Raw genomic sequence first — 144,179 nt, forward strand, 5'->3', positions numbered from 1 at the left:
CTCATATTCATATGCTGTTGTGGATCAAGGATGCCCCAAAGTTTGGAACAGATACTGATGAAGCAGTGTTATCTTACATTGAAAAATATGCAACATGTGCTATACCAAAAAGCACAGAAGAGAAAAAGTTAAAGGAGCAAGTTTTACGTTTCCAAAGTCATCGGTGTGGAAAATACTGTCGACGGAAATACAAGAGCAAAGATAAATACTACACTAAATGTCGATTTGGATTTCCTAGACCTGTTCTTTCAAATGGAAGAGTTAACAGTTTTATGTCATCTGTGAGACATACTATCACAAGAAAATCACCTAAGAATACCTACAACCTTAAAAGAAAAGAAGAATCAAAAAATATAAATGACTACAACCCAGTGATTTTATCCATGTGGAACGCTAACATGGATATACAGTATGTAGCTGACAATTCCATTGCTGTTGCTCGATATGTAACGTCTTACATTACGAAATCAGAAAAAACAGAATTGAAGGAAATGTGGGAAGAGATTTCTCACGAGAAAACTGTCAGTAAGAAGCTGTACAGTTTCAGTTTGAAGATGTTATCGCATCGAGAAATTGGATCCTACGAATGTTCAGATAGGTTATCTTCTGCAAGTCTCTACTCGAAATCAAGAAGAATAATTTGGGCAAGTTTAGGCCTTGCAGCAATGAGAAATCGGGTACTGAAATCTGTTGGAGAAATTGAATATTTGGCCGAGAATGACCCAGAAAGTACAGATATTTTGAAATCAAACATGTTGGACACATATTATCCCAAGAGAAGTCATCATCTGGAGAACATGTGTCTCTATGAAGTGCTGCAGAACTACATTTATTCACGGAAAGCCGCAGAAGACATCAACAATGGAAAATATAAAGTCATTGGTGAGGAAGGATGTTTGGTGAAGCAAACAAAAGGAAGTTTGATAAATCACCGGAAGCTGAGTTGCGACACTACTGACAAAAAGGAATTTTACTACTTGGCTCTTTTACAGCTGTTTAAACCATGGTGTACAGAGGATGAACTACTGGGAGAATTTCAAAGCTATGAAGATTCTTTTAATGCTTGCAAAGACAGCATACAATGCAATACATTCACAACTTATCTGCAAATGTTAAATGAAGAAATTGAACAGGAAACTACAATTGCAGCAGAAATAGCTAGAGACAGTTCTCAGGACAGCCAAAGTTCAGGAACACTCAGTCAAGATCCCCTAGGACAACCAATCGTTGAAAATGAAGCATCAATAGCCATGAATGAAGTGGAAACGGCTATGAATCAAGCTCAAGGAGAATTTATAGACTTACAAAATTTGGAAAGACAACTGAACGAAGAGCAGCAACAAATTTATGAAGAGATCAGAAACAAAATTGATCACGGATTTCTACATGAAAAAAAAGAGTGCTCATGCACATCATTTCATCCAATCAGGATGTATGTAAGCGGACAAGCTGGAACTGGAAAAAGTTTCCTAATAGAAGTCATCAGAAGCTACCTACAGCAAAAAACAGATTCTACTTTGTCTTGTGTGGTTACTGCTCCAACTGGGTTAGCAGCATATAACATAAAAGGAATCACTTTACATCGTTTGCTAATGTTACCAGTGGAGCATGAGAACAAAATACAATACAACAAGCTAACTGGAGAAGCATGCTTGGAAGTTTCAAGAGTATTGAAGAAGATGCAAGTTCTCATTATTGATGAGGTGAGCATGGTATCAAACGTAATGCTTGCCTTTGTGCATTTAAGAATGCAGCAAATTCTGAAGACAGACTATGACGTAGTATTTGGAGGAAAACACGTCATAGTTTTTGGAGATCTTTTGCAACTTACTCCAGTTAAAGGACAACCAGTGTTTAATACTGTGACACATGAAGACACGAAGAAGTCATTGGGAAGCATCGGTAATACAAATATTTGGTCCTTCTTTGAGTACAAGGAACTTACTACTAATATGAGGCAAGCAAACGATGAAGAATATGGAAGTATTCTGAAAGATATCAGAATTGGACTACTCACTGAAGCTGGCAAAAAAGCATTACAGAGTCGGCTGCTACATAATTTATTTCCAAAGGAAGAAATAGTTGCAGAGAAGATATACAAGAACATTGCAGAAAACAAAAGGGTCATCTGCTTAATGCCAACTCTACGTGAATGCTCAATATTCAATGAGGAGCTTTTGAAATTGGAAAAGGAAGATATCAGGAAATTGGAAGCAGTGGACAAAATTGAGGATGGAAGAATTACTGTCACATTAACAGGCACACTGAAAAATAAATTGGATTCAGTAGAGAAGAACATTTCCAAAACAGCTGGATTAGAAAAAAATCTATATGTTTGCATGAACTGTAGAGTATTTTTAAGGAGAAATTTGGATGTTGAAAAAGGTTTAGTTAATGGAGCTATGGGAAGAGTTGTGGGTTTTATTAATTATCAGAAAAAAGATGGAATTGAATGTTTAAAAATAAAATTTGATCAGATAGAAGAAGTTAAAGACATTTGTCGTTGTTCAGTTCGTTTCATTCTTGTGAAAGATTTATATGTACGTAGGAAGCAGTTTCCGTTTTCTCTAGCATATGCTGTAACTATTCACAAGTCTCAAGGATTGACTGTAGATTGTGCATTTGTGAACATTGGTTCAACTGTGTTCAAAGAAGGAATGGCATATGTTGCTTTGTCACGAGTGAAAACATTATCAGGTTTATTCATGATAGACTTTGATGACTAAAAAGTTAGTGCTGATGCAAATTGTGTAAAGGAGTATAATAGATTAAGAAGAAGCTATGCTCCTCATTTAGGTCAGTATCCTGTGTTGGAGAAACGTGTAGTTTCTCGTAAAAGGAGAAATGAGAATATCTGTAATGAAGATGTAGAGAGGAGGAAAAAAAAGAGGAGTGATGTAATTGCAAGCAAAAAGAATAAGGAAAATGAAGAACAGTTTGTAGGATGTCATTTTGAAAATAGCTCTGGTGTCAACTGCTACGCTAATGTAGTGCTGAATGTTGCATTTTATCTGGAAAGTTTGCAAGAGCAGATAATAGTAAATCAGGGAAAAAGATTCTGTTCTGTGCTGAGTCTCCTTTTTGAAAAGCTGAGTAATGATAAAACTCAAATAGAAAGTGCTACTGAAATTAGAAAAGTTTTAGATGTATGTTCAGGACGAACACAGTTTTCTCAAAATGTACAGCAAGACGCACAGGAATTCTTGATGTATTTTCTTCAGGTACTGGAAGAAGAAGGGGTTCCCATTGAAAATGTATTTGGTCTCTATTATAAATGGGAACATAGTTGTGAAAACTGTTATAATATATGTGGCTCTAATGTTGATTCTGAAAGGTTTATTTATTTAACATTGCCAGAGAGTAAAACAGTCACTTTTGCTAAATTAGTTAAAGATGCTAATCATAGCATGCAATGCGGTGAGTGTAAATCTGACATGTTTTCAACATTAATTTTAAAGGAATACGGACAGTATGTAATTTTAATGATGCAACGATGTAGAGCTGATGGTTCAAAATTAGATACTTTAATAAAGAAGTTTACAGGACAGCAATTATCAATTTCAGGAAAAACTTTTGTAACAGTTGCAATAATTTTCCATGATGGACCTACTGTAACTTCTGGACATTACACAGTTTATCTTAAATGTGAAAAAGGCTGGACACTGTGTAATGATTCCCAATTGATTTTTAAGCAACCTTTGCCTTTTGATTTAGCAAATTCCTATCTAATCTTCCTGAAACCTAAATTTTAGAGAGATTTGGCAACATCTGGACAAAACAATTTTACCATTTTTTTGGATTACCATTTGGAATTTACAAATAAAAAGATTTAACAAATTATCATTTGGCCTAATGGAAAGGTAACCAATTGTAATGTGGAATTTTTCCATTTTTTAAGGAAACTTTGGAAAACCAAAAATATAGAAAAAATCGGTAACATCTGCACAATTTAAATTTTGGAATGTTATTGGATTGCCATTGGAAATTTTTTCCAAAAAGATTTTTAAAATTACTATTTGGCCATGCGGAAAGGTAAACAATTCTATTCTGGACTTATTTAATTATTAATAAATCTTTTGGTAACCAAAATGTTACAGAGAATCGGTGAGATCTGTACAATTTAAACTTTAGATTTTTATTGGATTACCATTGGAAATTTAACCAAAAAAGAATTTTAAAATTACTATTTGGCCTAAAGGAAATGGAACCAGATGTATTGTGGAGTTATTTGAGATATATTATTGTGATTATACTTCTGAAACAAAAATATCAGACGGTATTTTAAAGAAATAAGTATTGATATTAGATGATATTTTTAAAGAATATTATGCATTTCTATAAAGTTATGTTTATGCAAAAAGAGATTGTGGGCTTTTTTAAAACAATCTTTGAGATTGTTAATTTTTTTTTTGCCTGCTGTTAAATGATGAATGCAATTGCTTTCACAATTTATAGTGAAATGCAATATATTCTGAAAACAGCAAAAAAAAGGCAAAAATATTTTTTGAAAAATATGTAAATATGTGTACTGTATTATAAAATGTTTTGTTAAATATTAATACTTTTTTCTTTTTTTTCAGATTGAGATAGAAAATTTTCGAAAACTAGAACCATTTTTAAAGCAATTAAAAAAAAATTTAAATGAATAAATCTTTTTTTGAGTGGGTATGGTAAGTCAATAATATCATGGTCCCTTTTTTCCACTTCTCTACAATCACATTTTCAGTTTTTAATTGTAGTCTCTCAAGGACCTTGTAATGTGATAATTGATTTTTAGTGTTTTTAAAAAAAAAAAAAAATTACGCGTATGGTAAAAAAAAAAAAAAAAAAGTTTTTAGAAACATATATAAAAAATAGATGAAAGGTAAGGTTGGCTCTTAAAAGAGCCGTTGTGTTCATGCAGGGACAGAGGAAAGAAAGATTGGGAATATTAGATGGTACGACAAGTGTGCTGATCTATTTTACAGTTCACTAGGGAAATACTGGTCTCCCTATAACTAATTAGATCATGACAAGTGGCGCACCGTACTTCAACCCTCGCAAACCGAGGGTTAATTTCCAGAGGACCAGAAAAAGGAGATGCTCCCCCCACAGATGAAGGGCTCACCTGACCTGCAGAAGAAGGACTCGGCCCTGCAGATGATGGTCCAGGCTGAGATGCTGTGGATGTGCTTGGTTGATTTACTGAAGGGTTACCTTCAGTAAGTCGAGCATGTGTCCTTCTGTGTACATCCTTAAGGTGTCTCATCATGGTGTGATTCCCAAAGGAATACTTCCTGTCAGGATTCCCTCTTGAAAGTACACGCTTACACAGCTTACAAGTCACTAAGGGTGCATTTACCTTTTGCTGGCCTTCTGGAAAAGAAAAATACTCCCATACGTAAGAGGTCTTTTGTTTCCTCGCTCTGCCTCAAGGTAGTGCTGCTAGCCTCACTCTCAGAAGAGCTCTGCTGTTCTGCCATCGTATCACAAAGACAACCCAGCTCCTTCTCCTAAGGGATCACAAGCAGAAATGAGGGGAAGGGGTGTGGTGTAGGAGAGTTCTAGAACTGAAAGTAGTTTCAACCAATCAAAAGTTGTGTTTCATGATCACATGACCCACCGTACGCTTACGGTGCTCTTACGGCAAAAGTACGCATGCGTGTAAAAAAGACACGCGCTCGCGCGCATGCACATAACAGTCACTCCCCAACACTTCCGCGTAACGTGCGCGTGTAGCGTACACGCGTACGCGCCCCACGCGGAGTACGCGCGGCTACGCAAATTGCGTAACTATATGCAAACAGCGTAGATAAATTACGGACATTGCGTAAACCGTACGCTTACCGTAAGCTTACCGTACGCGCACTAAAAAAAATTTTAAAAAAAGGAAAAAATGTATTGCTAATAAATTTTACCTGTTTATTTGATAAAAAATGTAAAATAAAAACATATTGTAGAATTTTAAAAATTTAACCATAGTCTTTAAAAAAGGATAGAAAATTAAAATAAAAATATGTAAAAAAAAAAAAGAAGAAAAAAAAAAAAATTAGCATTTAAAAAACCTTGCAAATTCACTGAAAAAACCATGGGTTTCACACATGTTATAGTTAGGAATTAGCATTTAAAAAACCTTTGAAATTCACTGAAAAAACCATGGGTTTCACACACGTTATAGATAGGAATTAGCATTTAAAAAACCTTAGAAATTCAATGAAAAAACCAAAGGTTTCACACATGTTATAGTTAGCTGGACATTTCACTCGTAAAAAACCATTGAAATTCCCCCATTATAGTTAGTTCAGCTAACTATAACTCGCGCGCCCGCAATGCACTACTGATGACGTCACATATTACATCACTCATGACATGGTCAGTGACATCACTCATGACATCACTGATGACATCTCAAATGACATCACTGATGACATCATCCTTGTGATAGAGTGGTAGACCTCCTCTCACCCTAATATAACCTTTGATACACACATTTAAAAATAGAGACTGAAATTTTCAAAAAAAAGGACATACAAATAACAGTTACAACAACCTATTCAGTAATTCTAAGATCCACATACACATCCACTCATCCACCAACAATCCTATACAGTCACTCATACATGTACTCACACATCATATGTACTCATACATCTAAACATCCTGTAACACAATGCCACTCATTCATAGAGTTACTCACACATAGTCACTCATGCTAATAAAGAATCAAACATCCATTTACCTGCATATACAGTTATACACACACCACCACACTTACTTTTACAGAAACTTACACATACTTAGTCTTATAAATAATCACTTATAGAAACACATACTTATTCATACAGGCACTCTTCCAATCTCTCACTCGCACATATACTTACTTATATACACCAATAGTCATATATACTAGTTTAAAACATATGTAGTTACTCATAAAGACACTATTGAGACAGTCATTCACTCACTAACACACCCATACACACACTCATCCACCCATACGGTCCTACACACATGCTGTCTTCAACACATACAAACAGTGAGTCACTCTTTCATGCACCTATGCACTACATAATAACCCCCACCGAACCATGAAGACACTCAGACACTCATACTGATACTCAAAAAACCAACTAATAACCTATATAGACACTCATGTAGCTACTCACCAACCCATGCAGCCACTTATATACAAAGTGAGAGACTGATACAGGTATTTACACATTTAAAAATTACTCACTTAGCCATGTATTCATAAAGATACACTTAATCAGTCATTATATATGCTGGATTCAAAGAATGGAAGTCTACATTGGTAGGTGTTTAGCTATGCTTTTAACATGATACCTTTTTACACAACGGTCCTACTAATCTAAATGTTTTACTCATATACATTTATTGTCACATATATGGCCTACAACCAAAGTAACAATTCGACCTTCATCAACTATTACATTTTGAAAAATATGTTTGGAATTGCATATATTGTAAGTGTTAGAAATGGGATCTCTGGTTGGCGAAGGCTTGCGCCAAAGACAGGCAGAGACCGCTAGAAACTTGTGAAGCACCCTGCACTTTACCCTGAGCCCTGGCCCTGCAGACGCACGCAGCACTTTGTTCCCGGTCCCTGGAGGGACGTGAAAAGCACGGACGCGGTCCCGCATCGGCGGGAGACCGCTAGAAACTTGTGAAGCACCCTGCACTTTACCCTGAGCCCTGGCCCTGCAGACGCACGCAGCACTTTGTTCCCGGTCCCTGGAGGGACGTGAAAAGCACGGACGAGGTCCCGCACCGCGGGACGCGCGCGGCCGCGCCCGGGCCAAGACGGGCCCGTCTTAGCCCGTCATAGACTGAATTAGACTGGTCTGGGCCACGTCCCTTGAGCTTGTAAGGTACTGTGTGAGCTGGTCCTGTGACTGTTACTCTTGTGTTTGCATATTAAAATCATACACAATCAATTTTTAAAAAACAAATCATCAATTTAGACACTTATATGCTCATTTATTCTTCCATCGACCTTGAGATATACATATATTAAACATATTTAATTTTCAGAAAAACACACATTCACTGGATGATGTCATCAGTGATGTCATTTGAGATGTCATCAGTGATGTCATGAGTGATGTCACTGACCATGTCATGAGTGATGTAATATGTGACGTCATCAGTAGTGCATTGCGGGTGCGTGAGTTATAGTTAGCTGAACTAACTATAACGGGGGAATTTCAATGGTTTTTTACGAGTGAAATGTCCAGCTAACTATAACATGTGTGAAACCTTTGGTTTTTTCATTGAATTTCTAAGGTTTTTTAAATGCTAATTCCTAACTATAACGTGTGTGAAACCCATGGTTTTTTCAGTAAATATATATATATATTACCTACTGGCGGTCGCCAGTAGGTAGTTATAGTTAGGACCACGTTTCCATAGGAAATCCGCAACATTCTATTTGGAATAACTTTGGCGCCGGTCGACAAATCCTCGCAAATTTTTCAAAATAGGTGGGGCGCTACGCTCCGCTCCTTCCCTGAAAGTCTCGGGGGGATTCGTCAAGCGGGGGCTGAGATAAAAGGGGGGTCCCAAAACGCGTTTTTCCCATGTATTTTTCCATAGGACCTTTAGACAGGGCTACAGCCTGAACGGCTGAACAGAATTACTAGAAATTTGGCAGAGAGGTAGTCCTCAGGTCAAGGAAGTGCCTTTTGTAGGTTTGGTGTAAATCTGTTCAGTAGATTCTGAAAAAAAATAGCCTTTAAATCAATATATATATCTGAGCCAGCTTACGGTGCGCTTACGGTACGCTTACCGTACGCGTACGGTGGCGTGCGCGAGCGCGATTCTGATTGGCTCTTAGATCTTAGTAAACATTCAAATCGGTCGAAACCAGGAAGCGGCGGCCGCCATTTCGTGTGTTTCACTCAGAAAAAAAAGAGTGATAACAAGAAAAGGGGGCAAGGAGGAGAGTTACAGACCCCCTAACATTTGTAAGGGGGTCAAAGAAGGACAAAAAAGTACAAAGAAAACATTTATTGATTTTAAAAAAAATCGTGGGGTACGCGTACGGTAAGCGTACGGTAAAAAAAAAAAAAAAAAGATATGAAATGCAGATTTAAGTGTTTAGATATTAGGGGGCTCTAAAAAGAGCCGTTGTGTTTATGAAGTGATTTTTTAGTGGTACCTACAAGTAAGTACCGATGCAGAGTCTAAGGTTCAAGAGGAAGACTCTGTTCCCTTCATCATTGAAGTGTACACCATCTCCTCTATAAATGTCTTGCATGTCGTAACGCAAGTTGTTGTGGTAAATGGAACCCATACCATAGTCACGGAGGAAAGCAGAAACAGATTTGTTGACGTGCTTTCTTGCTTTGTCAATCTGCGGACAGAAATGATTGGACCAGTTCTATTTTTGCCTTTGGCATATGTTAGAAAACACAAAGGCAGTTTTAGGGAAAAGTGAAAACAGTTGTGCAAAGGTGTCCTTCATAAGCATTTCCAGACCTACCCCAGTCAAAGTGCCTAGGTCATTGCCACCACAGAGCACTATTATGAGGTCAGGGTGTTGGTTTTGCATGAAGGATTTCACCAATGGCATCAATTGGTGCCACTTTAACCCTCTCTGACCAATCCATTTAATGTCTACATTTGGCAAAGCAAGGTCTCTCACCATACCTGTTTTCTCTGCAAACTTTTCACTCCAGAAGACATAGCTGTGTCCTACAATCCACACTGTGAACATCTTCAAAGGAGATCTGGATGCACTCAGGAGGTGTATTTCAGTAGAATGGTAAAAAGAAATGAAAGACAGTTTGGAAATGGAGGCATACATATTTTTTTATAAAAAAAAGAACTGATTGGCTGTTTCATACCATTCTACACTAAAAACTAGGCTGTATGTGTAAATTTATAGAAGCATGTTTTGTATTGGTACAGAAAAATGTGTTACCAAAGAACAGTACTATGGATTTGCTGTTAGGTTAGAAATGCCAAGCACTCTTGCTCTGTGGAATTGAAACATTGTTTGGCGAACTTCTGACCTAACTCCACACAGCAGTGTTCCATGAGCTGTTGCTATGGTAGCAGGCAGAAGTCAAGTTGGGGGAAGGGTACTAGGCAGAAGTCAAGTTGGGGGAAGGGTACTTTTGGAAAAGGGTTGGTTTTCAACCAATAGAAATGTGTGATTACATTTGAAAAAAAGGGGGAAGCACTGAGATTTGAAATTAACATGTATATATGTGGAAAAACAGAGGGAAAGTTTGCCATTATCTGGTTCTGCTGAGAGGAGAGAGGTGTAAAGAACAGAGATCCTGGCTCTGATAATCTGCTGTTTGAGTGCCACATTTCTTTCACAACTAACTAATTTTAAAGGTGAGTTTAGAGTTTGAGAGGGGATGTATATGGTAAATTAAGAAATGAATAATAGAAATGCAATTCTTTTTGTTGAAGTTGTGTTTATTATTTTCTGTTTTGGGAGAAATTTAAATGTGAGGAACAAGTAAAATAATATGGACTATGTTTTCACAATAAATTAAGGTGTACTGGTATAAAAAAAGAATAGTTTAAGGGTTTGAGGTTGGACTCAGTAATGCAAACACATTCAGCATCACTAAGGCTGGTTGCCCTTGCTGGAGTGTAGGCAGTCACCCAGGTTACAAATGGTGCTGGTCTGAAAAAGCAGTTTGGACATGTGCTTTTTAAAAATTCTGAAAAGTGGATTCATAATGTGTCAGTCTGTAAAAGTGTTTATCACTTGCCAAAAAAAAGAGCAGTGAGGGTGCTTTCAAATTGGCAAAGAAATTTCGTTTTGTGACTAATGTGAAAACAATACTCTGTGTGCAAATAGGAATTACAGGCAGAGATTTATTGCGTATTGCTCTGGTGATTTCACAGTTGCATTAGTTGGAAAGGGGGAGCCCTTTTTTGGTGCAGAAGCAGACTCTTAGCACACACCCAGCTGCTTACCATGTGGAATCATGCACAGTATTCACAAGCGAGTGGGGTTTGAGGTTTCAGTCAGTAATGCAAATACATTCAGCATCACTAAGGCTGGTTGCCCTTGCTGGAGTGTAGGCAGTCACCCAGGTTACAAATGGTGCTGGTCTGAAAAAGCAGTTTGGACATGTGCTTTTTAAAAAATCTGAAAAGTGGATTCATAATGTGTCAGTCTGTAAAAGTGTTTATCACTTGCCAAAAAAAAGAGCAGTAAGTGTGCTTTCAAATTGGCAAAGAAATTTCGTTTTGTGACTAATGTGAAAACATGACTCTGTGTGCAAATAGGAATTACAGGCAGAGATTTATTGCGTATTGCTCTGGTGATTTCACAGTTGCATTAGATGGAAAGGGGGAGCCATTTTTTGGTGCAGAAGCAGACTCTTAGCACACACCCAGCTGCTTACCATGTGGAATCATGCACAGTATTCACAAGCGAGTGGGGTTTGAGGTTTCAGTCAGTAATGCAAATACATTCAGCATCACTAAGGCTGGTTGCCCTTGCTGGAGTGTAGGCAGTCACCCAGGTTACAAATGGTGCTGGTCTGAAAAAGCAGTTTGGACATGTGCTTTTTAAAAAATCTGAAAAGTGGATTCATAATGTGTGAGTCTGTAAAAGTGTTTATCACTTGCCAAAAAAAAGAGCAGTAAGTGTGCTTTCAAATTGGCAAAGAAATTTCGTTTTGTGACTAATGTGAAAACATGACTCTGTGTGCAAATAGGAATTAAAGGCAGAGATTTATTGCGTATTGCTCTGGTGATTTCACAGTTGCATTAGATGGAAAGGGGGAGCCATTTTTTGGTGCAGAAGCAGACTCTTAGCACACACCCAGCTGCTTACCATGTGGAATCATGCACAGTATTCACAAGCGAGTGGGGTTTGAGGTTTCAGTCAGTAATGCAAACACATTCAGCATCACTAAGGCTGGTTGCCCTTGCTGGAGTGTAGGCAGTCACCCAGGTTACAAATGGTGCTGACTGAAAAAGCAGTTTGGACATGTGCTTTTTCAAAAATCTGAAAAGTGGATTCATAATGTGTCAGTCTGTAAAAGTGTTTATCACTTGCCAAAAAAAAGAGCAGTAAGTGTGCTTTCAAATTTGCAAAGAAATTTCGTTTAAGGGCCTAATGTTAAAACATGACTCTGTGTGCAAATAGGAATTACAGGCAGAGATTTATTGCGTATTGCTCTGGTGATTTCACAGTTGCATTAGATGGAAAGGGGGAGCCATTTTTTGGTGCAGAAGCAGACTCTTAGCACACACCCAGCTGCTTACCATGTGGAATCATGCACAGTATTCACAAGCGAGTGGGGTTTGAGGTTTCAGTCAGTAATGCAAATACATTCAGCATCACTAAGGCTGGTTGCCCTTGCTGGAGTGTAGGCAGTCACCCAGGTTACAAATGGTGCTGGTCTGAAAAAGCAGTTTGGACATGTGCTTTTTAAAAAATCTGAAAAGTGGATTCATAATGTGTCAGTCTGTAAAAGTGTTTATCACTTGCCAAAAAAAAGAGCAGTAAGTGTGCTTTCAAATTGGCAAAGAAATTTCGTTTTGTGACTAATGTGAAAACATGACTCTGTGTGCAAATAGGAATTACAGGCAGAGATGTATTGCGTATTGCTCTGGTGATTTCACAGTTGCATTAGAAGGAAAGGGGGAGCCATTTTTTGGTGCAGAAGCAGACTCTTAGCACACACCCAGCTGCTTACCATGTGGAATCATGCACAGTATTCACAAGCGAGTGGGGTTTGAGGTTTCAGTCAGTAATGCAAATACATTCAGCATCACTAAGGCTGGTTGCCCTTGCTGGAGTGTAGGCAGTCACCCAGGTTACAAATGGTGCTGGTCTGAAAAAGCAGTTTGGACATGTGCTTTTTAAAAAATCTGAAAAGTGGATTCATAATGTGTCAGTCTGTAAAAGTGTTTATCACTTGCCAAAAAAAAGAGCAGTAAGTGTGCTTTCAAATTGGCAAAGAAATTTCGTTTAAGGGCCTAATGTGAAAACATGACTCTGTGTGCAAATAGGAATTACAGGCAGAGATTTATTGTGTATTGCTCTGGTGATTTCACAGTTGCATTAGATGGAAAGGGGGAGCCATTTTTTGGTGCAGAAGCAGACTCTTAGCACACACCCAGCTGCTTACCATGTGGAATCATGCACAGTATTCACAAGCGAGTGGGGTTTGAGGTTTCAGTCAGTAATGCAAATACATTCAGCATCACTAAGGCTGGTTGCCCTTGCTGGAGTGTAGGCAGTCACCCAGGTTACAAATGGTGCTGGTCTGAAAAAGCAGTTTGGACATGTGCTTTTTAAAAAATCTGAAAAGTGGATTCATAATGTGTCAGTCTGTAAAAGTGATTATCACTTGCCAAAAAAAAGAGTAGTAAGTGTGCTTTCAAATTGGCAAAGAAATTTCGTTTTGTGACTAATGTGAAAACAAATGTAGTAATATATTTAAATAAAATAAAGGAATTTTTTTTTAGTTTTTTTCAGGTATTGCTGGAGAGCAGTGAACAAAATTTAAGATGCCTACAAAATCCAGAGTAAAAAAAGACCACAAAAAAAACCTATATTTGAAGACAACTGGAGGACCTAAGTTAGTTGAAGATGCTCATGTTGGGAAAAAGAAAAAATCTTCTGGTAAGCAGACAAAAAATTTTCTAAAGAACATATTCAAAAAAAGGAAAAATGTACAAAATGTCTGTACTGGAAAGAATGATTTCAATCGAAAAGGACAGGAAAAAATTGAGAATTTAGTTAATGCAAATATACCTTCTGCAACTAAAAAGATTAACTTAAACAGAAAAACAGCGTTTAAAGAGATACGTAGAAAAATGTTTCAGAGAAGAGTTATGTCCAATTTGATAAAGGATGTAAAGAAATATAAGCAAAAGGCTAAGTTTTATAAGAGAAAAAAATAAATTGAAGCCATTGCAGCAAAGGCATTAGAATTAAAAAGGAAACTATTCATTTTAATTTTGAATAGGATGCGTACATTAGACAAAATGGTTAATGTACTGAAATCACATAGCAAAAGGAAAAGAGTAGTGAACAGAACAAACTTTTCTAAAGTGTTTTTAGGAAAATGGATGCATAGTTCAAGTAGTGAACCTTTTTTTAATGAAGAGAGTTATTTTCAAAGTAATAGTTTGCTGCATGCAGTTGACACCAGAGTTCGTGCTTATGAAGTGAAAAATGGTTGCATAATGGAGAAGGAGATAATGGTTCCAAGAGATGAGGTACAAGTGATGGCGGATGAGGCTATGAGAAGACGTCCTAAAGCCCCAGTGTACACTTGGAATTGTAGTAGTATTTGCACTGTGCGTCAGGAATCTATTGATAAATTTCGTGAGTTTCTAAGAGAATATAGTAAAAAAAGTGTAAAACAGAAGATTAAGGTGCTTCAAAGTTTGGATCCATGCAGAGTGAGAGAGAATACTGGTTTGCAGGGTCATTCTCTGGCTTGTCTATCTAGAAAAGTGTGTAATAGTGTTTTCCATCATTTTAGGATGCTGGCTGTTCATCATACTGAAATGAGAAAGTTTGTGAGACGGTTATATTTTGCTAAAAGTCCAGCAATAAAGTTAGATGAATTGAATAGGGCTCTGTTCCGTGGAACGGTATCAGATGTAGAGAAGGTTGTTGATGAAATTCAGTTTTGTTACTTTGGTCCTGAACAAAACCGTGCAGAGAAGGACACAGTAAATGAGGAAGAAGTGGAAGAGAATGTAGAACCCTCTGTAAGTAAGACATTTAATGATCACATAACAAAATTTGCAATAATCTCTAATGAAAGACCGAATATTACTTGAATTTGTTTCCGCAGAACTCATTATAGAAAACAAACCAGGTATGTTGATCTCTACAGAAAGAGTGAAAATGAAGATAATTATAAGTGGAAGGATTTTGCCACATATATATTTCTTGAAAATTGTTTTGAATTGGGTGAAGTTCAGCGTATTTGTAAATACTGTTACAACAAGTTAGAGGAAAATAGAATGCCGACCAGAGCTGTACATAATAATTTAGAATTGGATGCTATTCCTGCTGAACTTTCTGAATTAAACACATATGAGTCTATACTCATTCAATGTGTTCATCCGTTCCAGACCATAGTACGTATGGAGCCCAAAACTGGTAAATTACCTCCTTCAGATTTACTGAGAGGTTTAAAAGGTAGAGTGGTGTATTTGCCCTTGGATTTGAAAAAAAATATGGAAACTATTGATGCGGATACTTTGGAAACTGAACCATTAATTATTCTGGTTAATGGTGTACCTACAAAGAATAAGAAGATTTGGCAGGAGCTGGTAGATGTACGGAAAGTACAAAGAGCAAATTTGTATTTGAAAAGGAATAACAAATGGTATGAATCAATTTATATAGAAGAAGAAGAAGAAGAAGATTTACAAGAAGACACAGAAACACCAACTGGACAAATTGAAAAAGTGGACAAGTCAAAGGAAGAAGAAATTTATGAACATTTTAGCATACATCCTCTTCATTCAAAAGAAGTTATGGGAGACAATATTGATCTATTTCAGATGAAGAAAGCAAAAGGAACTCCCGTGAGTGTATGGGAGGAGAGCTTGGAAGCTCGATGTTTTCCTCAGCTGTTTCCTAAAGGAAAAGGAGGACGATACGATGAGCGTCCGGAACAGATTCCAGCTTCTGAGTATCGGACTACAAGACTATATGCTGAAGATCCCAGATTTCAACAAAGTATTCCTTATTTGTTCCATCTTTTATTTGAAAGCGACTTGTCTGCATTGTCTTATGCAGTAAATCACATTTTAAAAAGTGGAGTACATTTGCAAAATGTGTCTGCTAAGGATTTTATGGAGAAAGTGCAGCACCGAGATGATCATTTGGAAACACAACTGATCAATCTGATGGCTTGTCAGCGTGGGACAAATGAATATTGGTACCGACGCCATGGTGAATTAAAATGCATGTTACGGAATTTAGGAACACCAACATGGTTCGTTACCCTAAGCTGTGCGGAGTACGCTTGGGATGATTTACTGGATTTTCTACGAGAGGCAAATTCAAACATTAAAAACATTGACTACAAGACAGCAGGAGAACTGTGCTCATTGGATCCAGTTAATGTTTGCAGATATTTTAATCATAGATTTGAGGCTATGATGTCCTTCATCTGCAATAAAAAAAATCCACCTCTAGGAGAAGTAGTGGATTTCTTTTGGAGAAAAGAGTACCAGGCAAGAGGTGCTCCTCATATTCATATGCTGTTGTGGATCAAGGATGCCCCAAAGTTTGGAACAGATACTGATGAAGCAGTGTTATCTTACATTGAAGAATATGCAACATGTGCTATACCAAAAAGCACAGAAGAGAAAAAGTTAAAGGAGCAAGTTTTACGTTTCCAAAGTCATCGGTGTGGAAAATACTGTCGACGGAAATACAAGAGCAAAGATAAATACTACACTAAATGTCGATTTGGATTTCCTAGACCTGTTCTTTCAAATGGAAGAGTTAACAGTTTTATGTCATCTGTGAGACATACTATCACAAGAAAATCACCTAAGAATACCTACAACCTTAAAAGAAAAGAAGAATCAAAAAATATAAATGACTACAACCCAGTGATTTTATCCATGTGGAACGCTAACATGGATATACAGTATGTATCTGACAATTCCATTGCTGTTGCTCGATATGTAACGTCTTACATTACGAAATCAGAAAAAACAGAATTGAAGGAAATGTGGGAAGAGATTTCTCATGAGAAAACTGTCAGTAAGAAGCTGTACAGTTTCAGTTTGAAGATGTTATCGCATCGAGAAATTGGATCCTACGAATGTTCAGATAGGTTATCTTCTGCAAGTCTCTACTCGAAATCAAGAAGAATAATTTGGGCAAGTTTAGGCCTTGCAGCAATGAGAAATCGGGTACTGAAATCTGTTGGAGAAATTGAATATTTGGCCGAGAATGACCCAGAAAGTATAGATATTTTGAAATCAAACATGTTGGACACATATTATCCCAAGAGAAGTCATCATCTGGAGAACATGTGTCTCTATGAAGTGCTGCAGAACTACATTTATTCACGGAAAGCCGCAGAAGACATCAACAATGGAAAATATAAAGTCATTGGTGAGGAAGGATGTTTGGTGAAGCAAACAAAAGGAAGTTTGATAAATCACCGGAAGCTGAGTTGCGACACTACTGACAAAAAGGAATTTTACTACTTGGCTCTTTTACAGCTGTTTAAACCATGGCGTACAGAGGATGAACTACTGGGAGAATTTCAAAGCTATGAAGATTCTTTTAATGCTTGCAAAGACAGCATACAATGCAATACATTCACAACTTATCTGCAAATGTTAAATGAAGAAATTGAACAGGAAACTACAATTGCAGCAGAAATAGCTAGAGACAGTTCTCAGGACAGCCAAAGTTCAGGAACACTCAGTCAAGATCCCCTAGGACAACCAATCGTTGAAAATGAAGCATCAATAGCCATGAATGAAGTGGAAACGGCTATGAATCAAGCTCAAGGAGAATTTATAGACTTACAAAATTTGGAAAGACAACTGAACGAAGAGCAGCAACAAATTTATGAAGAGATCAGAAACAAAATTGATCACGGATTTCTACATGAAAAAAAAGAGTGCTCATGCACATCATTTCATCCAATCAGGATGTATGTAAGCGGACAAGCTGGAACTGGAAAAAGTTTCCTAATAAAAGTCATCAGAAGCTACCTACAGCAAAAAACGGATTCTACTTTGTCTTGTGTGGTTACTGCTCCAACTTGGTTAGCAGCATATAACATAAAAGGAATCACTTTACATCGTTTGCTAATGTTACCAGTGGAGCATGAGAACAAAATACAATACAACAAGCTAACTGGAGAAGCATGCTTGGAAGTTTCAAGAGTATTGAAGAAGATGCAAGTTCTCATTATTGATGAGGTGAGCATGGTATCAAACATAATGCTTGCCTTTGTGCATTTAAGAATGCAGCAAATTCTGAAGACAGACTATGACGTGTTATTTGGAGGAAAACACGTCATAGTTTTTGGAGATCTTTTGCAACTTACTCCAGTTAAAGGACAACCAGTGTTTAATACTGTACACAAGTTGGTCGCACACTGCTCGTCACACCAGCAAGTTGCCCCAAAGGACTGTGGTAAAAGTAGTGGCGACGGCGGGTACGCCTATGCCACGATGTGTAAGGAGAACAGTATGTGTTGCATTTAGCCATCCCTGGACACGTGTTTCGAGGTAGTTGCCTCTCGTCAGCAGGGAGCAGGACAGTGTAAAGGGGTGCCGTGTGGACTGCCAAAATTTAATTAAAAACAGGTCAAGTACCTCTCATGGCGCGCAGGTGCAGATCCAAGGCTCGTCAGCCCGTTAGCTCAAGGGAGCCGTAATAATTTGTACACAAGTTGGTCGCACACTGCTCGTCACACCAGCAAGTTGCCCCAAAGGACTGTGGTAAAAGTAGTGGCGACGGCGGGTACGCCTATGCCACGATGTGTAAGGAGAACAGTATGTGTTGCATTTAGCCATCCCTGGACACGTGTTTCGAGGTAGTTGCCTCTCGTCAGCAGGGAGCAGGACAGTGTAAAGGGGTGCCGAATGGACTGCCAAAATGTAATTAAAAACAGGTCAAGTACCTCTCATGGCGCGCAGGTGCAGATCCAAGGCTCGTCAGCCCGTTAGCTCAAGGGAGCCGTAATAATTTGTACACAAGTTGGTCGCACACTGCTCGTCACACCAGCAAGTTGCCCCAAAGGACTGTGGTAAAAGTAGTGGCGACGGCGGGTACGCCTATGCCACGATGTGTAAGGAGAACAGTATGTGTTGCATTTAGCCATCCCTGGACACGTGTTTCGAGGTAGTTGCCTCTCGTCAGCAGGGAGCAGGACAGTGTAAAGGGGTGCCGTGTGGACTGCCAAAATGTAATGAAAAACAGGTCAAGTACCTCTCATGGCGCGCAGGTGCAGATCCAAGGCTCGTCAGCCCGTTAGCTCAAGGGAGCCGTAATAATTTGTACACAAGTTGGTCGCACACTGCTCGTCACACCAGCAAGTTGCCCCAAAGGACTGTGGTAAAAGTAGTGGCGACGGCGGGTACGCCTATGCCACGATGTGTAAGGAGAACAGTATGTGTTGCATTTAGCCATCCCTGGACACGTGTTTCGAGGTAACTGACCTGCTCCCTGCTGACGAGAGGCAACTACCTCGAAACACGTGTCCAGGGATGGCTAACGCAACACATACTGTTCTTTATACATTGTGGCATAGGCGTACCCGCTGTCGCCACTACATCTATCACAGTCCCTTGGGGCAACTTGCTGGTGTGACGAGCAGTGTGAGACCAACCTTTGCATAATTTATTACGGCTCCCTTGAGCCAACGGGCTGACGAGCCTTGGATCTGCACCTGCGCGCCATGAGAGGTACTTTACCTGTTTTAATTACATTTTGGCAGTCCACGCGGCACCCCTTTACACTGACCTGCTCCCTGCTGACGAGAGGCAACTACCTCGAAACACGTGTCCAGGGATGGCTAACGCAACACATACTGTTCTTTATACATTGTGGCATAGGCGTACCCGCCGTCGCCACTACATCTATCACAGTCCCTTGGGGCAACTTGCTGGTGTGACGAGCAGTGTGTGACCAACCTTTGCATAATTTATTACGGCTCCCTTGAGCCAACGGGCTGACGAGCCTTGGATCTGCACCTGCGCGCCATGAGAGGTACTTAACCTGTTTTAATTCACATTTTGGCAGTCCACGCGGCACCCCTTTACACTGACCTGCTCCCTGCTGACGAGAGGCAACTACCTCGAAACACGTGTCCAGGGATGGCTAACGCAACACATACTGTTCTTTATACATTGTGGCATAGGCGTACCCGCCGTCACCACTACATCTATCACAGTCCCTTGGGGCAACTTGCTGGTGTGACGAGCAGTGTGCGACCAACCTTTGCATAATTTATTACGGCTCCCTTGAGCCAACGGGCTGACGAGCCTTGGATCTGCACCTGCGCGCCATGAGAGGTACTTTACCTGTTTTAATTACATTTTGGCAGTCCACGCGGCACCCCTTTACACTGACCTGCTCCCTGCTGACGAGAGGCAACTACCTCGAAACACGTGTCCAGGGATGGCTAACGCAACACATACTGTTCTTTATACATTGTGGCATAGGCGTACCCGCCGTCGCCACTACATCTATCACAGTCCCTTGGGGCAACTTGCTGGTGTGACGAGCAGTGTGCGACCAACCTTTGCATAATTTATTACGGCTCCCTTGAGCCAACGGGCTGACGAGCCTTGGATCTGCACCTGCGCGCCATGAGAGGTACTTTACCTGTTTTAATTACATTTTGGCAGTCCACGCGGCACCCCTTTACACTGACCTGCTCCCTGCTGACGAGAGGCAACTACCTCGAAACACGTGTCCAGGGATGGCTAACGCAACACATACTGTTCTTTATACATTGTGGCATAGGCGTACCCGCCGTCGCCACTACATCTATCACAGTCCCTTGGGGCAACTTGCTGGTGTGACGAGCAGTGTGCGACTAACCTTTGCATAATTTATTACGGCTCCCTTGAGCCAACGGGCTGACGAGCCTTGGATCTGCACCTGCGCGCCATGAGAGGTACTTTACCTGTTTTAATTACATTTTGGCAGTCCACGCGGCACCCCTTTACACTGACCTGCTCCCTGCTGACGAGAGGCAACTACCTCGAAACACGTGTCCAGGGATGGCTAACGCAACACATACTGTTCTTTATACATTGTGGCATAGGCGTACCCGCCGTCGCCACTACATCTATCACAGTCCCTTGGGGCAACTTGCTGGTGTGACGAGCAGTGTGCGACCAACCTTTGCAAGTGTTTAATACTGTGACACATGAAGACACGAAGAAGTCATTGGGAAGCATCGGTAATACAAATATTTGGTCCTTCTTTGAGTACAAGGAACTTACTACTAATATGAGGCAAGCAAACGATGAAGAATATGGAAGTATTCTGAAAGATATCAGAATTGGACTACTCACTGAAGCTGGCAAAAAAGCATTACAGAGTCGGCTGCTACATAATTTATTTCCAAAGGAAGAAATAGTTGCAGAGAAGATATACAAGAACATTGCAGAAAACAAAAGTGTCATCTGCTTAATGCCAACTCTACGTGAATGCTCAATATTCAATGAGGAGCTTTTGAAATTGGAAAAGGAAGATATCAGGAAATTGGAAGCAGTGGACAAAATTGAGGATGGAAGAATTACTGTCACATTAACAGGCACACTGAAAAAAAATTGGATTCACTAGAGAAGAACATTTCCAAAACAGCTGGATTAGAAAAAAATCTATATGTTTGCATGAACTGTAGAGTATTTTTAAGGAGAAATTTGGATGTTGAAAAAGGTTTAGTTAATGGAGCTATGGGAAGAGTTGTGGGTTTTATTAATTATCAGAAAAAAGATGGAATTGAATGTTTAAAAATAAAATTTGATCAGATAGAAGAAGTTAAAGACATTTGTCGTTGTTCAGTTCGTTTCATGCTTGTGAAAGACTTATATATACGTAGGAAGCAGTTTCTGTTTTCGCTAGCATATGCTGTAACTATTCACAAGTCTCAAGGATTGACTGTAGATTGTGCATTTGTGAACATTGGTTCAACTGTGTTCAAAGAAGGTATGGCATATGTTGCTTTGTCACGAGTGAAAACATTATCAGGTTTATTCATGATAGACTTTGATGATTCAAAAGTTAGTGCTGATACAAATTGTGTAAAGGAGTATAATAGATTAAGAAGAAGCTATGCTCCTCATTTAGGTCAGTATCCTGTGTTGGAGAAACGTGTAGTTTCTCGTAAAAGGAGAAATGAGAATATCTGTAATGAAGATGTAGAGAGGAGGAAAAAAAAGAGGAGTGATGTAATTGCAAGCAAAAAGAATAAGGAAAATGAAGAACAGGTTGTAGGATGTTATTTTGAAAATAGCTCTGGTGTCAACTGCTACGCTAATGTAGTGCTGAATGTTGCATTTTATCTGGAAAGTTTGCAAGAGCAGATAATAGTAAATCAGGGAAAAAGATTCTGTTCTGTGCTGAGTCTCCTTTTTGAAAAGCTGAGTAATGATAAAACTCAAATAGAAAGTGCTACTGAAATTAGAAAAGTTTTAGATGTATGTTCAGGACGAACACAGTTTTCTCAAAATGTACAGCAAGACGCACAGGAATTCTTGATTTATTTTCTTCAGGTACTGGAAGAAGAAGGGGTTCCCATTGAAAATTTATTTGGTGTCTCTTATAAATGGGAACATAGTTGTGAAAACTGTTATAATATATGTGGCTCTAATGTTGATTCTGAAAGGTTTATTTATTTAACATTGCCAGAAAGTAAAACAGTCACTTTTGCTAAATTAGTTAAAGATGCTAATCATAGCATGCAATGCGGTGAGTGTAAATCTGACATGTTTTCAACATTAATTTTAAAGGAATACAGACAGTATGTAATTTTAATGATGCAACGATGTAGAGCTGATGGTTCAAAATTGGATACTTTAATAAAGAAGTTTACAGGACAGCAATTATCAATTTCAGGAAAAACTTTTGTAACAGTTGCAATAATTTTCCATGATGGACCTACTGTAACTTCTGGTCATTACACAGTTTATCTTAAATGTGAAAAAGGCTGGACACTGTGTAATGATTCCCAATTGATTTTTAAGCAACGTTTGCCTTTTGATTTAGCAAATTCCTATCTAATCTTCCTGAAACCTAAATTTTAGAGAGATTTGGCAACATCTGGACAAAACAATTTTACCATTTTATTGGATTACCATTTGGAATTTACAAATAAAAAGATTTAACAAATTATCATTTGGCCTAATGGAAAGGTAACCAATTGTAATGTGGAATTTTTCCATTTTTTAAGGAAACTTTGGAAAACCAAAAATTTAGAAAAAATCGGTAACATCTGCACAATTTAAATTTTGGAATGTTATTGGATTGCCATTGGAAATTTTTTCAAAAAAGATTTTTAAAATTACTATTTGGCCATGCGGAAAGGTAAACAATTCTATTGTGGACTTATTTAATTATTAATTAATCTTTCGGAAACCAAAATGTTACAGAGAATCGGTGACATCTGTACAATTTAAACTTTAGATTTTTATTGGATTACCATTGGAAATTTAACCAAAAAAGAATTTTAAAATTACTATTTGGCCTAAAGGAAATGGAACCCGATGTATTGTGGAGTTATTTGAGATATATTATTGTGATTATACTTCTGAAACAAAAATATCAGACGGTTTTTTAAAGAAATAAGTATTGATATTAGATGATATTTTTTAAGAATATTATGCATTTCTATAAAGTTATGTTTATGCAAAAAGAGATTGTGGGCTTTTTTAAAACAATCTTTGAGATTGTTAATTTTTTTTTTGCCTGCTGTTAAATGATGAATGCAATTGATTTCACAATTTATAGTGAAATGCAATATTTTCTGAAAACAGCAAAAAAAAGGCAAAAATATTTTTTGAAAAATATGTAAATATGTGTACTGTATTATAAAATGTTTTATTAAATATTAATACTTTTTTCTTTTTTTTCAGATTGAGATAGAACATTTTCGAAAACTAGAACCATTTTTAAAGCAATTAAAAAAAAATTTAAATGAATAAATCTTTTTTTGAGTGGGTATGGTAAGTCAATAATATCATGGTCCCTTTTTTCCACTTCTCTACAATCACATTTTCAGTTTTTAATTGTAGTCTCTCAAGGACCTTGTAATGTGATAATTGATTTTTAGTGTTTAAAAAAAAAAAAAAAAAAAAAAAAACGCGTAAAAAAGTTTTTAAAAACATATATAAAAATAGATGAAAGGTAAGGTTGGCTCTTAAAAGAGCCGTTGTGTTCATGCAGGGACAGAGGAAAGAAAGATTGGGAATATTAGATGGTACGACAAGTGTGCTGATCTATTTTACTGTTCACTAGGGAAATACTGGTCTCCCTATAACTAATTAGATCATGACAAGTGGCGCACCGTACTTCAACCCTCGCAAACCGAGGGTTAATTTCCAGAGGACCAGAAAAAGGAGATGCTCCCCCCACAGATGAAGGGCTCACCTGACCTGCAGAAGAAGGACTCGGCACTGCAGCTGATGGTCCAGGCTGAGCTGCTGTGGATGTGCTTGGTTGATTTACTGAAGGGTTACCTTCAGTAAGTCGAGCATGTGTCCTTCTGTGTACATCCTTAAGGTGTCTCATCATGGTGTGATTCCCAAAGGAATACTTCCTGTCAGGATTCCCTCTTGAAAGTACACGCTTACACAGCTTACAAGTCACTAAGGGTGCATTTACCTTTTGCTGGCCTTCTGGAAAAGAAAAATACTCCCATACGTAAGAGGTCTTTTGTTTCCTCGCTCTCTGCCTCAAGGTAGTGCTGCTAGCCTCACTCTCAGAAGAGCTCTGCTGTTCTGCCATCGTATCACAAAGACAACCCAGCTCCTTCTCCTAAGGGATCACAAGCAGAAATGAGGGGAATGGGTGTGGTGTAGGAGAGTTCTAGAACTGAAAGTAGTTTCAACCAATCAAAAGTTGTGTTTCATGATCACATGACCCACCGTACGCTTACGGTGCGCTTACGGCAAAAGTACGCATGCGCGTAAAAAAGACACGCGCTCGCGCGCATGCGCATAACAGTCACTCCCCAACACTTCCGCGTAACGTGCGCGTGTAGCGTACACGCGTACGCGCCCCACGCGGAGTACGCGCGGCTACGCAAATTGCGTAACTATACGCAAACAGCGTAGATAAATTACGGACATTGCGTAAACCGTACGCTTACCGTAAGCTTACCGTACGCGCACTAAAAAAAATTTAAAAAAAAGGAAAAAATGTATTGCTAATAAATTTTTCAGTGATGTCATTTGAGATGTCATCAGTGATGTCATGAGTGATGTCACTGACCATGTCATGAGTGATGTAATATGTGACGTCATCAGTAGTGCATTGCGGGCGCGCGAGTTATAGTTAGCTGAACTAACTATAACGGGGGAATTTCAATGGTTTTTTACGAGTGAAATGTCCAGCTAACTATAACATGTGTGAAACCTTTGGTTTTTTCATTGAATATATATATATATATATATATATCTTCAGCTCATTGGGGAAATGTCCAAAAAGCGAGCCGCACTCGAGTGTGAGAAGCTTTCACCAAACACTTTTATTTGGTACAGGCAGTGCGCGCTGGTAAATTAAAGCACCTGACAACGCTGACACGTTTAGATTAACATCTTCTTCCTGGGCTTTAACGTCAGAAGGGTGCATGTAGGTCCACCAATCCCCCTTCGTTTGGCATTATCGTGTGCCAAAATGGGCTGCATTGATTTCCCACATAGCCTTATGGGAGTTGGAGTCCTCGTGATTCCTAAATGGATGCGCCCTCAATTAGTGCAAGTTTCTGGCTCACACATGAGCCCCAGAGATCACCACTGCCTTCAATCCATGCTCACACCCACACATCCTGAACTACCAATTTCTCGGGTTCCGTGGCCCCCCTTGGTCCTGGGGTGGTGCAGGCCCAGCAGTAGGACGGCCGCTAGTATATCCAGCTCGTTGAGGAAATGTCCAAAAAGCGAGCCGCACTCGAGTGTGAGAAGCTTTCCCCAAACGCTTTTATTTGGTACAGGCAGTGCGCGCTGGTAATTTAAAGCACCTGACATTGCCGACGCGTTTTGATTAACATCTTCTTCCTGGGCTTTAACATCAGAAGGTTGCATGTAGGTCCACCAATCCCCCTTCGTTTGGCATTATCGTGTGCCCCAATGGGCTGCATTGATTTCCTACGTAGCCTTATGGGAGTTGGAGTCCTCGTGATTCCTGAATGGATGTGCCCTCAATTAGTGCAAGTTTCTGGCTCACACATGAGCCCCAGAGATCACCACTGCCTTCAATCCATGCTCCCACCCCACATCATAAACTACCAATTTCTCGGGTTCCGTGGCCCCCTTTGGTCCTGGGGTGGTGCAGGCCCAGCAGCAGGACGGCCGCTAGTATATCCAGCTCGTTGGGGAAATGTCCAAAAAGCGAGCCGCACTCGAGTGCGAGAAGCTTTCCTCAAACGCTTATATTTGGTACAGGCAGTGCGCTCTGGTAATTTAAAGCTCCTGACATAGCCGACGCGTTTCGATTAACTCCAGGTTGAAGTTCAGGTCCCCTAGGAGGATGTATTCTGATGAGGCGAGCGCATGCGTGCTAATGAAGTCGGCGATGGTTTCAATTTATTGTGTGCGCGGGCCCGGGGTTCTATAGATGAGGGTTCCTCTGAGGGTGGTCATGGGGTCGGTGTGGATCTAAAAGTGTAGGTGTTCAGCGGCGGTGAGGGTATCTTCGGTGTTGGTTGTGATGTTGATGGTGTTTCTGTAGATGATGGCGATTCCTCCTCCGGTTTGGTTGATCTTGTAGCGGTCCGGGATGGCTGTGGCGATGTCGGGGGCTGAAGAGGCATTTATCCAGGTTTCCGTGGGGAAGGCGACGTCCGGTGCTGTATTATCGAGGAGGTCCCAGGGTTCGATGGCGTGTTTGTGGAAGGAGCGGGTGTTGAGTAGGATCCACTTGAGGTAGTTGTTGATGTTGCTTGGTCCGGGTGGCGGGGTGCAGGTTCGGAGGCAGGTGAATTTGCAGGTTTGGCAGGTGAAGGGTCCGTGGGTGCGCTTCGGGGTGGCTCGGAAGCAAGCGGCCAGTCGTCCGGTGTTGAGTGCGTTGAGGGCGGCGGTGTTGTATCTCAGTCGGGTTTCCTGGCTCTGGCGGGGGCCAGGGGCTCTGGCACTGGGCGCGGTCCAGGCACAGACGGGCGCAGACGGGCTTGCGCGGCCTCCATATGAGGGGTTGTGAGAGGGAGGAGCAGCTGGGAGGCGGGAGTGGGGCTGCGAATAGGACAGCAGGAGGCGGGGCCGCAGGGACACAGCGGCGGGAAAGCACAGGAGGGTGACACAGAAGGCAAGCAGGGGGCAGGGGGGAGAGGGCACAAAAGGCACAACAGAGGGCACAACAGTGAATAAAAATGGCAGTAGAATAAAGTAAAAATGGCAACAAGTCAGGAAAAAGAGACAACGGAGACAGAAGCAATTCAAGACAATTCACAACAGTACAGCGGCAGCGGGGCAGCATCACAGGGAGGACCGTGCGTCGGCTGAGGGGGGCGACCTACCTGGTGACAGGGTCATGGGTAATATCTGGTTGATTGGAGGAGTGAATGGGTAAAGCCTGGGTGCATGGAAGAGTGCACAGATGGTGCCTGGGTGCATGTAGGACTACATGGTTAGTTCTTGGGTGATTGGAGAAGTGTATGAGTGTACTTGGGTGATTGCATAAGATCTGCAGACGTGCCTGAGTGCATGTATGAGTGCATGGGTAATGCCTGCTGGGTGATAGCATAAGTGCAGGAGTAATGTCTGGCTGATTGGAGGACTGCATGTGCAGTCCCTGAGTGATTGAAGGAGTGCATGAGTAATGCTTGGGAGATTGCATGAATGCAAGGGTAATGCCTGGGTGATAGAAAGAGTGCAAAGATAGTGCCTGTGTGATAAGTAGTGCCTGGATCATTTTATAAGTGCATGGGTAGTGCCTGAGTGATTGGAGGAGTGCATGAGTACTGCCTGGGTCACTGAAGGAGTGCAAAGGTAGTGCCTGTGTGATGGCATGAATGCAACAGTAATGTTTGGGTGATTGAAGGAGTGCATGGGTAGCGCCTGGGTGCATAAAGGAGTGCATGGGTAATGTTAGGGTGATTGCATGAGTGCAGGGAAAATATCTGGCCGATTGGAGGAGTGCATCGGTAATGCCTGAGTGCAAGGAAGAGTGCATGGATGGTGCCTGGGTGCATGTTTGCACACTGCGCCCAGCCCTTACTACGTGCCTCCCTGGTCCACCACGGAATGTTCCATTTGCGTGGAGGGAATTAAGTCACGGACCGGAAGTATCCCACTTCCAGCAGTAAACGTAGCGGTGGTTGGCAGTCTAGCTGTCCAACCGGAACCATATAAAGTAGATGTCTGCCTCGATGTGCAGCGGACGCAAGTAGGAGCCATATCAGGTTGGTTCTAATCCATTTCAGTGAAGGGAGTGCGTGGGTAAGGGCTCCCTGTGATTATAGAACTGTTTTGAGCACTCTTGTTTTTAAAAATAAAAAGCTTTTAAGAGCCGTATTTCAGTTCAGTTTTGATCCATTACAGCGAACGGAGCACCTGGGTAAGGGCTCCCTGTGATTTTAGAACTGTATTGAGCACTTTTGTTTTTAAAAGCATTTTAAATCGATTCTAACAAGTTTCTGACTTACCTGAAACACATTGCATATTTGAACACTGCGCCCAGCCCTTACTACGTGCCTCTTTGGTCCAAAACGGAATGTTCCGTTTGCGTGGAGGGAATTAAGACATGGACCCGAAGTATCCCACTCCCAGCTGTAAGCGCAGTGGCGGTTGGCAGTCTATCTGTCCAACCAGAACCATATAAAGTAGATGCCTGCCTCGACGCGCAGCGGATGCGCGCAGCGGGCATGCCTAATGAAATCCCATCTGCACCCGTCCAGGCCTGACCGGGTCCAGAGGCCAAAAACTCTGCCCCCCGCACCCCAGAAGGATCCCCTCTACTTTCATACTCACGAGAGGAGCTCCTCAAATTGGCAGGTAAACAAAATACAAATATGTGTCATATAAAAGCTTCTCTGATGGAGTTCGAAGGCCCTTTCACCTGCATCGACTGAAAATGGGGAAGCCAAGACGATCATACTCTACCCTCAGGGGTAGCTACAAACAATCACCTCAGCAACCTAACCTTAAACTGCCTCTATTTTAATGCTAGATCACTCTCTAAACATAGCATTGAGATTTGGGACACACTAGATGATTTAAGCCCAGACATGGCTTTTACCACCGAAACCTGGCTTGATGATAACAATACCCCTGACATTGTCTCTGCCCTACCACTCAGTTATAAAATATTAAAACAGGATAGAAAGGGCAAGAGAGGCGGTGGCATAGCCATCCTTTTCAAAAAACACCTCTTCTACATTCCCATTACAACTATCCACGCTGGGTCCCACGAGAGCCTAGCTTTCTCAGTTTCAAAGGGAAACTGTATACTACTGAGAGGGTCAGTTATTTACAACCCTACAGGCCATCATCCCAGACTAAGCACTGACTTGCTTGCTCAGCTTTTTCCCCTTTGCCTAAAACAGAGCCAGTTTTTAGTCATAGGCAATTTTAACCTCCATTACGAAAATGCAGCTAATCCAGGTGTTAAACACCTGGAAAATGATATGGCTATAATGCAACTAACCCAGAGGATTTTAGAACCAACCCCTGTGACTGGACACACCCTGGACTTAATGTTCCATAACATAATGACCATTAACATTAATGATATTAAACCACTCCATTGGAAAGATCATTCCCTAATCTCTTTCTCCTTAATTTTACCAAACAAACCTTCCAAGGCTGAAACAACATATCAAATAGGGAAAAGAGCATGGAACCTAATCACCCGAGAAGCCTTTGCTACTCATTTCACTCACCATGACTCTGTTGCACTTCCTTCTAGCTCTGCCTGTTTTTCAGCTGCCTACCGACAACAAGAGGTTGAGAAGTTGCTAGAAAAATGCACTCCCAAACTCAACAGCAAACTGGCTTCTAACCCTTGATCCAAAAGATGGTATACACCTGAATAAAAAATAAAAAACTGACAACATTGACAGACAAAACTATTTAGCGGAATTGAAAAATTACCACCGCGCGCTTAAGCCAAAACAAACTATTACACAAGAAGGGTTGAGGATAATGAAAGCTCATCTAAGGAACTTTACATAGTTATTCGCAAACTTTGTAAACCTTCCAGTCTACCACAAACTATGGCTCCCACGACAGAGAACTGTGAGCTAATTAATACTTTTTTTACTGACAAAGTGATAAAAATGTATGCGTCCTTTGATAATCTGCATGAAGAGGTTAATATTGATTGGGAAAATCTGGCTCCTCACCCCTCTGCAAAAATCTATCTCGACATCCTGAGTCCTTTCTCAGAGGAACAGGTGGCCAAAGCCGAGGTATGTGCAGGATCTCCACTTGATCCTGGCCCACATTTCATTTTCAATAGACTAGTGTCAGTCCTATGTCCCCTTGTCACCAACATTTTCAATCAATCTTTGGAGCAAGCCTCCTTCCCAGATATATGGAAGAAACAGTGGTCTTTCCTCTTCTAAAGAAAGAAGGCCTTGAAATCTATGATCCAGCCAACTACCGCCCAATTTCCCAATTACCATATCTATCTAAAGTTTTGGAGCGGCTAGTCACCAAACAACTCACCACCTGCCTTGAAACTAACAACTTATTTGATCCTTCACAGACTGGTTTTAGGGCAAATAACAGCACCGAGGCCACTTTACTAGCGGTATCTGACAATATAAGATCGCAGGTTACCAAGTTAGAGCTATAGTATTGATCTTATTAGATCTTACTGTGACTTTCGACACCGTATCACACACTAAACTACTTCAAATCCTACACAAAAAGGGATGTGCTCTAAAGCCTTGTGATGGTTTTCCTCCTTTCTTAAGGACCGTACCCAAACCATTCAAATGGGATCCTGTACCTCCTCCTCAAAGAGCATTAAGTATGGAGTCCCACAAGGAGCTACTTTAAGTCCTACCCTATTTAATGCATATGTTTCATCTTTGGCTGATATTAGTAGGAAATGGGGTTTTGACATTTGCTCCTACGCTGATGATATCCAATTGATGATTCCCCTGAAAAACAGTCTGACCAATACTGAGACTAAGGACAACCTAATAAATTGTCTCACCGAAGTTGCAAGCTGGGAAGTCTGAAATCCTGCTTTTTGGAGGTGCCTAGGCAATTTGGGATAATAGCTGGTGGTCCCAGGCATTAGGCACTGCCCCAAAACCCAAGCGGGCGGCAAAAAATTTGGGCATCATCTTTGATGACACCCTATCCATGCAAGACCAAGTACGCACTTTGTGCGGAAAAGCCTTTGCCACTCTGTAACTGTTCAGATGACTTTACCCCGGGATCCCCTCTAATTGAAGACAAATGATAACACAAGCTTTGTTACTGAGCAGACTGGACTACGGCAATGCCCTCTATGTCGGCATGGCCGACTATCTCTTTTCTAGACTCCGGGTAGTCCAAAATGCGGCCGTTAAATTAATTTGTAACAAAAAAAAATTCTGCTGAGCATCTCACTGCCTGAAGGAATTACACTGGCTACCTGTACGCCAGAGAGCTAGCTTCAAGTTCCTATGCTTTGCGCATAAAACCCTGCATAAAAACGGACCACATAGTCTGCGAGATAAGTTACAATTCCATGTCCCTACACGCAGTTCGAGATTGAGACACCTAGCCTTTGCGTCAGTCAAATGTACATCCAAATCAGGATGGGTGACCGATCCTTTTCTAAAGCAGCTGGGGATCTTTGGAACAACCTGCCCCTTGACCTTTGCCTGACAGAAGATTATCTCCTGTTCAGAATAATTCTGAAAAACACCTTGTTTCCTATATACTGACTCTATTAAGAACAACTTGAACTGCTCTAAAATTCCATCCTACTGAGGTGATGTCCTTCGGGATGATTGATACACTTTATAAATATATTCAAATTCAAATACAAATACATGTAGGACTACATGGATAGTTCCTGGCTCATTGGAGGAATGGATGAGTAATGCTTGGGTGATTGCATAAGAGCTGCAGAAGTGCCTGAGTGCATGTATGAGTGCATGGGTAATACCTGGGTGATTGCAAAGTGCAGGAGTAATGTCTGGCTGATTGGAGGACTGCATGTGTAGTACCTGAGTGATTGAAGGACAGCATGGGTAATGCCGAGATGATTGCACAAATGTAGCAGTATATCTGTGTGAATGGAGGAGTGAATGGGCCCTACCTGACTGATTGAAGGAGTGCATGGGTAATGCCTAAGTGATTGCATGAATGCAGCGGTAATGTCTGGGTGAATGGAGGAGTGCATGGGAACTGCCTGAGTGAATGTAGGAGTGCATAGGTAATGGCTGGAAGTTTGCATAAGTGCAGGGGTAATGCCTAGGTGATTGGAGGAGTGCATGGGCACTGCCTGAGTGATTTAAGGAGTGCATGGATAATGCCTGGGTGATTGCATGAATGCAGGGGTAATGTCTGGGTGATTAAGGAGTCCATAGGTAATGCCTGGATGAGTATATGGGTACATGGGTACTGCCTTGGTGATTACATAATTGTAAAGGTAATTTGTGGGTCATTGCATTAGTGCATCGGTAGTGTCTGTGGGTTTTTATAAGTGTACGATTACTGCCTGGATAATTATATGAGTACAACACTACAGCCTGGGTTATTGGGAGACTGTACAGGTAGGATCTGGGTGATTGGAGGAATGCATAGATAGTGACTGAGTTTTTTTTAAACTTAGAGGGTTCTGGTGGGTGATTGGAGGAGTACAGGAGTAGTACCTGGGTAATTGGAGGACTGTATAAATAGAGCTTGGGTGATTTTATAAGTGTATGTGTACTGCGTGACTGAATAGTGTATCATATAGATACTACCTGGATGATTGAAAGAGTGCAAGGGTAGTGTGTGGGTGATTGCACCAGTGCAGGAATAATGTTTAAGGTATTGTAAAGTATATAGGTACTACCTGGGTTATTGGAAGAGTGTATGGATAATGTCTAGCTGATTGTATGAGTTTACAGATGGTACCTGGGTGATTGGAAGAGTACATAGGTAGTGTTAAGGTGATCTTATAACTGTATGGATACAGACTAGGTGATTGGAGAAATGCATGGATAGTGCATCAATGATGGCAGGAGTGTGTGAATAATGACTAATTGTATAGATCTGTGCATGGGTAGTGTTTGAAAAAGTGGATGAGTGCAATAAAAGTAACTGTAAACATTACTTCATATTATTATGCTTATTACATTATTTCATCTTACCTTCTTTATAAAAGTAGAAACCAAGCTCAGTGAAAGTATTTTACAGTAGTTTTGTTGTAAACTGAATTTAAAATCATTTGAAACTTTACTATTACCTCTATAAAAAAAAAGAGGAAAAATTGTTATTGCATATAATATTATAGTTTAAAGAACACAACATGATTTTAGAATTATATAACATATTCAGTTTCCCTTTTTCAGAATCTACTGATCATCATATAACAGCAGGGTGAGATTGTAAAAAAAAACAAATCTGTGTTGAAAGTATTTACAACAAGTTCAACTATCTGTTTACTTATATTTAGTTTCTAAATTGCATTCTTCAACTACATTAAATCCTTAATGTCTGTGAAGTGCATTTTCTAAAATAAACACTCTCATTTACATCTCGTATGATATAAAGATCAAATAAATAAACTACTTCTTTCAAACACAATTTTGCAAATGCAATAAGAATTCAAACTGTAATTGTTCACATTTTCCCAATAGGCCAAATAATGTTCCCAAATCTATTTGCATTGAAAATATCAAAAAAAACTTGTAATACGTGTTCATATCTTCCCAATAGGCCGAATGATGTTTTCAAAACTTTGGCATCAAAAATATCAGATATGAATTTGATAATTCGTAAGGCAACCTACATTTGAATTCCAAATGTGCATCATTGCAATGTGTTCATCCTTTATTGCACTTTAAACACACAGTATAGTGTCCAGATGTTGTAGAAGGTCCATCATGGAAAATAATAGCCACTGATTTAAACGTTTTTCCTGAAATTGAAACTTGACTTGCCACAAATGTTTTTATTTTGGTTCCCATTTTCTTCCATTTGCTCTGCAACCTTGTAGCATTAAAAAACATATTTTCCATATCTTTCTATATATGACGTTGACAACGTTTCTGATTTACAATGAGAGCATTTCATATCGTGATTAGCTGGTTTTACTAATTTCTTAAAAGACACTGATTTGCAATCTGGTATTGTCAAATATATAAATTGTTCAGTTTCTCTTTCAGTGGTAGAAGAAAATGAACACTCTTCACATTTATGATCCCATCTGTAACTTAGTCTAAATAAATTTTCAATTTCTATTCCTTCATCTTTCAATACTCCAAGCATAAACATAAGAAATTCTTGTGCATCCTGTTGTATATTGAGTGTAAATTGCTAAGAACCAGCACATATATCCAAAAGATGCCAAATGCCAGAAGCAGTATGGATTTTAGTTCTATCAGTTAGCAACTTTTGAAAAATACGATGTAATAAAGAACAGAATCTTTTTTCTCGATTTTCCATAAGTTTATGATGACGATCTTCTAGATAAAAGACAACATTCAGAATTGCATTAGCATAGCAGTTGATACCTGAACTATTTTCTAACTGGTATCCTACAATATCTTCAACAGTGTCCATTTTCATTTTCTTTGCAGCTTCATGCTTCTCTTTAATTGTTTGTTTTTTTCCAAACTCACTAGAATGCTTGTCATATTTCCGTTTTGGACATAGTACATGTTTTTCAGTTATGGGATATTCAAGTAAGTTAGGAGCATAAAGTATTCTTAATCGATTATAGTTTTTTACACAATTTACATCAGCACTAACCTTTTTCTCATCAAAATCAATCAAATACAAACCAGATAATGTTCTTACTTGAGACAATTCAACATATGCCATGCCCTCTTTAATCACTGTACTTCCAATATTTATCAAAGTACTGTCTACATTTAAACCTTGAGATTTATGAATGGTCACTGTATATGCTAAAGAAAGAAGAACATACAAGTCTTTTACAAGCAAATAACGAACAGCACAACGTCCAATCTCTTTTACCTCTTGAATCTGATCAAATTTAATCTTCAAAAATTCTATACCATCTCTCTTCTGCTAATTAACAAAATCACAAAAAATGTCCCATGGCTCCATTTACTAAACCTTTTTCTACATCGAAATGACGCCCTAATATTACCTGACAGTTTACACATACATATAAAGTCTTTTCCAAACTAGCAGTCTTAGATACAGACTTCTCCAAAGAATCCAATTTGGACTCTAATTTCTCAGAGAGAAGAATAGTAACTCCTTTGTGCTCCATTTTATCAATGGCTTCCATTTTAACTATTGGTTCTTTTTCCAGTTTCAAAAGTTCTTGATTGAATGTAGAACACTCTTGAAGTTTTGGCATTAGGCAAACTATAGACTTCTTTTCTCCAATGATTTTGTACATTATTTCAGGTGCAGTCTTTTAATTTGGAAACAAGTTTGTTAGTAGACGACTTGGTAAAGCTTCTTTATCATGTTTTGTCAAAACACCAACTCTAATATCATGAAGAATGTTTCCATAATGTTCATCATTTGCTTGTCGCATATTCTTAATAAGTTCTTTATATTCAAAAAGAGACCAAATGTTTATATTTCCAATACTTGCCAAAGAAGTCCTTGTGCCTTCATGGACAAGGGTTTTACAAACTCATTGTCCTTTCACAGGAGAAAGTTGTAGTAGATCGCCGAATACAATTACATATTTTCTTCCAAATAAAACATCATAATCTGTTTTTAAAATCTGTTGCATCCTTAAATGTACAAAGGCAAGCATTGGGTTTGAGACCTTGCTCACCTAAGTTTCATTTTATTTAGTACTCTTGAGACTTCATAACAAGTTTCTCCAGATAGCTTCTGATATTCCAACTTATTTTCATGTTCAACTGGTAGCATGAGTAATCAATGTAATGTAATCTCTTAATGTTTTGTGCTGCTAACCCAGTTGGAGCGGTTACAACACAAGATAAATGTGGTTCAGTGGTTTTCTGTAGATAACTGGTCAAAACTTTGATTAAGGAACTTTTTCCTGTTCCAGATTGACCACTGATATACATTTGAATAGGTTTAAATGGTGTGCATTGGCATTCTTTTTTTATGCAGTAAACCATGTTGTATCTGTTCTGTCACTTGCTGATATATTTCTTTTTGTTCAATATTTAGTTGTTCTTCCAAATTTCCCAACTCAATAATATCCTGTTGTGCTTCTTGCATTGCCATTTCTACTTCATTCATGGCTATTCCTGCCTCATTTTCAAGAATTGGATGTCCTAATGGATCTTGACTTAGTGGAGCAGAACTTTGAATATCTTGAGAACTGTCTCTAGCTATTTCAGATGCAATAGTAGTTTCTTGTTCAATCTCTTCATTTCACATTTGTCGATAATTTGGAAAAATTGTGCATTGAATGCTATCTTTACATGCATTAAAAGAATCTTTATAGCAGTCAAAATCTCCAAGTAATTCCATTTCACTACATCAAGGTATGAAAAGTTGCAGAAGTGCCATACAGAACAATTCCCTTTTATCTGCAGTTTTGTAAATGAGTTTCCTGTGGTTAATAAGATTTCCTTTGGCATGTTTTTCCAAACATCCTTCACATCCAATTACTGCATATTTTTCTTCATTTATATTTTCTGTAACATTTCTCTTAAAGCTGTAATGTTGCAGTACTTCATAGAGACATATGTTTTCCAGATGTGGACTTATTTTAGGATAGTACATATCCAACATATTTGTTTTAACAATATCTGTACTTTCTGGTTCATTCAATGCTAAGTATTACATTTCTTGTACAGATTTCAATACTCGATTTAGTTTTGCAGCAAGACCTAGACAAACCCAAATGATTCCTCTTGACTTTGAATATAAACTTGTAGAGGTCAAACGATCCAAACATCCGTGGGATCCAATCTCTCGATGGGAAAGCATCTTCAAACTAAAACAATTTGTTACTAAGAGTCTTCTCTTGTGAAATTTCTTCCCACATTTCTTTCAACTCCGTCTTTTAAGATTTGGTTATATATGATGTAACATAGTGAGCAACAGTAATCAAATTATCTGCAACATACTGGATATCCACATTTGCATTTCACATTGTCAAAATCACTTGATTATAGTAATTAATTCACTTTGAATCTTCTGTTCTTTTTATGTTGTAAGTATTCTTCCGAGATTTTTTAGTTATAGTATGCCTTACTGCTGACATGAAACTGTTTACTCTTCCTTTTGAAATTACTGGACGTGGGAATCCAAAACGACATTTTGTATAAAATCTTCCCTTTGATTTGTAGTTCCGTCATCAATATTTTCCACATCGATGACTTTGAAACCGTAAAACTTGCTGTCTCAAGTTGTTTTCTCCTTCTTCTTTTGAAATGGCACAGGTAACATATTTTTCAATGAAAGACACAACACTTATATTAGTATCAGCCCTAAATTTTGGTGCATTCTTGATCCATGACAGCATGTGAATATGAGTTGCACCTCTGGCTCAGTACTCCTTTCTCCAAAAGAAATTAATAACTTTCCCAAGGGGTGGATTATTTTTATTGCAGATAAAACACACCATAGCTTGAAACCTATGATTAAAATATCTGCACACATTTACAGGATCCAAGGAACACAGTTCTCCAGCTGTCTTCAATTTTATGATTTTTACATTTGAATTTGCTTGTCATAGAAATTCAAGTAAATCGTCCCATGCGTACTCAGGACAGTTAAGTGTAACAAACCACGTAGGGGTTCCTAAGTTCCTTAAACGAAATATTTAAGTTCTCTGTGATGACAATACCAACACTCATTAGTACCACATTGACACGCCATCAAATTGATTAACTGAGATTCAAGATGATCGTCTCTTTGATTAACTTTGTCCAAAAATTCCTTTGCAGAAATATGTGTAAGATGAACTCCTGTTTTTAATATGTGGTTCACTGCATATGAAAGTCCAGACAATTCACTTTCAAACAGAAGATGAAATTCATATGGAATACACTGTAGAAATCTTGGATCTTCTGAGAACAATCTTGTCATACAATATTCTGAATCTGAAATCTGTACTGGTGGTTCATCATATTGTCCACCTTTTCCAGTGGGGAAGAGCTGTGGAAAACAACGAGCTTCCAAACTTTCTCCCCATACACTCATGGCAGTTCCCTTCGCTTTCTTCATTTGTAATGATTCAATAGAGTTTCCAATCACTTCTTTTGAATGTAGAGGATGTATACTGTAATGTTCGTAAATTTCTCCACTCCTGGACTTGTCCACTTTTTCTATTTGGCCAGTTGAAATTTCTGTTTCATCTTTTAAACACATTTCCTGTTCTTCCACATTTACAGTTTTATTATAAATATTGTTCTGTACAAGATATAATATAGCCTTTTGAAGTATGGTGACATCTACTAACTCTTGCCATATTTTCCAACTCTTTGTTGGTACACCATTAACTAGAATGACTACAGGTTCACTTTCCTCTCTCTGGACACTAATAGTTTCAGATTTTACTTAAAATCTAAAGGTAAGTATACAACTCTTCCTTTCAGACATCTTTGTAAATCTGATGGTGGCAGCTTACCTGTTTTAGGCTCCATACAGACTATAGCCTGAAACGGGTGTACAGATTGAATAAAAATGGACTTATGCACATTTAAATCTACCAGTCCTGAAGGAATAGCTACCAACTCTAGGTTGTTATGTACAGCTCTAGCTGGCATTTTGTTCTCCTCTCATTTGTTGTAACAATATTTAAAAATACATTGATCAGTTCCCAACTCAAAACGACCTGCCACCAACAAATAAGTACCAAACTGCTCCGACTTATCATTGTTTTCCTTTTCACTTTTTAAATACACATCATCAGTCCTAGTTTGACTTCTATAGTGAGTATGTCGACAACAAATACAAAAATTGTTTGGATTTTCACAAGAAACTACCTTAAACTTTGTAATTTCTTCCGCAAACTTCACAGTAGTAGTATCTTCCATCTCTTCTTCAACACCTACACTTAGCAAACTTTCACTTTCTCAACACTCCTCTTGAGGACCAAAGAAACTAAACTCTATATCATCAGAAACTTTTTTTTACATCCAACACTGAACCATGCAAAAGAGCTGTGTTTATTTAATTTGAAGATAACACAGGACTTTTTATGTAGTATAATGTTCTTACTAACGTCCGCATTTCTGAATGATGTACTGCTAACATTCTTAAATGAAAAGTACTTCAACATACTTTTCTAGAAAGATAAGCCAGAGAATGACCCTGCAAGATAATATATTTTCTCACTTTACAAGGATCTAGTCCTTACAACATCTTAATCTTTTGTTTAACACTTTTTTTACCATAATCGCATAAGAAATGTCACAATATATCAATAGATTCCTATTATATACTAAAAATACTACTACAATCCCACTTAGACACTGGAGCTCGCGAATGTCTCCCTTGAACTTCTTCAGCTATTACTTCTTCCACATTTCTAGGAACCATCTTTTCTTTGGACAACCGTTTTTAACTTCATAACAACAACCACTAGTATCAACTGCATGAAGTAAGGTATTTTGTTAAAAATGGCTTTCTTCACAAAAAAAAGGTTCCGTTCTAGAAGTATGCTTCCATTCACTGGAAAAGATTTTGCAAAAGTTAGTTCTATTAACCAGTCTTTTTCTTTTACTTTTCTCCTTCATAAATGCATTATTATATTCAATGTATTCATTCTCTTCAATACTAATATAAACAATTTTCTTTTCAATTCAAAAGCCTTTTCAACTACACTTTCAATCTGTGGATTTTTCTTGTAAATTGCTGATCTTCTTTTATATTTTTTGCAATCTTTCAATAAATTTTGTAATACCCTATTTTTCAATTCAATTCAATTAAAATCTTTATTCGGATGTAGATATATCCATTAAAGCACAAATCGTATAATAATAAAAGGGGTTTATCACAATCCATTTACACAATAAAGCAAAATCATACATAACAGTCAATTTAGCATAAAAATATTTACAGAAGAGACCCCATAAACCATTTCCAGTATTGTCAGCCGATTAGCACTAAGTAAAAACAGATTAAATCAAAATAATTTTGAGCATAACCACCACAACATATACAAAATGATTCAATAAAAACAAAACATCATAAAGTGCACATTGAATTTCGAGCGCGCACTGACATATTTAAAAAGGTACCTACACGAGCAGTTAGTTCATCATCTTCTAACTTACACATTTTTAAGTAAGCTTCCTCTAAGTCTATAGGTAGAGTCCTCTTAAAAAATTGAATCAAAAACTGGTTAGCGTACAATCTATAACATTTGCAAAAAAATAAAAAGTGGAGTGTTGTCTGCTCATTCCTATCATCACATGGGCAAGTTAATTGATCCAGATTAACAGTATACCCCAAAGAGAAACACAATAAAACATTAACTGTGCTAGCCCTTAAACGAAACAATAATCCCCTCTCCTAATGTCCAATTGGTTTTAAAAGGTAACTTGATGGGGTATTTGATTCAACCGCGATGGGCAAGTAACTTTCTACTGACTTTTTCTGGACCTCCCTTTCATATTTTAGAGTTCTGTAGTGATCATATAGAGCCCTCCAAATAACTTTTTGGTTTGCACCAGCAAGTTCATTCGGATTTGTAAAAATCAATGCTTGGTTGATACTACTCAAACTATCCCTCACTGCAGCAAGCCATGGTATTTCTCTTTCCTTATTACACTTAAGACAATCTCCAATAATCTCTTCAGTAAGTGACACTGCAGGATTCTTCCAAATCGCAAGTCAAAAGAGGGCGGGTTGTGCCTTTATATAGTATTCAACATAGTGTAATTTTAATTTGGCATGGCAAATATACTGTGAGGTGGAGATCAGGGCTCCCAATAGGCTCCCAATATTTTTTGACCAAATCTGTTTTCTTCAAGCTGAAAACTGTTACACTTTGTGTGTCCCCATATTTCCGCGCCATATGATTCCGACGGAATGCACTGTGTTTTATACATTTTTAAGAGTGCTAATATTATCCCTGTCTTTTTACGCTGCGGAAGACCAATGATTGAATTAATAACTTTGGAAGATTTGTTCCTGCTTTATATCACATGGTCTACCCAAGAACCAATAGTAGAAAAAACAAGCCCCAAATAGGGAAAAGTGCTAGTGCAATAAAGTTTTTGATCATCTACAATTATAGAGTTTAAAAGACGCTTTTTTGGCCCACAATACATAACAAATGACACTTTTATACATTCTCTTTCTAATGTCTTTAAATTGTTTCATCCTTCTTTCAACATAGATTGTTTTCCTATAACCTGATTTTCCATTATTTTGTCCATTTTTTTGTTTCCTTCTGATTTGCTGTACTACTTTTGTTTCTCTTTACTCCATTTTGAAAAATAATAACGTTCTTTAAAGGTTTTGTAAACAATTATTTAGTTCTCTTACCAGAAGTCTTTCTCTTCAATGTCACATGTTGTATTTCATATAATTTCTGCTTTTCTGTTTCCTTTAAATAGTATTGTTTTTTATTTTATTTTCTTTTGATTTTTTCTTGCCATACTCAATCTTTAGAACTAATAATTTTGAATAATTGAAAGCAAAGTCAACATTGAATAATTTAGTAAAATAGTTTAGTATTATTAAAATTATTATTTTCAAATATTGTCATGTATGACTAAAGAAATATTTTTAATTGCACTCAAAGCTATGTCAGACACTGCAGAATTCCTACAATTAGTAGACATTGCACCATAAACAATCTCTCAACTTTTAAGGCCTGCTTTATATTGTGATTGAGATATGTCTTGTAGCTAAGGTATATCTTTACTTGCATATGCATGTTGATTCATATCATACATGTGATTATAGGAGTACTAAAGTAGTGCCTGAGTGATTGGAGGAGTGCAAAGGTAGTGCTTGGGTGGTTTTTTAAGTGCATAAGTACTGGCTGAGTGATTACACAACTACAAGGTTACAGTGTGCATATTTGGAAGAGTGCAAGGGTATTTCCTGGGTGGTTGAATGAGTGTATAGCTAATGCATTGGTAATTGAATCGGTACAGGGGTAACGTCTGGGGATTACAGCAGTACATAGGTAGTGTCTGGGTGACTGCATGAGTGCAGGGATAACATCTGGGGGATTAGATGAGTACATAGAAAGTGCCTCAACCATTTTATAAGTGAATGGGTACTATTTAGGTGATTGGGGGAGTACTTTTGTACTGCTTGAGTAATTAGAATAGTGCAAAGGTATTGCCTGGGTGATTTTATAAGTGCATGGCTACTGGCTGAGTAATAACATAATTACAGGGATAGTGGTTCAGTGATTGGAGAAGTACAAGGATAGTCCCTCAGTGATTATATAAGTTCATGGGTAGTGTCTGGATGATCGAAAGACTACAGGGGTATTAGCTAGCTGATTGCATGAGAACAGAGCACCTGTCTGGATTATTTCATAAGTGCATAGATAGTGGCTGAGTGATCGAAGGGCTTCAGGAGTAGTAACTTGGTGTTTGAAGGAGTGTATTGTTAATACCTGGCTGATTGCATGAGTGCCTGAGTAGTGCCTGCATGATTGGAAGAGTACTACGGTAGTGGCTGTGTTTTGCATAAGTACATATATAGTGCCTGAGTGATGTTATAAGTGTATCAGTACTGGCTAAGTGATTGGAAGAGTGCATAGGTCCCGACAGGGTGATTGGAGAAGAGCTAGGGTAGTGCTTGGGTGATTAAATCAGTGTATAGCTTATGCATTGGTGATTGTGTGAGAGCAGGTGTAATGTATGGAGGATTAAGGAGTACATAGGTAAAGCCTGGGTGACTGCATGAGTTGAGGGGTAATATCTCGGTGATTGCAAGAGTACATAGGAAGTGCCTGGGTGATTTTATAAGTGCATCTGTACTGCCTGGGTGTTTGGAAAAGTACTGTGATAGTGCCTCAGTAATTGGAGAAGCATAAAGGTACTGCCTGAGTGATTTTATATGTACATGGGAACTGGCTAAGTGATTGGAGGAGTGCATAGATCCTCACACAGTGATTGGAAGAGAGCAAGGATACTGCCTTGGTGATTAAACCAGTGTATAGCTAATGCATTCATGTTTGCATGATTGCAGAAGTAATGTCTGGGGGATTAGAGGAATACATACGTAATGGCTGGTGATTGCATGACTGCATAGATAATGCCTGGGGGATTTCAGGTGTAAATAGGAAGTGCCTAGGTAATTTTATAAGTGCATGGATAGTGTCTTGGAGTAGTACTATTGTAATGCCTGAGTGATTCAAGAAGTACAAAAGTAGTGCCTGGGTGATTTCATAAGTGCATAGATAGTGACTGGGTGATCGAAGGCCTTCAGAGGTAGTAGCTGGGTGATTGAAGGAGTGCATGAGTAATACCTAGGTGATTGCATGAGTGCATAAGTAGTGCCTGGATGATTGGAAAACTGCATGGGTAGTGCTTGTGTGATTGTATGAGTTCAGGGGTAATGTGTACAACATTGGAGGAGTGCATCGGTAGTGCCTGGGTGATTGAATCAGTGTATAGCTAATGCATTGATGATTGCATGAGTGCAGGGGTAATGTCTGGGGGATTTCATGAATACCTAGGAAGTGCATAGGTGATTTTATAAGTGTATGGATACTGCCTTGGTGATTAAACCAGTGTATTGCTAATGCAGTCATGATTGTATGATTGCAGAAGTAATGTCTGGGGATTAGAGGAATACATACGAAGTGCCTAGGTGATTTTATAAGTGCATGGATAGTGTCTTGGAGTAGTACTATTGTAATGCCTGAGTGATTCAAGAAGTACAAAAGTAGTGCCTGGGTGATTTCATAAGTGCATAGATAGTGACTGGGTGATCGAAGGCCTTCAGAGGTAGTAGCTGGGTGATTGAAGGAGTGCATGAGTAATACCTAGGTGATTGCATGAGTGCATAAGTAGTGCCTGGATGATTGGAAAACTGCATGGGTAGTGCTTTTGTGATTGTATGAGTTCAGGGGTAATGTGTACAACATTGGAGGAGTGCATCGGTAGTGCCTGGGTGATTGAATTAGTGTATAGCTAATGCATTGATGATTGCATGAGTGCAGGGGTAATGTCTGGGGGATTTCATGAATACCTAGGAAGTGCATAGGTGATTTTATAAGTGTATGGATACTGCCTTGGTGATTAAACCAGTGTATTGCTAATGCAGTCATGATTGTATGATTGCAGAAGTAATGTCTGGGGATTAGAGGAATACATACGAAGTGCCTAGGTGATTTTATAAGTGCATGGATAGTGTCTTGGTGATTGGAGCGGTACTTTTGTAATGCCTGAGTGATTGAAGGAGTGCACAAATAGTGCCTGGGTGATATCATAAGTCCATAGATAGTCACTGGGTGATCGAAGGACTTCAGAGGTAGTAACTGGGTGATTGAAGGAGTGCATGAGTAATACCTGGGTGATTGCATAAGTGCAGGAGTATGCCTGGCTGATTGGAAGACTGCATGGGTAGTGTTTGGGTGATTGTATGAGTGCAGGGGTAATGTGTGTGTCATTGGAGTAGTGCAAGGGTAGTGCCTGGGTGATTGAATCAGTGTATAGCTAATGCATTGGCGATTGCGTCAGTGCAGGGGTAATGTCTGGGGGATTTCAGGAATATATAGGAAGTGCTTAGGTGGTTTTATAAGTGTATGGATACTGCTTTGGTGATTGGAGCAGAACTATTGTAGTGTCTAATGATTCAAGTAATGCAAAAGTAGTGCCTGGGTGATTTTATGATTGCATAGGTACTGGCTGGGTGATCAAGGGACTTCAGGGGTAGTGGCAGGGTGATTGAAGGTGTGCAACTGTAGTGCCTGGATGATTCCATGAGAACAGGGGGAGTACCTGGAGGATTGAAGGAGTACTAGGGTAGTTCCTGGGTGATTGCATAACCACATAGATCGTGCCTGAGTGATTATATAAGTGCATCAGTACTGGCTAAGTGATTGGAAGAGTACATATGTCCTGACAGGGTGATTGGAGAACTGCAAGGGTAGTGCCTGGTTGATTAGACCACTGTATAGCTAATGCATTGATGATTGCATGAGTGCAAACGTAATGTCTGGGGGATTAAAGAGTACATAGGTAATGTCAGGGTGATTGCATGCGTTGAGGGGTAATATCTGGGGGATTACAAGAGTAAATATGAAGTGCCTGGGAGACTTTATCAGTGCATGCGTTCTTCCTGAGGGATTGGAGTAGTACTGTGATAGTGCATGAGAGAGTGAAAAAGTGCAACATCCTGAAAGCATGCATGCATATGTCTGTATCAAAAATAGTATGCACACCTCAACAATTCACAGAACTAACTTCGAATTTGAAGCAAACACCCAAAATTATGTGGCATCTTTCAACTGTACCTCTCTATTGACTTTTAAAAAGTAGCGTAGACACTAATACCTTATCTTAATATCTTTTAAACAACAGTTTTATTCTCCATCTTCACCATTCTACTACTACTCACAGTCTTGTCCCTACCACGTAAAACTCAACTGCACCTTTTTGATACACATTATGCACTGTCAAATATATGACATATATGAAAATACGTACACAAGAAGATACTGGCTGGGTGATTGAAGGAATGCAGGGGTAATGCCTGGGTGATTGTTTGAGAACAAAGGTAGTACCTGGGTGATTGGAGGAGCACTAAAGTAGGGCCTGCCTGATTGCATAACTGCATAGGTAGTAACTGTGTGATTTTATAACTGCATGGGTACTGGCTAAGTGATTGGAGGAGTGTATACATCCTCACACGGTGATTGGAAGAGTGGAAATATAGTGCCTGGGTGATTAAACCTCTGTATAGTTAATGCATTGGTGATTGCATTAGTGCAGGAGTAGTGCCTGCATGATTGGAAGAGTACCACAGTACTTTCTGGGTGATTGCATAAGTACTTAGGTAGTGCCTGAGTGATTATATAAGTGCATCAGTACTGGCTTAGTGATTGGAAGAGTGCATAGATCCTGACAGGGTGATTGGAGAAATGCAAGGGTACTGCCTGTGTGATTGAACCACTGTATAGCTAATGCATTGATGATTACATGAGTACAGTGGTAACATCTGGGGGATTAAAGGAGTACATAGGTAATGCCTGGGTGATTGCATAACTTCAGGAGTAATATCTGGGAGATTACAGGAGTACATACAACTGCCAGGGTGATTTTATAAGTGCATGGGTACTACCTAACTGATTGGAGAAGGGTATAGATCCTGACAAGGTGATTAGAGGAGTGCAAGTGTTGTAAATTGAAACAACGATGTGATTAAGCATTTACTAAAGACATTAATTCCCCTCTAGTAGATCGTGTTTTCTCTGTCTATGTTGACCGAAGTTCGGACTCCATTTTGTATTGTCATGCTTCCACGTGTTCCCCACGAGAAGAGTCCAACCTCTGTGTTAGTTGCTCTTGTAATCTGCCTAGTAACAGTCTATAAATAGCTCCTTTGTCCATCTGGCACATTGTGGTAAATAATTTTCCTTTACCGGGACTGAATTTGATACAGAAACATAATAAAATAGCTCAGTAAAATGAGAGGCAGAATCCGTGGTATTAGAGGTTCGGAATGGGCTTTATTCCATTAACTCGATTATAATCGGTTGCTCCAATGTTCCGTCACCACGAAGGTTCAGGAAGTGAAGCACATACATTATTGACATGAAATGGCTTTTATAGTACATACATTACAATGAAGCGAATACAGTAGGCGTAACAATTGATAAGGAAAATGACGATATATCTACGTAACCAAAAAATGGGTGTAATAAGGAGTAAAAAGGAACATAATTGGTTGTGATGTCATGTATAGGTGGATCTATAAGATAATACTTGGCATAGATGCGCGCGCAGCAGCATGACGTGTAATTGACGTGTAACTAGGGGGTGAAGGGGACTTGACATTTAGCTCTACATGTGGAGACAAGAAGTCTGAGGGGTCAAGTCAACCTAATCCCAAATCATATCTAACATCCTATGTTTAAAGAACTATGTTATCCATAAAGAAGGACTCTCGAACAGAATCTATTCTATACTGACTGTGCGTGTACAAGCGTCTAAGTGTCTACACTAAATGCGAGGGGGTAGAAATCTTCCATAGTAACAGGACTATGAATTACTTGCATGAGGGCAGAGAAGCCGAGCCTTTTGCTTGGTAACTGGAAGAATGTTTACTTAAACTACTAGGCAGGAATGCATCGGCTGAGGGGGAAGCAGATAACTCGAAGGTGAAATACAGTTCTTGGCAGAGAATAAGCTGATGTCAGGCTTCGTGAGCCGCGCAGAGAATGAGACAGAGTTCATGGTCACAGATGCAGGCTCAGACTGGAACTTTCAGAGGCAGAAGGCAAGAAGAGTTTTGATGACAGAATCAGGGCCTACTTGCCTGGACTGTAAATGGCATAAGTGAGCCATATAAAGCCGGTGGCCTTTTGTACTTAGGAATGGAATATCCGGCCTATTCATGGCGGATCTGACAGAGGACATGTTGACGGTGGACGCACATGTATTTGCGTCTTCATAACTGGAACTGGAGGGAACATACATGTACTTGTGACATGCACATAGAACCGTTGGGGTCCAAGATAGGGGACATAACTGACCAGAAAAATCCATATTTCCACATTCCCTCCTTGTCCCCTACTTGCCCGTTAAGAGATATCAATCTTCATTAATCCATTGATCTGTTCATATAGCATCATTTGTTCTTCTTTCTTCTTCCGGGATCTTGAATGAAATCTTGGTGGTGGAATACACGATGTGGCACACAGACCACAAATCGCTGGTCCACATTGTAGACATAGACAGCAACTGAATAGTATGAGAAGGCCAATACCTAGGAAGGATAGAACTCTCCATCCCCAGGCTGATATCACACTCCAAAACCAACTGGACCAAGTCCAGGTGCCTGGATTCTGGTGTATCTGGCTTACAATCTTGTGAAGGCGAGTTATAGCTTTATATACAGATGGCGAATTCTCTGGTATGAATACGCAGCAGCTTGATCCGATGACCCTACAAGCTCCACCTCTATCAGCCAGGATGACGTCAAGAACAAGACGATTTTGAAGCACAACAATCCGCATAGCAGACTGCTCTTCTGTTAAATTGCCTAAGGCGGAAATAGTTTCATTCACTACTGCTTCAAGGGTTCTAGTTAATCTACGTATCAGCTTACTATTGGTAACTGTACCTATATAGGGAAAGATGCCTTTATTGAAATCTACATACTTGTCCCATGCCGTCTCAGTATAATCGACAATTGGGAGATCTCTCCGCTCTCTATTGTGTACTAAATGAATATTTCTATAATAATCAGGAGGAGCTAGGAAAACAGGTGGCAAAAGGAATGCAATGTAGCAGGTACCATCCCAATCTAGAGGTAGACGCATATATGCAGTCTGACCACATATAAAGTAGGAGTGGCGATAAGCTCTGAATGAAGATTTGCCTTGATCACTGAATTCTACTGTAGTAGTGCACTTACTATGGCCCATATGTATGGAACCAACCTTTCTTACACACAATTCACCCTTTGCTGGGAATACTGACATGGTGGGTAAGACTAGTTCAACTTCGGATACGACATTTAGAATCATGAGATTAGGTGTAAAATTACCTAATCCATATACTTCATTTTCTAGATCAGTTCCTGTTCTTTTGGGGCGACCCTCCTTGTCAGGATAGCAGACTTTGAGTAAAACTAGGTTCAGGTTTCCCCATACCCACTGATCTTGGTAAACTGCTGTGTCTGAGTCTATGGAATTGATTAAACTAAACCATGCTCCACAGGAGCCATTATGTGTAAATGGGTGTGGAAAGAAAGGCAAGACTCCTTCATAATTCTGATAGGGAGGGAGTCGGCCACACACCCAACAATTAGTTGCATTACTAGTCTGATGGGAATGATGTAACATACTAATGAAAGTGTTATTGCGCAGCGCAAGTCTATAGGACAATTCATGCGGGGGTAAGTCACTAAAAGAATGTTCTGCAATAACATTGTGAACATTTCTGGCAATAGGGTAATATATGTGCAACAACATACTTGTAATAATTATTAAAAGACTTAAGGAAAACAATATTAATAAGGTCACTATACAGTGGCTACGCAGTGATTTACAATACGCCTGTCGTTTCATCATTTTTCGCGACTGTCCATGATTCAGGTCTAGAGGATACATGTCAGAGACAGATTCAACCGCTTCACCTAGGAGAGGACTTAAACAATCAAACCGTCTGACGTTCTAGGCCTCAACTTAACTTTGTAGAGTTCGCTTTCAGTTTTTTCCACCAAAGGAAGTTTTGAATCAGTCTGTGAGGGAGTGCAGGGCACAATGTCTATATCCGAGGATAGTCCATGAAATTTCTTGATATGACTTGAATGAATCCAGCCCTTGCGGCCCTCGATCTTCACGGCTGTTCTTGTGGTCAGCAGAACCAACTTGGGTGTCTTCCACCTGGGCTCCAGCTGAGTCTTTCGGTCGAAATTTCTCACAAATACAATATCACCCGGAACTACGTCATGGGGTTTCACCTCAGTGTTGTCGGGAAATGCTGCAGCAACCTGTGAACGACAAGATTGTAGTGCAGACATCAAGGAAGCCAAGTAATCTGTCAGCATATTACAGTCAATATCAGTTATTTTGCGTGGTATAGGCGTCCCCCACATATTTGGTGGTCTGCCGAAGATCACCTCATACGGGGATAGCCCTGTTCTAGAGTGCGCTACCATTCTCATGTAAAAGAGTGCAACTGGTAATGCTACTATCCAGTCGACCCCTTTCTCTCTGCATATTTTGGACAGTCTTATTTTCAGTATCTGATTATGTCTTTCTACGAGACCTGCTGCCTCGGGGTGTCGAACACAGTGGAATTTCCACTGATATCCTAGCAGAAGTGAAACATGTTTCATTAATTCGGATGAGAACGGCTGGCCGTTATCTGAGTAGACAACACGTGGTAAACCGTATCGTGGGAAGAATTCTCGAACTAACTGTTTGGCAGTAGTCGGGGCAGTGTAATCTGAAACCGGGTATGCCTCCGTCCAACGGGACAGAGCGCAGACAACTACGAGAACATATTTGAATCCTCGACATCGTTCCATCTGGATATAATCCATCTGGAGGACTTCAAAAGGGTGATCAGGAGGATGAAATCCACCCTGCTCTACGGGAACGCTTTTTCCTGGGTTGAACTGGCAACAGATCATACAGGTACGGACCTTTTGTTTGGCTGCTGCTCGTAAATGTTTATTGAACCAAATGTGTTGAATACTATCTAGCATAGCTTTTTCTCCTAGATGTGCTGGACTATGTATAGTGTTAACTATGACTTGGACCATTGAATCAGGAAGGAACCATACAGACTTTTCTTTCATCATCCATCCTTGGTCCGTTTGGATCCCTCCTAATTCAGTCCATTTCTTTATTTCGTCTGGTGTAGCATGTGTCTGTATGTCAATTACGTCAAGAGTAGGATCTTTAACTGCCATACAATGTGTCGGCATCGGGACTATTGTCTTTGTCATGTCGGATGTTTGGGTTTGAGCAGTCTGTTTAGCTGTTCTGTCGGCTAGATCATTGCCTTGAGAAATGATATCAGTAACTTTCGTATGAGCTTTACATTTCATAATTGATATTGCAGTAGGTAGATGTATTGCATCTAATAAGGCATGAATGAGGGGTCCGTGCTGAATGTGGGCACCATGGGAAGTTAAATAACCTCTCTCTCGCCACAGCACGCCGAAGTCATGTACAACTCCGAATGCATATCGTGAATCAGTGTATATGTTGACCCTTTTACTTGTGGCTTGAATACAGGCTTGTGTCAGAGCAATAAGCTCTGCGGCTTGAGCTGACAAAGTATTTATACGATTTGTTTCAATGACTTCTGTATCTGTTGTGACTGCGTAAGCAGCCACTAACTCTCCTGTACTTGTTCTCATACATGAACCATCTACATACAACGTCAAGTCTGGATCTGACAATGGAACGTCTGTCAAGTCTTGTCTGGGTTTCGTCGTTATAGTAATTACTTCAATACAGTCATGGGCTAGTGGGTCTGTTCCGATTACTGGCAAAAGTGTGGCAGGATTCAATGTGTTACAGCGTCTGATTTCTATGTGTGGCTGAAACAATGTAAGTTCATACCCTGTAAGTCGTGCTATAGTCAAGTGTTGTGTTTGCGTTCTATTTACAAGAACCTCTACTGCATGTGGTACTTGAACTGTCAATGGATGTCCTAACACTATGGCATCGCTTTGTCTAATTGCTAAAGCTGTCGCTGCTACTGATTTTAGGCATGCAGGCAAAGCCTGGGCTACGGGATCTAATGTACTAGAAAAATAAGCACATGGTTTGCGTGCTCCTGCTTGTTCCTGTGTGAGTACTGACAAAGCAGTACCTTCGCGTTCTGTAACAAAGAGTGTAAACTGTTTTCTGTAACATGGTGTTGCTAAAACAGGTGCTTGACATAAAGCTTTCTTTAGGCTTTCAAAAGCTTGTGTATGTTCCTGAGTCCAAGGGAGAACAGTCGATGTGGCTGCCTCCTGGGTTGTCAACTGAATGAGTGGTTTTGCTAGAAATGCATATTGCGGGATCCACTGTCTACAGTATGAAGTGAGGCCTATGAAAGCCCGCACCTCCTTTTGTGTCTTGGGTATTGGCATGTTAGCTATTAACTGAATGCGGTCTGGTGTAAGCTGCCTTCCCTCCTTGGACAGCGAGTGTCCAAGATAAATAACTCGCTGGACACAGAATTGCAGCTTAGAAGGGGACACCTTGTGCCCCTTTTCGGCTAGAAATTGTAAAATTGTCAGTGATGCTTTTTCACATTCAGGTTCGCTTCGGGCGGTGATCAGCAGATCATCGACGTATTGAAGCAGAGCAGTGTTAACTGGCATGTGGATACTGTCAAGTTCTCGTTTCAGTGCTTGGCTATAGATGCTGGGGCTTTCTGTAAATCCTTGAGGTGCGCGTGTGAATTTAAAGCTACGTCCATTTAAACTAAATCCGAATAAATTATGGCTTTCCGGATCTATTGGGACGCTGAAAAAGGCATTCTTGAGATCGATTACAGTAAAGAATGTTGCTTCGGAATCAATGGCTGTCAGCAATGACGAGATATCTGGGACCACAGGAAATTGTGGCACAATGCATTTGTTTAATTCGCGCAGATCAATAACCAATCGATATACTGGCGGGGCCTTTGGATCTGTTCGTTTAAGAATCGGAATTATCGGTGAATTACATATATTGGAGTCGGTTTCTACAACCACTCCTTGGGCAATGAGCTCGTCAATGATTTGCAGTAAAGCCATTACAGCATCTGGGGGTAACTTGTATTGTCGCATTCGTGGTAGCACCACTCCTGCCTTTAATGTGACTCGATATGGTGTAATATTCATGCAACCAACATCAGTAGGGCCTTGTGCCCACAGATGTGTCGGTAAAGTCTGCAGTCGGGGATCCATGTCTCTAGATACATAGTGACCCTTAAAATCACGTAAAAACAATCTTACTCCTTCCGGAGAACAACATATTATGGCTCCTAGAGCTTTTAACGTTTTTATTCCTAATAGATTTTCTGGACATGATTTAGTAAGCAATAAATCTGTAGTTCGGGTCAGAGGTCCTATCGTAAGTGGCAGAGGTTGTGACACTTCATTAACAATAGGTTTTCCTGAAAAACCAAGGGAAATATTTTGTGAGCCTGAGAGGGGTGCCCCTGGAACTTCACTACGTTTTATGGTTGTTCGACTTGCCCCGGTATCGAGTAAAAATTTTCTGTCTCGGCCTAACAATTCACTATGTATATAAGGTCCTTCTTGATCTACTGGTATCTCGATAAGGGGTAAGTCAACTTCCCTCTCTAGGCTAGTTCATGCGTAACGCTGGTACTCAGGATATTCATATTGTGCGGTCTGATACATTTGTCGTGTTGTTGTCTGTGTGGCAGCAACAGGCAACGGTGGTGCAGCTGGCACAAACTATATTGGCTGTTGTGCGGCTGGCATGGCCTGGGCATGCTGCAGAGCTCCTTGTTCATTCTGATCCTGTCTGAGTGGCCGTGGTCTTTCTTGTGTTTTACCTATGGCGATATTATGTTTTAAAACTGGACAATCGTGTACATAATGACCTGGCTTTTTGCAATAATTGCATGTCCCTTTTACAGGTCCTGCTGAATCAGAATGTGTCATACCCTTTTTATGTCCTTCAGCTGGAACTGTCTGAGAAACTAACATTTTCATTTTCGTGTCTTTCATGCGTCTGTGTTCATGTTCTTGTTCCTCTCTAATTCTATTGTGATGGTACTGTAACATTTGTAACATTTGTGATGGAGTGTTACCTTGCCAGGTACTCTCGAATTTTAATACTCTATTCTTTACTGGGGGCAGGGCATTTTCTACTAATTTTGTTACAAACAGATGTGGGTATGATTCGCTACTTGCTTTTATGCCACTATTTATACCAAAACATTTTTCAAATCGGGCATAGTAATCACTAGTGTCTTCATCTTGCTTCTGTTTACAGGCTGAAATTGTACCCCAATCTTCCTTTTTCGTAGTTAATAAACGCGGCAGTACCTGTACTAGTAATCCTGGTAATGCCCTAGTTTTGTCCCCAAGTCCTGCTCCTGCAGTTCGGGCCTTTTCTTCTGCTTCTAATACTGACTATTCTATCTTTTGGTCTCCTACCTCCCACTCTTTTTCCTTGAGTTTTTCGTAAATACCAGCAGGCATCAATACCTTCAGTATTGTCATAATGTCGGGATAGGTATACTCTCCCATGAGTAACATGTCTTTAATTTCTCGGTGAAAACCCGCTGGGTCTTTGTCATGACTGGGTACCACTTTCTTCATTTGTAACAATTCTATTTTTGATATGGGCGTATATACAAATACGCGTTTGAACTGATTGTCCTCGCCCTTTATTGGGTGCACTTCTCGTAAGGGATTCTGTCTATCCATGTGATACGTGGTTCTTTCCTTGACGGGCAATGGAACATGTTCTGAACATACAAAAAGAATATATTGCTTTCTTGATTCTAGAATTTCTTTAATTAATTTAGTACCTGAACCCCTCCATCTATTCGTGAGTAATTCAGTCAATATGTCGGGTAAGGGACCAGGATCTGAATGTTGACTCCGATATAGTATAATGAGTTGTTGAATCATATAAATCCCAGCTAACCTCTGTTCATCTGGGGTAAGATTCAAGAATGTGCGTACTACTGTATCATCACTATTTTTTCCGGGACTGTCCACCCAATGGACAGCTGCCCTGGCTAAATCTTGTTCATCCATAGAATCGAGAAAATGATAACCCCTTCGTTCTCGGAGTAACTTGTCAGCTATTTGGAACGAATGCTCGTTAGACCTTATATGGACTATGGGTGTTGGGAAACCCCTGTTATTGTCTGGACATATCGGGCGTATTGGGTCAATAAGACATCTCGTACTATTACAAGATCTTCTTTTACCTACATAGGCTATAGTTTCTGACTGTCCTGTGGGCGGTCCTGACCCTTCTTCCTCGCTTTGTTCGAACTCGTCTACCTCTAATCTCTCTTCGTGTAGGCGTTCTATTTCTTTACGGATCTTTCGGCACATGGCTATTATACAATTTTGTTTATCATGTCTCCCTTCTGATATATTCTGGCTCCATCTTGTAAGAATGTGCATTGCTTCCGGGTCTACCCCCGGTCGGTCTTGATTTCTGATCACACAGTTTATGAGGAAACGTAACAGTTCCCCCTGTATCTCTACTTTCTGGTATTCCATAGCTCTGTTAATACATTCTGGATCTCGCCCTGTTTGGACAAAATGGTATATATTATCTAGATGCGCAGTCATTCCTGGTAACTTCCCTAAATACACTGCGGCTCGTCTGATACGTAATGATGCTAGGGTCATTTCGTCCTCTTTTCCAGGCACAGGGTCATATCTACAATCTATAAGAAGTTCCTTAAGCGCACGGGCACTAATGAGTTTGGGTGTACGTGAATGTGCTGACTCTTGAAAAGTAAGTTTATTTATTCCGGGTGGCGTAGAAAAGATATTGGTAGCACCTCCCGTAGCCCCATCTGGGGTGTCGGGTGTGAAAGGATTCGTCGAACGTGACACAGCAACTACAGGTGTGGACACAGCTATAGGAGTAGCTGTAGGAGCGGATGCAGGAACAGATGTGCTTGCCAGAACTTGTGACTCGATTTGTTGCTGTAGGGATACGGGTGCTGGATCTGGGCGTTGGACCTCCCTGGTATGCGGTCTATGTGGGGCGGGATTAGCATACTCGGGAGCTGCGTCATCTAAATATGAGGAAAGAAAAACGTCTTCTGCTGTTCTAGGATGCCCCCTAGGATGTACCTTTATTGGGAACAATGGAGGTGGCAAGTCTTTCGGTATTTCTGGGGTAGCCTTAGGTAATCCTTCGGCCAGAAGGGGATACATACCATTCATAAGGGCATTTCTTTGTCTGTCTACTTGTTCTGATTTCACTCGGATACCTTCCTCAATTAATAGATTTTCTCGAACTTTATTGGAATTCTCTTTACTCTTCTCTTCCTGTCTACGTGCTTTTTCTGTTCGTCTATGTGATTCTTTACGCCATAATTCAATGGCATCTTTCTGTGACTGTCTGACTTTCCTCTTCCATAACTCTTCTTCTACTTTCATGATGCACTCTGCATCCCAGGTTCCCGCTGTGGGCCACCTCTGACTTTCTGGTAATCCCTTGGTGTAGTCTACCCATAAATCAAGAAATAATATAGCGTCTAAGCCATGTTTGTGATACATAAAGTGCCCTGGAGTGTCCCTAGGAGGAATAGGAACGGCTTCTTCGAGAACCCCTTTTCTGGTAGTGATCTGTCTTAATTTCGAAAAGAGCGGCATATTGAGAACTGACTTTATACTTGACTTTGACCAACTGACCTGATACTTGATTTTGAACAGACTTAATACAATAAACACGATAATGAACAGTCATTCATACCACAATATACAGAACATACTTAAACACATTAAACATTAAACATTAAACCTTTAACTGAAACAACAATGATGATCGTCTGCATAACTAGTCACCAAGCTTAATTCTCGACAATAACTAGACACTTCGGAATACTTGATATACTGCTAAACAGTACAGATACACTGCTAAAACAGTGCAGACCGGATTTGTGTACCCAAACCCGTCTTGACCGGCACAACCTATGTGCACGTCAGAAATGCCTCCCCAGCAATGGTACTCACCGGGTAGCTTCGGAAACGGAAGGCCTCAGTAACTTGAACTTGAAACGGACTGGACTCGACTCGACTCGTCGGACACTGGGCTTGACTTTGGACTGGTGGGTCTCTGTGTACCTCGGATCTTGCTCTCTCAGCTAGGCTCTGGTCGGGATACTTCGCACTTCTCACCGCCTCGTCTGGGTGTCGATCGCAGTCTCAGTCGCCCCCGCTTGACCGGAGGGAGATACAGGAAATCCTGCTGGTACGCGTTATTGTCCGTCCAGCTGTGGCAGGAGACCGGGCCTGCAACGCACCGCCGGCGCGTGAGATGAGAAAGTGTCCCTATTCGGGCGCCATTTATGTGGTAAATAATTTTCCTTTACCGGGACTGAATTTGATACAGAAACATAATAAAATAGCTCAGTAAAATGAGAGGCAGAATCCGTGGTATTAGAGGTTCGGAATGGGCTTTATTCCATTAACTCGATTATAATCGGTTGCTCCAATGTTCCGTCACCACGAAGGTTCAGGAAGTGAAGCACATACATTATTGACATGAAATGGCTTTTATAGTACATACATTACAATGAAGCGAATACAGTAGGCGTAACAATTGATAAGGAAAATGACGATATATCTACGTAACCAAAAAATGGGTGTAATAAGGAGTAAAAAGGAACATAATTGGTTGTGATGTCATGTATAGGTGGATCTATAAGATAATACTTGGCATAGATGCGCGCGCAGCAGCATGACGTGTAATTGACGTGTAACTAGGGGGTGAAGGGGACTTGACATTTAGCTCTACATGTGGAGACAAGAAGTCTGAGGGGTCAAGTCAACCTAATCCCAAATCATATCTAACATCCTATGTTTAAAGAACTATGTTATCCATAAAGAAGGACTCTCGAACAGAATCTATTCTATACTGACTGTGCGTGTACAAGCGTCTAAGTGTCTACACTAAATGCGAGGGGGTAGAAATCTTCCATAGTAACAGGACTATGAATTACTTGCATGAGGGCAGAGAAGCCGAGCCTTTTGCTTGGTAACTGGAAGAATGTTTACTTAAACTACTAGGCAGGAATGCATCGGCTGAGGGGGAAGCAGATAACTCGAAGGTGAAATACAGTTCTTGGCAGAGAATAAGCTGATGTCAGGCTTCGTGAGCCGCGCAGAGAATGAGACAGAGTTCATGGTCACAGATGCAGGCTCAGACTGGAACTTTCAGAGGCAGAAGGCAAGAAGAGTTTTGATGACAGAATCAGGGCCTACTTGCCTGGACTGTAAATGGCATAAGTGAGCCATATAAAGCCGGTGGCCTTTTGTACTTAGAAATGGAATATCCGGCCTATTCATGGCGGATCTGACAGAGGACATGTTGACGGTGGACGCACATGTATTTGCGTCTTCATAACTGGAACTGGAGGGAACATACATGTACTTGTGACATGCACATAGAACCGTTGGGGTCCAAGATAGGGGACATAACTGACCAGAAAAATCCATATTTCCACAACATGCCCAGACTTGACCACATCTGTTATCAGTTAGCCTTGCTTGACCATGTTTTCGCGGGCTCAAGGAGTGTGTTAGCTCCGCCCACGTATTGATTCAGTATCGAAAATGACCATAAATGGTAATGTTCTTCGGCCTCATGTTGTATCCACCCACTTATGAGCCCCTCTATTGTGTATAAAAGGGGACCATGTACGTAAGTTCTTTGTGCTACTCTATGCAATACTGAAGAGTGTTGTGTGGATTGTAGGACCACCCTTAAGGGTTAATAAATGCTGTCTTTGTACTTTGCAGTTTCCGTGCCAACTTCCTTGTAGATTCCATTACAGGAGAGCGAACCCTTGTGTCCTGCGGGCCTAGCTGGGGCCTGTATTCATCAATTGGCGCCCGTCACGTGGGGCTCATCGGCGACTCGGATGCTCGAAGGACTGGTCGCGACGAAGGTGAGGAATTTGGCCGGGGACGTGATCACTGCCAGCGGCGTCTTAGCCCTGGCATCCCGAGGTTTTTCTTCCTTCCCTTCCGAGCTGACCGTCTGGGTGGCGCCGGTCCTCGACTGAGACCTCTTCTGTCGGTCTTGCCGTGAAAGCCGTTTGGGCGATTGTGGAGCTTGGCAGTTGGAATCTGGACTCTTGATTGGTAAGAACCGGTGTACGGTACTTGCTCCGAGTTTTTGAAGCCTGATCTGGCTATTTGAGTTTGATTTGTGATGACTAGTCATATTTTGTATTTGTCTTTGTGAACATATATGCGTTGCAACACATATAGGCAGGTAATGTGGAGAGATTTCTCCAGAGCTGTGTAACTTTGAACGGCGCAACGATTAAGTGCCATTTTTCTATAATATTGCATATTTTGCATTATTTCTGAGCATGCCTGCTTTCAGCGCACTCCGTAAGTGGTGTTGCTGTTTTGGGAACCGGTTGAACCTCGAGGAATCTGCTCCAGCTCCCCCAGAGGGGACTCCTAATAAGGATATGTATGTGAAGCATGGTCTTTCTTCCATAATGTACAGCACAGTATGGAGGAAATATACAAAAAAAGATCCTGAGTTGCGATGGCCTTTGTATGGATCGTTTGATATACGAAAGATTGAGTATGTGGAACAGTGTATGTGTAAGCGGCGTGCTCGTCAGGATATGTTTGAATGTGTACGGTTGTGGGTGAAGGAGGTGCGTGAGCGAGAGAAGCGTGAGAAAGCGCTGTTTGATAAAGAACAACGGAAGAATGATCATGTGCGAGCACAGGAAGCGAAGCGTCGGGAGGACAGAGAGCAGACGGACAGGCAGGAAAAGGAGCGTAGGCTACAAGTTTCGGGTCAATACGCTGTTCGGCAGCCACTTTATCCTGTCCTTAATAATCTTGATGATGATTTTTATTTACTAGATCGCTCTCCGCCCCCTTATGTCGGCGCATCTGCTCCGAGGCCGCAAGATTCTGTCCCGGGTCCGGGTAAGGTAGATACGCGGTCCATGTTATCAGCCGAACAAATGGCTGAGCTTCGGCAACTTTCCTTCCGTGCACTTAAAGGCAAGATATCCATAGAGGAATTATTCCATACTTGGGGGCCGTGGCAGGAGAGAGATAAATTGTATTTTCTGGGTCATTTCGCGGAGGAAGTGATTGATGCTTTCCGGAAACGTTCTGGTGTTTTTGAGCCCGACGAAGTGTCATCGGATGCTAAAGCATTGCGTAATGGTGTTTTCTCTTTTTCTAAGGCTCCAGATACGGCTCGGCGGCTGTTTGCCTTGCGGGACGAGGTGCTGGTCTTTAAAGAGAAAGCGCGCCAGCGAGCAGGGGAGGAGAAGCAGTCGGATTCGTGCACAACGGAGGGCCACTCATCCACCTCCCAGTCAGATAAGGATGACATAGTGCATGTTAAACCAATGCGAGAGGCGGCGCCTTTGTATGTTCCTCCTAAAGGAGCGGGGACTAGCTCGGACATTACCTCCGCCGATGCTAAGGGATATTTTGTGTATAATTGGGTCTACACTCCATGGCATAGGGCTGATGTTATGGCATTGAAGAATGCGCTGCCCGACCCCCGCAAGAATCCAGCGGCCTTCTATGAAGAAGTTGAGGGGGCCTTGAATTCTTGCGTTATGACTTTAGCAGATATAGATTTGTTCTTTGGGCTTATTCTACCACCAGACATGTGGCGATCTGTGCGAAAGGTAGATGATGTTGCCACTTTTAAGGCTCGATGGTCTGAACTGGAGGATGAGGATAGGGAGAGGAAGCCTGCGCAGAAACCGCCCCAGAATATTTTAGATCTCCCTGCTGCTATTGTGGCTAAGTTGAAGACAATTATCCCCCCTAAAAAGATTGATTGGAATATGTTAGCTGCATGTAAACAGAAAGTTGACGAGTCAGTTGCGGACTTCTTTACGCGCTTTGAGGAGACGTTTCATGATTTTAGTGGGCAGTCGCTTACCGACGATACGGGACGCCACCTTTTTGCGGATAAATATGTGGCTAATCTGCTGCCGGCAGTTGCGGCCTGTCTCAAAGCGAGTGAGAGTTCTTGGTCCTCCGCTACACCGACGGCCCTCTTGACTATCGCCCAGTATTATGAGCGTCAGGAGCAAGAAGCAAAGGGCCAGGAGGAAAAGAAGTCGAAAGATTTGAAAACAAAGGTGATGTTGGCGCAAGTCTATGGCCCGCCTCGACGGGGTAGTAATAGAGGTAGGGGAGGATCTTATGGTCCTCCCTCGGGCCGGTCTGATTTGAATAGGAATCAATGTGCGTATTGTAAGCAATCGGGTCATTGGGCTAGGGACTGCCCGGTGTTGCATGCATCGCGTCAGGGGCATACCCACGGTGGCCCGCGAGGTAGAGGGGGTTTCTCGAACTTTCGAGGGAACTCTAACGAACAGGCTCGTTTTGACTCTGCTGGGCAGCACCGAGATAGATCAAATGTTTTCGATCGCCAGCATCAGTATCAAGCGTCAGGGATTGACCGGTCGGGGTACCATGACTCTCAGCATGCATAGGAATGCGTTGGATGGGGGTTAGAATCAGTTGAGGTGCCGGTCGATCAGAAGGGCCCTTATGTATCGGCTGAGGTTTTGGGCTCTACTGATCAGTTCCTAGTGGATACAGGAGCGACACGTAGTGCGCTATCTAAGCAATTGGTTCCGGGGGCTCCCCCATCCGGCTTAATGGTCACATCGGTAGGGTTTGACGGTACACTCTCCCGAAGCCCTCTTTCACAGCCCCTCATGTTTAAGGTTGATTCTTTTTCTGCACCCTGTCCGTTTCTGCTTGCCCCGTACACACCGGACAACATTATGGGTCTTGATATGTTAAAGCATTTTAGGGCTACGATCCGTTGCTCCCCTGCTGGTGTGCGGGTAATATTGAATGACAATTACCCCCGATCTGAACGGATGTGTGCGATGTCAGAGGATGCGCTGTTATCTACCCTCCCTCGTGCTTTGTGGGCAACTTCGGATACTGATGTGGGACAAATGGTAATTCCACCGGTCCACATTAGCGTCCAGGAGGGGGCGGTGTTACCACGCCTCCCACAGTACCGTATTTCCCAGGAGGGGGAGGAGGCTCTTATACAGATAGTGCAGGATTTGATAGCGGTAGGGGTAGTGGAGGAAGTCCCCTACAACATTTGTAACAGTCCGATTCTTCCCATACTGAAAAAGGATACGGATGCCAGAGTTTATCGGTTTATCATTGATTTGAGAGCAGTGAACAAGATTGTGATACCTCAGTACCCAGTGGTTTCCGATATCACAACGTTGCTTACCTTGGTCCCGCCTACGGCAACCATGTTCTCAGTGATTGATTTGAAGAATGCCTTCTTTTCCATTCCTATTCACCCTGATAGCCGATATCTTTTTGGGTTTACATTGAATAATAGATCTTATCGTTTTTGTAGGATTCCCCAGGGCTACACAGAAAGCCCTAGCATTTACAGTCAGGCTTTGAAACGACAATTGGATTCCTTTGTTCTGCTCGAGGGGGTCGCCCTCATTCAATATGTTGATGACATCTTGCTGGCGGCTGACACCCTGGAGTTGTGTGAAAAAAGTACGTTATCCTTACTTTCCTTTTTAGCGTCCCACAATCATAAGGTATCTAGGAAGAAATTGCAATTCTGTAGACCAAAGGTGACTTATTTGGGTCACCTTTTGTCTAAGGAGGGACGTGCACTCACACCGGATCGTATCCAAGTAATTTTGGATACACCGAGACCGTCCACACAGAAGGATGTGCGTGCATTTTTGGGCCTCGTTTCTTTTTGTAGACAGTGGATATTGGGGTTTTCGTACATAGCTAAGCCATTGTTAGCCCTCTTGACAAAGGACACGCCTATCCCAATCCCTTGGTCAGATGAGTGTGATACTGCCTTTCAGCAACTACGACAGGCCCTTTGTTCAGCACCAGTGTTAGGGACCCCGGATTATGCAAAACCCTTTTCGCTGTATGTGCATGAGAAAGATGGATGTGCATTGTCAGTTTTAGTGCAGATGCACGGCGATAAGCAGCGCCCTTGTGCATATTTTTCGGCTGTACTTGATCCTGTCGCCCGAGCATTACCAGGGTGTTTTCGCTCGGTTGCGGCGACAGCGGTGTCAATACGCCAAAGCGAGGGAATTGTGTTATCCCATAAGCTGTTGGTATTAGTCCCCCATGCTGTCGATGCCCTGCTTAATCAAACGAAGACGCAGCATTTGACCAGCGCCCGTTTAACGGGATATGAGTTGACGCTTTTGGCTCCTCATATTACGTTGAAAAGGTGCGTAACGTTAAACCCGGCAACATTGTTGCCATACCCCGAAACCCAGCCTGAGGCGCAGAAAGCGCATGATTGTATTCTCGTGACTGAGGAACAAACAAAGGGTCGTATTGATCTCCAGGATACGCCCTTTCCAGATGTAGATGGAGAACTGTGGGTGGATGGATCCTGTCTGAAGCTACCAGATGGTACGACTTCAGCAGCATATGCAATTACCACATTACAAACGATAGTGGAGACAGCACGCATACCACAGAAATCAGCTCAAGCAGCGGAACTGATAGCATTAACACGAGCATGTGAGCTCAGTACAGGACTATGTGTGAATGTTTATACAGATAGCCGCTATGCCTTCGGAGTAGCGCATGACTTCGGCCTACTCTGGAAGGAGAGAGGGTTTTTAACGTCACATGGAGTACAGATAATGCATGGAGAGTTAGTTCATAATCTTTTAACTGCATTGACATACCCAAAGAAAATTGCCATCGTTAAGTGTAGCGCCCATAGGAAAGTGGTTGATAAAGTTGGAGAAGGGAATGCGTTAGCGGATCGAGTAGCACGGGAGACTGCGATGCAGCCCGGTACTACTGCCATGTATGTAGTAAAGTCACAGGTGGAAAGATGGCATGATGCGAAGGAGGAAGTGCGAGAAATGCAAAGGACCGCTTCTGACAAAGAGCGGGAACAATGGGCTAGCGAGGGAGAATTGGATGATGAGGGTTGCTGGAGAAATAAGCAGATGGATAGATGGAAATTACCCACGGCTTTTGTACAACCTATGGTTCAGATGGCACATGGGCTAGCACATGTTGGAGCTTCCGCAATTGTGAAATTGCTTACCCAAGTCTGGGAGCATCCAGAGATTGCTAGCACAGCAAAGAGGGTGGTGCAGACCTGTATGATCTGCCTGAGGTATAACCCAGGAAAAGGTACTCGAACTCCAGCAGGAGGATTTGTGACACCAACTGCACCCTTTGAGGTTCTGCAGATGGATTACATCCAGCTGGAGCGCTGTAACAATCTGAAGTATGTTCTAGTAGTGGTTTGCGCCTTCAGCAAATGGGTTGAAGCCTACCCTACGAAAGACAATACTGCAATGACTACTGCGAAGCTGCTGCTGAAAGAATTCTTCCCTCGATATGGCGTCTGTAGACTTCTGTGGAGTGATAACGGCCCTCACTTTGTAGCGGATGTTATAAAGTATGTCTTGAAAGGCCTAGGCATCACTCAGAAGTTCCACGCCGTGTTTCACCCTCAGTCTGCAGGCCTAGTTGAGAAGTATAATGGTACACTGAAGCTTAAGATCGCCAAAATTCAAGCTTCGACGTCTTTGACTTGGCCAGACGCTCTGCCACTGGCGTTATTGTCAATTAGATCAGTACCGCACTCTCGAACTGGCCTTACACCATATGAGGTTGTCTTCGGACGCCCAATGAATATTTGGGGTCCGCCAAAACCTAAGGCTGTGCATGATGTACCTTGTGTGATGATGAGTGATTATCTGGCACAGTTAACGGATAACTTGGTTTCTATTCATCAACAGGTCCGGGAGGCGCTCCCTGATCGGTCTACCGGCGAAGGACATGGTCTCCGGCCTGGTGACCATGTCATGGTGAAAGTCTTCGACAGAACGAACAGTTTGGAGCCGAGATGGGTGGGCCCTGAGCAGGTCCTCCTCGCAACGAGGACGGCTGTGCGAGTCTCCAACAGAAAGAATTGGATCCACTCTCTGCACTGTAGGAAGGTGCCGCCCGGATTGGTGGAACCTGCCGTGCTGACCGATCAACGAGAAATTTTGGCTGCAGAGACAGACCGTGCTGCGGAGCCAAACGCCACTGAGGAGCTCTTTCCGGACCACGCGACTCCTGGAGGAAGGCGATATCATCTTCGACCAAGGAAGTGAGTTCTCCAGTACCGGGACATACTGTCAGAACGGCCCTTGGGTTAGTGAAACGGAGAGCCGATGAGGCAAGGGGGGGGGATCAGCCCTGCATTAGTGTAGCGACACCCGTCTTGGCCCGCTGGTGAAGAAATCGACCGCTGCCCAAGGGGAAGAGTTCTGACAGACTTTTAGTTTCAGGAAGATATTGGGTTTTATTTTTGCTTTGATATGGAGAAAAAGAAAATCCTTTGTGCATTAGGGTTCATGTTGACAGTAGCCATTGTTGGGATAACCACATGGTTCGTGGAGGATGTAACTCCCGCTCGGAAGATTCTTGTGTTGACCACTCCGGTGCCTGAGGAGCACTACTTTTATACATTACCGTATCAAGAGTTGAAGCATCGACAATCTTACTTGAATAACACTTTTATCCAGATGCTGCATCATACCCACGTTGCTACGAATGCTACGAACTGTTGGATATGTGGGATGATGCCAGCGCATCAGAAGAAAGGAGGAACGCCATTTATACCACTTCCTTTCTCTCATAATGGCTCTTGTAGAGCATGGTATACTTTGCTTTTTGCCACTCGGAAACCGACAGTGGGACGATTGCTCTTCAGACTCAATAAAGAATGCCATCAAGACAAAAATGGGTATCCACAAGCGAACGGGACAATTTGGGAGTGGGAAGAGTACCGACCAGACAATGAATCCATTCCCTACATCTTCACGAACACAAGAGACACTGCGGGAAAGGACAAATTTGTGATCCAAGTAGCGCAAGCTCAAGCGGATCTGTGTGTCCAGAGTGTGGGTTTTATCCCTGTTGGTGTTAGTGATTGCATTACTGTTCTGAATATTGATGGGTTGAACAATAGTACCTTCTTAGCCTCCCATAATACGTACTTTGTATGTGGAAATAAAGGTTATTACCGTCTGCCGGCTGGGTGGTCTGGGGTATGCTATGTATCATTTCTATTACCTCCTGTATTCCTAGCACCCGCATCTTATCATAAGGATCTGAAATTATTGAATAATGTGACTGTAAATAGGTATAAACGTACTTTATCAATTGACGATGTAGATCAGACTGACACCAGTCTGCAGCAGTATATTGATTTTAACTTAGGACTGTTTTTCTTTGTTGGAGCTGCCCTGAACAGTAGGAAGATCCGAAGATTAACAAGAGTGGTAGAAGCTGTGACAAATCAGACTGCTGCTGCTCTTGGGAATCTTACGGAGGAATTGCAAATTACTAGAATTGTTGCATTACAGAATCGTATGGTATTAGACGTTATGCTAGCTGACAGAGGAGGAGCATGTAAAATCATTGGAAGTAGCTGTTGTGTGTTTATTCCTGATCATACGCCATCAGTTTATAATGCCATCAATAAACTGCATAAAATCGCAGCTGAGATCCATACAGAAAACGGCACTTGGTCCTTTTCTGGATGGTTTTGGGCGTTAATTACCGCCTGGGGATGGAAGGTTTTAACTGGTCTCTGCATTATTGTGGCGGTTCTGTTTTCATGCTGTATCTGCGTTCAATGTGGTCCCTTGCTCTGCTCATTATGTGTATCATTCTGTATCCCTGATAAGAAAGCTATTGCCGATGTTGCGCACCAAAACCGTTTAGCAAAAGAAGTTGAAGAAATGATGACAATTGACATATATGATGATTATCCTAACAAACCGGATGTCTTCAGTAAATGCTGAAAGGGTCGTCTGTTGTAAATTGAAACAACGATGTGATTAAGCATTTACTAAAGACATTAATTCCCCTCTAGTAGATCGTGTTTTCTCTGTCTATGTTGACCGAAGTTCGGACTCCATTTTGTATTGTCATGCTTCCACGTGTTCCCCACGAGAAGAGTCCAACCTCTGTGTTAGTTGCTCTTGTAATCTGCCTAGTAACAGTCTATAAATAGCTCCTTTGTCCATCTGGCACATGCCCGGACTTGACCACATCTGTTATCAGTTAGCCTTGCTTGACCATGTTTTCGCGGGCTCAAGGAGTGTGTTAGCTCCGCCCACGTATTGATTCAGTATCGAAAATGACCATAAATGGTAATGTTCTTCGGCCTCATGTTGTATCCACCCACTTATGAGCCCCTCTATTGTGTATAAAAGGGGACCATGTACGTAAGTTCTTTGTGCTACTCTATGCAATACTGAAGAGTGTTGTGTGGATTGTAGGACCACCCTTAAGGGTTAATAAATGCTGTCTTTGTACTTTGCAGTTTCCGTGCCAACTTCCTTGTAGATTCCATTACAGGAGAGCGAACCCTTGTGTCCTGCGGGCCTAGCTGGGGCCTGTATTCATCACAAGCATAATGTTTGGGTTATTCAATCAGTGTATAGCTAAAGCATTAGTGATTGCATAAATGCAGGGGTAATCTCTTGGGGTTTACAAAAGTACATTGGAAGTGCCTGGGTGATTTTATAACTGCATGAGTACTGTCTGTGGGATTGGAGCAGTACTAGCATAGTGTCTGATTGATTTGATGATTGTAAAGGTAGTGCCTGGATGATTTTAAAACTGCATGACCACTACCTGAGTGGTTACATAATTATAGAGATAATATCAGCATGATTGCAAGAGTGCAAAGGTACTGCCTGGATGATTATATAAGTGTATGGGGAGTGGCTGGGTGAACGAAGGACAGCAGGGGTAGTAGCTGGGTGATTGAAAGAGTGCAGGGGTAGTGACTGGGTGATTGCATGACAACAACAATACTGCCTGGGTGTTTGGAGGAGTACTAAGGTAGTGCCTGGGTGATTGCATAAGTGCATAAGTAGTGTTCGAGTGATTTTATAAGTGTGTGGGGACTGGGCAAGTGATTGGACAAATGCATAGATCCTGACACAGTTATTGGAGGTCTACAAGGATACTGCCTGGGTGATTGAACCAGTGTATAGCCAATGCATTGGTGATTGCATGAATGCAAAGGAAATCTCTGGGGGATTAGAGGATTACATAGGTAATTCCTGGGTGATTGCATGAGTCCAGGGGTAATATCTGAAGGACTACAGGAGTTCATAAAAAATGCCTCAGTGGTTTTATAAGTACATCGCTACTGCCTACATGATAAGAACAGTATTGTGGTAGTACCTCAGTGATTGGACATATGTAAAGGCAGTACCTGGGTGATTTTATAACTGCATGGGTACTGGCAAAGTGATTGGAGGAGTGCATAGATTGTAACACAGTCATTGAAGGAGTGCAAGGGTAGTCCTTGGATGATTGAACTAGTGTATAGCTAACGCATTGGTGATTGCATGAGTGCAGAGGTAATGTGTAGATGATTGGAAAAGTACATAGATAATGTCTGGGTGATGGCATGAGTTGAGTGGTAATATCTGGGGCATTACAAGATTACATAGGAAGTACCTGGGTATTTTATATGTGTATGGGTACTACCTGAGTGATTGGAGTAGTAACGTGGTAGTGCCTGAGTGAGTGAAAAAATGCAACATCCTGAAAGCATGCATGCATATATCTGTATCAGGTCAAAGGTCAAAGAAAGCTTTATTCAAATGATTTTTTAACGGTCATAAAAGCACATAAAAAGACAGTAAAACATGTTATCACAGTATTAAACAATTCTAAAACCAATACTCTTGTAGAAACATTAAAATGTCAGATGTTATTGAAGCAACAGCCATAGAATCATAAAAACATCAAAAAGGCTCTTTATGTTTAGTGTTCATTTGTTAAAGATGACTTCCTTTGGAGGAGTACCTTCTTAAGAAACATAGCTATGCTCCAAGCAGTTTGTTCATTCTTCACCATCTGAAGTCTAATTAATGCAGGGCGGCATTGCTGCAATCCCTGTGATTTTAAAAACTGTAAAATCCATGCTTTCCTCAACATGACATAAAATGTACAAAATAAAACAAAATGGATTGTGGAGTGGGTAGAAAGATTGTCACACGGACAGAGAGGTAGCTCCTGTGACCAGTCATTAGTTTGTGGGAGGGTCAGGAGCCTGTAGACAATATTAATTCTGAACCAGGTCAATAGCCGTCTGTCAAAACTACCCGGTACAAATGTGAGGTAAGGTTCCATATGTGTAGCAGCTATAATTAGCTGATGTTGCCTTACAGTGGGTTTTAGGATTTCTCCTGACACTCTAACTATGCCCAATGATTCAAGACATTCCCTTTTTAAGGCCTTTCTGGAAATCGCCAGTAGGGCAGTAGGGTCGGTAGAATATTCTGGATGCCCAATATCCTTCATAAAATCACAGATATATTTAATCCAGGGGATCTTCAATACCCCGTCCAGCCTTAGGCAGTGCTGTATAATTTCCCTATTTAGGTTTGACTGATCCTTTGACCAGATACTATGCCATAAGAGGACTGGTTCTACTTTAGTAAGGTCTGAGAGGTAGGGAAAACCTAATTCTTCATGGCAGGCAAAAGAGGGAGCACTAGGTGGGACCGATAATAAATATCTTAAAAAAGAGTTTTCAACAATTTGTATGGGAAGGATATTAGCGAAGGCCCATACTCCCGCCCCATACATTGCGTTAGCGGTGCACTTGGCATTATAGATTTGAACAAGCTCGGCTGGGGGCTTCCTACCTAACTTTCTTGAGAATGACACCACTGCAGCTGTAGTCTTGATGAATTACAGTTTTTTTGTGAGAATAGCTTGCACCCAAGAGTCCCTTTGGTTAAATAAAATCCCTAGGTAGGAAAAGCTTTTTGTCTGCACTTGTTTTTGACCGTCCATAAACAACGTTTTCATTCTTTGTACCCCATGGCCACAGCTCATAGTAAAAGTCTTGGAGATATTAGTGCTTAGACCCAAATCTTTCAAAAAACCTTTAAAACTATCTAGAACCTTCTGTAGACCTATTTGGGTTCTAGACATTAAAACTGCGTCATCCGCATAAAGGAGCGTAGGAATGGGATGTCCACTCACGGTAGGGAATTCTTGGTTATTCATAAAGAGGGTTTGGTACATACCATTAGTGTACAAATTAAAAAGGAAGGGGGCCAGGACACAGCCTTGCTGCACCACCTTCTTAACAGGGAAAGTGGGAGTGAGCTCACCTGCCAACCCACAGCCCACCCTCGTCAATGCATCTTTGTACAGGTGCCTCAAAAAGAAAATAATATGGGGATCAACCCTGACTGTTCCAAGGACCTCCCAAAGTCTGTCATGTCTTACTGAGTCAAAGGCCACGGTGAGGTCAACGAACGCCAGATAAAAGCAGCCTTTCTTGACTCGCATATATTTACCAACCAGTAAGGACAGGTTTAGGCTCTGCTCGATGGTCCCCAGACCTTTTCTAAAACCGTATTGGATGTCTGAAAGAACTGAATTTTCTTCTGCCCAGACTTGCAGACATTCCAGAATAACCCACCCTACAACTTTAACCATCGAGTCTATTAAAGAGTTCGGCCTATAGCACCCGGGGTCATCTCGGTACCCTTTTTTAAAAATTGGAACTATGATGGATTCCACCCAGGTTTTAGGTAATGGGGCCGTGCAGCTGGTGTTAATCATCTGAGTTATGATGGGGCCCCAGAGTAAGGTATTCGACTTAAAGAGATCCACGGGTCTCCGTCGGGGCCAAGCGCCTTACCGCTCTGACTCGCTGACAGAGCTCTTTCCACTTCCTCCGGGGTGAACTGTAAATCTGCGTAGTCAGTTGGCTCCCCTGGCGTGTCAATAACTTGGAAGTGGGGATCCATCTGCCCATTATATACTTTGGAGAAGTGGTTAATCCATTGCTCCTTTGATATGGCAATTTCTATTGTTGGGCCGCCCCGTGGATTGTAAAAAAAGAGTTTTTACCGCTTTCCAGAAGGCACACTCTCTTTACGTTGTGCTGTACTGTGAAGGGATTCCCATGCTCCCCTTTTCTGGAAGCGTCTTTTTTCATTGAGATCCCATCTATACTCTTGTCTCGCCTGTCTGACCTTGATGAGGTTTCTAGGTTGCTTATGCAGTTCTAATTTTAAATTAGTGAGTGCGCGTGTACATTTTGGGTCAAACCATCCCTGTTTATTTACCTTATTATTCATTTGCACAAATAATAAATCCCTCACCCCGCCGCAATTTGCTGAAAATACAATAGAATACTATCTTTGGGGGCTAATTCACTCAGGCAGATTTCAATGGCTGTTTTTCATTTTGTTACCTGATGTTTTATGGTGGCTTCAGGTTCGACCTTTGCCCACCGCAGGGTGTATTCATTTGTTCTATTGAGTGTTACTTTCCCCCCATTACTGCAACATTATCTGTTTTGGCGAGCCTATGTGATGGCAAGATAATCTCTAGGTTCAACAGGAAGTGGTCACTCATTGGGTTATCCCCCACCTTAAAAGAATGTAGCCTGTGTGCGTGGTTAAGTGAGACCAATATATGTCTATATCAAAAACACTATGCACACCTGAAAAATTCACAGAACAAACTTCGAGTTTGAAGCAAACACCAAAAAGTATGTGGAATATTTCAACTTTACCTCTCTAGAGACTTATAAAAAGTAGGGTAGACACTAATACCTTATCTAAACATCTTTTAAATAACACTTTTATACTCCGTCTTCACCATTCTACTGCTACTCACAGTCTTGTCCCTACCACATAAAAAGCAACAACACCTTTTGGATACACATTATATACTTTCAAATATATGACATATATGAAAACATGTATACAAGTAGAAACTAGCTGGGTGATTGAAGAAATGGTGATTGCAAGAGTGGAAGGATAGTGCTTGGATGATTGAACCACTGTACAGTTAATGCATTGGTGATTCCATGAGTGCAGGAGTAGTGTCTGCATGATTGGAAAAGAACCACGGTAGTGTCTGGGTGATTGCATAAGTACATAGGTAGTGCCTGAGTGATTTAATAAGTGCATCAGTACTGTCTAAGTGATTGGAAGAGTGCATAGACCCTGACGGGGTGATTGGAGAAGTGCAAGGGTAGTGCCTATGTGATCGAATTAGTGTATAGATAATGCATTGGTGATATCATGAGTGCAGGGGTAATGTCTGGGGGATTAAGGAGTACATAGGTAATGCTTGGGTGATTGCATGAGTTGAAAGATAATATGTGAGGGATTGCAAGAGGACACAGGAAGTGTCTGGGTGTTTTTTTAAGTGCATTAGTACTGCCTGGGTGATTGGAAAAGTACTGTGATAGTGCCTCAGTAATTGGAGAAGTGTGGGGAATTAGAGGAATACATACGCAATGGCTGGTGATGTTATGAGTACACAGGTAATGTCTGGGGGATTTCAGGATTACATAGGAAGTGCCTAGGTGAGTTTATATGTGCATGGATAGTGTCTTGGTGATTGGAGTAGTACTATTGTAATGCCTGAGTGATTCAAGGAGTGCAAAAGTAGTGCCTGGGTGATTTCATAAGTGCATAGATAGTGACTGGGTGATCAAAGGACTTCAGGGGTAGTAGCTGGGTAATTGAAGGAGTGCATGAGTAGTACCTGAGTGATTGCATGAGTACAACAGTATGCCTGAATAATTGGAAGACGGCATGGGCAGTGCTTGGGTGATTGTATGAGTGCAGGGGTAATGTGTGGGTCATTGGAGGTGTGCAAAGGTTGTGCCTGGGTGATTGAATCAGTGTAAAGCTAATGCATTGGTGATTGCATGAGTGCAGGGATAATGTCTAGGGGATTTCAGGAATACATAGAAAGCGCTTAGGTGATTTTATAAGTGCATGGATACTGCCTTGGTGATTAAACCAGTGTATAGCTAATGCATTCATGATTGCAGGATTTCAGAAGTAATGTCTGGGGTATTAGAGGAATACATGTGTAATGGCTGGTGATGGCATGAGTGCACAGGTAATGTCAGGGGGATTTCATGAGTACATACGAAGTGCCTAGGTGATTTTAGAAGTGCATGCATAGTGTCTTGGTGATTGGAGTAGTACTTGTGTAATGTCTGAGTGATTCAAGGAGTGCAAAAATAGTGCCTGGGTGATTTTATTAGTGCATAGATAGTGACTGGGTGATCAAAGGACTTCAGGCGTAGTAGCTGGGTGATTGAAGGAGTGCATGAGTAGTACCTGGGTGAATGCATGAGTGCAGGAGTAGTGTCTTGATGATTGGAAGACTGCATAAATAGTGCTTGGGTGATTGTATGGGTGCAGAGGTAATGTGTGGCTCATTTGTGGTGTGCAAGGAGAGTGCCTGGGTGATTGAATCAGTGTATAGCTAATGCATTGGTGATTGCATCAGTGCAGGGGTAATGTCTGGGGGATTTCAGGATTACATAGGAAGTGCTTGGGTGATCTTATAAGTGCATGGATACTGCCTTGGTGATTGGAGTAGAACTATTGTAGTGCCTAAGTGATTCAAGGAGTGCAAAAGTAGTGCCTGGGTGATTTTATAAGTGCATAGGTACTGGCTGGGTGATCAAAGGACTTCAGGGGTAGTGGATGGGTGATTGAAGGTGTGCAACGGTAGTGACTGGATGATCCCATTACAACAAGGGTAGAGTCTGAATGATCGAAGGAGTACTAGGGTAGTGCCTGTGTGATTTCATAAGTACATAGATAGTGCCTGAGTGATTTTATAAGTGCATCGGTACAGGCTAAGGGATTGAAAGAGTGCATATATCCTGACAGGATGATTGGAGGGGTGGAAGGATAGCACCTGGGTGATTGAACCACTGTATAGCTAATGCATTGGTGATTGCATGAGTGCAAACATAATGTCTGGTGAATTAAAGAGTACATAGGTAATGTCTGGGTGATTGCATGAGTTGAGGGGTAATATCTGGGGGATTACAAGAGCAGATATGAAGTGCCTAGGTGATTTTATAAGTACATGGGTACTACCTGAGTGATTGGAGGAGTACTGTGATAGTGCTTGAGCGAGTGAAAAAGTGCAACATCTTGAAAGCATGCATGCATATGTCTGTATCAAAAACAGTATGCACGCCTCAATAATTCACAGAATAAACTTTGAATTTGAAGCAAACACCAAAATTTTGTGTCATATTTCAACTGTACCTCTCTAGAGACTTATAAAAAGTAGCGTAGACACTAATACCTTATCTCAACATCTTTTAAACAACACTTTTATGCTCCATCTTCACCATTCTACTACTACTCACTGTCTTGTCCCTACCACATAAGAAACAACAACACCTTTTTGATACACATTATGCACCGTCAAATGTAAGACATATATGAAAATACGTATACAAGAAGAGACTGGCTGAGTGATTGGAGGAATGCCTGAGTGATTGTTTGAGAACAAAGGTAGTACCTGAGTGATTGGAGGAGTACTAAAGTAGTGCCTGGCTGATTGCATAACTGCATAGGTACTAAACTAGTGAATTTATACCTGCATGGACACTGGCTAAGTAATTGGAGGAGTGCATAGATAGTCACAGGGTGATTGGAGGAGTGCCAGGGTACTGCTTAGGTGATTAAACCAGTGTATAGCTAATGCATTCATGATTGCAGAAGTAATGTCTGGGGGATTAGAAGAATGCATAGGTAATGGCTGGTGATTTCATGAGTATACAGGTAGTGGCTGGGGGATTTCAGGAATACATAAGCAGTGCCTTGTTGATTTTATAAGTGTGTGGGTGCTGCCTCGGTGATTAAAGGAGAACTGAGGTAGTGACTGAGTGATTGGAGGAGTGTAAAGGTAGTGCCTGGGTGATTTTATAAGTGCATGAGTACTGGCTGAGTGATTACATAACTGTAAGTTTCAAACCACACTATTATGCTGCATCTTCGCCATTCCACTACCACTCACAGTCTTGAGCCTACCACATAAAAACCAACAACACCTCTTTGTTATACATCGTGCACCTTCAAATGCATAATACATGAATTTACATTTACAACTAGATACATACTTGAGACAGAAGTACATGTACACCTTAAAACTTAACAGACTCCACTTCCAATGTTAAAGCAACACATAAAATGATGCGGTATATTACAAATGTACATAAGTACACCCTAAAACAAACTACCAGAATCACTAATCCATCTTCCAATATACACATATTACTATACAAATCTTTTGATCATAATTTAATCTTATTTTTAACTATTGTATGAGATTGTTTATTGTAATTGTATTTCTGCTTTTATGAATGATATTCGAATAAACCATACTTGACTTGACTTGACTATACAAAATCTATTTCAAACAACATTTTACTACAATAAATCAAACTACAATACACATCTCTACATTTAATAATGTATTTCAAACATCACAGTTCTTCAATAATTTATAAAGTTTTAAAATAAAGCTCATACATAATACTAGGGGTGGGCGGAATTTGCGCAATTGCGTTACGCAAATCTCCGCGAAACGGTAAAAAATCTCCGCGAACACGCAGAAATTCCGCGAACACGCGGAATTGCTTGTTCGCGATGCTTTTTTCCTGTTCACAATTGCTGTTTGCGTGCTCGGGGAGATATATCTCGCGAACACGCATTTTGGGAACGCGAACAAGCAAAAATTTCGCGAAATCGCGGAAAGCAGACTTTTGAGCAATTTCGCGTTCTCCGCGGAACGCGAAATTACGCGAATTCCGCAAATTCCGCGAGCGGAACGGAATTTACCGCCCAGGCCTACATAATACACCTCTCAAATACATAACTCACCTTCTAAATTTATTTGTGGAATATGAAAAATCAGAAACTCATAAAAGATTTTCTTATGCAATGTAATTCACCTCTCTCGACAAGGTAAAACCAGTAAAGGCAAGTTTTCCCTCTCTTTCTCCACACAAATAAATGTAAGTAACAAATCATATTGCTTCCTACATAATTTCAAATTGTAAAACACCTTTCTATTGGTTTGACATATTAACCCTTACCAACTGACTACTAAAAGTGCCCAAACTGGTTCTGGAGACGCAACTCCACCGTGCACCAACGCGATGAAGGCGCGACTCCATAGGGGAGTTCAAAAATATTTCACAAAGAAAAATACCACTATTTTTTAACAATACACCACTTCTAAAGATAGTACTGACTTGGGAAATTATACTTTACTACCATGCCACCTATATATAAATGACAATTTCACATTGGAAGTCCACAGTTAAGTTTCAATCCTTCCCCCATTCTGAGTAATTTCAGTTTCCATAGCAACAGTTCATGGAACATTCCACTGAACTGACAGGTCACAAGTTCACCATATTTTCAAATCGAGCATACAAGGTTACAAATGCAAACACCAAGGTGCCGATTACGATCCTGTAAAAACCGGGTACGAACCGTCGGATGGAGCATATTCCCCGTCCGACGCGTACCCGGTCGTAACAAGATACAAACATGGAAGTACGATTCGCACGGAAATACTATTTCCGTACGAATCGTACAAAACACCGACCGACGAAAATATACAAACAAATGTGATCCGGGAAAGCGCCGACGTGACGTCGGGACGCACGCAGCCTGCCATTCACGAACCAGGAAGTACGATTCGCACCGACGTCATCCCGCACGGCGAATATGTTCCGGCAGCCAAAAACTGCCGGGAAATTAGGACGACGCGGACAAGGAGTACCTGCACGTGACGGACAGACATGGACCCGAACCTACGTGTCATCCCGGCCCTCATAGCAGTCGACCTCCACTACAGGTTACGACGCATACGCCGCAGAAGGTCAGAACAACAAAGGGAGGGGGGAAAGGGGGGGGGCAGGAGCAGGGGCAGGCCACAAAACCCCCACCAAAGTCACACAGCACACATGCCCTGGACATACCTGACCTCCAGGCCCTGGTCACTACGAGGGGGTGGGGGCGTGTCCAGCACAGCCAGCGTCCGCCACAACGGAAGTGGTTGACGACGTGAACCGGTAACACAACAATACAGGTACGTCCCGTACCCACGCCTTAAGAGCGTGGGTACGAGTCGTACCACGCCCACACCTACGTCACCCCAACAATGGTGGGACGGCTCATACCCACATGGCAAAGGCCTGGGTACGGCCCGCACAAGCATTCCACAGCGTGGGTACGGATATGTACGGACCGTACCCCCACCCCCATATGCATGGAGCGCACCCCCATCCCAACAGTGTACGTATGGACCGTACCCCCACCCGCGTATGCATGGAGCGTACCACCCATGCCAACAGTGTACGTACGGACTGTACCCCCAACTCGTATGCATGGAGCGTACCCCCACCCCAACCGTGTATGTACGACCCGTACCCTCACCCGCGTATGCATGGAGAGTACCCCCACCCCAACTGTGTATGTACGACCCGTACCCTCACCTGCGTATGCATGGAGCGTACCCCCACCCCAACCGTGTATGTACGACCCGTACCCTCACCCGCGTATGCATGGAGAGTACCCCCACCCCAACCGTGTATGTACGACCCGTACCCTCACCTGCGTATGCATGGAGCGTACCCCCACCCCAACCGTGTATGTACGACCCGTACCCTCACCCGCGTATGCATGGAGCGTACCTCCACCCCAACTGTGTATGTACGACCAGTACTCTCACCCGCGTATGCATGGAGCGTACCCCCACCCCAACCGTGTATGTACGACCTGTACCCTCACCCGCGTATGCATGGAGCGTACCCCCAACCCAACCGTGTATGTACAACCCGTACCCTCACCCGCGTATGCATGGAGCGTACCCCCACCCCTACCGTGTATGTACGACCCGTACCCTCACCCACGTATGCATGGAGCGTACCCCCACCCCAACCATGTATGTACGACCCGTACCCTCACCCGCGTATGCATGGATCGTACCCCCACCCCAACCGTGTATGTACGACCCGTACCCTCATCTGCGTATACATGGAGCGTACCTCCACCCCAACCGTGTATGTACGACCCGTACCCTCACCCGCGTACGTATGGAGCATACCCCCCATGCCAACAGTGTACGTACGGACCGTACCCCCACCCCGTATGCATGGAGCGTACCCCCACCCCAACCGTGTATGTACGACCAGTACCCTCACCCACGTACGTATGAAGCGTACCCCCCATGCCAACAGTGTACGTACGGACCGTACCCCCACCTCGTATGCATGGAGCGTACCCCCACCCCAACCGTGTATGTACGACACGTAACCTCACCCGCGTATGCATGGAGCGTACCCCCACCCCAACCGTGTATGTACGACCCGTACCCTCACCCCCGTATGCATGGAGCATACCTCCACCCCAACCATGTATGTACAACCCGTACCCTCACCCGCGTACGTATGGAGCGTACCCCCCATGCCAACAGTGTACGTACGGACCGTACCCCCACCCCGTATTCATGGAGCGTACCCCCACCCCAACCGTGTATGTACGACCCGTACCCTCACCCGCGTACGTATGGAGCATACCCCCATGCCAACAGTGTACGTACAGACCGTACCCCCACCCCGTATGCATGGAGCGTACCCCTACCCCAACCGTGTATGTACGACCCGTACCCTCACCCGCGTACGTATGGAGCATACCCCCATGCCAACAGTGTACGTACGGACCGTACCCCCACCCCGTATGCATGGAGCGTACCCCCACCCCAACCGTGTATGTATGACCTGTACCCTCACCCGCGTATGCATGGAGCGTACCCCCACCCCAACCGTGTATTTACGACCCGTACCCTCACCCACGTATGCATGGAGCGTACCTCCACCCCAACCGTGTATGTACGACCCGTACCCTCACCCACGTACGTATGGAGCGTACCCCCATGCCAACAGTGTACGTACAGACCGTACCCCCACCCCGTATGCATGGAGCGTACCCCCACCCCAACCGTGTATGTACGACCTGTACCTCCACCCCGTATGCATGGAGCGTACCCCCACCCCAACCGTGTATGTACGACCCATACCCTCACCCGTGTATGCATGGAGCGTACCTCCACCCCAACCATGTATGTACGACCCGTACCCTCACCCGCGTATGCATGGAGCGTACCCACACCCGTGTATGTTCTAAGTGTACATATCCTGAAATAGGAGGGTTGGGTGCAGAGTCCTCCCAGCAGTGCCCAGTCATAAGAGGGGTGTGTGCAGAGTCCTCCCAGCAGTGCCCAGACACAAGAGGGGTGGGTGCCTAACACTCACAGCAGTGCCCAGACACAGGAGGGGTGTGTGCAGAGTCCTCACAGCAGTGCCCAGTCATAAGAGGGGTGTGTGCAGAGTCCTCCCAGCAGTGCCCAGACACAGGAGGGGTGGGTGCCTAACACTCCCAGCAGTGCCCAGACACAGGAGGGGTGGGTGCCTAACACTCCCAGCAGTGCCCAGACACAGGAGGGGTGGGTGCAGAGTCCTCCCAGCAGTGCCCAGACACAGGAGGGGTGTGTGCAGAGTCCTCCCAGCAGTGCCCAGACACAGGAGGGGTGGGTGCAGAGTCCTCCCAGCAGTGCCCAGACACAGGAGGGGTGGGTGCCTAACACTCACAGCAGTGCCCAGACACAGGAGGGGTGTGTGCCTAACACTCCCAGCAGTGCCCAGACACAGGAGGGGTGTGTGCAGAGTCCTCCCAGCAGTGCCCAGACACAGGAGGGGTGGGTGCCTAACACTCACAGCAGTGCCCAGACACAGGAGGGGTGTGTGCAGAGTCCTCCCAGCAGTGCCCAGTCATAAGAGGGGTGTGTGCAGAGTCCTCCCAGCAGTGCCCAGACACAGGAGGGGTGTGTGCAGAGTCCTCCCAGCAGTGCCCAGACACAGGAGGGGTGGGTGCAGAGTCCTCCCAGCAGTTCCCAGACACAGGAGGGGTGGGTGCCTAACACTCACAGCAGTGCCCAGACACAGGAGGGGTGGGTGTCTAACACTCCCAGCAGTGCCCAGACACAGGAGGGGTGTGTGCAGAGTCCTCTCAGCAGTGCCCAGACACAGGAGGGGTGGGTGCCTAACACTCACAGCAGTGCCCAGACACAGGAGGGGTGTGTGCAGAGTCCTCCCAGCAGTGCCCAGTGATAAGAGGGGTGTGTGCAGAGTCCTCCCAGCAGTGCCCAGACACAGGAGGGGTGGGTGCCTAACACTCCCAGCAGTGCCCAGACACAGGAGGGGTGTGTGCAGAGTCCTCCCAGCAGTGCTCAGACACAGGAGGGGTGGGTGCAGAGTCCTCTCAGTAGTGCCCAGACACAGGAGGGGTGGGTGCCTAACACTCACAGCAGTGCCCAGACACAGGAGGGGTGTGTGCAGAGTCCTCCCAGCAGTGCCCAGACACAGGAGGGGTGGGTGCCTAACACTCACAGCAATGCCCCTGCAAAGAAAAGGGTGGAGTACCCACAGATCAAATGTCAGTCAGGTGCACAAAGATCCTGCAGTACATGTACCACATGTTTGCGAGGCTGGGAGTATACACATGCATGGCGCCGAAAAGAAAACATGTCCACATGAAGTCATGACAACAGTCTACATACACAAGTACAGTGACCACCAAGGACGCCACGAATGATGCAGGTGGAGACATCGCTCAGCATGCATGGCCCAAGTCTAACGAGTCCGTCACACACCCAGCCAATGTAGACACAGCTCATCACCACATATTGGAAAGACCCTGCAGGGAAGATGTCAGGTTACACAGAGGAAGGAACACACCTTGGGACGATGTCACCATGCAGCAACTGCTTACATGAACAAAGTTATGTAGCTAACAGCTTGTGATGGCACACAGATACCAGGATCCACCCTATGACCAGCATAAGACTACAATTCCCACACACCCAACACATTATCACCACCCAAAATAATGGAGCAGGTCCACCAACAGCAATACCAGACAGACAGTAGTGTACTAAGGAAAAATAAATTGCTTTATTCAGCATCCAAAAATCTGTTTGTCCCTTGAAAGTTCAAAATGTACAATGCCCATAGGGCAATCCAAAGTTCAAATCCAGGTGGGGGACACAGTGGGACGCGTGTCCCCTAGCTTGCCTGCACAGTCAGACTCCTTCGTCTTCCAGAGGGGGGGGAATCATGTGGGGGGAAGGACCATGCACCGCAGGGACATGAGGGCGAAGGGTAGGCGTCGTGGGTGCAGGGACGGAGGACTCCACCACAGGGGGTGGGGCAGGGCCAAAGGCGGAGGCCAGGATGGCGCTGCACACCTTAGTAAGGTCCTCCAGCGACTCCCCTGCACCCGAAGGAACCACAGGCCCCAAGGAGGGGGGGGGGTCAGAGGGATGGTTCGCAGCGCCACTGGGGGAGGGTGTGGACAGGGGGGGGACTCAACCACCCGGACCGGGGACTCCCTTGACCGCTTGCTGGGTGGTGTCACTGTGGGGCTCAGGGACAGAGCGGCCATGAAGGAGTCTTTGCTGGATATGTGGCCAGGAGAGCTGAGGGGAGGGGATTTGGAGGGAGGGGATTTGGTGGAATGCGGACTCCCACTCTGGCTGCGTGTCTTACGTTTGCCCCCCGACCCAGTGGGTGTGCCTACTTCACCCTGTGTGTGCGTGCCAGGAGGTTTGCGTTTGACCTTCCCTGCTGGTGTGGTGCTTGTGTCTGTTGTGGTGGGTGCATGCTGACGTCTGGGTGTATGTGGGACAGGCATGGGAGTGGGAAGTGTGGATGGGTCAGGGGTAGGGGGTTGGACGAAGCGCTGCAGGAGACCCACTGCTGCAGTCAGTGTCAAGTCAATAGACCTCAGCAAGTTGCGTTGGTCAGCCTGCGATGAGAAAATGCCCTCCAAGTATGCCTCCATGTTGTTCAGCACTTGGCTGCGGCCATGGAGGACATTAAGCATCGCAGCCTGACCAACCTGCAACTGCCGCTGGATGTCCACAGACTCGGCATTGGCGGTAGCAGTGGAGACAGGGGCAGGGGGTGCGGTGCCTGGCAGGAAGGAGACATGTGGTGACCGGGCACGCTGGGAAGGGACACGAGCAAGTGGGAGGCGGCTGATGGCAATGGAGGGGGCGGGGAGAGATGTTGTGCCGCTGTCAGCTGCTGGTGCAGCCTCTGCCCACTCGGAGAGCTCATCCTCGGACCCGTCAGCTTCATATTCTGTGGTGGCACTGGACAGGTCCCCCGCCTCACTCTCCTCCGCCTCAGTTCCACTCGATGTGCCAGCCAAGATGTCACCGCTGGCACTGGTGCTCGGTCCCTCCGCTCCGTCTGTGCTGATGTCTCCCTCCGTGTCCCCCGACGATGCTGTGGGCAAGGTGAAGAGACAGCAATTAATCATACACCTGTATACATATGTCACATGAGTCCAACCTACATAGGTTACAGTGCATAGCCTAAAAAGAAAGATGAGTAACTTCTACAAAACAAGGTACATATGTAGGGCATGCAACACACAGTTGGTTGACCCACCATGCCACTAAAAACGATGGAGAGCATGACACAATAGCAAATGACATGAAATGGATTTTGACAGAGGAGCCAGGCTCTGGGGACAATCCAGCACTGCATCTGCACCACACAGCATTGGCAAAAATAGGGATGAGCAGGGACCATATCCATGAACTTGAGGCACATGCTGCATAGGTAATACTGAAAACATGCCCACCATGACTGGCTCACTGCACCTTGAGTGTATGTCCAGACAAACATCACACACTGGCCAGACCTAGCAAGGAGATATCAGGTTTTGACATGTAGGCTTTGCCCGCACCAACCACCCCCTACATGAGACAATTTGTTGAGACACAGGAAGCACTTACATCTCTTAGTCTGGGTGAAATACACATGGGCTGGATAAATGCAAGATTGGACACAAAATACCCAAGGTGCGCCTGTCCAAATAATCATGTACAAATGGTCATCATCAGATGATTGTAACAAGACACACAGGCACTGGCCACCGTGAGTATGAACAAGGAGAATCAGGTCAGGCTGTACAGTGGACACTTGTACTACATTTTACGTCAATATACATGGTGCCAGGGGACAATGGCACAGAGCACAATCTATGCTGTAGACACTGAGAGTGTCCACATTTTGTGATGACACACATGACACCTAGGAAAATATGCCCCAGGGGACAGTAGTGGCCACACAACTCCATGGTCCTGAATGGGAATGTGTAGTGAAGAATGATCATGGAATCGAGGTAGTTGATGAAATATATTTATTACAAGTAGATGGTACAGGATAAGAGTGCATTCATTAAGTTAAAGTAAAGGAAATAATAAAACATATAATAACCCCACCAGGAGCAGGATGGTACCAGCTCAGCCCTTACTCTCAACTGACCACTAGAGCTCTCAGCATTCCATTGCATCATCATGATGTCAACATTCTTCAGGGCTAGGCAAGAGACTATGGGGAAAATATGTGAAGTACCGTTACTACACATCTTCCCCTTTTACCATATCAACAAAAACTTAAAGCTCAAACAATGAAGTAAGAAGAAAACAAAGTAAGGAAGAATGAGAAAAACACTCGAAGAAGGAACAACACGAAAAGAACATCAAGAATGAGAATAGGAGAAAGCAATAAAGGCATAAGGTGGAACAGGTAAGTAACACCATGAAGAAAAACTAGAAAAGATGAAAGAAACAATGCTAGGGTGCACTTGAGAAGGACAAGAACTAAACGAGGAAGAAAGAAGAAAAATTATGAAAGATGCAAGAAGGAAGACAGGACATCTTCTCCTTCAACAACAATATAGAAAAGAGAAAGAGGAAAACAGAACGAAGAATACACTGAAATAAGCAGGGTAACACGTACTGAAAAACGTTCAAGATACAGCGAGGCACACCAGTTGGCCATACTGGAATAGATGCATGAATTAAAGAACGATGAGTGATGAAAAGAAAACAGAACATATAAAAGCAAGAAAATTACTCCAACAGGAGAACATAAGAGATCTCCAAAACATGAATGAGAAGGGTGAGGAAAAGAAAACTACACCCAACAGGAGTAACAATAATAAATGAATTAAAGGAAAATCTTAATTTGCCAGGAAAATGTCAGAATGAAACTTTGCGCAAAATAGAACATAACCTGGCAAACTTTAAGAAAAACATTCAACAACAGGGGTTCCGTGCACAGAACCGCTGTAAAACTCATGAGTTCATAGTGAATAAATAAGAAATGCAGGAGTCGACAACCTAAAAGAAGAAATTTCCATAAAACAGCATAAAATGAAACATTTTCTAAAATAAAACTTGTGAGGAAAACGCACTGTGCAAGAACTCAAGCGAAGGTGCGAAAAATTCTGCAAATAAATAAGCATTCCAACAAGTATAGAAAATTACATGTATCATAAAATACGAAGAAAATGTGAACAGCTGTCTGAAAGAATATGGAAAGTCATATCAGAACAAAATTAAGATTATACTTAAACTGAATTTATCATTAAAAATATTTCTTGAATAAAGAGAAATTAATTGCAATCATTCAAGAATTATGCATAACACCAATCAAATAATTTGTACAGACTTGTATGTTGAAAAGTGAATATACACTTAACAGAAATGAAGCAATTACATATACTGTATACATATATGGAACTAATCCTTGCATTAATCATAATGACTTACAAGAGGAGTAATTAACAGCACTATAAAGAAACACAACGCAGGACATTCTGAAATTAAGCACAATATAATCAATAAATTGTACAAGACCAGGATGAGGCAAACAAAATGCAAAAACAATAAAATAACATAAATGAAGTGGTCACCGCTGTCATCTGCGTAATATGTTGAAATAAAAGAAGAAGTGCTGTGCGAATCAGCGGAAAGGACTCGCAGTAAGAACACAACTATAGATAAATACATATTGCACAAGAAAAATCCAGGGAACGAATTCTCACTCGAGGCAAAGTATTTACCACAAAATAATAAAATAAAATAAAAAACGTAGTCACCGTGGTCTGTAATAGTGAAAAAAAAACGTGCTGATGCTTGAAAAGAGTGAACAGTACCTTGGTAGTAGAAATAGATTATAATAATGTGTCACATTCTGCAAATCATCAAGAGCAGCAGAAGGAGGATCATCTAGCAGTACGAAGATTTGACTGGAATGTGGAAGTTGAAACGGAGTGACAACGATCACGATGGAAATGCTGACACACGGTGAAAAGTAATTCTTCCAAGAATGGTGGAAAACGAAACAAATAAAATATTCGAGTATTGCTTGGGTTCCATCTGCAAGGTTTAGAAATGCCCCTGGACTGTCAAACGTTGAATACGCTGGTTGAATTGCTTAGAAATAAAGCGGAAATCTGCAAAAATGAGTTGATTACGGAAAAAACAAAGTACATCAAAGGAAACAAACGCGATTGGCAAAATAACACGCATCGATGGTGCCAACCACAAGATGGCGGTACGTTTCTTGACGCACAGCAGGGTGGATCAAGGCGCGCAGCGACGTGCAGGTCTCGATAGACAGCTACACAAGCACAATGGAGGAACGAGGAGGGAAAGACGTCAGATTCACTCAGGCTCCACGCGACTCTAGAGGTAAGGTGAAGAGCGCGCGCGTGTTCTTTGAATTGAATAATGCGCTGCCGTTGCTCATAGTCGAAGAGCGCCTCGAAAATAATTAAAAACTGAGGGAAATGGAACAGTCTTTTCATCAGATATAAACGCGTATGCTCACCAAAATGCCTGTAGTCCAGTAACCAAATACATGGCCAGTTTCTCATAGAAAGCCCAGGAGGTTTGAATGAAAAGTTAATCCTTGCAGGCAGGCAGATTTAATACTTTGCCAATTTAAGTTATTAATGTACTTTAAACAGGGAAATCTGCATAAAGGTAAGCATTAATTATAGCAGGGACTGGCAGTATAGAATAAAAGGATGACCGGTGGATTGGTCGCTGGTGGGGTTAGCCAGTATGCTTAGAAAAAATTAAGTTCGTCACCTTGAAGTTGTTTAAAATTAGAAAATCCTTGAAGGTTTCTTACTTGTTGAATGAAGGTTACTTGAAGTGAAAGTCCTTATAATTTGAATCCATGCAGGGTTTGAAGTCCAGGTCATCGCCAAAATAAGTGTAGTGAAGGATGATCATGGAATCGAGGTAGTTGATGAAGTATATTTATTATAGGTAGATGGTACAGGATAAGAGTACATTCATTAAGTTAAAGTAAAGGAAATAATAAAACATATAATAACCCCACCAGGAGCAGGATGGTACCAGCTCAGCCCTTACTCTCAACTGACCACTAGAGCTCTCAGCATTCCATTGCATCATCATGATGTCAACATTCTTCAGGGCTAGGCAAGAGACTATGGGGAAAATATGTGAAGTACCGTTACTACACAATGACTGCAACACACGCCACCATCCCTGCACCATGCGTATCGCACACTCATGCACATCATGTCACAGGCCACAACATAGGACATGCGTGCTGTAAGGCATGACACTTGAAAGACTAACTCCCATGTCTGGACTCAGCATCAGTGCCAACTGACATGGAACCCACAAGTACTGAACTGGACAGGGCACAGGCAAGGTCCCAAAACCTGTTACACAGCACCCCCTCACATGATGCTACAGGCATTGTTCACGTGGATAAAGTGCCAGCCTAGATAACCTTGTGAAGGAGTGACTACACACAGACCAGGGAACACATTGCAAGGAGGGGAAGGGAGGCAAGAGAGCACCGCTATACTGTGGGTAACCGGATCTGCACAGCACCTTTAAACCCTGGCAGTGTATCCATGCAACTGTGCACTTACAAATGCTGGTGACACACAACAAACACACATGTACCTACCCCCTTCCTGCTGCTGCTTCTCCTGTAAGCGCCTGTCCAAGTCTGGAAAGACCACCGCCAGCACACGCTTGTGGATGTGGGTCAGACGGCGACGCCCGCGGTTCTTATGGGTCTCAGGTGAGTCCCCCAGCAGGACCCGTGCGATCCTCCGCGTCCAGCACCGGATATCCTGCCAGCGTTTTCTCACCTGGGCCAGGCGCCGCTTGCGACCCTCCGTCCTCCTCACGGCACTGACGGCGTTCATCCAGATCTGCTTCTTGGCAGAGGCGCCTACCTGTGAGGATGAACAAGTGACACTACATCAATATACCTGGCACATGTCACAGAGACACATATTAGAACAAATTTGCTGTTTACAACAAGGCATAGTATGCATCCAACGCATTGCACCTTTGTCATAGGGACATGATCCTCTGGCGAAGGGCAAAAGCAGTATGTGCCATTGAAAGTACACAGGTGGAATGAGGGAAACAACACAACCAATGATCCAGGCTCACACTGTGCATCACAAGCTACACCAGGATTATGTGCAGCACCTCTAAGCAGTCACATGCCACAGGCCACTGACGCTTCCTCAGCAGAGTACACAGACACACACAGGCACAGGACATTCACCTGCCATTGCCAAATGCAGCGACAAACCTCACTCTGCACATGTGCCACTAGACGGGGGGCTCACAGGTGTGGGGCTGGCTCTGCACGTCAGACACACAGCACTGCTCCCTGCTCACATCAGATGGGCAGGGTATCTCCATCCCTCATGCAGCCCGGGTGCTACACTCCACATATGCACCCACCCACATGACAGGGGACTTACACACACACCGATGTCCAGGGTACGAACACATCATGTGGACACTCTCAGCACAGGTACACAGAACTAACACACATCTGTGGGTACAGTCACCTGTCACACTGGGCTGACTACATAATCACATGAGGACTGTAGAGGCTACATTCCCAGGAGGATAAGACAGGCAGAATGTGGCATGCACCATGCAGTGATTGTCACAGTAAACACAATGCAAGTGAGGACGGCAGACATACACCACAGCATGCTCTGGCTGGGAGACATCAGGCATTCCCCCCCCTGGGACCCCCCCCTACAGTACATTGCATGTGTGTCACACCTGGACACAATGCCAGGAGTCACAGTCACAAAAAAGGGACACAGTCTGTGCTAGTAGACTCTGCACTCACCTGATACCCTGGTCGCCCATACAGCAGGGGGTACTGTGGGAGGATCACATCCAGCAATGCCAGGTTCTCCTCCAGGGTGAAAGGCTGTGCCCTCTCCACAGACCTTGACATGGTTCCAGGGAATCAGGAGCAGCAGCTGGGTCGTAGAATCCAAAGATGTGCAGGCAAGTGCTCCCTCATGGGACCTGGCTGCCTTATATCTGCCTTGCTGGCCTGTTTCATGCACAGGAGTACAGAGTGATTGGTCACTCACATTTGCATCCTATGTTTCCTCCAATCCCTTCCAACCTAGCACAGTCAGTGGGTTTTTACAGTTTTTTTTCTTGAGCATGATGTCAACTCCAGAACCACATTGCAACAAAGTAGATTCATTCAAACTGACTTCTGGTGTGCACCTGCAGAAAAAAAATCATACTTTAAACTTGGTCTCCATGACAACCAGCATGCATGTAGGCCTTTATACTTGCCCCTCATGTGTCCCCTATGTAATTTGGAGTTTCACACACAGGTACGGTGCGTTCCGGGGCCCTAGGGCACCCCAAATGCATAGCAACGGCCCGTACAGGCGTGTGTATGGTCCGTATCACTATGGGTGTGCTCGCGTATGCGTACCCATAGTGATAGTGAGCGTACAGGCGTGTGTACGGTCCGTATCACTATGGGTGTGCTCGCGTATGCGTACCCATAGTGATAGTGAGTGTACAGGCATGTGTACGGTCCGTATCACTATGGGTACGCATACGCGAGCACACCCATAGTGATACGGACCGTACACATGCCTGTACGCTCACTATCACTATGGGTACGCATACGCGAGCTCACCCATAGTGATACGGACCGTACACACGCCTGTACGCTCACTATCACTATGGGTACGCAAACGCGAGCACACCCATAGTGATACGGACTGTACACACGCCTGTACGCTCACTATCACTATGGGTACGCATACGCGAGCACACCCATAGTGATACGGACCGTACACACGCCTGTACGCTCACTATCACTATGGGTACGCATACGCGAGCACACCCATAGTGATACGGACCGTACACACGCCTGTAAGCTCAATATCACTATGGGTACGCATACGCGAGCACACCCATAGTAATATGGACCGTACACACGCCTGTACGTTCACTATCACTATGGGTACGCATACGCGAGCACACCCATAGTGATATGGACCGTACACACGCCTGTACGCTCACTATCACTATGGGTATGCATACGCGAGCACACCCATAGTGATACGGACCGTACACACGCCTGTACGCTCACTATCACTATGGGTACGCATACGCGAGCACACCCATAGTGATACGGACCGTACACATGCCTGTACGCTCACTATCACTATGGGTATGCATACGCGAGCACACCCATAGTGATACGGACCGTACACACGCCTGTACGCTCACTATCACTATGGGTACGCATACACAAGCACACCCATAGTGATATGGACCGTACACACGCCTGTACGCTCACTATCACTATGGGTACGCATACGCGAGCACACCCATAGTGATAGTGAGCGTACAGGCGTGTGTACGGTCCGTATCACTATGGGTGTGCTCGCGTATGCGTACCCACAGTGGTAGTGAGCGTACAGGCGTGTGTACGGTCCGTATCACTATGGGTATGCATACGGCAGCACTCCCATAGTGATAGGGAATGTACACAGGCCCTCTGAGCGAAAATACGGTGCCTTTCACACATCACAGTGGTGACAGGCAGCACACAGAAAGGAATAGAGCTGACATACTTGTCCATGGATGGACATCAAGGCATTGTCTGGGCAGTACTACATGTGTGGGGCACAGGTGTGAAAGGCTGTGATGTGGCACATTACTCCTGAGTCGAGAAGGCTATAGATGTATGATGAGATGTGTACAGATGTTATGTGTGATGGTGCAATATGTGCCAGGCATGCCATTAACTCCTTTGACATGTGTGCATGTCGTACTGCACACTTGGGATGAGCGTCACTGGCATGGCACAGTCAACAACACACGCAAGTGTCCCCTGATGCCCGCTACAGGGGTTACCACACCAGACATGTGACTACCCACGGTGCACGATGTGTCTATGTCATGTATGTGTGGTGTGTTCCCATTAGCTTGATGTTGGTGTTCCCTCAAAGGCATCAGCTGTTGCAGCAACCAACATGTGTCTGTGTGTAGATGGACATGGCACACTGTTACGCACACCAGGCCACATGTGGTATCGGATGTGAGGTGTGTATGTATGCATGGGACACGGAGCAGCGTAACAAGGACATGTCTGCATCCTCTCAATGTATGTGTGGTGAATCATTACATGTACACCTTATTGGCAAGGTGTGTGGGTTGTCCTAGTGTCATGTCATGTGACCTGTGGCTCTAGTGTTCCGCTACCTGTCTCTGAAATCGACATCCTACTTCTGCTGATGTGTTGATGTATGTCACTCCTTTGTTGTGTCTGGCTGTTCACTTACACTGGGACACAGCTATTCCCATGCCATGGCATGTGGAGGTTCACAATCTCCGTGTGTAGCTGGGTCTTGGTAGGAGTGTCACCTGGCAGCCATACGTGTCCAGGGCATGTGGCACATACCTGATTCCGTATGTAGCATATGTGTATTGACAGATTAACATGTGCTAAGTGTAAAAAAATTGTTGTTGTAGTGCACTCACTCTTCCTTGTCACTTCCAAATACTGCAGAGCCCTGCCTCTTCCACGACCAATTCCGGACTTGGCTGACATGCGGGAGAATGACTGTATACGCTGCTACTGCTTCCCCCAACCATTGATTGAGGAGTTGACGGCAAGGCTGGCACCACACCTGCAACCGCTGCACAGGTATCCTACGGCACTGACACCCAAGCTGAAGGTAATGGCAGCCCTACATTTTCTTGCCACGGGTACCTTTCAATATACCATAGCTCATGTTGGTGGCATGTCCCAGAGCATGTTCAGCCGTGTGCTGCATGATTTCTTAGAGGCCATGTTGCTTCACCTGGATGAGTTCATCCATTTCCCAACTCCTGAACTGTTGACTGGGGTCAAGCGTGGATTCTATACCCTGGGAGGGATGCCCCATGTCATTGGGTCCATAGATGGGACACATGTGGCTTTGGTACCACCACAGGCACAGGTGGTAGCGTACAGGAATCGCAAGCACTACCACTCCATCAATGCCCTTGTGGTGTGTCTGTCCAACATGTCTGTGCTCGTTTTCCAGGATCAGCACACGATGCCTACATCATGAGGCGTAGCAGGGTGCCTGAAATGATGACGCAGCTGCGCAACGAATGAGCATGTGTTGTTGGTGGGTACACTGTGTCTGTCCTGTATTTTGCGTAGACTTCCAGCACGACCGCTTCTCCTGTCCTACTAATGTCCATGTGGTTTCCATGTAGGGGACGCTGGCTATCCCAACATGCCATGGCTGATCACACCTCTCCGCAACCCCAGCATGCCGGCCCAGCTCCGCTACAACACCGCCCATGGCCGGACAAGGCGAGTGATAGAGAGGACATTTGGCCTCCTGAAGAGCCGATTCAGATGCCTCCACAAGACCGGCGGCGCCCTCCCATATGCCCCAGCGAAGGTCTGCAAAATCTTCATGGTCTGCTGCATGCTCCACAACATGGCAGTTGAGAAAGCTGTGCTACTCATCCTGGATCAAGATGATCAGGACCATCCACCCGTGGAGGACGAAGGGCTTGGCAATGGGGCTAGTGACGTGGAGGATGTGGTTCCACAAGAGGACATTCGGAGTCGGCTCATACGTGACTTCTTTGCTTAGTGGTGAGTACCAGTGTCTGAGTGTGCACGCATTGGTCCCCGTGTGGCATGTGTTGCGATGTGTGTGTCCATCTGCATGTATGCCACGTGGGTCAGAGGTGTGTGTGGATGTGTCACTCGAGTGATGGTGCCAGTGATGAGTGTATTTCCCCAGTCATAATTGTGACCTACCACGTTGTCATCCTTACATGTGTCGAGTACATGCACATGCAATTGGCTTTGCTATTTGTGGCTGACTTCTTGTGTGTCTCTCATCCCCAGGTACTTTCGCATGCCGTCTGCTGGTTTCATTGTTGTGGCACTGCTATTCCTCATGGACACGTCATCGTGTGCTGACTCAGCGTTACACGCACGGACAAGTTTGGAAGTCTCCTTAGGGTAAGGGATGCATCAGGGGTGTATTGGGTGTGGCAGGTGTTTACGATGTGTGCACACTGCCCCTGTCGATGTTTGGTTCCTCTGCAGACATGTTGCATCACCATGGGACACATGACATGTAGCTGGGTACACCTGAATAGATGGTCAGACTTGTTGACAGTCATCTGTGATGGGATAGTGGATTGTGATGATGGCATCAATGTGTGTAACACTGCCCTCGGACACATACGGTTTGCATTGGCTTGACATGGTGTGGGACTTCCACATCAGAGGATCAATGGTGTATGGCAGCCTCTCCGTGAGCAGCAGGGGGTGTTTAGCTGTTAGCCGACACTTGTGTGCCAGTTCCATGGCTATCACGCATTTGTGCTGCGGAAGGGGGGTTCCAGTGTTGGACCCACATGTTACTCCACATGACCTGTGTATGTGTACTCCGAGTTGCCTCTGCATTCCCGAATACATGAATAATAAAGGTGTCCCTATGCCTCCAAGGTGCCTCTTCTCAGTCAATGCTGGTGTGTTGCCACGGTGCATACGGCATGTCTGGCATGGTTTTCCCTGATAGTGGCTATGTGTCTATGTGTCGAGTAGCAAGATGCAAGCTGTTTGTGTGGGATTTGACTGTGTATTGTGCATGATGTCCATGACTGTGTGGGTATTGTGACATGTGCCATCCCCATGCATCCAACGTTGGCCAGGCCACCATTCTCTGCATCCACCTGACTCAAGCTTGCAGGACATGGTTCTGCCACCTGTCCACACATACCTGGGTGCCCCCCAGGACACTCCACATGATCCCTGACCTCTGCGCATGGCTGTCGCTGTACTCAATATGTCTGTCGGCACGGTTGTGCGGCCACCCCCTCAGCTGGTTGGGCCCATCACGGGTGTGTATGGTGCTCCATGTCTGTGTTGCCTAATACATTGTGACCCATGTGTGTCCTGTGCCAGACTCAGGCCCCAGGGTGTGGATGGTTGAAGTCATATGAGAACTCAGGCATGGTTAGACTTTACAAGACACATGTAAGGTAATAATGCAAAATGTAGGCATCATCTCTTTATCGTGTAACTTTTTATTTTTGTTGGGGTACGTGGGGGGGTATGACATGAGGGGCTTTCCGGGTGTGTGGAATCCAAAGTTCACTAGGGGAGTTGGTGTCCTTGCCATTGGATATCCTCAGAGTCCATGCCACAGTCTTTGTCAACATTGGTCAGACAGTGACCAGCAAGTCCATGTGGCAGAGAATGTCTTTTGCTGATGTGCTGCTGTTGGTCCAGTGGGCCAGGTGCCAGGCCAGGTGTCCTGGGAGATGGTGCTGTTGCGCCGACCCTCACGCTCTTTTCCGTGGACGACCCGCCCTCCTGCGGGAACCCTCAGAAGCAGGCCGTGACGATGTTTGGGATGCTCCGTCGGATGTCTCCTCCTGATCCCTCCCTGTGGGTGGTGATGTTCTACGCCTGGTGGCACAGGGAGGGTTGCCCATGTTGTCGGCTATCCGACGGAGTGTACGGTGAATTCCCGTGAACACCGTCACGAGCTCAGCCTGTCTGTCCTCCATCCGCCCTTGGTGTCGCAGTAGACAGGCATGTTGCTCTGCATGTTGCTGGGCCTGCTGGGTCTTGATCTCCTCGAGGATGGACACAACCTGGGCCATGCCCGTGGTGTCCTGCCGGTATGTCTCCAGGATGTTTCTGACATGGGAATATACCGGTTCCGCAGCCAACTGGTCAGGCTCGCGCCTCCGCCGTCCTCCACTCCCACCACCCCTGCCCACTTGCACCTGGCCTGCCCTTGTGGGGTGGCATTAGCGTTGTCGCCTGCCTCCTCCTGGGTGCCCGGTACACCGTGTCCCTCCTGGCCAGCCTGGCTGCATTGTGGTGGTGGGGCAGGGAACCTGGGTGTCTCCTGGGATGTGGCAGGAGTGGGGGTGGTGGTTGGCCCAGTTGTACCTGACGCAGGTGCTGCAGGTGGTTGGACACCAGAGGGGCCAGGTTGGTCGGGGTCGTCCACAGAGTGGTGAGAGTCGTCGCTGCCGGTGGGTCCGTCATCCCGCAGAGCCGGGTCCTGTGAGTCTTCCCCCCCAGTGTTAGGGGGTGATCCACGACGTTGACCTGTGTGTGAGAGAGACAATGTTATTTTTGTTCCATGCAACATCCATGTTTCATTCGTTTCTAAGTTGGCACATTTCCTCTGGGAATTTGGATATGTCTTGCATTCCACTCACAGTGCACTTGTGCATGGGTATGTCCCTTGGCCACAGCTTTTGAGACTTTACCTATGTGAGGCACAGTCTTACTTGCTGCGTCAATTGTGACTTCAGTCAGCAGTGGAGTGAGCAGGTGTGGCGAGCCATGCATTGGCGCCTTCCGTGTTGCACTGTACGTGGGCACATGGAGTTGTTCCACACACTTATATAATGCAGGTAGCTGGCGTTGTGCTTGTGCACGGGTTGGGACATGGCCCAGTGTTTTGCCATGGAGAAGAGAGGGGGATTCAGGCACTGGCCACCCTTGTCTACATGCATGCAGTCCACCTGCTGACGAGCAGACATTCCCACACTCCCCAAGGCTGAATTGGTCTCCCTGTGTGTCCCTTTCTCACTCCCTCTCTGTCCCCCTCTCCCTCCCTCCCTGTGTCAGCCTCCTCCCTCTGTCCATCTCCCTGTGTCTCCCTCCCTCTCTCTCCCCCTCTCCCTCCCTCTGTGTGTCACCCTCTGTCACCTCAGCCCAGCTTCCTAGGCACACACTTTTTGCAGATCTTTGAATGGCCCTTGGCTTGTTGATGTGAGTTTGTTTCTGATCTCCAGGCACCCATTGGGTGTAGTGTCTGTGTCTGCGCTGCTGCTGTGGTGGTGTGTGCTGCCACTCTTTCACAGTGTTGGCTGTTCATTAGCTGCTGTCATGTGAAAAAAACGTGCCTTCACCCCCATGTCTTAATGCAAGGTGTCCGCCATTTGCTGGCAAGTCTTTCCTGTGTGGGGACACACTGTTTGTCTGGCTGTGACCTAGGCCATATGGGCAGAGGGCATTGTTGTCTGCTTCTGAGTTGCACTATGTGATTTTTGGGGCCCACACTCCAGCCATCCGGCTTACCGTGTCTTGTGTTGGTGTTTTCTGTGGCCTGTGACTTGGCATTGTCCAGCTGGGTGCATGGGGTATGGTGGCACTAGTGGCATGTGCGTGTTCATGGAGTGTGGTTGAGTCATGCGATAGCTTGGGGTGGTTGCGTGCCTGATTGTGAGTTTGGTTGTGGATGACGTTCCCCCCATGTGAGGTGAGTTGTTTGTGTACTCACCCGGGTCTCGGAGTCCTTCTAATCCGTCCACTGACACCACCGGCAGTATGGCCATCACCCTCTCCTCCCAGGGATGGTATTGTATGGGTCTGCGGGGCGGCCCTCCTCCAGTGATGTTGGCCTGGTTGTGGTCGTCGGTCATTTTGGCTCGGACCCTCCTCCGCAGATCGTACCACCTGGCTTGGCATTCATGCCTGGTCCTTCTGGTGGACGCAACAGCATTCACAGCATCGACAATCCTCTGCCACATGGCTGTTTTTTCAGAAATGCTGGTCTGTCTGACCAATGTTCCAAAGAGATGTGGCTCGACTCTGAGGATTTCGTCGACAAGGACCTCCAACTCTCGGCTAGTGAACTTTGGATTCTTGTTAGTGGGCATGGTGAGGGGTGTGGGTGTGGATGGTTGTGGGGGGTGTGGGTGTGGATGGTTGTGGGTGTGTGGGTGTGGTTGTGCAGGTGTGTGTGTGAATGTGATGAGGGGGTGTTTGTGTAGGTGGGTGTGTGAAGGTGTGCAAGTGTAAGGTGTAGTATGGTGCTGTAGGTTGTCTGAGGGTCTGGCAGCAGTGAGTCTGTTGCAAAGGCTCATGGTTTGTGTCTGTGGGCCCTTTTTATTGGTCCATTGATGGGTGTGGCTGTGTTTGAACTTTGGGTGGGTGTGTTATAAGGAGTGGTTGTGTTTTGGGCCTCTGTTTGGGATTTTGGCAGTTGCAGGTCAGTGAATGTGTTGTATTTGTGTTTGTTGAACATGTTTTGTGGCTTTGTGCCATTCGAATAGTGTATTCTTGTGTTGTTTTGCTTTGTCCTGGTTGTGTACATGCGTTTTTAGCGTGTGTACGGTGTGTACTTCGGCAATTTTGTTGTACAGTGCTGTCCTTGTGTCTGGCTTGGTACGACTCGTACATGCGCGATGTTGGGTGAAGGTGCTGGTGTTGGGGCCTGGGGTGCGCTCCGTACTTAGAATGTTGGGGTGGGGGTATGCTCCATACATACGCGGGTGAGGGTACGGGCCATACATACATGGTTGGGGTGGGGGTACGCTCCATACATACGCGGGTGAGGGTACGGGTCGTACATACACGGTTGGGGTGGGGGTACGCTCCATACATACGCGGGTGAGGGTACGGGCCATACATACACAGTTGGGGTGGGGGTACGCTCCATACGTACACGGGTGAGGGTACGGGTCGTACATACATGGTTGGGGTGGGGGTACGGTCTGTACATACACGGTTGGGGTGGGGGTTGTACATACACGGTTGGGGTGGGGTTACGCTCCATACGTACGCGGGTGAAGGTACGGGTCGTACATACACTGTTGGGGTGGGGGTACGCTCCATACGTACGCGGGTGAGGGTACGGGTCATACATACACGGTTGGGCTGGGGGTATGCTCCATGCATACGCGGGTGAGAGTACGGGTCGTACATACACTGTTGGGGTGGGGGTACGCTCCATACGTACGCGGGTGAGGGTATGGGTCGTACATACACGGTTGGGGTGGGGGTACACTCCATACATACGCGGGTGAGGGTACGGGCCGTACATACACGGTTGGGGTGGGGGTACGCTCCATACGTACGCGGGTGAGGGTACGGGTCGTACATACACGGTTGGGGTGGGGGTACGCTCCATGCATACGCGGGTGAGGGTACGGGTCGTACATACACTGTTGGGGTGGGGGTACGCTCCATACGTACGCGGGTGAGGGTACGGGTCGTACATACACGGTTGGGGTGGGGGTACGGTCCGTACATACACGGTTGGGGTGGGGGTACGCTCCATACATACGCGGGTGAGGGTATGGGCCATACATACACGGTTGGGGTGGGGGTACTCTCCATACGTACGTGGGTGAGGGTACGGGTCGTACATACGCGGGTGGGGGTACCGGCCGTACGTACGGGGGTGTATATACACGGGTGGGGGTACGTCTCATACATACACGGGTGTACATACACGGGTGTACATACACAGGTGTACATTCACGGGTGGGGGTACATCTCGTACATACACGGGTGTACATACACGGGTGGGGATTCGACTCGTATATAGGAGGGCTGGGGGGAGTGTTGGGTGCGTATGCGGGCACATGTCTCCATGGTTGCTATGGGAGTTCAGTGCGGACGGTGTTTTTTCCATCTGGTTGTAACATCGGACGCACGGGATGGATCGCACTAGCGCGGTCGGACTTCACTTTTCACATTTGTACGGTAATTAGTCCGAAGATGTGTCGGACACATTTTCCGACCCGAGGACGTGTGGGGAATAATTCCCAATGCGATTCGTATGGACTTTTTCCCATGCCATACTTGGCAGTTTGTACGGCACTTGTACGATTCGTACGGTAAAAAGACCGGATACGAGTCGTACGGGGAATTATTTTCCAGGATCGTAATCGGCACCATAGTGTGTTTGACATTTGCAAAATATCTCCTTATCCTATCTATTGTACTTTTCAAAAATTTTCTACTAACCAATTAGGAACATGCTTTTTCAAGAAAGTAACATGCACCATATTTTTGAGTGTACAATCTTCTTAAACAGCCAATCAATTCTCTACTTTTTAAAAAACAGCATCTTGTCCACCATTTTAGATACCTCTCATTCTGCCAACTGATTACTTCAGCTACAGATATCTTTTCATTACTTCCAGACATCCCTTCAAGATGCTTACAGTATGGATTGTTGGTCACAACTGTTTTCTGGTTCAAAAGGTATGCTGAACGCAGAGGTATTGACAAAGACCTAGCTTTGCAAAATGTGGATATTAATTGGATTGCACAGAGAGGATTAAAGTGGCACCAATTGATGCCTTTGGTTAAAACCTTTTAGCATCTCCAACCCCTGACCTCATGATTGTGCACTGTGGTGGCAATGACCTAGGCTCATTGACTGGGGTTGGACTGGAAATGCTCATGAAGGATACCTTTGCACAAGTGATGTTGCTTTTCCTCTAAACTGTCTTATACTATACTCTAATATACGCCAAAGACAGAAATGGAAGTGATCAACTCAATTCTGTCCACAGATTGAAAAAGCTAGGACGAATGTCAATAAAGCGGTTTCTGCTTACCTCAGAGACCATAGGATGGGCTCCATATATAACAACAATCTACTTTTTGATATGGATGATATCTACAGAAGCGATGGAGTACACTTCACAGATCATGGGAACAGAGTTTTTCTCAACAACCTAAAGCTGTGCATCTGCACTTACATTTAGCTACAACAAACTCTTAATGAAACAAGGGCTCTTTTTGAGCCACCCTATAACGTATTAGTGAATATAATTTTTTTTTTACACATACATTTTTTTTTGTTATTTTTTGTGGATTCACGCATCCAACACAAATCTGCAAAAGCATGAATTCATTATACTACAACACAACACACTTTTCAAGTTTAACTATGAATTGTTCTTTTGATAGATTTTTAATAACTCTATCAATTGTAATCTTGTCCTTAACTTCAATCACAGTACCTCTTTAAAACAACTTCACAAATACAACACTACCATCTAAATTATATACTACTAAATTATTTGTTTGAGGTGAATTTGTGAATCCAATGCAACATTACACGGGGGGGGGCTGCACTGATAGCCGCTTCGGGGTCGGGACTCCAAAATAGAAAGAAAAAAATGCCCCACTTCCATTATCCGGTATTTACCTCAGGGACCTCATCCCCCAGGGCAGTGTGGTCCCCCTTCTAAGGCAACTTCTGGCCCCAGGGACTCCATCCCACAGGACCTGGCCATCCTCGATTTTTTGGAAAGAGGGGGGCCATGCGGCCTCCCCTTCTAAGGCCAATTATGGCCCGGAAACCCCATCCCCCGAGACCGGCATTCATTTTTTTTAAAAACAACAAAAAAGGGGAGGGGGCCATGTGGCCCCCCTCCCTGGGTCACATTTGGCCCAGGGGACCCCATCCCTTGGGCCGGCCCTCAAGTTGGGTACCATGTGGGGAGCCCCAATGCCCCCATAGCCCCTGCCAGCTCCCCGCCTCCTGCGGGAGCCTACATTACTTTTGGACAAGGGGGGCTGCTGACATGCAGCTCCCCTTGCCCAAAAGCAGTTCTGCTTTGCTTCATTGACGCGAGAGCAGTATACACTATGGCAGGGAGTGAGACTTGCTCCCATACTGCCTTAGCAAAAAGCAATATCCAGGGGTGGGCACCCCGGACATTGCAGGAGCCATCCCTCGGGGGTGGCGTTCCCCAGGGCCATTGTGGGCTCCAGGATGGGGGCCCCACAGTCCCCTCCCAACATTTGCATAGCCCTGGGGATGTGGTGGTCCCCGGGGCCGGGTGTCCGCAACGGACCCCTGTATTCTAATTTATGTTGCCTCGGGGAGATGGTGTTGCAGTGCGGAATGCAAAATCCCTCCCTTCGTCACAGATCATAGCTCACACACAGTCACTACATTCGCTGGTGGGGCCCATAACACCAACATACATCCTTCTAATAACCTGTTTCAAGGAGGTGATTGTTACACTCGCTATAATGGAAGAGAGTACTTACATATCCCTATTCATAAAGATCTAAACTTCACCTTTAGTACTCCTCCCATAAATAGGCCATGGATCTATTAGCTGCAGGTTGGAGTGATAACAAAATCTATAACATCATTTACATAAATACATTTTCTCATAATAACGACCCAACACAGTTCTTGTAATGAATCTTAAATTTTATCTAAATAATTGAAATTCGAGTCTCTGGTTTAATCAAGCAAATAGATCATCATAATTACCTATTCTGGCTAAATGTCGCCCTCTAAGTCAAAATCTTGGTCATCAGTTCATACTGTCAGAGTCTTAGGAAACAGCTGTCCTGCAGTGTCACCGTCCTCTCCGTCAGCATAACGTCAGGAAATCGAAAATCTTCTGAAGGGTCTCGCTTTTCATCCTCTCTATTCTACCATTTTTATAGTAAAATTACATTCCAAAGTGTAACAAATAATATTTTGAACGATTCTTATTGGTCCGTTGAAAATTGTTCGACTTCTTTCCCATACATATAATGTGTCTTTAGATATAGTTCCAATCCACGCAATAGTATCTTTTCATTGTTTCTTTCAGAGCAGCTGGCCGAAAGCCAGGTGTGTCCTTGGGTGGCACAGTTGAGTTAGGGTCGTTCAAAGGCCACTGCAGCTGATGGCGACGCATGCACACTTCACCCAGAGATGCTCACAAACGAAGTCAATTTCGTCTGATAGGGATGTCGGCCATTTTGTGGCCACCAAATGGTCAACTTAAGCAAAGAAACACAAAAATGTAATTAATACATGGAAATGACTAGTAATCTGTCATCCCCTTACTAATTCCCATATGTGTATGTATTTATCTAGCAGAAGCAACACTTAATGCAGGTTATATTCACATTAATAAAGCACACATCACGGATACATCACGAAAGCAACATATAATCATGCAATTTCTGATTGCCTATTATTAATATGCATACGAAAATTAGTTTACGTCATTAATTAGGCCATGCAAATGCAATTCCCATGTGTATTTCTTATATTAGTAATGTTGGTCAATTCACACAGCAAACAATTAGTACAATTACTATTAATTAATTATTCATATTAATCTAAACATGCAAAATGGTGAGGGTATACGATTTTTAAAGAAAACCCCACTCCAGCAATGCACCCTTTGGTGATTTTATCACCACCACAACACTAAATTTATCCTCCCTTTTACGGAAAATTGAAATGTATTCTTGCTCTAAATTATAGTTCAGTTTCTTATTCATCTCTTTTTGCCTTTTTATACAAACTTTCTTTCCACTCTTTTAAAGTTATCTCTGTTAAGTCTCCTTCTGGATCCTTCTTTCTGTTTAGTTTTTCTCTTTTTATTTTATTCTTTGTTTTCTGTTTTTACAACCCATACATCCTAATCTTAATATTAATAACACGAAAATCACACAAGTTAATGGTAATAATATTTTACCTATAACTGTACTACCTATTTTCACTAAGAAATTTTTAATAGCAGCAATTTTCTTCCCAATCTTTTCCCAAACACTTTCAACCTCCTGTGGTACAATTTCGTCATGCAATTCAGTAATATGTTTAATGTAAACTTTTAGATCTTTGCTTTCGTCTGGAATGTAAGTGCAACAATGTTGAACTTTCAGCATTCCACGACTCCACCCTCTTTTGCCAATAAGATATCAAGGGCAAGTCCATTTTGCATTACCATAGCACGCATGGCAACCATTTCAGTATTAACCAATAAAAATCCTCCAGCGGTGCTTGTTGACAAGCGATCCACTACTGTTGATAATCTTCTAATATTTTTCGCATTCAGAGATATTCCCACTGCTGATATCAATGCTCCAAAAATGTCACCTACAATTTCTGCCCAAGATTCTCTTTTGCTACGTGTTAATTGATTACCTAACCTATGTACACCATCTTTACCTCTGTCCATGTGAAAGATTTTTGGAAAAACCAGGCCTACGTAATATGTGCCATACCAATGGTCTGGCAAATGATAATATGCCCTGTTCCCACAGATAAAATAAAGTGCAGGGAAAACTAGATCTCTTCCACCTTTAAATCCCCATCCACCTATGATTCGGTATGTATCATGGCACTCACTATTTCCTACAAAATGATTATCGTATGACGTTTGATTTCTTCTTATACACAGTTTCCCTTTCTGAGGCCAAACTAGAGCTAAAGTTGGATTAGACTCTCCCTTCATATGTTTTTCCATTTCTACATCCCAGACTGTTTTCTCCCCTTTTCCTTCAGATCCCTTTCTTCTCATTTTCAATCTCCTTTCCTCGGCCATGTCTAGGAATGTCTTTTCTTCATTCTTCAAACTGCATGTCAAATTATTTTTAAATATATATTCTAATGTTAGTTCCTTAGTTACTAAGAAAAATTTGCCTAATACCTTAGCAGGTCTTACTTTGTTTAGTTTGTTATTAGCAGGTACTTGCGCAAAAATGTTATCTACATCTGAGAAACAATATTCTAATTTGCCTGTCTCATAAAATAAGCTTGCTATCACACTACATGCTATTCCATACGTTGCCGGAAGGTGATGATAAGTCACTCCCTCTGACACAGATGCAGGTAACTGCATACATACGTAGCAGTCCCTTACGTCCATGGTCTTTACATATTCATACAATAACTTTGAAAACACATTATTTGAAAAATCATTAATAGACCTATCTTTATGCAAATAATTATTATCTATTCTAGTCGGAACTACTCTTGGAATCTTCTTTATGTTAGTAATGTTTTCAGTGTGTCCTTCTAGTGTATCTATAGTGACCTTAAAAGAAATCAACAGAGCAAGTATGCTCCATAAAAGCATTAATAATCCTGTACAACAACAACACATTTTACACCATCTCTTCATGAATGTACATCTACTTTTGCTATTATCTATGTTAGCCATCTAATTTGGACTGTGTCTTTTGACTTAGCCTCTTTATTTCGCAACTAGTTTTCTAATCTTAGGCCTTTAAGGCCCTACTTAGTTCTACCAGTATCTATCGTTTGATTCAATTGTTACTTTTTCATCAGTAGTTTTCTAGATTTTCTCAGTTCGGCATTTCATCGTGTTTCACTTCTTTCTGTTCATCCAAATACAGAATTTCCTGATCTTCCGTTTCTTCTTCTCCGATGTCGGATAAGATACCTCTCAGGATTCCTGCTTCTTCCTCTTCTTCAACCACTTTCACTACAGCCTCCTCTGGATTTCCTTGACTATCTGCCTCTTCTTCCATTTCAGGCAGTGCCACGTACGTCCATTCCGGTGACTTATACTTCTGGTTGGGTGTCCTTGTTCTTTTTCCCTCTTCTTGATTAGTCTCTTCTTCTTTTGATTTTTCTTGGCTTGTCATTTCATTCACCTGATCTGCCCTTGGTGATTTCACTTGTGTCAGCCGATATCTCAATCTCTTTATTTTGTTTGGCCACACTTCGTCCTTTTTGACTCTTTTCTGTTTACTTTCTTTATTATTCTTTTCCTCTCTCCAAGCTCTTTTTCTTAGAACTTGTCCTTCTGGTATCTTATTTTCACTCTCTTCAGATTCTGTCTCCACTTGCTTTTTCTTTACGACAACTTCTTTTTCCACCACTGTTTTCCCTACTTCTGTCCCTCCTCGGGTCTCCGGCACGCAATCTTCCTGCTGGCTACTTGTCCCTTCACCTAACTGGATGTTACAGTTCCCTACACCTCCTCGGGGTCTTCCGCAATCTGTCCCTCTCTCTCTGTACCTGTCCCTGTTTCACTTTGATTTATTGTCTCAGGTGGAATTTCGCTTGGTCTTTCATCCGAAACTTCTTTCTCTCGGATTTCTTTCACTGTTTCTTCGTTGTCTTTTCCTTTTTTCTTTCTGTGTTCTTTTCTGGGACCTTGTCTCCCTTCTTCGTCTTCAGAATCTGAACTGATATCAGAAATCTGCAATCGTCTTCTCAGAGAGATACTTCTGGGGACTAATATTTGATCAGGTTCTTTTTCCCCCCTTTCAGGATTTTCTTGTGTTCTTGGCTCTTTGTTATCTGATTCAGTACTTGACTCTGATTCGTCATAGTACACTTTTCCTTTGCCATCAACTGGATTTGGTATCCTCAAAGTATGGCTGGCATGGATCCAATTTTTCACTCCAGCACACTTCACAGCTGTTGTTGTGGTCAGAATGACTTGTCTTGGTTTTCCCCACCTTGGAACCAAACAATTCCTTCTTCTGTGGACTTTTATCCTTACCCAGTCTCCTGGGCTCAGATCATGGGCTGGCTTCCTTTCAAGAGTGGTGGCATCCGCTCCAACCTGATGAAACACAGAATGAACTGCGTCAGCCAGGCCTTTACAGTATTCCAACACCATGTCATCAGTTATTGTCATCAGCTTGTTGACTGGAATGTAAACATGCTTATCGCTCGTCCCATGACTATTTCATGGGGACTTAACCCTGTGGTTCTGTCTGGTGTTGCTCTAATGATCATTAAAACAAGAGCCAAGACATCAGGCCATTTCATATCAGTGGCTAAACACTTTTTCCCAATTCTGTTTTTGATTGTACCATTCATCTGTTCAACCACACCAGAAGCCTCAGGTCGGTAGGCACAATGTAGTTTCTGTTGTACATTCAATGCTTCACAAATCAATTTTACAATCTCGTTATGTAAATGTCCTCCTCTGTCTGATTCAAGAGTCACTGGGAACCCAAACCTGGGGATGAATTCTCTCAAAAGCAGCTTTGCCACTGTCATCCCATCATTTCTTCTTGTTGGGAATGCTTCCACCGACCTGGAGAATAGGCAAACTACAACCAGAACATACCTCAGTCTGTTACATGGAGGCATTTCAATGAAGTCAACCTGCATTCTAGTAAAAGGTCCACCCTCTCGGCCTATGGTTCCTAGACTCACCACTGTCTTTCTCCCAGGATTGTATTGCTGACATATTAGGCATCTCTGACATAGGCTTTCTGCTACAAGTCTGAATTTTGGATTGTACCAGGTCTGCTTAAAAGACCTTATCATGGTGTCTCTTCCTATGTGTCCCTGGCCATGATACATCCGTGCCATGGTAGACATCATGCTATCAGGCATTACTGGTCTTCCATCTCGATAGACCCAAACACGGTCCTTTTCTCTTGGTGCACACCCTGCTTTTATCCACTGTTTCATTTCCTCATCTCCTGACTCTTCCTGCAATTGTCTCACTTCTTCCCAAGTCCCTACTGTGTTAGTAAACATTACTGAGCAAGAAGACATTTCTCTCTCCTTGGCCCGATTGACTGAATTCTGGTTCCGTGCACAATACTGTGCCATATCATTAGTATACCTGTTTCCAGTAGTGATGTAATCACTACCTTGACTATGGGCAGCACATTTAACCACAGCCAGTTGTTTAGGCAGCTGTATCACCTCAATCAACTTTCCAACCACTTCAGCATTCTTTATAGGGGTTCCACTTGAGGTCAGGAAACCTCTTTGCAGCCAAAGCTGGCCGAAATCATGGACGACCCAGAAGCCATACTGGCTGTCAGTTATCACAGTCACTCTCACACTTTTCCCAATTTTACATGCTTTGGTCAAAGCGACAAGTTCAGCTACTTGGGCTGACCTCACTCCTTTGCTTCCATCACTGCTGCAACCGTGCATACTGCATATGCTGCACTTAGCACTCCTTCATCTGTTCTCAAACAAGACCCATCAACGAACAACACAAAGTCACTTTCTGGCAAAGGTACATCTTTTATAGCTGGTCGTGGCTTTGTGCAGTACTCAAGCACATCCAAATAATCATGATCTGCTTCATCTCTCACTTCCACATTCTCAGCATCAGGTAACAACGTTGCAGGATTTACATTCACACATCTCGCAAGGCTCACATTCGTTGCACCTAATATGACCTTCTCATACTTAGTCAGCCGACTATGTGTCATATACTGAGTACGACTCCTTGTTAAAAGAATTGCCACATCATGAGGTACAAACACTTTCAATGGATATCCCATCACAATACCTTCACTCTGCTCCAAACTTCGACATGTTGCAGCCACTGCTTTCAGACATCCAGGTAAAGCTGCAGCCACTGGGTCAAGCATTGAGGAAAAATATGCAATTGGTCTCCTCAACCTTCCATGCTTCTGAATCAACACAGAGAGTGCACATCCATTTCTCTCACTGCAATATAACTCAAACTCTTTCTCATAGTCAGGCATGCCCAGTGCTGGTGCTTCACACAAACCCTCTTTCAATCGTTTGAATGCTGCCAATTCTTCCTTGTTCAATTCAAGGGGATCTTTTACATCACTCCTTGTTAGTCGTACCAAGGGTTTTGCAATCAGGGAAAAATTGCTAATCCACTGACGGCAGTACCCCACCATTCCCAGAAACATTCTCACCTCTCTTTGGGTCATGGGGGCTCTCATTCCTTTTATAATTCTGATTCTGTCTATTGTTATTTTCCTCAGTCCTTTCTCAATTTTATGTCCCAAATATTGTACTTCTATCTTACAATACTGTAATTTTGCTGGTGACACTTTCAATCCTCCGTCTGCCAAATGATTCAGTAGTGCTGATGTGCAGATGTGTTTTCAACGCCACCAACAGGTCGTCGATATATTGCACTAGTACTAAACTTTCAGGCATTTGCAGACTTTCCAAAGATTTCTTCAACAATTGATTGAATATTGAGGGCCTCTCTGTATACCCCTGTGGGATTCGGCACCATGCCAAAATCCGCTCTCCAAAATGAAATGCAAAAATTGGCTGACTGTCATGGTGCAATGGGATAGAAAAGAAAGCATGGCATAAAACAATCACTGTATACCATTCTGCATCATGAGGAATCTGGTACAGAATAACTGATGGGTTTGGCACAATAGGACAGCATGATACCACAATTTTGTTTATCTTTCTCAAATCTTGCACTATCCTGAATTTCCCATTAGGCTTTTTCAGTCCCATTATCGGTGAATTACATGGACTACTCATAATTTCTCTTAAAATTCCTTGCTTGATCATTTTCTCAATTATTGGAGTAACCCCTTCAATTATCTCCGGTGTCAATCTGTACTGAGGGACATTTGGATAGCTTATTCCTTCCTTCACAGTTATTCTGACTGGATCTACGTTTCTCATTAACCCTACATCTTCTCCAGTAAAATCCCACACTTCTGCCTTCACTGACTGTTTTAGTTCTTTAGGTAATTCATCAGGGTTGAATATTGCATAAGTCATAAGTTAGCTATAGTCATTTTATACAGCACATCCTCATCTGGTGTTTCAAATGCTATTCCATCTGGAGTACAGAATATAGTGAAATTCATCTTGCACAACAGGTCCCTACCTAATAAATTCACTGGACTGGTGTCACACACAACAAAACAGTGCATCTCTGTAAATTTCCCTATACTAACTTTCACTGGTTCTGTCAAAAACGTTTTTAACTGTCTGTTGGATACACCAACCACTTGGATTGTTTCCTCCGAAAGAGGAAGATTCTTAACATCAGCTGATCTAACAGTTGATCGAGTAGCACCAGTATCCACTAGGAAAGTAATATTTTCATCATTAACCTTCCCATCTACAAATGGTCCTGTCTGGTCTACTTCTAGAGTTGCGCCAAGTACGCACTCTTCTTCCTCCTTTCGGCACCGTCAATAGCTTTCCTCTGAGTCACTCTCACCGCGTTGCAGCCAATACTGTGAAACAGCACGAGCGCGTGGCGGTTTATTTACCTGTTCTTCATTGTAGAATCCCGATTCATTACTATACTTCTGAGTGTTTCTGCTCTGCGGGAAAGGTGGTTTTGGCACCTGATTCTGTGAAGTAACCACCTGCTGCTATTGCTGCAGTTGACCACTCAATTCATTCTTCACCTGCGGATTCAATGATGCATTTTCATTATTAGTATTTGGAGGGTATTTAAACTCGGATTTCCAATGCCCTAACCTACCGCAAATATGGCATGGGAACTTCTTTTTAGCTTCTTCTATATTACCTTTCCCTTTTCCTGGGCCAAATCTTGGTTTAGTTCCTGGGTTATTTGCTTGTTCGACCAATTGAGCTTCCTGCCTTTCAGCTACCTTTACTTGTGCCCACATTGCCTTTTCTTTTAATTTTCGCTGTTTAGCCTCAATTTCGTCACTGAAATATTTAGCATGTCTCAGTACTTCATCTATTTTCTTATTCTGCCAATCAACTGTATGCTGCTTTATTATGTCACCAATTTCTGGGCGTAAACCATATACAAATCTGTATACGAAATGACTGAAATCCTTATCACTCAGGTTCTCATCTCCACTGAACTGCTTAAAAGCTTGAAATAGTCTCTCATAGTATGCATGTACTGATTCCTTTGCTTCCTGATGTGTTCAATCAATTTTTACCCAATCCGTCTCTTTGGGAGGCACTTTGTTTTTCAAAAATACTATAACCTGTTCATACTTCTTCATTACTTCAGGGTCTGGAGCTCCTGTTTTAGGATCCCTAGGGTACTCCTGAGTCGGCCAATTGATCATCAGTTTGCACTCTGTCCACAAATCTGCTGGTACTATTATATTGAACAGATTATTCAAATCTATCAACAGCACTTTGGACAGTTTTACAAATCTGTCTACCTGCCTGTACCACTCGACGGGCTTTTCGCGTAGTCGAGAAAAATCATTCGTAAATGACAATATATCCTGTCTTGTCCAGGGGACGTGTACAGATCCTCCTCCTGGGATCTCCCTCATTGGGTATTCAGTCACTACCTTTTCTTTTTCTCTAACAAGGAATGCCGAGACTGTCCTGTCTGAGGCATCATTACGTTTTCTATACCATTTACTTCTCCATTTATCCACATTTCCCAATTTCTCAATACAATGATTATGTTCTTAATCTGACCTATCTGTCCTGTGGTGTTCAGATTTTCAATGTCTTTTTCAGTAAAATCAACTCGATAGGGTTTCTGTAAGGCTTTTACCTTATCAATATCTATACCCATTTAATTCACAACTTCTCCTAGTCTTTCATGCAGATTCCTCGCTCTCCATGTCACACTTTTGCATAGGAATAACAGCTCCTCATCTTGATAAAACTTAAATTTTTCTACAGGAATAGTCCCTACAATCAATTCTTCCAATACCATCCGTAATTTAGCCACATCTATTGACTGGGAGTCTTTATCTTGTCTCTGCAACCCCTTTAACCATTCACTCAGTTCTTCCACAGATGGTCCTACCAGGTTCTCTACGCTACTCTGCTCCGGATTTCTCTGGGGTTCCAACAAAGTTTCTACTGTCGTTCTACTCCTTTCAGCATAATTCTGATATATAAAGGAATTATTTGAAACATGTGGTTCAAACATATTTACTGGCGGTCCCCATGGATTCTCAATTTGACTCTGTTCTAGACTCTCAACCAAATTATTGTCCCGGTATGGTACCGTCAAGCAATGTTCGCTATCCTTTTGCTTCTCAAAAATGGGCATTACTGGACCTATAGTCACTGGAACTGTTACAACTTCTAGATTTTTAGTTAATTCTCTTATTTTCTCTGTTAATTCTCGAGTTGTTTTGGCCAAATCCGCTGAATTTTCGCTATCTAGTCTATTCTCCGATTTCTTTTCTACCTCTCTGATGGATTTTCTTTTTTCTAAATCTGGTGACATAGGGCACGATGTAGGTAAATATGAAATACCGATTCCTAAATACCGAATTTTACTTATTCGGTATTTAGAATCGGTATTTCATATGTAGCTAAAAATTCGGTAAAAAATACCGAATCGGTAATATTCGTTATTACCGAATCGGTAATACCGATTCGGTAATAAGGAATCACCTTCCCATTCATTCCTATGGGCCTGGAGGCCCATAGGAATAAATGGGAAGCCATTCACTATTACCGATTCGGTTAATACCGAATCGGTAATAGGGGGAGCATATTCAAGTGTGGCAGGGTGTCACATTGACACCCTGTTGCAGCCCTGAATCGTGCATGTGTGCACATGTGGTACATACATGCCACATGGCACCTTGAAAAAAGCAAATTATTGCTTTTTTAAAGGTATTCGGTATTTACCACCAACTTGTAGTTGGTGGTAAATAACGAACTCTGAATGCAAAAATGCACTCACTTGAGTGCCTCCTACATAGCTTTTAAGGATTCGGTATTTTTCCGATTCCTTAAAATAAGGAATCAGTAAATTACCGAATCCTTAAAATCTGCCTCCTACAATATAAAGGGCTAAATACCGGTCGGTAACGGGGAAATTACCGATTTTCGGCCGTTAACGACCGGTATTTAGCCACCTACATATCTCAGCGTTTATAATTTGTAATGTTTCTCTCATTGGGGCATTTGGTGTCAACATTTCTGTTTCTGGTCGGTACGCTGGTGGATTTTTATAAAACACATCATCCAACACATCATCATCTGAATCATTTGCTCCGTAACCTCTTGATTCCACATTATTCTTTTTTTCCGCACATTTTCTACCTTCATTTTCTCCTACCGCTCTTACAGGAAACATACCCTCAGTCATACTTGCATTCCTCCATCTTTTCATTCGATCATCATGCGTTTCATGTCCATATGACCTGCCAAACAAATATCTGTAACTTCTATCATTTCTTTGCTTTTCTCGCTCATGAACTTCGTCTTCCCACTCTGTCAATGCCTCAAACTGCGTCGGTCTAGGTCTTGGTTCTAAGTACATCATTCTTTGGCGCAAGTTTCTTAAAACAGCCAAATTAAAGGAACCATGTTCTGGAAATGCCAGGACTCCATCAGCCTTGGTATATTTGACCCAATTATCTACCCAAATACAAGTATGATATCCATTTTTCGCAATCATTAAAGCGGCGGGGGGTTCGGTGGAGGAATTAACTGTCCTTCCCTAGTTTTGACCTGCTTATCTTTTTGAACCACTTTTTAACTTTACCAAACCAGGATTTCTTTTCCCTATCTGGTGGCTGGTAATACATTTTCTTAGTTTCTGTGTATCGCTAGTCTCTTACAACTGTACCATTATTCTGTCCACTCACAGCGCAACTTCACGCTAACGCACCAATCAAGAGCGTCTACGGCACTTTCACAGTCCTCTAATCCCAGCGCAACTTACACTAACGCACCAATGAAGAGCGTTTACGTCACCCTGTTTCTTCTCCAATCCTAGCGCGGCGTACACTAACGCACCAATCCGGGGCGTTTCACACTTCAGACCGACTGTCCAATCCCAGCACGGTCGTTTTGACATCAGCAGCTGCTGCGGCCGCTCTGCTCCTGTCTACCCCTCCTTTACAAGACCGCTCCGTGAACTCTTATTGCAACTTTTACAATTCTACTAGTAACAACACTAAAATATCTCCATTGTCTGCTTCGCTAACCAAAGAATAGCAATGGACCTTCCTCACGAGAATTCCGTCTTTCCCGAGAGCAGCGCTTACCTCTGCCCTACCACGGAATCGTTACTTCCGTTGATAAAGTAGCACATCCCTCTACTTCACCCTTCTAGCAAGCATTAGCTAATTGTTTCTCTGGTATTCGAGAAATAAACCTAGAGTTTCACAATCAACCCGAATGCCTTTACATTCATACTCGTTCATACAAGAAAATGTAGTACATACGCACAGAATCCTGTCTTTCCTGAGAACAGCGAACAGTCTGTCCTACTACAAAATTATGACATACGTTAACAAAGCAGCGCTTCCCTCTACTTTGTCCATCTAACAAGCTCAGAGAACACCTGCTACCTTTTCAGTGATAAGCGTTATCGGTATGCCAATTGGTTTCCTGGTGCTTAAAGACCAAAATTTCACAGGTAACCTTCGCTATCATACACACTTCTCTCACACGAGAATATTTCTAATGGCAACACACGACGATGCCACCAAATCGAAACCAAACAATGCGCTGTGCAACTTCACTTGTCACACGTTTCCCCTGTGTACCTACAGGGCAACAACAATTCCGTCTTTCCCAAGAGCAGCGCTTACCTCTGCTCTGCTACGGAACTGTTACAAACTTCCGACTTCCTACATCCCAGAAGCCGTGCTGACAACAAATAACTCAACGTAACTCAATATATAGTGTTAGTACATAAATCAATACCAATCAATAATCAATAAGCTATTTACAAGCAATGATCACTAAACCAAAACAGTAGTTAACCATATCTCTGCTACCAAGAATAACTGTTGCAGCGCGGAATGCAAAATCCCTCCCTTCATCACAGATCATAGATCACACACAATCACTACATTCGCTGGTGGGGCCCATAACACCAACATACATCCTTCTAATAACCTGGTTCAAGGAGGTGATTGTTCCACTCGCTGTAATGGAAGAGAGTACTTACATATCCCTATTCATAAAGATCTAAACTTCACCTTTAGTACTCCTCCCATAAATAGGCCATGGATCTACTAGCTGCAGGTTGGAGTGATAACAAAATCTATAACATCATTTACATAAATACATTTTCTCATAATAACGACCCAACACAGTTCTTGAAATTAATCTTAAATTTTATCTAAATAATGGAAATTCGAGTCTCTGGTTTAATCAAGCAAATAGATCATCATAATTACCTATTCTGGCTAAAAGTCGCCCTCTAAGTCAAAATCTTGGTCATCAGTTCATACTGTCAGAGTCTTAGGAAACAGCTGTCCTGCAGTGTCACCGTCCTCTCCGTCAGCATAACGTCAGGAAATCGAAATTCTTCTGAAGGGTCTCGCTTTGCATCCTCTCTATTCTACCATTTTTATAGTAAAATTACATTCCAAAGTGTAACAAATAATATTTTGAACGATTCTTATTGGTCCGTTGAAAATTGTTCGACTTCTTTCCCATACATATAATGTGCCTTTAGATATAGTTCTAATCCACGCAATAGTATCTTTTCATTGTTTCTTTCAGAGCAGCTGGCCGAAAGCCCGTGGTGTCCTTGGGTGGCACAGTTGAGTTAGGGTCGTTCAAATGCCACTGCAGCTGATGGCGACGCATGCGCACTTCACCCAGAGATGCTCACAAACGAAGTGAATTTCGTCTGATAGGGATGTCAGCCATTTTGTGGCCACCAAATTGTCAACTTAAGCAAAGAAACACAAAAATGTAATTAATATATGGAAATGACTAATAATCTGTTATCCCCTTACTAATACCCATATGTGTATGTATTTATCTAGCAGAAGCAACACTTAATGCAGGTTATATTTACATTAATAAAGCACACATCACGGATACATCACGAAAGCAACATATAATCATGCAATTTCTGATTGTCTATTATTAATATGCATACGAAAATTAGTTTACGTCATTAATTAGGCCATGCAAATGCAATTCCCACGTGTATTTCTTATATTAGTAATGTTGGTCAATTCACACAGCAAACAATTAGTACATTACTATTAATTAATTATTCATATTAATCTAAACATGCAAAATGGAGAGGGTATACGATTTTTAAAGAAAACCCCACTCCAGCAATGGCACTCCCCAGGGCTGCTGGGGGTGCGCGACCCCACTGCATTTAAAAATCAAAGCCCCGGGGAGGTGGCAGTCCCCGGGGCTTGGGGGGCAGGAGATCCCCTTCGCTATTTTATCATTTTAGCCCTGGGGAGGTGGCGGTCCCCGGTGCTGCCAAGCCACCGCGGGTCCCCCGCTTCATAATTGCACATTGCCCCCGGGACCTGGCCCCCTGGGGTGTTATAGAAAGTGAAGCGCAGGAGCCTGCACTTAGTTTTTTAAACATTTTCTCGGCCGGATTCGCACACCCAGCGCGACTTCGTCTGTTTAACAAAAATGTTTTTTTGCGCCTTGGGGGTCCTTGTGGGACCCTCCGAGGAGGCCAGGGTGTTTTTACCCTCCCCCTTTTCTTGTTTTTCATCTTTTTTTTCTGTTTTCTTGTGACTCGGTTACAGAAGCTTAGTCCATAGTTACTTGTTTGAGGACACAAGTGCACCACCTTGCCAACTTTAACACCATTTGTGGTAGGTGATGAAATGAAGGTGTGCAACAGACAATTCCATCTTGATACGGTCCAATAATTTATTGGTCAAAGAATTACCCTGACTATTCTTCGCAGGGTAGCAATTTTCTGTGTTTTTTTACTATGATTTCTTATATTTTTCACTTATTTTGCTCATGGAAGGATGACCGTTTTCTGCTTTACAAAGTACCTTAAAGCTGAATTTTCTGCCTATTGCTGCATTGTTTTGCATTGAACTTCAATATGGCTCAGATGCTTTAAAAAATGGAAGGTGGTCGATAGGCTACTAAACAAAAAATACATACATTTCTAAAAACATATTCCATTATGCTGTAATCGTTCCCAGCTGACTACCCTTCTAATTTCACTTTATGAAGCCTTTCACATGCTTCCAGCTACCCTAAGTTCACTTACTGACCCAGCAGGAAGCAACTGAAGCCTAGTCACAGGCTTCACAACACCTAGCTGTCAAAACAAGTGACCTTTTAAGCACAGGTTCAGAGGCCATTTACAGAGCTGCTTAGACTGGGCTTTTACTTTCCAGGATCATATGGTCACAAGTCACTCCAATATCTTGAATATCTGATCTCATTTTAATACATTGATGAAGACCATGATGAGCGACAGGCTTTATTACGAGGAAGGTGGCTCTACTCCCTACAAGAGACAAATTCTGCTTCAATATTTTCTGTCTAATCTAAGGTGTTTCTCCATCCGTTTAAGTCAGGCTACAGGCAGCACTAGATGCAGAAGTACCACATGCTGCAACAAATGTACTTGCAAACATTTTCGTTGGGGCCAAAAAGTTTGGTCTTTGATGTGACAGAGGGCAGCACTGATGCCAGCAGGGTGGTGGTGGAATGTAAAGTGAGTATAGGGGAAGCAATGCATGTACCTCTGGTTAAGAATAGGGGGAGGAACACTCAATTATGACCAAATTCCCAAAAGAATATTACAGTCACAAAAAGTTCAATCACATAGGTGACAATACCCGATATAGGTCAGAAATCTTACTTGTAGCATATATTTGACATACAGATCAAAAGCCTCATAAGCTGTGTCAATCAATTCTTAGTATTCATTCTTTATTTCTTGTTTCCATAGAGAAAAAACGGACATGTGAACAATCAACACGTTTCGTCCCATAACATGGGGAGTTCTTCAGGGCACAAAAGTTTGAAGGTAGTACATGAGCCCATTAGTCAATAGCTAGCACAAACAGTGTTCATAATACCGATCATTAAAAATTACAAAGCATTTGTATTTATGGGCAAAACTTGATAGTCTCCATGCGCACCAACATCAAAACTTTTCCAGAGGCATTCCAGATACCATGATTCAGGGAGCACTTATACGTGCACTTATCTCTGGACATTATCACCCAGCAGTACTCAAGTGTGTCAACACATGTATCAGGGAAAAAATCTAGTGGCTGAACGGAATTGCACAATGTCGAACCAGAAAACCTGATTACCAGCCTTTCCCACTTGATCAAATTGTGTGATGCAGGGCAAACATTTTATTTCTCTCCTTTTCTTTCATTATCACATATGAGAGGACCTCGAAATACATGACTTGATGATGTACATGACTGCAGGATGTGTGTTGTACAAAACCTTCTCCTGTGTTTTTTTTTAATCCCTATTTCCACTGTTGTCAGGGTTGAGGGGGGAAGCATGAACATTTCTAAATTCGTATTTGAAAACTATCACTTTTAAAAATATACTCCTGAATGAATATATGACGTTACAATGCATGCAATTACAATGCATGCTTTTACAACGCAGTCTTTACATCACAACTACCATTACATTGTATGATTTTACAATGCATGCCATTACAACGCATTGTTTAAAACTACCATTACAACCCATTCCATTACAAACCATACCATTACAACGCATACCATTACAACACATAATACTTTTAGGGCAACAGTAGGGTAAGTGTTGGATAGTGTAGGGATAAAAATTACTATTCCCATGTACCCCAAAACCCATACCCACCCTAATAGTAAAAGAGATCTCCATTACTTACCTTATCATGCATTGTAATGGCATGTGTTATAATAGTTGGCATTGTAAATGCATGCGGTGTAGTGACATGCGTTGTAATGGATGTTTCCCCTTCTGAATGCACTGCCATAATCTGATTTACTAAGGTGAAATAGTTTTAAAGAGACTATCATATTTTTACATGTTTACTTTCTTTAAAAATGAAGGTGTTCCTAATGTTAAGTGGTGCAGTACATCATGGTTACTTCCTTTTTTTAACTACAATTAACCTTTAAATAAATGCTTGCTGTTTATTTTTAAAAAAAAATAATAATGTCAGTGCTGAGTCAAGTAAACAGCATCCCAGTGCTGCTGTTGCCCAGGAGACCGCATGTAAAGGTCAGGAGGGCAGCATGCGGCCCCCGGGCTGTACTTGAGCATCACAGCTAGAACAACAAATCACAGCTACAGCATGTCTGGCACTTCTCATGTCAGCACAACATGCAACTGTTCTAGCTTGTTTAGCATATCTTGCTTAGCATGACAAACAGCATGCACCATAGAGAAAGTAGCTTTAGGACAGCCCCTATGTACCATTTCCTTATTTGTGGAGAGTACCATTACGTAATTGACTCTTTGGGTTATCCATTATGATTTAAAATTACCAAAGGCATTCAGAATGTGTTTACTTTTTGCATTCACAGTCTCCTTTGGTGACAGTTCAACAAAGTAGTTACTATCCAGGATGTCTGTGAGCACATTTTTCTTCTCATTTACAGTCTCTTCACCAGTACTCGAACACACATACTGATATAATTCACTGGCAAATATAAACAGTGTCCATGTTTAGTAGCTAGATGCTCACGCACACTGATACAGCTGCTCTTTACAAATCTAGTGGCGGAAGCACAAAGCTGTTGAGCAAGAAGCGTTGGCTTTGTGACCATTTGCCAACTCTAAATTAGTGTTTCAGATTTTAAAAGTGATATTGTTGCAGTACATACCCATTCTTCAAATGTGTGGGTTCAGAAAAAATATCTGTGGGTGATTGGGTTTTTAGATTATTAAATTATCTGGAATAGACTGTGTCCTGCTCATTTAGTACTCAAAATCCCAACAGCTTGAAAAATTCAAATCGGTTTCCTGTACAGTCACGGTACTTTCTACTTCTCCTTCTTCTCCTATATTGGCCATTTTAGGATCAATAATTTTCTCAGTGAAAGGTGCGACTTGAAATCATAATTGCCTTTCTAATTGAGGTACATTTGCCTGATGAGTCTGATGATCTAGCAGTAGCACCTTGAAGAAAGATCTGAGAGAAGGAGTTATTTTCAGTTGTGTGAAGTGCCGTACTGGTAGGGATATAGCAGAGGAATGAGATAGATCAGAGACGAGAGAAGGCTTACGAGGTTTTTTCACGACCGCTCTTCCAATCCTAGGATCGGGCAGTACCCCAATAGAAATGTCTGAAAATATCCTAGACCCAAAGATTTTAATTCTTAATGTATATCGCTAGGGGGCTCACCTCCCTTCTCTTCTATTGGGGCGCCAAATCCCGTAGTTTGCACTGGTAGAACCGAAGACTCAGTTGTAGTATCAGGATTAAGAGTAAACTCAGTTGTAGAATAAGGATTAGCAGCTACCATGGGAGAGATTACGGCTGGTCTATGTACAGCCCCAAACCCCACTTGTTTCCTTTTGCCTCTGATAGCTCCCCTCTGCCGAGGGGTATGCTGTACCGGAGGCAGATCGCTAAAAGACACTCCTTTAATACGTCTAGGGCTCATTTGAGGGACTGAGGAAGAAACAGTTGTGTCCGAAAACATGTATGTATAGTGCAAAATAGGTAACAAAGGTAAAATACAATACATCCTAACCCAGCACACAACGTGATTACACAGTAAAGAATTGAGAAGGCATGGAGGGACCAAAGTCTACAAATAAAAGAACAACAACAACAATTTTACAAGACAATGAATGACAAAAAATCATACATTATACACAGACAATTGAACAATAAACAGAGAAAAAGTGCCGAAGCGCGTTTCGGAGATCCCATAAAACTCAAAAGGCTCCTTCTTCAGGGTGCATCATATAAGTTGTCCTTGAGAAACAGGTCATAAATTCAAATTCCAATATCATTCAGTTATGGTGCCGTGATTCATTCAATATTAAAAATTGTTGGTCTGTGGGGGAAAAGCAAGGGGTAAATATACAAGAAATACAAAGCTGGAATATATCACATAAAAGCTGGAGCCAACCAGATGCAACTATGGAAACAGCACAAAAGGAGTAAAGTCACCACCAAGATGAAAAATGTATGGGCTAGCCAAGTGAGGACTAAAGAAAAATGATAAAAATAATGATAAGCCCCAAAGTGGGAAAGGGAAAAGGGATACAGAGAGTAAACCACCGTATTTTTAAGGTAATGTGTGTACCAATCCCAGCCAAAGGTATCGAAAATGATCTACATACTTTCAAAGGGGTAAAATGCTGGATTTGGAACCCTGGGTGGGTGCAGCCAAGAGGTAACTTCTATAGATCAACCACTGCTTAGAGAAATAAGGATAATAAAAACAAAATAGGAATAAAGATAAAAGATAAGCCAACTCGTCAAAATGTCAAAGGAGTACTATAACAGTTGTATAGAACCACCAGTACAATATAAATAAAGCTAAGGAACTAACGATAATTAGTGGCTAGATAGTTCCTAGGATTGCATGGTGGCTTGAGAAAAGCTACATACGTATGTTGAATTACGGGAGCAAACAAAAGGCTACAGGAAAGCTCAATAAAATTAAACTGTAGTTGTAAAAAAGGAAGAGCAAATCCAAAAATATGCGAACAATAGCCGTATAAAGGCATTAATGAAGTGGGTAGAGGCTATGGTGAGCAGAAAGGCAGGGCAAGTGCAGAGAAACAACATGTATGGTCAAAGGACAGGGAGGGATGACATTACAAAGGGTGACCCTGCTATACAAGTGGTTCCACTGTGCAAACGTATATTGCAGGGCACCTATATAGTTATGTCAAATGATGTAGAGACCTAAGTTGTGGCCCAGACGTCTTTTATAGCAATACTCACATTATTGATAGTAGCGCACTGAACGGGAAGGTATTTGAAAAGCATTAGAATAAGAGGGAGTAAGTCCAAGTGGTCAAGATATGTTGACAAATATCCAGTATTTGATAGATAAAGGCAATCAAATTGGAAACCTAAAAGTATGGAATGGATAAAAAAGAAAATATGTAAAATAAACAACGGCTATTCCTGGGATCAAAGATGTGGAAATCCATAAACAATTGCAGAACCAGAAGTTACTTACAAATAAGTATGCCGTAACGAAGGATGTGAACACAGAGGTCAGTGCAGTAGAGTTAAAAAGCTAATGGGCAGGACCGGAGGTAATGGCTACTCGGAGTTTTGGTCTCTGTAATTTCGATCTGCAAGATACAGCATAAGACTGAAATGCTTTAGTTATAGACACGGGGATGACTAGGAGTGCAAAAAGGCAGAGTACGCAAGTGGCGGTAAATATATAAGACTTACTGTTTTGGCGTCGTCCAAGAGATGGGGGGTTCAAATTCCAGCTGCGTGGCTACGCGCTATGGTGGAGGGGACGCTGAAGCGATCTCCTTAAATGGGACAAACCTGCACAGTAAAACCGACCACATGTGTGGTGGAGAATTGGTAACGGAAATGGAAGAAGGACTACAAGAACTTACCCGAAGAGTAGTGGAAGCACTAAAAATGGAAGAGGGACTAGGAATGAAAACAATGGCCGCCATCTTGGGGGAAGGAAGGTCCATGCTAAATGAGTCGGACTAAGATACAAAGCTGACAGAGGAGATACAGATGAGTGCCAAGATAAGAGGATCAAAGAATGAGAATAAAAAGGTGATGATGAAAAAAATGGGAAAAGGAAAGAATGAAGAACGTCTCAAGGTTAAAGGCAAGGTAAAAGAATAAATAAATAAAAGAATAAATTAAAGAAGCAAGGAAGAAATAAATAAAAATAAAGGATGAAATGGGAAATATAAACAATAAGAACACAGTAGCCGATGGCAAAATGAGCAAATGAGGATAAGGGATGCATGTCCAGAACGAAAGAAAGAAATATATAATCTTAAATAAAAAATATAGAGGATGAAAGGGGAAGCAGGTATCGAGACACTAACAAAGGATGAAGAAAATAATATTCGGAAAAATTTAAGACAGAGATGCCAGGTTAACATAATGGCATTAACCCAGCGAATGAGAGAAGAAATTATCCAGAAAAGACTGAGACAGAGATACCAAATTCATATAATGGCATTCTCCCAGGGTAGGGATTCATTAAGCCCCTTTTCATAAGTCTGTAAAGTGTAGATCCAAAACAATTCTCTCTTGCGTCTCAAAGCATCAGTGTTGCTGTCAATGGGAGGGGTAATATGTTCCAAAATGGTCCAACGTAAATCCTTCGCTGAATGCTCAGTCTCTATCCAATGGGCAACCAGGGGAGCCCCCAGACGTTTGATATGGATGGCTGATTGATGTTAGCTAAATATCACTCTAAACTCCCTACTGGTCTCGCCAACATAACCTTTATTGCAGGGACATAGAATGAGATAAACTGCATTACTGGTGCGACAATTCATCAATTTCTTAAACGTGAAGGTCCTTTTGCCCCATATGAGTCTATTAGAAACCATGGTGAAGTCGCAGGCATGGCAGTGACCACATTTATGTGTACCCATAATTGGGTTGGTGCCTATGATCGATTTCTGGACAAATGTATTGCTCTCCGGTTCTTTAGCTTTGACTAGGGTGTTGTTGCGGCGAAACGCAAAAGTGGGTTTAGGGAGAATACTTTTGTGGTTGTCAGAGTTAAGAATATGCCATTCAGTGTTAATTATCTGTCTCACTTTATGGTCAATATTAGAATGGGTGGTGACACAAACCAGTTTATTATCGGTTTTAGTCTCTTTGTTCTGTAATAAAGCTGTTCTGTCATAGTACTTGGCCCTTTTATAGGAGTCTTTTAATGAGTCCGAAGGGATAGCCTCTATCCAACAGTTTCAATTTGAGTTGTTCCGCATGTATATCGAAGTTCTGTATGGTAGAACAATTCCTGCGCAAGCGCAGGAATTGGCTGAAAGGAATACTGTCCTTTTGGCTGCGTGGATGATAACTGGCATATTGTAGCAGAGTGTTCCATGCAGTGGGTTTAGTATAGAGGAGACCTCTTTTCTCTGATCAATGGCTTGGCTCCAGATATCTAAGAATTCAATTCTTTCTTTGCTGGTGTTGGGACTAAACTTGAGGTGAGGATCACAAAGGTTAATCCATAGTATGAACTCCTCAAGTTGTTCATCTGGACCTCTCCAGATAAAGAAAATATAATCGATAAATCGATGCCAGAGGAGTAGGTTCTCACTGAAGGGAGCAATTTCATTAAAGATGAACTTAGTTTCAAAGGTTCCCATAAAGATATTCGCCACATTAGGAGCACAGGCAGCGCCCATGCTAACTCCTTGTATGTGTTTGTAGATGTTACCATCAAATTCAAAATAATTTTCCTTCAGAACAATAGCCAGGCATTCCAGGACAAACAAACGGTCACATGGACTGTTTCCATTTTCTAGTGTGCTCTTGACGGATTCCAAAGCCTCATTTTGGGGAATGTTAGTATAGAGGGCCTCGATGTCCATCAAGACGAAAGTATCAGTATTAGGATTAAAGGAGATGCCCTCAATTTTACTGATGATATGTCCTGTATCTTTAATGTAACCCGGGAGGTTGGATACCAGGGGTTGAAGATTTACATCTATGTATTTGGAAAGAGGCTCAGTCAGCGACCCACTAGTAGACAAAATAGGTCTAAAGGGTAGTAGAGCAAGGTTCTTATGGGTCTTGTGGACCCCATAGAGAATGGGAATATTATGGATTTTACTGTTAATAAAATTGAACTCTTGTTCACATATGGAGCCTCTGTCCAGGGCTCTCTGTGTGATTTTAAGGATGTCATTTTTGATTCTTTGTTCAGGGTAGTTCCTAAGTTTGGTATAGTATAGCAATGTGGTCACTGCCATTCCTGCGACTTCGCCATGGTTTCTAATAGACTCATAGGGGGCAAAAGGACCTTCACGTTTAAGAAAATGACGAATTGTCGCACCAGTAATGTAGTTTATCTCATTCTATGTCCCTGCAATAAAGGTTATGTTGGCGAGACCAGTTTAGAGTGAGATTTAGCTAACATAAATCAGCCATCCATAACAAACGTCTGGGGGCTCCCCTGGTTGCCTAAAGGATTTACGTTGGACCATTTTGAAACATATTACCCCTACCTTGGGAGAATGTCATTATATGAATTTGGTATCTCTGTCTCAGTCTTTTCTGGATAATTTCTTCTCTCATTCGCTGGGTTAATGCCATTATGTTAACCTGGCATCTCTGTCTTGGATTTATCTGAATATTATTTTCTTCATCCTTTGTTAGTGTCTCGATACCTGCTTCCCCTTTCATCCTCTACATTTTTTATTTAAGATTATATATTTCTTTCTTTCGTTCTGAACATGCATCCCTTGTCCTCATTTGCTCATTTTCCTATCGGCTACTGTGTTCTTATTGTTTATATTTCCCCTTTCATCCTTTATTTTTGTTCATTTCTTCATTGCTTCTTTAATTTATTCTTTTATTTATTTATTGTTTTCCCTTGCCTTTAACCTTGGGACGTTCTTCAATCTTTCCTTTTCCCATTTTTTTCATCATCACCGTTTTTATTCTTATTCTTTGATCCTCTTACCTTGGCACTCATCTGTATCTCCTCTGTCGGCTTTGTATCTTAGTCCGACTAATTTAGCACGGACCTCCCTTGCCCCAAGATGGTGGCCATTGTTTTCATTCCTAGTCCCACTTCCATTTTTATTGATTCCACTGCTCTTCGGGTAAGTTCTTGTAGTCCTTCTTCCATTTCCGTTACCATTTTTCCACCACACGTGTGGTTGGTTTTACTGTGCTAGTTCGTCCCATTTAAGGAGAACTCTTCAGCGTCACCTCCAACATACCGCGTAGCCACGCAGCTGGAATTTGAACCCCCCCATCGCTTGGACGATGCCAAAACAGTAAGTCTTATATATTTACCGCCACTTGCGTACTCTGCCTTTTTCCACTCCTAGTCATCCCTGTGTCTATAACTAAAACATTTCGGTCTTATGCTCCATCTTGCAGATCGGAATTACAGAGGCCAAAACTCAGAGTATCCATTACCTCCGGTCCTGCCCATTAGCTTTTTAACTCTACTGCACTGACCTCTGTGTTCACATCCTTCGTTACGGCATACTTATTTGTAAGTAACTTCTGGTTCTGCAATTGTTTATGGATTTCCACATCTTTGATCCCAGGAATAGCAGTTGTTTATATTATATTTTTTCTTTTTTATCTATTCCATTATTTTAGGTTTCCAATTCGATTGCCTTTATCTATCAAATACTAGATATTTGTCAACATATCTTGACCACTTGGACTTACTCCCTCTTATTCTAACACTTTTCAAATACCTTCCCGTTCAGTGCACTACTATCAATAATGCGAGTATTGCTATAAAGGACGTCTGGGCCACAACTTAGATCTCTACTTCAGTGACATAACTATATAGGTGCCTTGTAATATACGTTTGCACAGCGGAACCACTTGTATAGCAGGGTCACCCTTTGTAATGTCATCCCTCCCTGCCCTGTGACCATACATGTTCTTTCTCTGCACTTACCCTGCCTTTCTGATCACCATAGCCTCTACCCACTTCATTAATGCCTTTATATGGCTTTTGTTCGCATATTTTTGGATTTGCTCTTCCTTTTTTACAACTATAGTTTAATTTTATTGAGCTTTCCTGTAGCCTTTTGGTTGCTCCCGTAATTCAACATATGTATTTAGCTTTTCTCAAGCCACCATAGAATCCTAGGAACTATCTAGCCACTAATTATCGTTACTTCCTTAGCTTTATTTATATTGTACTGGTGTTCTATACAACTGTTATAGTACTCCTTTGTCATTTTGACGAGTTGGCTTATCTTTTCTCTTTATTCTTATTTCGTTTTTATTATCCTTATTTCTCTAAGCAGTTTTTGATCTATAGAAGTTACCTATTGGCTGCACCCACTCAGGGTTCCAAATCCAGCATTGGACCCCTTTGAAAGAATGTAGATCGTTTTCGATACCTTTGGCTGGTATTGGTACACGCATTACCTTAAAAATACGGTGGTTTACTCTCTGTATCCCTTTTCCTTTTCCCACTTTGGGGTTTATCATTATTTTTAATCATTATTCTTTAATCATCACTTGGCTAGCCTATATATTTTCCATCTTGGTGGTGGCTTTACTCCTGTTGTGCTGTTTCCATAGTTGCATCTGGTTGGCTCCAGCTCTTATGTGATATATTCCAGCTTTGTATTTCTTGTATATTTACCCCTTGCTTTTCCCCCACAGACCAACAGTTTTTAATATTGCATGAATCCCGGCACCATAACTGAATGATATTGGAGTTTGAATTTATGACCTGTTTCTCAAGGAAAACTTATATGATCGGCCCTGAAGAAGGAGCCTTTTGAGTTTTATGGGATCTCTGAAACGCGCGTCGGCACTTTTTCTCTGTTTATTGTTCAATTGCCTGTGTATAATGTATGATGTTTTGTCATTCACTGTCTTGTAAAATTGTTATTGTTGTTTTTTTATTTGTAGACTTTGGTCCCTCCATGCCTTCTCAATTCTTTACTGTGTGATCACGTTGTGTGCTGGGTTAGGATGTATTGTACTTTACCTTTGTTACCTATTTTGCACTATACATAAATAAAGAAAACATTGAATACTATGAAAATGACATATCTTGAAATACACTAACTTAGTTTTTACTATACTCTTGGTCTGTGGGTTTGAGTAACTTTATGGACACATTGCCTAATACTGAATTATATATGTGAAGGAAGTGTTGTGTTTTCTGACAGTTATCATTTCTGACTACTTCCTCACCCAATTAATTTGCTCAGGGTCCCTCTTCTGTAGTTTTGACAGAAGAAACAGAAGTGACCACTGACAAATGTGAATTAATAAAAATCCTAATAAGATATCTCCCACGCGCAAGTTCAAGGGGAGTCACGGGTATCAACTCTATGTCAGCTCCTTCTAATGAGGCATTCATCAGAGTTTCTTGGGAGAGACAACTACAACATATTCTTCCCAAAGTCCCCCGAAAGGAAATCCTAGCAGCTGCCTGCCTCTTTGTGGCAACGTTATAAGCGGCTTGAAACTGTTGACGCCCAGAGCCGCAAGGGGCAACCCGGATCCTCACCAAGCTAGGCTGCCTCGTAATATTGCCTCTTGTCAACAACTTCCCGGGTGCCCTCAAGACTGCTTCCTACAAATTAGGCAATAAAAGTAAGTAAAAGTAAGTCAAAAGTAAAGCGAACCAATGGAAGCTTACCCCCACTGACTGCTAAACACAAAGTCCTCTGAGTTTCCACCAAAAAGAAGGTCAATCCGCAGGAGAGAAGCAAGCCTGGCAAGACGGGCCACAGTGCAGCAGGATGTACGTCTCTATTCGGCTTCTCCGAAGCCCGAGACCAGCCGTGCACTGCTCCCTAGAAAATACCAGGAGCATGGAAACCAAGGCGCAGAACACAAGGCACACCAGAATCATGAGCCACAGCTGAAAAGCCTACGCTCATGCCTCCTCCCAGCCCCGTAAAAATTAGAAGCGGCAGCCCCACACCGTCCACCCGCCCGGGAAAGACACCAGAGGTGGAGGCAGGTATCGCCTAGGTCCAAATCCGCGACCCGCTACACGGTAAGGAAGGGGGGTTACTGCGGTTTACAATAACTGTAGAAAGATTTCCTCATGATGGACGGCTCAGGGCATTCTCAATGCTTTTTCATTTCAACACGGTCCGGAGAATTATGGGAAGAAATCACGGCAGGACTAACCGGTCCCTATGTTCCCGGTCACGACAATTTAAATTTTTCAACGTCAAAAAGATTTGAAGCCCTAAGTGTCGAGCACGAAGATCAGGCTATCTGTCCAGAGGAAGTTTCTTAGGCCTCCAAGGAGTCATCTCCTGATCATAGATTGGATAATCCTCCCGAGTCGCAAAGTTCTAACAAATCGGAATTGATGAAGATGCTAGGGAATCTTAACTTGGAGTTTAGGAGTAAATTTTCTATTTCGAAAGGAATCAGGCAAAAAACCAAGACACTTGTGAAGCTTTGGAGGTGACATTCTCCGCTATTATGGAGAGGATTTGTCTGATAGAAGCATCTGTTGAGGCTCTAAATAAGGAAGTAGAGGAAAATTGTGCTGAAATCCAATTGTTAAAAAGTAGTGAAAAATCTATGATGGATAAAATTGAAGTCTTAGAAAACAACAGCAGGCTGCACCCATGATGAACCAGGATGGATAGTTTTTGCGATGACACCACTGAAACGGGAGGCCACGCCACTGATTCTATGGGAGGTCTGCTGGACATGAATCTATGGAACATTTTGTGGCAGCCAGGGTTTGTGGAGGGTGACCTCTGCACTTTAGAAAAATAAAAGGCAAAATTAAGGACAGCAGGGGAGCGAGATACTCACTGGATGTTTCCTGCTAGGAGGCTGAGCATCCGTGGAACAAATGGAGGAAGGATTATTGTCACCAAAGGAAATAATCCCTACAAGTAAGCAAGACAAGGAAACTATTTCCATTGAAGTAAAGATAAACAACCTTTCCCCAACATCCATGATATTGACATTGAAAACGCTGGAATTGAGGGGAATGCCACATCGTACTGTGAACACAATTACAAAGTATTATGGGTAATGTAGTCCGATTACGGATTGTACAGACAACAGAGTTGCAAAGTTGGGACTTTTCTTAAAAATGATTGCACAATGCAATAAGCGTGGGAGTTCAACTACTAAATGAACACTGGCTGTCAAAGTGCGTGTACATTGAAAAAACAAAAAACACCGACAAAGGTTACTTTAAAACCAATGGTATGTATGATGTCCCCCTTCGCTGTCTACTACCGCAGCACATTTAAGTTGGGAACAGCTGAGCCTCTGGACTGCATATGATTAAGGGCGTCTTATGCTCGAAACGCGTTATGCTGACTTCTTTGACTGCGATCCATGAAAATAAAAGCAATTTTGATACTTACTTTTCTGAATGGTAGGCTTCTTTATGCTGGAACTGCAGCAAGGTTCATGTATGGAACGTTGAGGTGGTGACGACACCAAGAAGCCCCGCCCCGCCTGGAAGAGCGCCTTTCTCGTCAAGGTTCATTTGGAGATATATATATAAAACAATCAGCATGCAGTATAAAGAGCACTCCAATGCGTACAGGAGAAATGCCTCTGATGAAGTGGTGCGTTGGTCACAGAAAGGCGTCAGGCAATACAACGAACTTGGATGGTTGGTGTGGGCTGAACCATGATGCCGAATGGCAGACACACTGTCAAGTGCATCTTGAGAAGCTTCGGCGTTTGTTGGATAAAATTATGACACGGGTGCCCTCCCATGCAAGATGCACCATCTCGAAGGAATGAGAGGCTGAGGGAGAGCAACCTTCCTGCTCCGGTTTCCAGCACAGTGCATCTTGATGAAAAGTGCCTTCTCCCATCACATCCAGATCCTACCAAGGATTTTAACTACCAAGGATTTTAACTGACTCTCTGAAATATGTACGCATTGGAACCTACTATAGGTGTTTAATTAAAGTTGGATGTGACTACACATCCCAGCATGCTGGATGAAGAAATCAAGTGCGTAGTTGAACCCATGAGGGTTTTTTCAACCAATCAGCTTGCAGTATAAAGAGTGCTCCAATCCGCACAGGAGAAATGCTCTGATTAAGTGGTCCGTTGGCCACAGAAACGCGTCAGGCAATAGAACGAACTTGAATAGCTGAGGTGGGCTGAACTGTGATGCCAAATGGCAAACGCACTGTTGAGTGCATCTTAAGAAGCTTCGGCGTTTGTTGGATAAAAATATATATATATATATGTGTGCAGAAAGCAAACCTCACATATCACTGAGGCAGGAAAAGTCCACCCACAGTGCTACAGTTTTGGGTGAAATTTATTCTGCATTGCGTTTCAACCTCAACAGGTCTTTGTCACTGCCTGTTTAGGTTAAAATGCATTGCAAAAAACAAAACATTTCACCCGAAACAGAAGCTCTGTGTGCCCACATTTCTTGCCTCTGTCATACATGAGGTTTGCTTTCTACATATTATAAACAGGACTCACACCCACTGTTTTGCACCAGCCCCGAGAGGTGGACGTGGCTGGGCTTCACATTGCGGAGCACACATGAAAGGATATATATATATATATATATATATATATATATATATATATTCACAGAAAAAACCATAGGTTTCTGGCACGTTATAGTTAGGAATTAGCATTTAAAAAACCTCAGAAATTCACTGAAAAAACCATTGGTTTCAGGGGTGTTATAGTTAGCTGGACTTTTCACTTGTACAAAACCATTGAAATTCCCCCGTTATAGTTAGTTCAGCTAACTATAACTCACGCGCCCGCAATGCACTCCTGATGACGTTACATATTACATCACTCATGACATGGTCAGTGACATCACTCATGACATCACTGATGACATCTCAAATGACATCACTGATGACATCATCCTTGTGATAGAGTGGCAGACCTCCTCTCACCCTAATATAACCTCACCCTAATATAAAAGTGAGATTATGCTGCATACTTGTTCATATTTTAAGTAGTTCACACAGACACACATTTTAAAAACAATAAAGTTCCTAATACCCGCCTTCTCTGAACAATTAGCTTGCTGCCCCATCCCCCTCCTCCCTATCCTCTGTTGTGTGAATCCATGGACTAGCCTCCTCCCTCCTGCTATGCATGGTCTGATGTGCTGCCACTGCCCTCAATTTAGTATGATGTACCAGTCAACTCCTCCTGCCCTCCATTGCCCAATTCTATGTCCCATCATTGACCTCCTGCTTAAACTCTGTGCTTAGCTTGCTGCCCCTATTCTCCTTCCCCCTGCCCTCCGATGTCTTTGTGCATGCCCCTGCTCCATCCTTTTTGCCCACCATGTTCCATGGACCTGCCACTCCTATCTACTCTGAGTGTTCTGTTGAGCTGCCACTCCCCTCCCACCTGCCTAGCATTGTCAGATGACTGTAACCTGTCGCTGCCACCTCCACCCTGCCTGTCCACATGCCATGCCCCTATCCTCTTCCTCCTATCCACATGGTCCATTGTACTGCCACACCCTTCTGCCCTCCCTTGTCCGTTGTGCTGCAACTGCTCCTCCTGCCTGCCCCGTGCGGTCTGTTGTGAGGCCCCTTCCCCTGAACTTTCTTGTCTGTGCACAGGGCCTGACCCTCCCTTCTATCCTCCATCGTCCTTTGTGCATGCCCCTGCACCCTCCTTCTTGCCCATCATAGCCATTGTGCTGCCACTAACCCTCCCACTTGCCATGCATGGTCTTCTGTGCTGCCATGGCCCCTCCCACCTTCCCTATGTGGTCAGTTAGCTGCCCCTGACCCCCTCCCACCTTCCCTCCATGGTCTGTGTGTATGCCATCACAGTCTCACTGTTGCTCTTCATGGTGTGTCTTGCTTCTAGTGCCCATCCTGCCTGACCTCCATGGCTATCTTGTTGCTCCTGACCTGCCCCCTTGCCCCCAGCCCTCTGTTTACATGTGCAGACCCCTACTCCCTCCCTCCTGGCTTGTCTGTTCCATTGTAATGCCCCTGATCCGTCCCTCCTGCCCTTTATGGTCTGTTATGCTGCAGCTTTCTCTCCTGTCTGTCCATTATGGTCAGCTAGCTACCATTGCCTCTTGCCCCTCTGTTCTCTGTTGTCCATGTGCATGGTCCTGTCCCCTCCCTCTTGCTTTCTATGGATTGTTGTGCTGCACTCCCGTCCCGCATGCCCTGTGTGGTGTATTGTGCTGCTGCAAACCCTGATGCCTGCCCTGCAGGGTCAGTTTGGTGCACCTCTCCATGTCCCTCCTGTCCTCTGTTATCCAAGTCCATGTCCCTACCCCATTTCCTTCCATGATCCAATGTACCATACTTGCGAACATTTTGAACTTGGTAAGAGGGAGATTTTGAAAAAAAACTGGGGTATTGATTTTCCCCTTTGAGTTACATTGAAAAAGAGGAGATTGTAGACAGGAGACAGATCAAATAAAGCCCATTTGAGCTTAAAAACATTGGACGTTTCCTGGCTGAATCGGGTCTGTTGGCATGTATGGTTGTACTACCATTGCCTCTTCCTTCTGCCCACAATGGTCTATTATATTGCCACAGCCTCTCTTGCCAGTCCTGAATTTGTTGCCCCTGCCCCCCTTTCCACTGCCCTCCATAGTCTGTTGTGCTGCCACGGCCCTTCCTGCCTGCTCACTGTGGTTAAATTGTTGCCTTTGCACCCTCCTACCTGCCTTCAATTTTCAGAGTCCGTGCCCCTGGCCTCTGCCTCTCAACAGTATCCTAATGAACAACTAGATTGCTAACATTCTATATTTATTACAAAAGTGTGGAACGCCTGACGTCATCTTGATGTAATCAAAACTCTAATACCTAGAGCATTTCCTTTAGAAATTACATATATGAGAGGGTCTTATTGGCATCAAAATTATGGTTAGTGCTCTAAAAGACTAAAATAAGGACATATTTTCTGAGTTTTCAAATAGCGACAAAGCACTTTTAAATTATTTGTTATCTTTATGTTTTTTTATCCAGTTGACCACTTGATTAAATGTTGCACTTAGGGGAGATGATGTGGTGTTACTTCCAGAACTGCAGACTTTGCAACCGGGGACCAGGTTGGAGTTTCTGCTTCAGCTCGACATTCTGTGATTCTGGTCAAATCACTTAGTCTCCCCATGTCTACAACCAAAATGAGTTTGTTCTTGTGTGATGTAACCAATGCTCATGTAAAGCACTCCAATACCTGACAAGTCTGCACTATATAACACTGCAAAAACACAAAATAATAAGTGTTTTGCACACTTATGTCATTGGGCTATATTTGGGCTACATCTGGGTGATTTTGGGCTACATTTGGGCTCTTTTGTCTCCGGTGGCCATTTTGGGAGATTTATTTGTTATGAAGTTTCCTAATTTCCTCATGTACTGCAGTCTCCTCAGTAGGAAATGCTTTCAGTTTTTTTACTTTGATTCCATCATGAAGGTATTCAGATATGTCACACATTTGCCATAAATTCTGAATGTTAGCACTCTAGTTGCTCATTAGATCACTGTAGTAAAACAACTGTTCACCATGGAAGTCTGCTCCTGGTATTAAAAGTGCATGTTTCAGTCTGCATGTCAGATTTTTTAATGAAATAGAAGAGGATTTGAGAAGTCACTCAAAATGTGCCCTCATTTTCTTTCTTCAGCATTAATCATTATTTCTATGGCAAAATGAACCCCCTCATTGTGTTCCTTTTTAAATTAAATGTTTTAAGTGTTACCAGTTTATTCCAATCAAGATGGCTTCAGGTGTGCCATACTTTTGTCATAATGAAGACAGTAAGCGCTCTAGTTGTTTTTAAGAACACTCTGGGACATTCTGTCATTGGGCTACATCTGGGTGATATTTGGGCTACATTTGGGCTCTTTTGTCTCTGGTGGCCATCTTGGGAGACTTATTTGTTATGAAGTTTCCTAATTTCCTCATTTACTGCAGTCTCCTCAGTAGGAAATACTTTCAGTTTTTTACTTTGATTCCATCAAGAAGGCATTCAGATGTGTCACACATTTGCCATAAATTCAGAATGTTAGCACTCTTTTTGCTCATTAGATCACTGTAGTAAAGCTACTGCTCACCAGGGAAAACTGCTGCTGGTATTGAAAGTGCATGTTTCAGTCTGCATGTCAGAATTGTTTAATGAAATAGAAGAGGATTTGAGAAGTCACTCAAAATGTGCCCTAATTTTTCTTTCTGCAGCACTAATCATACTTTTTATGGAAAAATGAACCCCCTCATTTTGTTCCTTTTTAAATTAAATGTTTTAAGAGTTACCACTTTAATCCAAGCAAGATGGCTTCAGGTGTGCCATACGTTTATCATAAGTAGGACTGTTAGCGCTCTAGTTGTTCTTTGGAACACTCTGGGAAGCTGCAGTAGAACACAAAGGAATCAACTGACAGTCTCTGCCCTTGTTGGATGTACATGTTTTACTGAGAATGTCAGACTTCATTCTCACATGACTGAAAAAGATAATGTGAATTTACAGAAAATATGCTCTCAGTTTAGCTTATAGATCACCTTCCAAACCTCTGTGGGAAAAGCATGAGAAAATATTTTTCTCTCAATCATGATATCCCAGCAGAAGGCTTTTTTCGCATGGTGAAATCACCTTAGAACATACCACAATTCCTAAAATGAGTATGGTACCATCAACAAATGATTTATAATGTAACTAAAGTCTTAAAACCTTCTATTAACTGCAATGCTTTTTAATGAGGTGCTATCATGTATATTGGTCCCAAGATGGCTGCCAACACTTCTTGGATGAAGTGCTGACAGCCAATCAGATCTCAGGATGAGATGTGTGGTTAGGCTCCGCCCACATATATATATGATTTTACTTTTGATTTTCTTAGGAACTACTGAACAGATTGACACCAGACCTGCAAAAGGCACTTCCCTGACCTGAGGACTACCTCTCTGCCAAATTTCAAGTAATTCTGTTCAGCCGTTCGGGCTGTACCTTGGACTAAAGGTCCCTATGGAAAAATGCATGGGGAAATTTGGGACCCCCCCTTTTTCTCAGCCCCCGCTTTACGAATCCCCCCGAGACTTTCAGGGAAAATTTTGCGAGGATTCGTCAACCGGCGCTAAAGTTATTCCAAATAGAATGTTGCGGATTTCCTATGGAAACACGGTCCTAACTATAACTATCTACTGGCGACCGCCAGTAGATAATATATATGTATATATATATATATATATATATATATATATATATATATATATATATATATATATATATATATACCCATTGGAAAAGTGTTTTTTGACTTGCCTATAACTATGTGACCAATAGGGGAGCAAATTAAGGGTGCATTTGTAACGCATTTTCAAACCAGCAGCCCAAACTGCTGAATGGAATTAGACCGAACTTGCCGAAAGGTAGAAGATATTTCGCAGATTGCGCTTTTTATTTGGGGCAAATGCATTCAGTAGTTTTTGAGAAATTTAGGAAGAAAAAGATAGATATATCCTTGGTCAAAAGCCTTTGTTAAAAAAGAGGAGCTTGTGCAGGAAAAATGCACCGCTCTATTTGGCTGCCAACACTTCAACCAGGAAGCCGTGGCAGCCACCTTGGGATTTACCTTCTCCAAGTCCCCCCTAGAAAAAGTTAAAATAACGAAAAGGAGGCAGGGTAGAATACCGTGACCCCCAAGCCATGGTCGTGGGGAGCCCCTGGGAAGGCAAACATTTTTTTTTAAATCAAGCACGGGCTCCTGCTCTTGCTTTTAAATGACCCCTGGGTGGGCCAGGTCCTGGGGCCATATAATAAATATTGGAGGGGGGTGCGAGGGTCTCCCTCCTAGGGCCTATTAAAGCCCAGGGACCACCACCTCACTGGGACCCTTTTTATTATATCTGCGGGTGGGCCCTCTGGGGAACACCACCTCCACGGGGCTAATTCCAATAGTAAAGGGGGCCTTGCAGACCCCCTTTCCCCAAGGACTGACTCCTCCCTGGGGTTAATTACCATAATATGGGTGCCCCCTGGCCTCCCCCTGCTCCAGGGACCACCACCTCTCCAGGCATTTTATTTTTCATGTGGGACGCCTCAAAGACCCCTCCGGTCCCCAGAGACCACCACATCCCCAGGGCAAAAGTATTTTCTAAAGAAATGGGAGGGGGCCACATGACCCCCACTCCTGGGATGGTCTCCTCCCTGGAGCAGGAACCTAGTCAAGGAAGAAGGGGGCAATTCAGCCCCTGTTCTGGAGCTGTATATGGCTTGTGGACAGCCACCCCCCAGGGCCGACTGTAGCAATTTACTGGGGTTCCACCCACAGGACATTGCAGTTTTCTATGGTAAGCCATAGCAAACACTCTGCTTTCAGCAAGCAAGAGCAAAAATGCTCTTGCTTGCTGAAAGCAGAGCATGTCGTTTTACCTGTCCACTGTCAAGCAAGCAGGGAAACAGACACATTGGTGTGGGATCCAGGGCCAGGTTCTCACAGCAATGCTGGCTCCCGCAGGGAGCCCTCAGGGACCACTGAGGCCTTCAGGCTCCCCCTGTGGTCTCCAACATTAAAAATGTGGGTTCCCTAGCTTGGAGCATGGCACCCACACTACAGGCTGGGCCCTGTGGGGTGTGGTCCCAGGGGCAGAAATCTGACCAGGAGGAGGACTGAGAGGCCCACTCCCTTAAAAATAAAATAAAAGGGAAGGTGCTGAGGGGATGGGTCTATGGGGCCGAAAATGACGTGGGAGGGGCCCTCCTCACTTTAAATTAAATATAATAAATAAAATGCCCGGGCCACAGGGGAACGGCTTTCCGGGGTTGAAATCAGCCCGAGAAGGGGGGCTGCACAGTCCCCTCCCTTTTTTAATTTATTTTTTTGTTAAAAGGGGCAGAACAAAGAGAATAGGGTCCCCAGGGCCCACAATGGGCCAAGAAAGGTGGGCCACATCCCCCTTTTCTGAAATATAGAAAGAGAAATAGAAAAAAAAGACTGCAGCTCGCTGGAGGCCCCACCCCCTTTCTCCACCACTCTCTAAACGCGCCTCCTGGCATGCTGCTGTTTGTGGGATGAAGATCCCCTGGCTGCTTTGGGTCCTTAGGGACCAACAAGCCCTCCTGTTAACTCTAGTAAGCCCCACACAGTGGGATTGCTGACAGGTGGTAGGAGGCCTCATCCCCTTTCTCTACCATTCGGCAAACGCATATCTCGGTGCACTGCCGGTGGGAGGATGAGGTCCCCTTGCCTCCTGAGGGCCTCAGGGGTACAGTGGACTTTTTTCCCCAACCAGCAATGCGTTAGGAGGTGCATTTGCGGAGTGGTGGAGAAAGGGGGCATGGCGTCTGTCGACCTTTCAGCAATCTAGCTGTGTGGGTCTTACAGGAGGTAACAGAAGGGCTAGTTGGCCCCCAAGGACTGTCAAGAGCCAAGGGTACTTCTTTCCCAAACTAGTAGTGCACCTGGATGGGCATTTGAAAAGTGGTGGAGAAAGGGGGCATGGCCACTGAAAACGTCTCAGCAAACCCACTGTGTTGGGCTTGCTGGAGGTAACAGGAGAGGTAGTTGGCCCTCAAGGACCCTTAAAAGCCAAGGGTTCTTCATCCCCCTAATAGTAGTGTGCCCGGAGGCATGTTTGCAGAGTGGTGGTAAAAGGAGGCATGGCCTCATACCATATCTCAGCAATCCTGCTGTGGGGAATGTACTGGTAGTGACCGGAGGAGTAGTTGGCTCTCAAGGACGTCCTTGGGGACCAACTACTCCTTCTGTCTTTGGAGGCCATGTCCCCTTTCTCCACCACTCTGCAAACATGGCTCATGGTGCACTACTGGTTGGAGGATGAAGTCCACTTTACTCCTGATGGACCTTGGGGGCCAGGAAGCCCTCCTGGTACCTCCTGTAAGTCCTACATAGTGGGATTCCTGAGAACTGGTCAGAGGCCCAACCCCCTTTCTCCACCACTCTACAAATGCCACTACTAGTTAAAAAAACATAGAAATTCACTGAAAAAATTAAAGGTTAAAGAGATGTTGTAGCTAGGAATTAGCATTTCAAAATCCTCAGATGTTGTATTTAGGAAATGGAATTAAAAAAACTTAGAAATTCCCTGAAAAAAAAGCAAAGGTTACAGAGACTTTTTATTTAGTCTCAGGTTTCACTCATACATAACCAGAGAAATTCAACAGTTATAGTTAGCTGAGCTAACTATAACTCACGCCCCCGCAATGCACTGCTTAGAAGCTCAAATATTACATCATTAATGACATGGTCAGTGACATCACTGATGACATCTTAAATAGCATCACTGATGACATCATCCACAGAATCTCTGACACACCAACCTCCCAATATAACCTTTTATACACCCACTCTAAAATCCACACTACCATTCTCAAAACCATTGACACACTCATACCAGTACTTACACATCCACTCACTGATTCATAGGTCTATACACATATCCACTCAGTCTCCCATACAGCTACTCATATCCCACCTCACTCACTAATATAGCCACTGAAATATCCACTCATGCATCCATACAGCCACTCACACACTTTAAGTCTCCCATAGAGCCACTCACACACCTACTCACTCACCCACAGAGTCAATCACACAGCCACTACTCACCTATACAGTTATACACATGCCCACTCACTTATTCATACAGATACTAACACATACTCACTAACCTATACAGTCACTGACACAAGCACACACACTTCCAAACAGAGACTCTCACAATTACTCACGCACACATACCGTCACTCATATACTTCAACACCCATCTATACTGCCTTTCACATATGCAGTTACTCATCTATATACCGCTGACACCTCCATTCGCTCACAACACATTCATGCACACACTCAGTCACCCATACAGCCTCTCGCGGATGCTCTCACTAACTCATAAAGCCACTGACTCAGCCACTCACTTATCCATGCAGGCAGTCACATAGCCCCTCACCCACCCACTCAGACACTCACACACCCATACAGGTACTCAGAAAACCAATGAATCACCCATACAGCCTCTCATGTACCCACTCCAACCCTACAGCCACTGCGACACCAACTGATGGCTGATACAGACATTCACACCATCTAGTCACTCACTGATGCATTCACTGAGACACCTATTCACTCACTTATATAGTAAGTCATGCACCCACTGGATCAGCCATACAGGCGCTCATACACCCACTGATTCACCAATGCACCTTGGTATATATATTTGACATTCATAAACCTGTTTGAAACACTATATATGTATATATATTATTATGTAGGTATATATGCAATATCATAACATAAGATATGCTAGGACCTCCATCCTGCACACTGCTGCTTTCCTCCTCAGTCCATCTCTCTTCTGTTGGGAGCATCCTCCTTGTGTGCTGCCTGACACATGTACTACTTTAATTATTTGAACTGTATAGGCCCTTTTGAAAGGAGAGTATACTTTTCTTTTCTGCATTGCAGAATGACCTAACCTTTGTCCCAAAAACCAGGGCATGCATTTAAAAATAAGTTAAGTGTTTGGACATTGGGACAGTTATTGGAAGCCGGGACTGTCTAGAGAAATCCAGGATGTCTGGTCACCTTAGTTGCGCCACTATTTTATCCGAGTATGCATGGTTAAAGCAGAGGTGGGAGTTTTTAGGAAGGAAAACACTATACAGTGTGCTTTATCCTCACCATACAGTACATGGGCCCACAGAGGGAGGGATGGACAGTGGGCAGAGAAATAAGATGCAACTTTGTCTGTAAGAAACACTTCTTTCTAAAATTCTGAGATTATTCACATGTTCCTCCAGCACTGCAATAACGTGACCGGCGCTCTCCAAAGAGCTGAGCCAGAGTGTTTTCTGTGTTTCTTGTATCTGTTACAGTGTGATGTTTTGTAATCTCGTAGTGCAACAGGCATCCTACTAATTAAAATTCAGCAGTCTGGCACCATTTCTGTGATATTATATAAAGCAATACTGGTTTATTGATATGGTTAAATGCTCATGGATTGCCAAAGTCTAATTGTATACATAAATTATAAACGCTAAAGAAGAATGGACAGGTTATTTCCTAAGTATTGTGTAGTGTTCCTTTAGTCCTTACAATGTGCTACTTTCTTATATATCTCTGGACCTTTGGTAAACTTACATTGTTACCCGCAGTTGCTATTTGGTTGCCTTTTAAGTCTTCCCATAGTTTTCCTAATAGTCTGCCATGGTAGATCCTTGCTCTTCACTGTTCTTTCAGTGCCTTCCCCAATAACTCACCTAATGCTTCATTCACTACTACCATTTGCTTGAACATGCTGGTAGAAACTTTCGGCCCAGCAACAGCATAATTCATCATATAAACATCACTGTATAAACCGGAATGCAGTGCATAAACCATTACTAAGTGGTGTTTTTGGCTTACTACAGTTGCTGAATTATAAGGTTGCATCAAAACATACAGCAATTGGGTGCCTTTGTGCATTAACAGTAGATTACAAAAATGCATTATCACATGCCCTTACTTGGCAGACTTATGACTGGCAGCACTGCTCAAGTGCAAAGCTTCTATGCCCCCTTCATGAGTTCTACTTGTACCTCCTTCACACTGCCTTATTCACACATGCCTTAACAACAATACATCTGTTCCAGAACCCACCCTTTTCTACCCCCTTACTTCCCCTCATCTCCTCAGTAATTCCACAGATGCTAGAACATGTTGTCCATTGGCCATCATGGACTCAAAAAGAGACATATGATCACTATTGTCTACACTGCTGACACAGGTTGCACACTATCGATGACAAATACAATTCCACCGACGATCGCATCATAAAGGTTGACAATTCTCCAATATGCAGACGATTTTCTCTTTTTTGATCATACTAAACTGGGCATGCAGCGCAACCTCAGTGAGCTAACTATTTATAATGAAGATAATAAGTTGCAGATTAACGCCAAAAAAAGTAAAGGTGTGACCTTCAGGAGATACAAGAACCAGTCGGAAATGCGCTGGAGGTTAGGGAATTTATCAAACTACAGTAACCATGGATGATTCCCACCCTAGGGAATTAGACTTTAGAGCCCCAAGGGTGAGCTTACCTCCATTCAGATCCTATCTCACACAAAAAAGCCACAGAGTGAATTTATATTTTCTTACAGTTCTAAAACATTTTGTTATTGCATATTAACAGCCTATCCCTAAGCAAACACAAAGGTTTGCCAGGATGTCCTCACACACCTATTACAGTCATGCTTCATCATGGCATATTCCCTACTCACCAAAGACTTTGGTTTGATAGAGAGCAGACCTACACCCTAAGATCAGGGGGGCACTTGATTCTAGCCTAGGATCTGTGGATTAGATTAAAAACCAATGTGATAACACAGTCTGGTTTTTACTATGTAGAGTAAAAATTAGGTGTGGAGTATCAGGTAAATAGTACCCCAACTTCCGTACGATGTCAACACATTTCTGCCTAGCAACTCAACGAAGTCCATGGCAATTTCAATCTGTGCTTCACTATGAATGCAATAAAAAGAACAATCCAGTTAGAGAGGTGCTTGATTTCTTTTAGATTAAAGAGCCTCAAGCAAGAGGTGCACACACATTCATGTGCTTCGGTGGATCAAAGGTGCACCCAAGTTTGGATATGACTGATGAATCCATTCTACATTTTATTAGACTTTATGACACTTGCGACATACCAAATCAGTAAATTATATGAGTAATTTTTACACTTCCAATCACCTAGGGCCTCATGTAGGTAGCCAAATACCGGTCGGTAACGGCCGATTTTCGGTAAATATGCCGTTACCGACCGGTATTCAGACAAGTGAGATGTAGGAGTCCAAAAACCACTTTTCGGTAAATATGAGGCGGTAAATACCGATTCATATTTACCGAATTCCAAAATACCGAATCAGATTTACCGAATACATAATTAACGAATCGGTAAATAGGAAGTGGTAAATATGAAGTGGTAAAAATTAAAATGACATGTAGGAGCACTCGGTAATTAAGAAATCCAAGAAAATCGGTAAATAAGAGTCGGTAATTAACACGGATTGAAAGCAGGTGGTAACCATCAACAGTGCAGATAAGCAATCCCAAAATGCAACAGCGTGGACAACATGGCCGCTATGTACGTCATTGCAAGGCGCCTACGTCTACAGGCAGCAGGACTGAGGGTTTGGCGACGGGAGGAACGCATCTACAGACAGCGCATCACACTATTCCAGCTGACTGATGCAGAGATACATGAGAGGTACAGGCTACACCCCGAAACCATCATGGACTTAATCAGGGACCTTCACCCACTCCTGGACCAGCCAATAAGAAGGGCGCACGCCATACCCCCACATGTGCAGGTGCTCTGCAGCCTACATCTGCTGGCATCCGGCAGTTATCAGGTGGTGATAGCTGCGGTGGGTGGGGTAACCCAGAGTTGCCTGTCACGTTTCTTCAGGAAGTTCCTGGATGCCATGATGCAGAGAATGCACCACTACATAAGCTTCCCAAACACACAGGCTGCACTGCAGAAAACAAAAACAGACTTTTATCACATGGCACAGTTCCCCCATGTCATCGGCTGTATTGATGGTACACACATCCCAATCTGTCCACCAGCTGACACAGAGCACATCTACAGGAACAGGAAGTCCACCCACTCCATCAATGTGCAGGTGATCTGTGATGCAGGGAACATCATCACAGATATTGTTGCAAAGTTTCCTGGGAGCACCCACGACTCTTACATCTTCCAGAATAGTGGGATCTACACACGACTGAGTGCCGGAGAATTCGGAGAGGGATACCTGCTAGGTAAGTAACAGTGACGCCCCTTGAAACCTGCAAATCATAGTGTATAGAGGCATGTTACTGATGGTTCCCTTTTACTCATCTAGGCGACAGTGCATATGCATGCCGGTCATTCATCCTCACTCCCTACCTACACCCAGCAACCCAGAGTGAGAGACGATACAACGTGGCACACAAAACAACACGCAATGTGGTGGAGCGCACGTTTGGACTACTGAAGAGCAGGTTCCGCTGCCTGCACAAGAGCGGAGGCGCACGCCAGTACAAACCCATCACCTGCTGCAAGATTATTGCCACTTGTGCAATGCTGCACAACCTTGCCACGAAAAAAGGTACAGATGTGGAACTAACATATTTTGAGGACAACGAGGATGAGTCAGGCCAGCCAGAGGGCAACGCAGCTAGAGTGCCAACTGCAATCGATGGGAGAGAGAGACGGGCAGAGATCACATGCAACTATTTCTGAGTAAGTGAGGGGACACAGCGAGTTGTGAGAAGTCATGACGTAGTTTTAATGTGGCACCACGCCATGAACACATGAACAAGCCAATCTGGCAATATCCCATCTATACAAGGAGTAAGTCCAGGGTTACGTCACCCAATGGGAAGTGGCTAAGCAGGGCTACATCAATGTTTGCGCATACGCGCTGCAGTGGTGGATTGCACGGCCTGTGCATCCTCACTAGAGCCAACCCCAAGCCGCCTGCTGCTCCTGCGTGCTTCTGGGACGGGGGGTGTGATGCTGCTCCTGCTGCTGGTGTTGATGCTCTCCGCAGCATCCCCTGCAGCAGTTGTCGACGCCTGACTAGTCAATAGCACCCCTAGTGCACTTGTCACCTGCACCATCCCCCGAGACAGGTCGCTGCAGCACTGTGTTAGGCCCTCCTGCATCGTCACAGAGCGCCGGCACAGTAGAGAAGTCGCAGTTGCCAGACGGTTGAGTGCCCTGCTGGTAGTGTCCCTTCTCTGGCGTTCCCGGCGCCGTGCTTCGATGTCAGCATCTAATTTGCTGCACAACTGCTGGATTGACTGGGACATGTCCCGAATGCCCGCAGCCATGCCGCTAATGTTATTGTCCATGTTGACTAATGTTGTTTTCATCACCCGCATGTGCCTCTGGACTGACATGACTGCCTTTGATTGCAGGCGCTGTTGTTTCAACATTTGGCCCTCGAGACCCAAGAAGACACCATGGCCGTCAATGGGTGCTGGTGGACTCTGGACACGCGACCTGCGGCGCCCTCTTGCTCCCGTCTGTGCTGCCTGTGAGGTGTGGGGCACAGTGGCATGGCTCCCTTCCTGGGGCCTGGTGCGGTCTTCTGGGCCCATGCTGTCGTCTGACGAGGTGTCTAAGGCTCGTAGCCTGGCTGCTGGACGCCTCCTCATTCTCACACCTGCAAGCGGAGATGTGGCCGGTGATTCGAACATGAGTGGCGATGCTGGCTCTGGTTGAGGTGATGCTGGCTCTCGGTGAGGTGATGCTGGCTCTGGGTGCGGCGAGGCTGGCTGTGTTGGTGGTGCGGCTGCCAGTGGGCCTGCTCCCTGGTCTGAACTTGTGCTGGCTAGAGGTGATATTTGTGGCCGGTGTGCCGTCTCTCCTGCAGCATGCCCTGTCCTGCATGATGTCACATCTGTGGACAGAAATACAACATTGGCTCAGTGTCCCCGAAGGGCTGCATTGCAAGCGTCACAATAAATCATTTCACATTCCAAAATGTCCTCTGTCTCCTTGTGCCTCGAGTGCGTGACATGCCTTGTTGCCCTGTAACATTTACGTCATGGTTAGTGTTACCCTGACTACATCTCCCGGAATGCATTGCCTGTCTGCACTGACACGTGTGGACTGCAGTGTGATTCTCGTTTCACAATGGGGGATGTGGGATAGGGGTAGGGGGGGCTACATTGCTGTGCTTTCGTCTTACCTTGGTGTGTTGCGGCTCTGGCAGAGCTGTCGGCGTCCCCAAGACCCACGACGCTCTCTTGCTCGATTGTGGCCGCCACCAGCTCCTCCAGTTCGGTGAGGGCAGGTGCCCTGTTGGTTCCACCTCCGGTCTGGCTGGCCTCCTTCTGGATGTCGCCCATCTTCCTCTTGGTTACAATCCTCAGGTCATACCAGCGCTTTTTGAGGACCTCAATGTCCCTGTGGGTCACTCCCACAGCATTGACCTGCGCCTGGATGGCCAGCCATATGTTGCGCCTTTCAGCCTCAGGCACTTGCAGGGATTGCCTTCCAAACAGCTTCTGGTGCTGCTTCACCACCTCCTCCACCAGCACCTGGAGTTCCTTGGGGCTAAATTTCAGCTTCCTCCTCCTTTCCCCTCCGTCTCTCTGTGTTCTCTGGCTGGACATGCTGTTCGTTTTCCCGCTCGCACAGGCAACGGCTCCCTGCCTCTCCTCTGCACTCAAAGCCTCTCCAGGGTCGGCTAATTATGTACACCTGCCTGGGTGTGGCCACTTCCTGGTTGGGTGGGCTGTCGTTGCACAGGATTAGCTGTTTCGTCAAGTCATGTGATTTTATTTACCGAATCCGTACATACCGATTCGGTATTTTCCGATTCGGTAAATACCACCTCGGTATTTTCCGATTCGGTAAATACCACCTCGGTATTTTCCGATTCGGTAAATACCACCTCGGTATTTACCGATTCGGTGAATTCCGATTCGTGATTACCGAATGTTACCGAATCGGTAACTTTTACCGAATTTTTACCTACATATAACTTACCGATTCTAATTTACCGATTCGGTACGGCTCGGTATTTAAGAACCGGTAAAATTTATTTACCTACATGAGGCCCCTAATGTGGTAAATTCCTCTTAAGGAAATTTTGGAACAAATCTAAATATTACTCAAAAGGCCACTTTGGATTTCCAAGACTAATGCTACAGAAGGAAGAGTGAACAATTTAATGTCTGTAAGACATCTGTATGCTGGTAAATCACCCAAAAATACTTGCAATGTTAGGAGAAGGCAAGCATCACAACAGATCAAGGACTACAATCCCTTTATTCTACATATGTGGGATGCTAACATGGATATACATTTTGTTGGACATAACTCAACAGTGGATGCAAGATATGTGATTCCCTATATTACGAAGGCTGAAAAAACTTATATAAAGAATGCATGGGAAGAAATATCTGCTGAGCGATCTGTAAGTAAAAGATTATACAAATTTAGCCTCCATATGCTCTCTTACCATGAGGTCAGTAGCTATGAAGCATGTGACAGTTTGAGTTCATCAAGCTTACATGGTAAATCCCAGGCAATCATCTGGTTTAGCTTAGGATTTTCATCATCACTTTGAAGAGTTCTGTAACTTCTACCTGAAATTGAATACCTTGCAAATTTTGATCCGACTAACAAAGACATTTTGAAAATCAATATGTTGGACACATACTACCCAAAGATAAGTCCACTGTTAGAAAAACTATCGCTGTATGAAGTTGCTCAGTTTTATACATATAGAAATATTATGGCAAAATATATCAAGGCTCAAAGAAGAAGAGATAATAGACCCCTTTCAGCTCTACGAAGATGCATTTGGTGTTTATAAAGATAGCATTGCAGTGCTTCAATTTCAGACAAGTTTGCAAACATTTTAAAAAGAAATAACAGAAGAGAATAACATTAATGCAGAAACTCAATGCATCCATGCATCAACTAATACTTCCACTTCCAGGATTGGTAACCCTCTTGGACAACCAATGAAAGATAATGGAGCTTAATTTATCATAGATGATGTTCAACATGCAATAGACAAAGTGAAAAAGGACATTGAGAATTTGGATTACTTAGCTTCTCAATTAAATTTATAACAACTACAGATTTACAGAGACATAAAAGCAGTCAGTAGATCAAGGACTTCAACGTGAAAATGGATGATGTGAATGTAGTAATTGTTATATACCTTACAATATGTGAGCAGCCAAGCTTGAACTGGGAAAAGCTTCTTTTAAAGTAATTACTGCTCATGTGGATAAAGTTATAACTTCTAATTTATTTATCTTGTTGCTGCTCCTCCTGGCTACGCAGCAAATACCATCAAATGAATTATTTTACCTCAGCTACTGTTGCTGCCTGATGAGCATGACAAATTGGAATACTTAAAATGGAATATTGGTACATGTCAGGAACTTGGAAGAGTTCTAAAAAATGTACATTTTTATCATAGATGAAATGTACCTATCTTCAAACTCTATGTTGGAATTTGTTCATTTTTGGGTGCAAAATGTACCCAGAAAGGCTTACAACTAACTTTTGTAAAAAGTGAAGCTATATTTAAAAAACTTTTGAAGGATCAAATTCAGCATTCTTTGGGATGTACATAGAATGACAACATTTGGTTGCATTTTACAGATAGAGAACTAATGTGCAATATGAGGTAAGCTATGAGGTAAGCTAATGAAAAAGAACATGCCAAGATATGACAAAAGAAGCAAAGATTATGCCAAGGTTACGAAATACAAGCACATTGTTTCCTAACTTTCATTCATCTGTTGAAGTAATGCATCATCTTCTTTTAGAATCACAACCTCTGGTTTATTTAATGCCAGCTTTTGAAAAATTTGCTCAAATAAATAATGAAATGTTACATCTGGATTAAGAAGAAATTGCACATCTTCCTTGTACAGATAAAGTAGAGAATCACAGACTAAACATACCTATAAGCAAGAGTTTTGTTGCAAAATTGCAAAAGATGG

Source organism: Triturus cristatus, chromosome 8, assembly GCF_964204655.1.
Source record: "Triturus cristatus chromosome 8, aTriCri1.1, whole genome shotgun sequence".
Lineage (NCBI taxonomy): Eukaryota > Metazoa > Chordata > Amphibia > Caudata > Salamandridae > Triturus > Triturus cristatus.